At 41.8% G+C, this 144,179-nt stretch overlaps 1 protein-coding gene across 3 annotated transcripts; it reads left to right on the top strand.

Moving 5' to 3' along the window:
• Positions 1–9,814: 9,814 nt before the first annotated feature.
• On the top strand, positions 9,815–102,561 carry LOC126088603 (uncharacterized). 3 transcript variants are annotated; one of them, XM_049906813.1, is made up of 7 exons: positions 9,815–10,080; positions 10,344–10,566; positions 28,985–29,116; positions 62,614–62,683; positions 71,900–72,079; positions 90,087–90,185; positions 99,489–102,561. In XM_049906813.1, the coding sequence occupies exons 1-7, from the start codon at positions 9,914–9,916 to the stop codon at positions 99,584–99,586; spliced, it is 969 nt and encodes a 322-aa protein (XP_049762770.1). In that variant the 5' UTR covers positions 9,815–9,913; the 3' UTR covers positions 99,587–102,561. The 3 variants fall into 3 exon arrangements, with proteins under 3 accessions (XP_049762770.1, XP_049762772.1, XP_049762771.1); XM_049906815.1 differs by lacking the exons at positions 90,087–90,185; positions 99,489–102,561 and adding an exon at positions 86,027–86,917 and having other exon boundaries at positions 9,816–10,080; XM_049906814.1 differs by lacking the exon at positions 71,900–72,079 and having other exon boundaries at positions 9,821–10,080.
• The last annotated feature ends 41,618 nt before the right edge of the window (positions 102,562–144,179 follow it).

Here is a 144,179-nt window from a genome sequence, read left to right on the forward strand (position 1 = left end):
TTAAGCTCACGCAGGCTGTTGTGAGGTCTGGAAAATGACAGGGAATTATAGTAGCCAAAAATAGTACATAGCTTCTGGAATACGTAACTTTAATCCATAATTGCAGAACATCGCTCTTGATGATACATAATTACAATCTCAATATAAATTGGTAATGGCGCCTTGCTAGGTCGTAGTAAATGACGTAGCTGAAGGAGAGCGTATTTGTCAGTGTAGCTTCGCTAGCAAAGTCGGCTGTACAACTGGGGCGAGTGCTAGGACGTCTCACTAGACCTGCAGTGTGGTGGCGCTCGGTCTGCAATCACTGACAGTGGCGACACGCGGGTCCGACGTATACTAGCGGACCGCGGCCGATTTAAAGGCTACCACCTAGCAAGTGTGGTGTCTGGCGGTGACACCACATTCCTCCCCCGCAAATCGGCGTACAGTTGTGTTATAAGGCTTCCGCCCGCCGTGGGGAGGACCCCATGTTGACGTATGCGACGAGGTGGGGAGCCTAATAACAGGCGAGGCTGTGCCACCCGCACCCTGCCATTCAGTCCGAGGGGAGCTAGGAAACGCCTGAAAACCTAGTCCAGGGTGCACGTCAACATGCGGTGTATGCGCCCGTAGATAGTCAGGAGGGGCCGAAGGGTCGACCTCCATCGAGTCGGAGCACCCGACGGGCGAAGACGACAGATAGTCCGGAGCGGGCAAGAGTTCCCTGGCGGAGGACAACTGGTCACGGGAAGCGATCGGCAGCGCGTGACCCAGGGAGGCGCCCGGCGGTTGCAGCGACGCGTCCACTGCGGGCGTCGCCGGCGGGAAAACAGGCGGCGGCGGCGGCGGCGGCGGCGGCGCGTCGCCATGGGGCAAAATGGAAGGCAGCGTCGGTAACACCTGGGGCTGAGGCGAGCCAGTAGATGGGTCCCCAGGGCGCTGACCGGACGGCACCGTCGCTGAAAGCAGACGGGGAGCGGCAGATCCCGTGCGACGACAGAGGCGCAGCTGATTGAGATGCCGACGTACCTCACCAGAGGCCTACAAAACCAGATATATAGCGCGGCCGAGGCAGCGAAGAATGCGCCCTTCAAGCCAACGCCGTGAACCTCGATAGTTGCGGTAGTAGACAACGTCGCCTGGGGCAAAAGCAGGTGTCTGCCGCTGCACAGGAAACTGATGCGGCGGATGTAGCAAAGACATCAAGGTGCAATGAGGGCGACCGTGAAGCAACTCAGCCGACGAGCGACCATCTCGAGGCTGAGAGCGATACGAGGACAAAAAGAGCAATAACGCGTCCTCTCGAGAATGCGACTCTTTCAACTTCAACATCTGTGACTTGAAAGTCCTGACCAAACGTTCAGCGCCACCGTTTGACTGAGGCGAAAACGGCGCGGATGTCAGATGTTGAATACCATTGGCCTTGCAGAATGACTGAAATTCTGCGGACATGAATTGTGGGCCATTGTCGGAAACAATAGTCTGTGGAAGACCTTCAATGCAAAAGATAGCAGATAACGCTTGGATTGTGGCAGAGGACGTCGTGGAAGACATCCTGACAACAAAAGGAAAATTACTGAATGAATCTAACACAACCAACCATCGAGCATTCCAGAATGGACCAGCAAAATCGATGTGTAAGCGTTGCCAAGGGATAGTGGCTTTTGGCCATGCAAAGAATTTCCGCGGTGGCGCTGATTGTTGTTCAGCACACGCCATGCAAGAAGAGCACATATTCGTAATCGCGTCATCGATTCCGAACCAAGTACAGTGCTGACGAGCAAGTTGTTTCGTTCTCACTATACCTCAATGTCCTTGGTGGAGAAGCTTTAAGACAGAGGACTGTAACGAACGTGGGACTACGACACTGGACTGATCATTATCAGAACGCAACAGCAAAACACCACGTCGTACAAAAAGTCTGTCCTTGTGAGCAAAAAATCGGCGAACCAACGGATCCTCGATCCGTAACTTTGACAAGGGCCATTGCGTAGCAACAAAACGCACAACGGTAGCAAGGACAGGGTCGGCAGCTGTAGCTGTAGCTACACGACGAAAATCAATCGGAAACGATTCGGCCACGTCATCGGTTTCCGAATCAATGAACATGCAAGCAAGTTCGGAGGAATCGAATGCTCTATCCTCAGCAACAGGCAAACGGGACAACGTATCGGCGTTTCCGTGCTTAGCAGTGGACCGATACAAGATATCGTAGCGGTACTGCGTGAGGAAAATAGACCAGCGAATGAATTTCTGCGCTATACGTGGAGGTACAGGCTTGGTCGGATGAAAAAGCGATGTCAATGGTTTGTGGTCTGTGATGATGGTAACGTGACGACCATACAAGAAATCATGAAACTTTGTAACACCAAATACGAGAGCCAATGCTTCTTTCTCGATCTGTGAATAATTTCTTTGCGCAGACGAGAGGAATTTGGACGCAAAGGCAATAGGGCGATCGTGCGATCCATCTTTGTCCGCAAACACAGCACCGATCCCGAAATCTGATGCATCCACCATCAACAAAAGGGGCTTCCGGGGATCGAATGGCGTAAGGCAAGTATTGGAAAGCAACGCCGATTTCAACTGGCGAAAGACGCGTTCGCATTCCGTCGTCCAGATAACGGAACACCTTTACGGCGTAAGCGATGAAGCGGAGCTGAAATGAAAGAGGCGTGGCGCACATATTTATGGTGATAATTAATTTTTCCCAGCACACTCTGTAGCTGCTTCAAATTCTGCGGCGAAGGCAAGTTTTGTATGGCACGGAGGTGCTCTGGACTGGGATGTATGCCTTGGGCATTGAGTACGTGTCCCAGATATTGCAAATCACGAGCAAAAAACACACATTTGTCCTTCCGCTAGCGAAGACCATTTTGTCGCAAGACCTGAAATAATGTTCGGAGATTGGCTAAATGTTCTTCTTCCGTCTTTCAGGAGATCACAATATCGTCCAGATAGTTTGCTGCAGTAGGGACCGACGCACAGTTTGTAAATATTGCTGAAACAATGCAGGGGCGGATGCACACCCGAATGGAAGTCGTTTGAATCGGTACAAACCAAGATGCGTGTTAACCACAAAGACGCGCTGGGATTCTTCGTCCACCGGTATTTGCAAGTACGCATCTGCTAGGTCCAACTTCGAAAAATACTTACCCGGGCACAGTTTGTCAAAAAGATCTTCCGGGGGGGGGGGGGGGGGTAAAGGACAGTCACTAGTTGTGGATTCACTGTTGCCTTGAAGTCCACACAAAGTCTCAATTTTCCTGAAGGTTTGTGCAAAATTACTAAGGGTGAAGCCCAGAGAGAAGCCTGCACACGTTCAATTACACCTTGTGATTCCAAATCGTGTAATGTTCTTGCGACCTCATCACGCAATGCGTGGGGAACATTTCGCGCTTTGAAAAATTTCGGTTGCGCGTTTACTTTCAGTTCGAAATGTGCTTTATAGTTCTTAGCGCAACCGAGGCCCGGTGCAAAAATGTCTGCAAATTCATCACATAGACGAGAAACACTGGCTGAAGGCACAGTCTGATTCACTGATAGGACCTGATTGACTATAGACAAGTTAAACAAGTGATATAAATCGAAACCAAACAAGTTCACTGCAGAAGAAAAACGAAGGACGTAAAACGACAGAAGTTTTGTTTGTCCCTTGTACGTTGCAAGAAGGCTACACTGTCATAACACAGGGATATGCTGTCCTGAATAACTACTTCGCTTAACGTTTGCGGCACGCAACGGAGGTGTGCCCAGCTGTTTGTACGTGTCGTGATTGATTAGGGAAACTGCAGCTCCGGTATCGAGCTGGAACGGGATCACTTTGCTATGAATGTCCAAGTCGACAAAAAGCTTATTGTCCTGCTGATGACAGGAGTGACTGTCTCGAGCAACGTGAACTGACACTGGTACAGAATCACTTGCGACATGACGGGATTTCCGGCGATGACGCACACAATTTGTGGGACGAACACAGTCACTGTTAGAGAAAGTGGCACTGGGCGGAGTGGAATTTACTACATGAATTTCCATGGGCGAAGGTTCACGAGCGCGAGTATTCTTGGTTCGATTTCGGCGCGAAGCAAAGGGCCTGGAATGGTTGTGAGTGTCTGTTCTGAGCTTTTTCTGGCAAACCTTTGAACATGTCCTTTTTTATTACAGAAAAAGCAAATAGCCTGGCGTGACGGGCAATTCTCACGCGAATGTCTAGTAGCACACTGCGGGCATGATTTCACTGCATGTGCTTGCTGCCGCGGGACTCGCGGCTGAGGGCCAGGCGGTATCGGCGCGTCTGGGCGCGAGGACTGTTTACTGTTCCGTGCAGCGCGGCCGGCGGGCTGGTTAACGTGACACACGGGTGGCGAAGTTGCAAATGATTCCTGAGCAAAGTCAAGTGTGTCCTGCTGATCCAATATGTCCAGCACTTGTTGAACGGAGGGATCGACTAGTTTCAAAATCTGTTCCCTTATACGAATATCAGAAACGTTCTGTGCAGTTGCATCATGCACCATAGTATCTGAATAAGGGAGTCCGCATTCACACTCAAAAGCACAATCCCTAGTAAGGCCTTGCAAGGTTGCAACGCACTCTCTATTAGTCTGACCGGCCGTACATTTTGTACGAAAGAAGGTATACCTTTTTGCAACTACATTGACTGATTCTTTGAAATATGCATCTAATGCAGACAAAATTTCTTCGTAGGACAGGGTTGCGATGTCGCGTCCGGGAAACAATTTCACTATCACACGGTAGGTGGACACTCCTACACAAGAAAGCAAAAAAGGCTGCCACTCAATACCTTGAATTCTGTAGGCGGCGAGATGGAATCCAAATTGGCGTGACCACTCTGTCCAGCTTTCCCGTGCCGCATCAAAAGGACGAAAAGGTGGTGCAACTGCGTGTTGTGGCTGCGGTAGCGGTGGAGAGGCGGCGGCCGCATCGTTTTGCATTGCACGTTGACCCTAGACGAGCTGTCCAAGGGCATCCAATAAGGCCTGTGTCTGCTTATTCTGCAAGCGATAAAATTCGGACAGTACATCTGGAGATTGTGGCGAAGCCATGACACAAGTAAACCAGGGTATCAATTGGTACAAACGCGATATAGCTCGTCTCGTCGCCAATGTTGTGAATTGGCAGGAGCCAATTCACGGAGTTTGGAGGAAGCCGAAAGGCACGCGTTTAAGCTCACGCAGGCTGGCGTGAGGTCTGGAAAATGACAAGGAATTATAGTAGCCAAAAATAGTACATAGCTTCTGGAATACTTAACTTTAATCCATAATTGGAGAACATCGCTCTTGATGATACATAATTACAATCTCAATATAAACTGGTAATGGCGCCTTGTTAGGTCGTAGTAAATGACGTAGCTGAAGGCTATGCTAACTATCGTCTCAGCAAATGAGAGCGTATTTGTCAGTGTAGCTTCGCTAGCAAAGTCGGCTGTACAACTGGGGCGAGTGCTAGGACGTCTCACTAGACCTGCCGTGTGGTGGCGCTCGGTCTGCAATCACTGACAGTGGCGACACGCGGGTCCGACGTATACTAGCGGACCGCGGCCGATTTAAAGGCTACCACCTAGCAAGTGTGGTGTCTGGCGGTGACACCACATACATGTTTATGGGAGTAATGCTAAGTGGAAGACAATTTAGCTGCTCTGAACCATGAACAGTTTTTTCTGTTATAGACACAGTGTATCTGAGTGAATTCTGGACATAAGTGTGATAATAGACTTATAATGTTGCTATGTAATACTGGAAAAGGTGTTAATAGAAATAGCGCCCCAGACTAGTGTATGTTTTCGATTTACTTATGTTTATTTGAGCACTGTCTGCTAAAGGAAATGGAGTAGTTCTTTCTAATGCTGCAGCAACCGGAACATATGCCAGATAAACGACACTATTTTGGCATGAATTATCGTCTTTATAAACCAAGTTTATATAAAAGAACACAATAGTAAAACATTACAAAACACTAATATCAAATAAATATTACTACAAATGCTAGAAAACACGGAAATATCCTCATCTGTCAGTTATAAGCCCCAGTTTTTCACATACAAGATCCAAAGGATGAATTACACCTTCTTTCAGTGGACGAAATCTACTAAATATAAAATGGATTCATTATGTTGTTCAAAGTAATTGGGATGACATGTCGGTTTCTTCTCCTCCCTTGTTCTGACAAATAACTCTGCCAAAATCTCATCATCACTGTCTAATTCTATCAGCATTACTGCCATCAACAAAATTTTATTTTCCAGGTAAACTCGCTAACTCAGCCTGAAATCGCTGGTTAAGTTACCCAACATTTATACTCTAGTTAGACATTGTTTTATGTTGGTGCAATGTGTTTCCTGCGCTATTCTGAGAATAGAGCTTCACCAGCTGCTAACTGGTGCTTGTACAAGCAGCCCTAACTATGAAAAATCAGCTGCTCTGAACCATGAGAGTGAAACACGCCATACACTTAAAGGAATAGAAGAAAATTTATCTTGCACATAAAAAAGGGAGAAAACTCGACTTGCTAGAAGAACTGCAGATCGCCATTCATGAAAAGAAACATGACAATATTCTAAATGCAGAAATGAAAGACGATGGAACGAGATATCTTAATGGCATTTTAAGTTTTCGGTACATCTTTGATGAAATAGCTACAAGCTGATGATCATTGACTTTGGAACATAGGCAACCAGTAGAATAATATTATAGTAATTGAGCTACTAACTGTGCTCACACAATGATACCACAGACATGTCAGTTCACAGCAACACTCACACCTGTGCAGACGTTTCAACTTGATACTCCTGGAGACCATAGCAGATTGGTGGGACATTACCTGATGTGTTAGGTGCTGTCAGGTTGAATGACTACTGACAGAAATCGGCGATTTTAATGTAAGAATAACAAGACCCACATTTCAATGTGTTTTTACTCCGTTTCATTTTATGAATGCTGCAAATAAGTTCGTAGACTTTTCAGTGTTTTAACGCAATGAGTTAAGTTTTGCAGCCTGATGAGAGCACTTGAACACACTGTTAAGCTGTGCGTAGGGTTCAGTTTAATCATAACAAATGCTGCATCACAACCTTATAATGGATAACGTTAAACTACTTAAAAACTTACTTTCTCTTAGTTTATTTAGAAGAAAACCTTGCTTTTTTAAAAAATAAGTGTGAAATGGTTGTGAAAGATTAGAAAAATAACATTATTACTACATTTAAGCCTAACAAGAAACTGATCACTTTATGCTTGATGGTAAATGCAGAGCTATTGTGACAACAAAATGATGTAGAATATGGCTTCTTTATCTATGGTGAGTACCATGTAAATCTGACAACAAGACGCATGTTTTTATTGTAAACGGTATGTGCCCTGAATTATGACAACATGATGTATATTTTAATGGGAACATAATATTACCTTTCTTTATCCAAGACTGGTAGTTAAAGGTTTTGAGAATCTAATGATTAATTTATGTGGCAAAAGTGTATGATGTTTCCATTAGATAATGCATGGATACGTTCTGTGTATAAGTAAACAAATATTAATGAAACATTAATGAATATGATTTGTAATTCCATAGCAACTTACTTAATTCTACAAGTGGTGAGAATTAATAAAATACTGGTCGTATATTCAAATTCTAGTTTTGGCAACTTCACTGCCTTTAAAAACTTTCCCAATGGATTTGAGACCAGAAGTAACAAGTTTTCTACTGGCAGTATAATATCAGATCGAGTGTAGCTTTTAATGAAGGAAATCAGCTATATTACAGTGTCTTTTAGTACACATACATGAAGCATAGCTCCAAAATTCGGTAATAACTGTAACATATCATCTTACCAACTGTTGCAAGAAAGAAAGTATTAGCTTTTAAATGAATCTATAGGGTATCATAATTAACATCCAACACATAATAAAAGAACTGTGAAATTATGCTTTTGAAAATATAGAATAAAAATTGGAAATATGGCAGGTGTTGAGATTCCTCATTGACTGCTGCAACATCTCAGCTGGGATACTGTGAATTGCATCCCAAATTCTCTATTTTAACACATCCAGGCATCTTAGTCGAGTCGTGTAGACTTTGCTCTTGAGGTAGCCCCATACGAAAAAAATTACATAAACTGATAAATCTGGCGTTCTAGGAGGCCAGTGAATGTTACTGAATCGTGAAATCACACGGTTGCCGTGCAGTGTGTAATGTCGCTCTGTCCTGTTGAAACCTGGGTTCTTGAACGTTTGGGAAGTTGTTCAATGCAGGTGTGACGAAAGTTCATAACATCTCCATGTAACGATCGGCATTGACAGTTATTGTGTTTACCTGCTCATTTGCGAAAAACTATGGTCCTATAATCCCATGTGATGAAACACCATACCATACTGTCACTTTACTAGTGTGTAAAGGGCGCTTGTGAAAGCCATTAGGATTTGTGTTTGCCCTGTAACGGTAATTCTGTTTATTCACATAACCTGTGAGATGAAAATGTACCTCATCTGACATCCATGACATTCATCGCCATTGTTTATTTTTCTTATCATTTGTTCACTAATCCTAATCGTAACCGATAATCGTTGTCCTTCAATTGTTGCACCATCTGTAGTTTGTACACATGAAATTTTAAATCAAGATGAAGAATTCTGCAAACACTCTCCTGGGACATTCCAAACACTGCTGCTTGCTTATGAATTGAATGCCTTGGGCTCCGTAAGACGGACTCGCGTGCAATATCAATGTTCGCTGGAGAGTGTACACTTCTTCGTTCTTCTCGAGGGCAGATCCTGTCTCATCAAAGTTATTAATCCAACATTTTATAGCGTCATCATGACGTCCAAAATTATAAAAATGCCGAAACTCCCTCTGTGCTGCTACCAAACTATCACTGTTTTTATAAAACATTTTTATGACTAACACCTATCACTGTTTTTATAAAACATTTTTATGACTAACACAAGCTGTTGTCCATTCCACTGATCCATGGTTACTGAAATGGTGGACTGTTTACTCGCTAGCTGTCACGAACCCGCAGAGCTGCCACCTGCTCATGGCTGCTACTACTCATCTCAATCATTCCTGTTCAGTACTGTGTTCCATCTGTTGTATTTTGATATAACAACCTTGTCTCTCACATTCTCAATGTGTAACCTATCTGTGGTCGAATAAATTAACCAAGAAGCTAATTTTCTCTGAGAAAGATTTCATACTTTGTGTTTTATCTGGAAGCAGCACTGAAAGGTAATTTTATGTTGTGATATTGGACCCTACCCCCTATGAAATCATGATCTTAAGCTTAGTCCAAAGTCTAGCTTAAATTGAAAGGTGATGATTTGGTTGTGAGTTGGTGAAGCCAACTGATGTGAATGCCAAGGAGAGTTTAAGGTAATAGATTGACCTGTAGCATAGCCTAATGATTATGTTAATATTTACACACATTGGAGATTGCCAAAAAATTACTAGGATCCCATAGTACTCAGAGTGTGCATGTTTCTTATAGTATCAAATTTTGAAAATGGGGCACACCGTTTGAAAGCTGTTTCACTGAAACATTCGGGAAGCAATTTTACCTGTGTACACGTGGATGGGTGATTAGAGAATCTGAACTGAAACTCAACGGTTGTCTGAGGAGCTTAAACGTGTTTAAACTTAGACAGTTGCGATTTGCAGCATTTTAAATGTACATGAGGCAGACACACTTTACAAGCAAATTCATTTTTGCTCACTCTCTGTTAGTCGATTTTAGGCATTAGTATGGAAAAAACGTATCGCTGAGTTTATAAACAGCAGATGACGCCACTGGTCATACTGGCGATAAGTTGGCGCAGGTAGTAAACGGCAACAGATACTCAGACCTTGTTACCAGTTATCTTTGGTACGTTGACATTTGTGTGCAGCCTTGGAATTTGTTGCTTGTCGCTGTGTTTACAGCGGGAGAGAAATGGGTATAGACAACATGAGAGGTGGATATGGAAGATGTCCACCCTTATTAGCGGGTGGTTTGTTTGTGATGTGTGTTATACTTGTTTTCAATTGGTGGTCGTTATCTTCTCAAAATTATGAGCTTTTGAAACAGTTGCAAGATCTAAGCGAGCAACTCAAAATCAGGTGAGTTGTCATAGTGCTGTACTGATAGTTTGCTGCTTTATTCCGACTCTTTCTTTTCCATATATGATTTTAATTCTGCTAACTGTTTGTAGCGTAGATGGTTTGTGATTAGAAACCACCCGCAAAAAGAGACTTTCTTGTTTTATCATGTCGGTGTATTTTTTTTAAATCCCCTCGCTAATGTTCGTAACCGATAGGTACATGAGGTGATAGCACAACAACGAAAAACTATTGCTGCATCTTGTTTTCTGATTCTCTTCCAGTTCGGACGAACAGGATTTGTGCATTCGACAGAAACAAGGTCTAGAAACTAGAAATAAACTTACTGAAGACGACTTGGCAAAATCGAGAGTACGAATTGAGCTGATTGAAAAGGAAAACGACGAACTGAAAAAGACTGTTGAGACCAAGGAAGAAGAACTAAGAACGTCACAGAAGGCCAAAGAAGAAGCTCAAGGGAATGCTGACCGTTGCAACACAGAGTTGGTATGTATTAAAAACCCACATAACAACCATGGGTACCTGATCTGTTGTTGTGAATTTTAACTCTGTTAATTGCCTCAGGATTAGACATGTAAATGTTTCTGTAGTGTGTGGAGATTGGAAGGGTGTTGTCTGATATTTATGGAGATTGGAATGGTGTTGTTTGGTATTTATTTACTCAGTTTTTGAGGGTTAACGCTATCTCTCAAAAGAATAATGCTCAGGTTGCCCTGCAGTACAGTGACCCAAAGAAACATACGCATATATGAAAAATAATTTCAGGAGACTAGCACTTAACATCTGAAACTAATAGGCCTAATAAAAACAGTTTCTATTTAAGTTGTGCAAAAAGCATAAGAATTCTTTTGTGTGGCCTTAGTATCCTTATCAAGTGTCCAGACATTGGGATTTGTATTCTGGTATGAAGCCCCCATCTGACAAAAGCGATATACAAATTATCCATAAATAAAGAAAATGTACTTGTTAGTTACTCCATCGATAATAATAATGAGCGTATGGCATTGGTGGCTGGGAGACCCCTCGCGTGGCGGTTTGCCCGCCGCTCCACAAGTTCTTTAACGCCACTACAGCGACTTGCGAATGAATGAGGATGAAATGATGATGAAAGACACACAACACCCAGTCATCTCGAGGCAGAGAAAATCCCAGATCCCCTGCGGGAATTGAACCCGGGACCCAGTGTGCAGGAAGTGAGAATGCTACCGCAAGACCACGAGCTGCGGACACTCCATCAATAAATTAGCTGAATAAATAAATTCATTGCCTGAAGATTCCTTTTAGGTGCATATCAAGTAATTTGTCCATTGTAAACATTCTTCTCTTTTTAAGATGACTGTTGTCATGTTGTTAATAGGCTTAAGTATCTTCTCATTTTGCAAAGCATTGTCTGTTAAGGCCATAATGAAGGGGTGTTTTGACAGAGGGAACCACTGCAAAGTTCATCTGCATAATTTATTAACAACCAGTTATCACTAATGCTAATATACTCAGAGTAATTATTGTGGGCATAATATCTAGATTACTTTATCATCATAATAGAGGGAAACATTCCACGTGGAAAAAATATATCTAAAAAGAAAGATGATGAGACTTATCAAACAAAAGTGCTGGCAGGTCGATAGACACACAAACATGTTTGTGTTTGTTTGTGTGTCTATCGACAAACACAAACATGTTTGTGTTTGTTTGTGTCTCTATCGACCTGCCAGTGCCAGTCTCATCATCTTTCTTTTTACTTTATCATATATATAAGAAGAGCAGTTAAATTGAAGGGGAGGGGGAATGAGGAAAGCCACTCTTCTTCTACTGTAATATAGGTCTTTGGTGCTTAATGTTCAATGATCTGTCTTCAGACCAGGCATTGATCATTATTTTGGAATAATATGCATGAAATTGTGCATCCACACCTAAAGTTGTAAGTTTTAATTTAGCTGATTATTTCATTGGTGGTTTAATCTTCTGTAGGGTAAGCTACTGCTCGTGGGTTCTATTCTCATTAGAGGAACCATTAACTGATGAAAAGATTATGCTATTCAGGAGGCTTTAAAATTTTTTTGAATTAAATGAAGTTTCTGAATCTTGAAATAATTATATTCAGTAATATTTCACATGCTGAACTAGTGACACAAAGTATGTCTGCCTTCAGCATTTCTACGGCAGCACATCTGCTCCATTTACAACAGCAGTCCTGTCAAGATTGTCCACAACAAAGAGGAACAGTGATGTAACATATAAATCAAAGTGTGTACACCCTTAGGCCTAACAGTAACAGTCACTGGTACATCTTTAAAAATAAATTTAATTTACAGAATTGTGCTGCAACACTAATTCAGATTTACAAAATATGAATATTTTAATATGAAATAACTAGTTTTTGTGATCATACGTTTAGATACTTACATATATTTAACCAAAGATATCAACACCCTCGGGTATTGTAGGATTCTCATTCTGTCATTAGCTTGATTGGTTTACACTCTTGACAGCTGTTATTTGTATCTACTACATAAACAAATTAATGATATGAATATAATAGAGGGAAACATTCCACGTGGGAAAAATACATTTAAAAAGAAAGATGATGAGACTTACCAAACAAAAGCGCTGGCAGGTCGATAGACACACAAACAAACACAAACATACACACAAAATTCTAGCTTTCGCAACCAACGGTTGCCTCGTCAGGAAAGAGGGAAGGAGAAGGAAAGACAAAAGGATATGGGTTTTAAGGGAGAGGGTAAGGAGTCATTCCAATCCCGGGAGCGGAAAGACTTACCTTTACAAATGTCTGCTTGTGTCTGTGTATGTGTGGATGGATATGTGTGTGTGTGTGCGCGAGTGTATACCTGTCCTTTTTTCCCCCTAAGGTAAGTCTTTCCGCTCCCGGGATTGGAATGACTCCTTACCCTCTCCCTTAAAACCCATATCCTTTTGTCTTTCCTTCTCCTTCCCTCTTTCCTGACGAGGCAACCGTTGGTTGCGAAAGCTAGAATTTTGTGTGTATGTTTGTGTTTGTTTGTGTGTCTATCGACCTGCCAGCGCTTTTGTTTGGTAAGTCTCATCATCTTTCTTTTTAATTACATAAACAAATTATTTATTTAACTTTGCACAAAACCTTAGTAAAGCTAAAACCTATTTTATTTAATTGCCGTTGTGTCTAATTGGGGGTATTGCACCTATCCCTTGCCCCCACCTCTTCCTCAAAATCTCAGCTGTGGTGAGAATGAGATATGTAGTGTAGCCTGAGGTCTAGGTTAGATTGGAAGGTGATAATTTGGATGAGTTGGAGAAGTTAACAAATGTAAATGCCAAATAAATTTTTTAGTAATGGATTTATCTGTAATGTAGCCCAGTGCTTTCATTCACACCATATTTAACTCACCTTTGTCGTATAAACAAAAACTGCAAAATAAATTCAGAAAACCTGGATTTCAGTATGGACAAGTCTCCAGCAAATTTTTTGATGCAGATTGTTTACATATATTGTTCATGGAAGGGCCCACTATGTAACTTTTATCCTCTTAATGTTAACTGAAGTTTACATCACTGTCCATATATTCAGGTAAATTGGAGGAGTGGCTCGCAAAATACTCTTTTACTTTAGTTTTTAATGTTTGATGACTTCCAATTTGTCATCAAATGTCTGTAGGCAATCTATTATTGAATTTTGTACCAGAGTACAAAGCTAAATTCTAAACCCTAGATAAGGTTCCATACTTTATGTAGAAATTATTTTTGCTTCTGTTATTGTGGCTGTGAATTGTAAATTCACTCTTATTAACCACAAATAGCATTTGGACGAATATATTGACACTTGACTGAGAGAATACTAATATTCACATAGAGGCTTGTAGAGGATGTTCAGTTATCAAATATACATAATATTCTAATTGAATATAATAGAGGGAAACATTCCACATGGGAAAAATATATCTAAAAAGAAAGATGATGAGACTTACCAAACAAAAGCGCTGGCAGGTCGATAGACACACAAACATACACACAAAATTCAAGCTTTCGCAACAAACGGTTGCTTCGTCAGGAAAGAGGGAAGGAGAGGGAAAGACGAAAGGATGTGGGTTTTAAGGGAGAGGGTAAGGAGTCATTCCAATCCCGGGAGCGGGTTAGGTTAGGTTAGGTTAGAGACACACACACACACACACACACACACACACACACACACACACACACACACACACACACACACACACATATATATCTCCATCCACATATATTTCCCCCTAAGGTAAGTCTTTCCGCTCCTGGGATTGGAATGACTCCTTACCCTCTCCCTTAAAACCCACATCCTTTCGTCTTTCCCTCTCCTTCCCTCTTTCCTGACGAAGCAACCGTTTGTTGCGAAAGCTTGAATTTTGTGTGTATGTTTGTGTGTCTATCAACCTGCCAGCACTTTTGTTTGGTAAGTCTCATCATCTTTCTTTTTAGATGTTGTTGTTGTTGTTGTTGTTGTTGTTGTTGTGGTCTTCAGTCCACATACTGGTTTGATGCAGCTCTCCATGCTACTCTATCCTGTGCAAGCTTCTTCATCTCCCAGTATCTACTGCAACCTACATCCTTCTGAATCTGCTTAGTGTATTCATCTCTTGGTCTCCCTCTACGATTTTTACCCTCCACACTGCCCTCCAATGCTAAATTTGTGATCCCTTGATGCCTCAAAACATGTCCTACCAACCGATCCCTTCTTCTAGTCAAGTTGTGCCACAAACTTCTCTTCTCCCCAATCCTATTCAATACCTCCTCATTAGTTACGTGATCTACCCACCTTATCTTCAGCATTCTTCTGTAGCACCACATTTCGAAAGCGTCTATTCTCTTCTTGTCCAAACTAGTTATCGTCCATGTTTCACTTCCATACATGGCTACACTCCATACAAATACTTTCAGAAACGACTTCCTGACAGTTAAATCTATACTCGATGTTAACAAATTCCTCTTCTTGAGAAACGCTTTCCTTGCCATTGCCAGTCTACATTTTATATCCTCTCTACTTCGACCATCATCGGTTATTTTACTCCCTAAATAGCAAAACTCCTTTACTACTTTAAGTGTCTCATTTCCTAATCTAATTCCCTCAGCATCACCCGACTTAATTTGACTACATTCCATTATCCTCGTTTTGCTTTTGTTGATCTTCATCTTATATCCTCCTTTCAAGACACTGTCCATTCTGTTCAACTGCTCTTCCAAGTCCTTTGCTGTCTCTGACAGAATTACAATGTCATCGGCGAACCTCAAAGTTTTTACTTCTTCTCCATGAATTTTAATACCTACTCCGAATTTTTCTTTTGTTTCCTTTACTGCTTGCTCAATATACAGATTGAATAACATCGGGGAGAGGCTACAACCCTGTCTTACTCCTTTCCCAACCACTGCTTCCCTTTCATGTCCCTCGACTCTTATAACTGCCATCTGGTTTCTGTACAAACTGTAAATAGCCTTTCGCTCCCTGTATTTTACCCCTGCCACCTTCAGAATTTGAAAGAGAGTATTCCAGTTAACATTGTCAAAAGCTTTCTCTAAGTCTACAAATGGTAGAAACGTAGGTTTGCCTTTTCTTAATCTTTCTTCTAAGATAAGTCGTAAGGTCAGTATTGCCTCACGTGTTCCAACATTTCTACGGAATCCAAACTGATCTTCCCCGAGGTCGGCTTCTACCAGTTTTTCCATTCGTCTGTAAAGAATTCGCGTTAGTATTTTGCAGCTGTGACTTATTAAACTGACAGTTCGGTAATTTTCACATGTGTCAACACCTGTTTTCTTTGGGATTGGAATTATTATATTCTTCTTGAAGTCTGAGGGTATTTCGCCTGTCTCATACATCGTGCTCACCAGATGGTAGAGTTTTGTCATGACTGGCTCTCCCGAGGCCATCAGTAGTTCAAATGGAATGTTGTCTACTCCCGGGGCCTTGTTTCGACTCAGGTCTTTCAGTGCTCTGTCAAACTCTTCACGCAGTATCTTATCTCCCATTTCGTCTTCATCTACATCCTCTTCCATTTCCATAATATTGTCCTCAAGTATATCGCCCTTGTATAAACCCTCTATATACTCCTTCCACCTTTCTGCCTTCCCTTCTTTGCTTAGAACTGGGTTGCCATCTGAGCTCTTGATATTCATACAAGTGGTTCTCTTCTCTCCAAAGGTCTCTTTAATTTTCCTGTAGGCAGTATCTATCTTACCCCTAGTGAGACAAGCCTCTACATCCTTACATTTGTCCTCTAGCCATCCCTGCTTAGCCATTTTACACTTCCTGTCGATATCATTTTTGAGACGTTTGTATTCCTTTTTGCCTGCTTCATTTACTGCATTTTTATATTTTCTCCTTTCATCAATTAAATTCAATATTTCTTCTGTTACCCAAGGATTTCTATTAGCCCTCGTCTTTTTACCTACTTGATCCTCTGCTGCCTTCACTACTTCATCCCTCAGAGCTACCCATTCTTCTTCTACTGTATTTCTTTCCCCCATTCCTGTCAATTGTTCCCTTATGCTCTCCCTGAAACTCTCTACAACCTCTGGTTCTTTCAGTTTATCCAGGTCCCATCTCCTTAAATTCCCACCTTTTTGCAGTTTCTTCAGTTTCAATCTGCAGTTCATAACCAATAGATTGTGGTCAGAATCCACATCTGCCCCAGGAAATGTCTTACAATTTAAAACCTGGTTCCTAAATCTGTCTTACCATTATATAATCTATCTGATACCTTTTAGTATCTCCAGGATTCTTCCAGGTATACAACCTTCTTTTATGATTCTTGAACCAAGTGTTGGCTATGATTAAGTTATGCTCTGTTCAAAATTGTTCAAGGCGGCTTCCTCTTTCATTCCTTCCCCCCAATCCATATTCACCTACTATGTTTCCTTCTCTCCCTTTTCCTACTGACGAATTCCAGTCACCCATGACTATTAAATTTTTGTCTCCCTTCACTACCTGAATCCTTTTAGATATAATATTCTAATTGCCTACTTCTGAGAATATATTATTAGCTGCATTGCCCCCTATGATTGTGGTGGGTGGCCTAGGGGACCACAGCCAGCTGTCTCAGAGGTTGTTCAGATTTGATAAGCAGGTTTGCTGAATGACCAAAGGAATTTACAAATTTGTAATTCCCAATATTTAATACTTTGTGTGTAGGATCCTCTTAAGTGAAGGGTGTGAAAAACTCATGACTACATTTTGAAAATTTTATTAATGTTTGAAGTGCTGCAGTATAGTGAATAATTGTAGCGTCATTGCACGCCAATTGATCTAATTTTGGAAAAAGTTCCATCGTTACAATGACAGATTTTGCTGTAATTTCTTGTGCACATGCAGCCGATGTTCTCAATGAGAATTGGTGAAATTTTACTTTCGGCAGCTTAATACTTGCAGAGATATAGTGATTTGTTTGACCTCCATAGTGCAGCTATCAACAGTGCACTTGTCAGTTTTCAGCAATTTCGAGATGACCTAGTTTGGTCATCTTGTACAACTTTTTGGGTGCTCTTATGTGAAATAGTAAAATAGATTTCCTGAGCAATTTGCATACAGATAATTTGAAGCAAAGTCAATTGACTTGGACTATGGGGTGCAAGAGGAAATACGGAAGCGTCTGATCCCACCCGTCTGCTTTGACTCGTGACGTCACAAATATGGCGGAAATGACCACCATAAACCATGATTCCAATATGGCGCATATAAAGTCGTTATGTACACATTATGAGGACGAAAATACATCGAAAAACAAACACACACACATTCCACAAAAAGCCTAATGACAGTAACGGGACAAGTGCGGGAAATAGGGTTTTTTGTGTGGGGACACACTAAATATAAACAAATTTAGACACCCAACCCAATACAAAACCATGCAAAATGGCGAAAAAACCAACATCACAAAACTCCCCAAATACCACTAAACACAATATCATCTGGAATCGGACACTTCACTTGACCTATATAGCTCAACAGCAGCTCCCAATCTCATAAATTGGGATCGAACACTTCACTTGACCTGTTATCCTTATGACATCTCCACATACAGCCGTCCCTGGTCCAATAGGCCGGAACTTTAAGTAAGCCTCATTTCTTCATGACATACTGAACACTTCACTTCTTCATCAAAAAATCCGAATAGCTGAAGAAATTTTATTAGAGACAACACACTGTCCCTCATCATAGCCGACAACTGAAACCTGATGATTTGAAAGGCGACCTCCTTCTGTACGAAGTATCCATGAATGCATTTTTCCTGGGAGATGGAAAACCATCCAGTAACATTTCTCGTGCAAATAACTGTTTGGTTACTCCGTAACTTTGTCCTCTTGGGCGCCAAATTAACAATGAAGTTCTAATTTTTTTGTTTTGCTGTCAGTTTGTTTGCAGAAACAAGGTTTTATTTATTTTTTTATTTTGGGAATATAGTTTGGAAACATGAGTTCACCAAAAAATCATAGAGATGTTTGTGTTTTGTCAGGTGCTTATTTATACTATGTTTGATTATTCTATTTTCCAGTGTGTGTTGTGCCATATTTTACATAAGAACTGAATATTCATGAAACATTAGGCATATTTGTAGGTATGCAGTTCTGTTGATTTGAATGCCTTATGAATTTAGCAAATGAAGAACCTTTCCTGCAGTGATCTTTTGGTAATTTGGATGATTATAATGGGTCATTTGCAGATGCGTAATTCCAGCAAAAGGTGGCTGAATGTTGAAGCTCTTAAACACCAAGAATGTTGTAGTTAGATGTTCAGTGATGAATGTACATTTTGTTTTCATCACACAGCCATTTTGTTAACTTAATATGAATCTACACCATCATCATGTGCGAACCATTTTTCACAGAAGTATCATCACAACTGGAAGAAATTTGAGACTGATTAATGAAACTCTGTCAAATCAGCTGAAAAATTTCAGCGAGTCTGTCTCAGTTGAGCAAAAGTTGTGTTTAAACTGTCACATGGAACTCCTGACAAACTCAAATGAAACCACATGTTCCAGAGACCTTTCCAGTTCTCAAACATCCATGATGCAGATGGAACAAAATTTGTACCAGGGCCAGATTTGAACCCAGGCTTCCAGGTCACTAAGCAGATGCACTAACCACTACGCGTCTAAGCTCAGGGAATACCAAGTGGGCTGTGGCATGGATGGGAGTTTTGATTGAGGAGGGAGGTGTAATAGGGTACTCCATGCAGTTGTCTAAAACCTCTGTCTTAGTGAGGCATAGTGGTTAGTGCGTCTATCTGACAAGTGAACAGGAGACCTGGGTTCAAATCCCAGCTGTGGTAAAAAATTTTGTCACTTTGGTCTGCATATGTACAGCCTGACAAAGTGCTATTACAGCATCAGCTTCATCTGACGTGGATAGAAGTGTGTTAGGTTCAATAGCGGTTTGAGTTTCCTTGGGGCTTCCCCTCTTAAAATTCTGAGGGTTAGGAAAGGGAGAATCATGGGGAGGGGGGGGGGGGGGGGGGGCTGTCCACCAGAATGTCCAATTATACTTGCTGCTAGCATTATTGACAAGGATTGTAAATTTTTGATGGGTTTGAAACTTCCTGGCAGATTAAAACTGTGTGCCGGACCGAGACTCGAACTCGGGACCTTTGCCTTTCACGGACAAGTGCTCTATCGACTGAGCTACCCAAGCACGACTGAGCCCTATCCTCACAGCTTTACTGATGGGTTTGATAGTTTGCACTACTGAATGCAAGATTTGCGTGCTGCACTTGTGTGAAAGTTGCTGTGGAAGATGTGGACTTCAATTACACCTTACAGATCTGTACAAGGATGCTGATCCTGAAGAAGCTGGGAGCACAAACAGTTGAGCAAACAGATTGTGCTTCACTTGAAACTAAGTAATTGTTGTTTTTTTTTTTTACAGGGAGGCATCAAAACTCTCTGACCTGACCATTCAACACTTTTTCAAAAATCCGCACACAGTATCTGAAAACTGTGAAGCAATTTGTGAATTATTTGCAGTGCTTGATTTTGCAGAGAATTATTCCTTTGTCATTATGCTGTCCAAGGTTTTCATGGGGGAAAACTATCAAGCTGATGTGCATCCCATTGTTGCTTATATCATCAAAAATAAGCAAATACAAAGAAAAAGTTTTTGCATAATTAGTGACAGCCTGACATGATACCGTTACGGTTCACGTCTCTTTGACCAAACTTGCGAGTTTACTGCCAACATAAAGTGACAACTCTGCAGAAAATCATACTTCAGCAGAGGGTATGCAGCTCAGTACAAAAATTTCAAGAAATTCAACAATCTGTGCTACTACCTGAAAGATTCTAATCTAAATTCCAAGTGGAACTACACTGCTGGATAAACATCAAAACACCAAAAAGGAGTTGTGCGACACAAACGAGAGTTAGTATATGTGTTTCTACATCTGAAAGATAGTGTGTTTTCAAGTTTTGTACCAGGTGTTAGTAGCTCCTATATGAGGATCCAGAACAGGTTTGCTTTAAATACACCCTGTAAAGGTTGTAAGCGTTACTTATCTTTGAGATAGGCTGTCTTGAGTTGATGTTAGTCGAGAAAGCTTTTAAACTGACAAAGATACCATTATCAACACCTCACTGAATTTGAACTAGGTGGTGTAATAGGGGTTTAAGGAGCTGTATATTCCTTCTGTATACTGCAGAAAGACTTGGCACAAATATATCCACTGTATGTGGTTGCTGGCAACAGTGATCATGAGACTGTACTAGAATGAAATTTTTCACACTACAGCGGAGTGTGTGCTGATATGAAACTTCCTGGCAGATTAAAACTGTGTGACGGACCGAGACTCGAACTCGGGACCTTTGCCTTTCGCGGGCAAGTGCTCTACTGACTGAGCTACCCAAGCACGACTCACGACCCGTCCTCACAGCTTTAATTCCGCCAGTACCTCGTCTCCTACCTTCCAAACTTCACAGAAGCTCTCATGGGAACCTTGCAGAACTAGCACTCCTGGAAGAAAGAATACTGCGGAGACATGGCTTAGCCACAGCCTGGGGGATGTTTCTAGAATGAAATTTTCACTCTAGAGTGGAGTGTGCGCTGATATGAAACTTCCTGGCAGATTAAAACTGTGCCGGACCGAGACTCGAACTCGGGATCTTTGCCTTTTGCAGGCAAGTGCTCTACCGACTGAGCTACCCAAGCATGACTCGTGACCCATCCTGACAGCTTTAATCCCACCAGTACCTCATCTCCTACCTTCCAGACTTCACAGAAGCTCTCTTGCGAACCTTGCAGAACTAGCAAGAGAGCTTCTGTAAAGTTGGGAAGGTAGGAGACGAGGTACTGGCAGAAGGAAAGCTGTGAGGATGGGGCGTGACTCCTGCTTGGGTAGCTCAGTTGGTAGAGTACTTGCCCGCGAAAGGCAAAGGTTCCGAGTTAGTCTCGGTCGGGCACACAGTTTTAATGTGCCAGGAAGTTTCATGAGACTGTATTGTCAGAAGAAGAACTCAGGATGGTCATAGGGCACTACTGAGAGGGAAGACCATTTGTGTTCGTTGTGCGGCTTTGGCACATCATACTGCATCTGCAACAGAAATTTGAGCAGCTGTTGGCACCATAGTGAGACAGCGAACTCTTATAAATAGGATACTTCGAGTATAGCTCCAACCCAGACACATTGTAGCGTGCATTCCAGTGACCCCAAATCACCACCATTAGTGATGTCAGTGGTCTCAACTGAGTATTCACTGGAAGGCAGGATGGAGGTCTGTTATGTTTTCTGATGAAAGCTGGTTCTGCATCAGTGCCAGTGATGGCTCAGTGTTGGTTAGGAGACCAGTTGAGGATCTGCAACCAACTGTCTGCATGCTAGACACACTGGACCTACACCTGGAGCTATGGTTGGGGGTGTGAATTGTATAACAACAGGAGTGCATTCGTGGTTATACCGTGTGCCCTGTCTGCAAATTTGTATGTCGGTTCGGTGATTTGACCTCTGTGCTACCATTCGTGAACAGCATTCCAGGGGTTGTTTTATAACAGGATAACACTTGCCCACATACCGCTGTTGTAACCCGACGTGCTCTACGGAGTGTTGACTTGTTGTCTTGGCCTTCTTGATCACCAGGTGTGTCTCCAGTCGAGAGCATGTGGGACAGCATCAAATGGCAACTGTTGCATCATCCACAAACAGGCAGGACACTCTGTCCCACAAACTGGCATCCGGCACATATATGACACAATGCGTGCGAACTTGCATGCTTGCATTCGACATTCTGCTTGATACAGCTGTTATTAACCGATTTGCATCCAGAATTATTAAGTTTGGTTCTTCTACTTAAAAAGAGTTGTAGGTTATTGTTTTGTAACAGGTTTACACAAGAAACATAATTTCAGTTTAATTTTCACATATACAGTCATGAACGCTGATGGCAACTAAAATTGCCAATGGGCACTTACGGTAACAAATGAAACAGATTTCCAGATTTATTAAATCTTTATTGCTCAATCAGTTTTTATTGCACATTTTTACTTTATTTAAAAAGAAAGATACTTAAACAGTCAAAACAGATTTGAATCATTATAAAAATTCCCTTCTGAATCATAGCTTAGAGGTATTTCTATATTTCTGAAATCCTTCAAAATAATCTATATGAAGTGGTACTGGCATTTTACTCATTTGTCTGGCATCTATGATACGTAGATTGTTGTTTGATGATGAGAGGATCTTTCTGTCCTGCCTTATATCATCTAATGAAGGAAATCATGATGATGGACTGGGTTTTGCTCTTGGGATTCCATGGATTTTCAAAATTTGAAAAACATTTTTGAAACTGAAGTTATGGCATATCATTTCCCAACCTATAATATAACAACAACCTCTACGCAATATACATCAATAGTCCATGCAAACAGAGATCACCATAGTTTTTTAGTCCTTATTTTTGTCCTGTATAGGGCTGTGAATTGATCATTCAGATCAAAATGTAGCCATCAGGATTTACCAAAACCCATTAAGTTGAAACCAAATCTAATTGGCTTGCCTTTGATAAACTGCTTAGCCCTGTGCCTCCCATAATATGGTACAATACAAGAATTGCATTGTCAAAGGCAATTTGACTGAAATTGTCACTGAGAAAGTTGAACAGTGGCCTTACTTTATAAAACCAATCTTCATTTATGTTTTTGTTGTCATTCAAGTGTATGTATTGCAAGATTTCTTAAAATCTGTTTCACGTCATAGATGCCGAAACTAAAGGTACTTTGCAGTAAGGTTCCTCTTCCCAGTACATTCTTTTATTTGGCAGTTTATGATAACCTGAGAGAATCAGTATTCCCAGGACAGTGCATTACTCTTCATAGGAAACATTCAGGTTTTCATTAAGTTTCTGTGCAGCATATAAATTTGTTTGAGAAACAGTAAAATTTATTAATTCCTCAGAGAAAAACTTTTTAAAAGAATCCAACAGGGATATTGTATCTGAAAGAAAATCTACTGCTTCTTCTTATCTTTAGCATTCTCCCCCCCACTGCAATACTTTTACTTTGCCTCCCATTCTTCTTTCATTTCATATTTATAACCTTTGATGTGGTTTTAGTTTCTGTACAAACCTCAGTTACTACCTCTTTTAGCCCTTGGCTTTCTCCACTCATTGCAAAATTCTGACTTGATGTGCACTTCCTATTTCCTTCAGTATTTCCAGCAGGAAGTGTATTTTGAATGTCTGTGGGGTTCTCAATTTCTTTTTCTTGTTCACTTCTGTCACTCACTGCAAAATTTTGCATTGACATGCTCTTCTTCTTTCCCTTTGTATTTACATGTTCATTTTGCTCAAACTGAAGTTGTGCCTGTGCTCTTAATATACATGCAGGGAGATGACACACTTTTTCTTGAACTTCGTCATCTGGTAAATTGGAATCTTCATCAGTATCACCCCTTGTGCTTCATAAGGAGGGATGATACCAACTGATTGTATTGTTCTGTTTTGATATGCTTCAATAAAATTTATTATTTCATTCACAGTCACACCTGAAAGGCAACACAAGTGCCCAGTCGCAACTAAAAATGCCAGACTTATTTTCCACAACATAAATCGTGCTAAAAACAAATTTACAAATTCCCGAGTAATCCTCTGTATAATTTAGACTATTTATTGCAAGACAGCAAAGAAAATTTGCTTCAAATACTCATATATTGTCCTGTACTTAAATTTTTCGCTGAAGCTGTTTTTAACATTCATACACACCAAGAGATTTAACATTCATAAGCAACAACAGGGAATTGAATACTGGTACTCAAAATTTTAAACAACAAAGAAAAGCGTCCGTAACTGCTTCCAATAGTTAAATTGTGTACAACATTATTAATGTTACATAGACAAATATATTCCCAAAATTTTATTACTCTAGTCTATATTAATTATTTTTTGGTGTTGCAATTTTTTTCATCAGTGTATTTGGCAACAAGTCATGGAAAATTTGCATGTGATGGTGTTGGAGGCACAGTGAAACGATTGGCTGCATGTGTTAGTGTACAGCAAGCACCCAAAGGAAGGAAAATCAGATCCTTACTGCATAAGACTTATACAAATTCTGTAAACAAGACTTGGATAAAACTAAATTCATTTTTCTTGAGAAGGTCCAAATTGAATCAGTCAGAGATTCTCAGGAAGAAAGGGTTTCTTTGGTCTCAAGATTTTCTGGAACAAGAGAAAATCGCCAGATTATTCCAATTGATTTAAAAATAATTAAAGTGAAAAGGGTGCAGGTTACTTTTTTTCACTTGTTCCAGAAATATCAGAACCAACTGATGAAGCCTTAGAGTTTATGGTTTCAACATTGCAACCAGGAAAATTTGTTGCGTGCATGTATGGAAAAACCTGATGGGTTGGTAATGTTTGTGAAATTTTATTTGAAGAGAATGATACGTTTATAAATTTCATGTATTCTTGTAACCTCGCAATACTGCCCCGTGGCCAGTCTGAAAAGATGCATGCTAGATCCCTGAGCACCACATTATCGCAGATCTGTTGGTGCCATCTACAATAACATTGGGTCTACAATACAATTTCACAGACCCAGCTGTTACTAAAGTTGATGAAAAATTTAACTCACTGGAGCAGTAATGAATATCACTGTCAGCTTGCGAACCATCAAGATATATAAACATGAGGCTGTGGAAACTCTAACTCACCCAGAAACTTTCAGACCTGTTTAAGAAATACATACAAGGCTTGGGAACCTTTATTAATCAACCCACCAGTAGGCTTCGGAATGTGGAAAAGGTGTACTCCACTCATGGCTGGACATGCCTGGTCCTTTGGTAAGGCAGATATCAGGTATTTACTAACTGTCGGTGACAAAAACCACCATGAACCTAAGTGAGCTTTTAATTGTATTGTGGGTGACAGCTACTTTAAAAAATCTATTGTTTTGATGCTACAAACTAATTATTTGCATGAGAAACTTTGCTGGATAAATTTAAAGCTTCAAGGAAAAGGTGTGCAGCAAAATAGATATTTTGTAGGCAAAAAGATACCCCTTTGAAACAGTAGTTAAAGCAAGTATGGATCTGAGATACAAGGGTTCATAAGTCATTTACTTTGGCAGCAAATATGTTTTTTGGACAGCAGCACATCTATGTTGAAAACTATGAACCCAAAAGTGATGACTCACAGGTTCTATAAAGAAGCTGCTAATTGATAATGTCACAAAAGATGTTTATAAACCAACTTCAGAAAGTCATAAAGTTACCTCAACTCAAGAGAAATTCTGTCACGACAAAATTTATTGGTAAGTTTTAATGGCAGTCGGAGTAAAAATAGAAAGCCAAATATCATAAAATGTACAGAATGTGCACGATGTAAACTGTTAAGGTATCTTGCCAAGTTTTATTCAATTATCCATTGAATATCACCACTTCAGACATGGCTAAAATTTTCAAAAAGTCACCATGATATTTGCACACCATTCACTGATGTGGCTGTTATACACAAAGTATTAAAATTTTGGAACTGGGAATTTGTAAATTTGCCTTTGGTCATTTAGCAAATGTACACAACAAATTTGAAGAAACGCTGAGATGATCGAACAGGGTTATATCCAAATCTACACCACGTTACATGGAATCACGTTTGTGCCTGGGATGTTACTGAGTGTATGTTAGCAAACCTGTCCTCAGGTCAGTGCAGTGATAAAAATTTAGCACACAAAACTGATCTTTGTTTGTGGGGACAGATGTATCTGTACCAAACACAGCCATGATAATATTGCAAAAGGCTGACAACTGATTCACAACAAACAGTTTAACACAGTCTTGTTGTTGTGGTCTTCAGTCCTGAGACTGGTTTGATGCAGCTCTCCATGCTACTCTATCCTGTGCAAGATCCTTCATCTCCCAGTACCCACTGCAACCTACATCCTTCTGAATATGCTTAGTGTATTCATCTCTTGGTCTCCCCCTACGATTTTTACCCTCCACGCTGCCCTCCAATACTAAATTGGTGATCCCTTGATGCCTCAGAACATGTCCCACCAACCGATCCCTTCTTCTGGTCAAGTTGTGCCACAAACTTCTCTTCTCCCCAATCCTATTCAATACTTCCTCATTAGTTATGTGATCTACCCATCTAATCTTCAGCATTCTTCTGTAGCACCACATTTCGAAAGCTTCTATTCTCTTCTTGTCCAAACTATTTACCGTCCATGTTTCACTTCCATACATGGCTACACTCCCTACAAATACTTTCAGAAATGACTTCCTGACAGTTAAATCTATACTCGATGTTAACAAATTTCTCTTCTTCAGAAACGCTTTCCTTGCCATTGCCAGTCTACATTTTATATCCTCTCTACTTCGACCATCATCAGTTATTTTGCTCCCCAAATAGCAAAACTCCTTTACTACTTTAAGTGTCTCATTTCCTAATCTAATACCCTCAACATCACCCGACTTAATTCGACTACATTCCATTATCCTCGTTTTGCTTTTGTTGATGTTCATCTTATATCCTCCCTTCAAGACACTATCCATTCCGTTCAACTGCTCTTCCAAGTCCTTTGCTGTCTCTGACAGAATTACAATGTCATCGGCGAACCTCAACGTTTTTATTTCTTCTCCATGGATTTTAATACCTACTCCGAATTTTTCTTTTGTTTCCTTTACTGCTTGCTCAATATACAGATTGAATAGCATCGGGGAGAGGCTACAATCCTGTCTTACTCCCTTCCCAACCACTGCTTCCCTTTCATGCCCCTCGACTCTTATAACTGCCATCTGGTTTCTGTACAAATTGTAAATAGTCTTTTGCTCCCTGTATTTTACCCCTGCCACCTTCAGAATTTGAAAGAGAGTATTCCAGTCAACATTGTCAAAAGCTTTCTCTAAGTCTACAAATGCTAGGAACGTAGGTTTGCCTTTCCTTAATCTTTCTTCTTAGAAAGACTCATATTACGAAATTCCAAATAAATGAAAATGACTTGCAGACATTAGAAATAAATGGACACACACTAACTGAAACTCAGTGTGTCAAATTGGCATCCAGAAGAATAAAAACCAAGGCTGCAACATCATTTCAATAATTTAACTGAAAAGATCAGTTCTCCACACTAAATTTTTATCACTGCACTGACTTGTGGACAGGTGTGGATGAATTTGTTGACTGTTTAAGCAAATGACGCTACAAAGAGGAAAACAGTCAACATTTGTTTACTTTGATTCCAGCTGCAGGTGGCACTGTACCTTTTGCTTCAGGAGGGTTGGAACAGGAAATGGGTTCTCTTGGTAAACAAAGAGACATAAAAACTGTCCTTGGCTGTTTAGTGGTCTTATCCCTGAATTTCCCCAGGGGGATTGCAACTTTGTCACTTCTCCCTGCATACTGTTATTGCCAGTGGTGTCAGCTGAAGCTGCCAAAGCAGTGGATCTGGTTTTACATATTATTCTTTTATGATGACAGGAATCTGTAGGTAACATGAGGGTAGGTCCAGAGGGTTTGCAGCTGCTTTCAGATTGTTGATTTGCGATTTTCACTTTAAACTGTCTTTGAGGTTCTAAAGATTGCATACAGGTCCTTCATCCTCCCACCCAATCCTCCAGTGATGAGGGGGCTGGGAGGGTGTGACTTCCCATATGTATCAGCTGTGAGGACCATCATCCAATAGTAACCCCCTCTTTCTTTGTTCTTGTGTTCCAACATAATGTTCCTCTACTTTAACAGCCAACCCTTTCCACCATTGTGAAACCGCTAAATGTGAATTGGCAGTGGTCCTTCTTTCCTCGAGAAACTTTTTTGGCATGAATATCTTAGGATAACTGGACTATAATGGGACATTCGAACAACAGTAACCCATACATTCGTCCTCTCTAATGACCTCGTCTTTAACAGCCTCTTAAACCCTAATCTTCCTTCTTTTTTTCTTTCCTTTATTTGTTCAACACAAGTTACCTACCACCTATTGCTTTAGTAGCTCCTCCACCTCCTGGCTTTGGACAGTTCACTGATGACATAGAATAGTAGCATTGGTTGTCATGTGAGAACGAAATTCTTACTGGATGCATAGGAGTATTTGCTTCTGGATAGCCTTATCACCCTGTTTAATACTGCTGTGGGTTCTTTGAAATGGTGGCTTTTTGGTTCCAAGCTGTTGATGACAGTTACCCTAAAGGATTATACACAAATTTGTCTGGTATTTATCGAAGCATTTTACTTAAATTGTATCCTTTAGCTTGTGTATCATCCTACTGCATATCAGCCTGCTGTTGTCTGTTTACTGAAATGTGTGATCTTTCATAAATTTCCTTTTGTTAGAGAGATATTTTTAGTGCATTATATCAGTTAATGTTTACATGTTCAAAATAAAATAGTTTGTATTGAGTGAGGTAGCATGCAGCATAACAAATACTTTTTTGCTCTGAATAGCCTCTGCACTTATTCTTTTCCAGGATTCTCTTAAAAAATTGGATATTTCTAAAGATGGCACAATGGCTTCCTTACGTCTTGATAAAAATCGTGTGACAAAAGAACTAGAAACTTTACAGCAACAAGTAAAAAAGCTGCGTACTCAGCTAGATAATGTGAGTATGTCAGTGTCTTTTCATGTACATTTCTTGCATATTTACATGAATTTATTGTGTAATACAGTGACAACTGAACATTAACTTCCAGCTACCATTGTTGAATATGGAGGAGAAATAGTGAATGTAGGTAATTATATAAAACTACAATTTTTAATACTGAAATTCTGAGTCAGAGCTGTACATTAAGAGATTATGGAATAGACTGACTGTGCTTGATTTAATAGCCCCCCCCCCCCCCCCCCACCCTTCCACACATTTTATTTGGAGTTCCCAATTACTCTACTACTGCACTACCTCTCATCATGGCCGAGGATGGGGCTAACAGGGTTTTATGTCATTGGGATTTAATCGCTTGCAAGGTTCAGATTCATTGATAATTTCATCATCTGGACCCTTGATAAAAATAATTTCTTGTAGGATGGTCCCCACCTGGGATGGTTCCATGCAACTTCCATTCATTTCAAATGCACTGAGCACCAACAGCACCACCATTTTGATAGCAGTCTCTTGTCAATTGGCAGAAAGCCCATTTGTTTCTGGTTTGACACCCATGAACAACACACCTGTACTGGTAAAAGCAGAGTCATCCAAACATTTTAGCAACCTTGCCAGAGCTTTTTCAGATAGGCAGTATCCATCCCAATTAGCTGAGAAATATAGTGATATTTCCCACATCATTTGTATGAGTTGCACAAAAAACTGTTACCACAGTCCGGCACTTGTCTTTGTCATCCAATAGCACCAGATAAAGCATGCTTACACCAGCAAACAGGCAAAGCTAGTGTAATTTTCTTATCTGTTGCATGTGCTTGTCTTTCTCAAAAAGCTACAAATAAGTTATTGTCTTTCTCCGTTTTCACTTGAAGAAATTGAATAATCAGGCAAATTGTGAAATTAATAGTATAGGGCAGGGATGGGCAATTTTTTCAGATTGGGGCCACTTTGTGGAAGTGGAGGTTAGCGGAAGGCCATACCTTTCAAAATGATGACATTCTTTTGTTAACTTTGCTTATCAGAAAAGGTATAAATTGTATGAAACAATGAATATATATAAATAAAATAGTGGAAATTTTATTTAGTTTATTTTTGTGCTAATTTCATATCACCTACAGTTACAATCACATTTAATTTTAGAATTAGTTTAATGAAGCAAATGTATTTCATCACCTTGTTCTATCTTTTTTTTAAAAAAAAAAAATCATGAGTGCACTTACCTAATGAGATTTCTCATTACAGTCTATATCTTAATGTCTGTAAAAGAGCATCTATATTACTCTCATTGATCTTCAAGCAAGAAAGACTTAGTTCCTATTGAATGTAGACACAAATGTAGCCATTTTCCTAACTTATTTATTTGTATATGGAATTTTTCAGCAAATATTTGTAAAATTCTCAGCATTAAATATTTCTTTCACAGTGTGATTTGTTTACATGTCAAAAATTTGCAGCTGCAGCTCGTCAGGTGCTGCAGCAATATCATCAGTGGTGGGATTAGAGACCAAATTGAATTGAGGTTCAATTTTCTTAAAGCCCTGAAACTTCCTCCAGATTGTGCAGATGGTCCCTAATTATAGCAGAAACACTTTCAGGCACTTTTTGTTTCTACAGTAAAGGAAAATGGAAAAATTACCTTCACCTGCTAGCCTGGAAATAGACCTAGTTTTGCTTTGAATGATTTTACATATTCTACTTTTCATGTACAAACAACTTCTTATCCTACAATGTCACATTGGGTTCATCAAATATGTCAGCTGAGAATATTATCTACATCAGTAATGTGCAAGCCACCATACAGTGCATGGCGGAGGGGGACTCTGTACTGCTATTTGTCATTTCCTTTCCTGTTCCAGTCGCAAATAGAGCAAGGGAAAAACAACTGTGTGTACGCCTTTGTATGAGCCCTAATCTTTCGTATCTTATTTCGTGGTCCTTGTGGGCAATGTATGTTGGCGGTAGTAGAATTGTTCGGCAGTCAGCTTCAAATGCCAGTTTCCTAAATTTTCTCAATAGTGTTTCTTGAAAAGTATGTCGCCCTGCCTCCAGGGATTCCCTTTAGAGTTCCCGAAGCATCTGTAACACTTGTGTGTTGTTCAAACCTTCGGGTAACAAATCTAGCAGCCTGCCTCTGAATTGCTTCATTGTTTTCCTGCAATCCAACCTGGTATGGATCCCAAAATACCGGAGTAGTACTCAGGAATAGGTTGCACCAGTGTCCTATACATGGTTTCCTTTACAGGTGAACCACTTTTTCCTAAAATTCTCCCAATAAAGTGAAGTCTACATTCACCTGCCCTAACACAGTCCTCACATACTGATTCTATCTCGTATCACTTTGCAACGTTACGCTCAGAAAATTAAACGATTTGACTGTGTCAAGCAGGACACTACTAATAATGTCTCCAAACATTTAAGGTTTGATCTTCTTACTCATCTGCATTAACTTAAATTTTTCCACATTTAGGGCTAGCTGTCATTTATGACACAAATTGGAAATTTTGTCATCCCCTCACATCCTATTTTTGTAAGACAAACAAGAGACATTTCCTTCATGTCCAGAAATAAGAGGATTTCATTCTATTACATTGTCCATGCTCAGTCTCCTCACACTGCTGTCACAAATTCCTTCTTTTTCCTCATGTTTAAGTCCAGCGGAGGTCTACATAGGATCTCATTGCGCAAAATGCAATGAAAAGACAATGTACCACTGTCTGTGCCACGTGCTTGTGACTTCTTTTAAAGCTTACCACACTTACATTCTTCCCGCTGAAAGCTCTCTCCCTATCTGTTGTAATGGTTTCCGTTTTGTTCTAAGACATGCCATTTTTCTCCACACAATTCTCAGCACACTCAAAAAATTCCTGACCCAACGGTTCTCTCTCTCATTCATTGTAGGCCAAGTACTTACCCTGTGATGACAAAAATTTCAGTGAGGTCATCGATAATTGAGTCAGTGCACTGCACTATGGACGTTCTTAACAGTGAAATGCTTTCAATATTGATTCTAACATCAGGACTAAGCATGCTTGTCGTATACTCTGCCAAATGCTGATTAATAAAGTCGATATTTGAAAAAGCTTGTTATTTTTGTCAAGGTTATAGGCTATCATGAAACTTGCTTCCATTGTAACACTTTGAAGTGTTGATTTATTATTAATTATTTTTTGTTTTTTGTTTTTTCAGGATTTTCATGCACTCAGCTGCTTTTATTTTCAGTTCTTCCTTGGAAACTTTGCTGCCAAATTTGCCAAGTTTTGTTTTATAATGTTGTTTCGAATTGCACCCCTCAAATACAGCTATTGTTTCATGAAACAATAAATACTCTGTTTATTCCTACTCCTTAAATACAGCTATCGTTTCATGAGGCAGTGACTACACTGCTTTATTCCCTGTATTAACAAAAAAATGTGGTTGTCCATTCTTCTACAAAAACAAGACTCATCACTGGTCTTCCATCTGGGGGTTCCCCACTCTTTGGTGAGTTCGCACTTGGCTACCATGGGGCCCCATCCTTCTGCAGCTGTTCTTCCCTTTCTGTGCTGCATGTGTGTCCTCTTATTCTTTCCCCCTTCCTGTGGGGAACGTGGCTTGGGTAATTTTGGCAAAATGTTCTAAAGTTTAAGTAGCCCAGCATCAGAACAGTTCTCGGTCTGTTTTTCATTCTGTTTTTGTTATCCATCTCCTTTCCTTCTGCATTGACATTTGAGATCTCTATTTGTTTCTTTTTCCTCCCTGTGGCTCCTAAAGGGTGGCCCAGGCATTTGACACACAACAGTTGACTGGGTAAAGTGTAATTCTTATCCCTGGGTCAACAGGTAGGGTTTGCACATACCTCTGGTATGGGCCAGGCCTAGGGAGGGATGATTGCCTGAGCTGTTACCTACCCAATTACCAATTGGTCCCTCCGTCTGGAGCTCGGGAGGTATGGTATGAGGTGTGAGCCCCTGTCTGAGGGGGACCCCAGTCGGAAGGAGCACACTATGAGAGATGCTGGCAATCGTGGGGATTTTTTCCCCAATGAGCCAATCATCTTCGTCTCGGTCTACTTCTACTAAATGTGAAAGGAATGAGGCTAAAGATTCAATGATTCTTCCAGCTGCACCTCGGTTCCTTGTAGTGTCACATACCGAAGAAATTCTGTCTTTTGCTACAGTTAATCTATTCAGTATTCAGAACGGTATTGATGCCTTTGGAGGCTCTGTGAAATCCTGCTCTCACTTTGACTTTGCTTCTGGAGACCAATTGTGATTTTCAACCCTAACAACTGCTTACAGCTTTGTTCCTCCACGGCTATCCTATTTGTGTCGAGGCCCATATAAGCTGAACTGTTTGCATGGTGTTAATCTCGTCTGCTTGATGGTCTGATTGAGGGGAAAATCCGACACTACCTCTCTGACCAGGGTGTCACTGCAGTCCATCAGGTAATGAACAAGGTTGACAGAAACTTAGTGTCTACATGCACTCGAAACTCACGTTTGATGGAGTAGTGCTTCCATGAAAGATTAAGACAGTCTATGAAGCCATCATAGGTCTGATTGTACATTCCGAACCAGATGTGTTGCTTCCAAATTCAACATTGTAACTAAGTTTGCATGTCCTGCCAAAACGTGGCCAAGTGTGTTACTTGTGGTAGACATGACCATGAGGGTGATTGCCTGCCTCTTCCTCCCCATTGTCCCAGTTGTAATGGCGACCTTGCCACCTCTTTGCAGGAATGCCCCATGTATCTTGATGAGCGGGCCGTCCAGGAGATCCGGGTGAAAGAAAAAGTATCCTATCCTTTCATTCGCAAGTTGTTGGCTAGTTGAAAGCCTTGCATTTTACCATCTGGCACTTACAGTACTGTTCTTGCTATGTCTCATTGCACAGAGGACATGACCATGTGGACTTGTGACCCCAAGTTCAGTACTGCAGTTGTGAAATTGCCTAGTATCACTGTAGCATCCCATCTCCTTCTCCTACAGCTGCACACTAAGCAACCAAATTTTTGGCCCCAGCAGTAAAATCACCTGCTACGCAACCGGCAGGCTAGAAAGGACAAAAAGAAACATTCCCGTGAAGACTTTATATACCTCCAGCCAACAAATGTGTGAGTCATCGTCTGCAAACCATAAAGGCTCTAAGAAATCGTACAAAGGAGAATGGTCTTCACCCTGACTTGGAGATCCTCTTCAGTGGTATCACCATATGATAGCCTCTCCAGGCCGATCACCATTTCACTAGTGCACATTGCCTACCATTTTTCTGCCCTGGAGTCCGCAGGACAACCCAGGAGAATGCTGATGCCTCTGTAGACTTCTTGGAACAGGATGCTTCAGTCTCTGCACCCTGTAGCAGTGAGTCTTTGAAGGCTGGAATTCAGCACCTGTGGAGGTGACTGCTCTTCATTTGTTCCCACCTCCACATTCCCTATCATGTGCCGTCTGCAAAGGAATGTTCATGGCATTAGATCCAACAAGGAGGACTTATGGCTGCTCTTAGAATCACAGCATCTGGTTTTCTGCCTCCAAGAAACGAAATTGTCTCCTTGAGACCACTTTGACCTCTCACGTTTCCTTCCAGTCTGCCTTGACCTTCCCCTTGAGGATGACATTCCATCTCATGGGGAAGTTGGGCTGCTCATTCAGGATGATGTCCATAGCCAAACCATCCCATTGAATACCTATTTGCAAGCACTTCCAGTCCACATTTTCCTTCCTCTTTTCATCTTTCCTCTTTGTAAAATCTACATCCCATTGTCATTCACTGTCACCAGGTCAGACTTTCTCTCCCTCATCCCTTTTTGCTGCTTGGCAACTTTTGATGCACACCATCCCCTTGGAGCTCTTCGAGAATCTGTCAGAGGGGCTCCCTCTTGGCTGATCTTCTCAATCAACTCGACCGCATCTGTCTTAACACTGGAGCACCTACATTCTTTTCAGACTTCATGCACACCTATGCCCATTTGGACCGCTTGATGTGCACTGCCCAGCTTGCCCATTGCCTCGAGTGGTCCGTTCTCTCTGACACGTACTCAAAACAACCATTACCCATGCGCTATCGGTTTGCTAACGCCTACCACACCTGCATGTAAGCCCAATTGGCAGTTTCTAAGGCTGACTAGAGGCATTACTTCCCCCTGGTGACCTTTGAAAACATTTCCCCAGTTGTGATGATCAGCATAATCACTGCAGAATGTTCCATACCTCACACTTCTTCTTTACTGCACCATGTCCCAGTCTCCTGGTGGACTGAAGTATGTCACAACACGATTCGCATGCAGAGACCTTTTTAACCATCATATAATGCGAACTGTATTCGTTACAAACCACTGTGAGTGCAGTGTTGTCACATTCTTCAGGATGACAGAAATGCTAGCTGGATTCCCCTTACTAGTTTTTTTTAACAGTTTCACTCCTTGTTCTGTCATGTGGGGGAACTCTGTTAGCTCTCTGGCATCAAGGTTCATTCCCCAATTTCCACCATGACCATAGCATATGATGTCATTGTGACCCTATTGCTATCTCCAACAGCTTGGGCCACTAATTTGCAGGATTTCGAGCTCCACTCACTATTACCCCACCTTCCTCCCTCAGAAATGAGTATAAGTGTCTGGGGTGATATCCTTCTTCTCTCAGCATCATGGTTGTTACAATGTCACCTTTACTATGAGGAAGCTTGACCATGCTCTCAAGTCATCCCGATCTTCTGCCCCAAGATGTTGCAGCACTTTTCTCTAGTGGGCCAGTATTTTCCCCTTCATACATACAATCGCATTTGGGCAGATTACACGTTTTCCAACCACAGGTGTGAAGCCACTATCATACCCATACCTAAGCCCTGTAAGGACCTTCCTTCTAGCTACTGCCACCATTTCTCTCACCATCTGTGTTTGCAAGGTTATGGAACATTTATTGATGGCTGGCTGGTATGGTGACTCAAGTCTTGCAATCTGGTAACCAGTGCACAATGTGGATCTCCTGTATGCCGTTCAGCAGTTGACCATCTTGTCACTTTGTCAAATAATATTGTGAATAGTTTTCTGCAGAAATACCAGACTGTGGCCATGTGTTTTGATTGGGAGAAAGCCTATGACACGTGCTGGAGGACGGGTATCCTCCGTACTCGATACACGTGGTCCTTCTGAGGCCACCTGACTTGTTTCCTTCAGGAATTTTTAAAATAAGGAGCTTTCAAGATATGCATGGGTTTGGCCTTGTTGGACATCTTGAGCCAGGAATACTGGGTGCCTCAAGGCTCCATCCTGAGCATCATCATCTTTGCTCCATCCATTAACCCTGTTATTGGCTTTATCCCACCACGCACCTCTGGTTCCCTTTGTGATCTGACGTAATTCTAGACGGACTTGTCTCCTTGAGCAGCATCTTCAATGATGTCTCAATTTTGTTTACTCATGGAGCATTGATGGTGGCTTTTGTTTTTCCACTGGAAACCCCATTTTTATGAATTTCTAGTGCTGCAATGGGTTCCTTCCACTGTATTTACATCTTGGTCCTGTTGCTCTTCTGTGCACTGAAACTCGAATCCTGGGGCTCATGCTTGATAGGAAACTTTCTTGGTCATCCCACATGTCTTACCTGGCCACACTCTACATCTACATCTACATTTATACTCCGCAAGCCACCCAACGGTGTGTGGCGGAGGGTACTTTACGTGCCACTGTCGTTACCTCCCTTTCCTGTTCCAGTCGCGTATGGTTCGCGGGAAGAACGACTGTCTGAAAGCCTCTGTGCGTGCTCTAATCTCTCTAATTTTACATTCGTGATCTCCTCGGGAGGTATTAGTAGGTGGAAGCAATATATTCGATACCTCATCCTGAAACGCACCCTCTCGAAATCTGACAAGCAAGCTACACTGCGATGCAGAGCGCCTCTCTTGCAGAGTCTGCCACTTGAGTTTGTTAAACATCTCCGTAACGCTATGACGGTTATCAAATAACCCTGCGATGAAACGCGCCGCTCTTCTTTGGATCTTCTCTATCTCCTCCGTCAACCCGATCTGGTACGGATCCCACACTGATGAGCAATACTCAAGTATAGGTCGAACGAGTGTTTTGTAAGCCACCTCCATTGTTGATGGACTACATTTTCTAAGGACTCTCCCAATGAATCTCAACCTGGTACCCACCTTACCAACAATTAATTTTATATGATCATTCCACTTCAAATCATTCCGCACGCATACTCCCAGATATTTTACAGAAGTAATTGCTACCAGTGTTTGTTCCACTATCATATAATCATACAATAAAGGATCCTTCTTTCTATGTATTCGCAATACATTACATTTGTCTATGTTAAGGGTCAGTTGCCACTCCCTGCACCAAGTGTATTTTCCTGCATTTTGCTACAATTTTCTAATGCTGCAACTTCTCTGTATACTACAGCATCATCCGCGAAAAGCCGCATGGAACTTCCAACACTATCTACTAGGTCATTTATATATATTGTGAAAAGCAATGGTCCCATAACACTCCCCTGTGGCACGCCAGAGGTTACTTTAACGTCTGTAGACGTCTCTCCGTTGATAACAACATGCTGTGTTCTGTTTGCTAAAAACTCTTCAATCCAGCCACACAGCTGGTCTGATATTCCGTAGGCTCTTACTTTATCAGGCGACAGTGCGGAACTGTATCGAACGCCTTCTGGAAGTCGAGGAAAATAGCATCTACCTGGGAGCCTGTATCTAATATTTTCTGGGTCTCATGAACAAATAAACCGAGTTGGGTCTCACACAATCGCTGTTTCCGGAATCCATGTTGATTCCTACATAGTAGATTCTGAGTTTCCAAAAACGACATGATACTCGAGCAAAAAACATGTTCTAAAATTCTACAACAGATCGACGTCAGAGATATAGGTCTATAGTTTTGCGCATCTGCTCGACGACCCTTCTTGAAGACTGGGACTACCTGTGCTCTTTTCCAATCATTTGGAACCTTCCGTTCCTCTAGAGACTTGCGGTACACGGCTGTTAGAAGGGGGGCAAGTTCTTTCGCGTACTCTGTGTAGAATTGAATTGGTATCCCGTCAGGTCCACTGGACTTTCCTCTGTTGAGTGATTCCAGTTGCTTTTCTATTCCTTGGACACTTATTTTGATGTCAGCCATTTTTTTGTTTGTGCGAGGATTTAGAGAAGGAACTGCAGTGCGGTCTTCCTCTGTGAAACAGCTTTGGAAAAAGGTGTTTAGTATTTCAGCTTTACGCTTGTCATCCTCTGTTTCAATGTCATCATCATCCCGGAGTGTCTGGACATGCTGTTTCGAGCCTCTTACTGATTTAACGTAAGACCAGAACTTCCTAGGATTTTCTGTCAAGTTAGTACCTAGTATTTTACTTTCGAATTATGATCACTGATTCCCTGTTCTGCACTTACAGAGTCGAAAAGTTCGGGTCTGTTTGTTATCAGTAGGTCCAAGATGTTATCTCCACGAGTCGGTTCTCTGTTTAATTGCTCGAGGTAATTTTCGGATAGTGCACTCAGTATAATGTCACTCGATGCTCTGTCCCTACCACCCATCCTAAACATCTGAGTGTCCCAGTCTATATTTGGTAAATTGAAATCTCCACCCAAGACTATAACATGCTGAGAAAATTTATGTGAAATGTATTCCAAATTTTCTCTCAGTTGTTCTGCCACTAATGCTGCTGAGTCGGGGGGTCGGTAAAAGTAGCCAATTATTAACCTAGCTCGGTTGTTGAGTGTAACCTCCACCCATAATAATTCACAGGAACTATCCACTTCTACTTCACTACAGGATAAACTACTACTAACAGCGACGAACACTCCACCACCGCTTGCATGCAATCTATCCTTTCTAAACACCGTCTGTACCTTTGTAAAAATTTCGGCAGAATTTATCTCTGGCTTCAGCCAGCTTTCTGTACCTATAACAATTTCAGCTTCGGTGCTTTCTGTCAGCGCTTGAAGTTCCGGTACTTTACCAACGCAGCTTCGACAGTTTACAATTACAATACCGATTGCTGCTTGGTCCCCGCATGTTCTGACTTTGCCCCGCACCCGTTGAGGCTGTTGCCCTTTCTGTACTTGCCCGAGGCCATCTAACCTGAAAAAACGCCCAGCCCACACCACACAACCCCTGCTACCCGTGTAGCCGCTTGCTGCGTGTAGTGGACTCCTGACCTATCCAGCGGAACCCAAAACCCCACCACCCTATGGCGCAAGTCAAGGAATCTGCAGCCCACATGGTCGCAGAACCGTCTCAGCCTCTGATTCAGACCCTCCACTCGGCTCTGTACCAAAGGTCCGCAGTCAGTCCTGTCGACGATGCTGCAGATGGTGAGCTCTGCTTTCATCCCGCTAGCGAGACTGGCAGTCTTCACCAAATCAGATAGCCGCCGGAAGCCAGAGAGGATTTCCTCCGATCCATAGCGACACACATCATTGGTGCCGACACGAGCGACCACCTGCAGATGGGTGGACCGTGTACCCTTCATGGCATCCGGTAGGACCCTTTCCACATCTGGAATGACTCCCCCCGGTATGCACACGGAGTGCACTTTGGTTTTCTTCCCCTCCCTTGCTGCCATATCCCTAAGGGGCCCCATTACGCGCCTGACGTTGGAGCTCCCAACTACCAGTAAGCCCACCCTCTGCGACCGCCCGGATCTTGCAGACTGAGGGGCAACCTCTGGAACAGGACAAGCAGCCATGTCAGGCCGAAGATCAGTATCAGCCCGAGACAGAGCCTGAAACCGGTTTGTCAGACAAACTGGAGAGGCCTTCTGTTCAGCCCTCCGGAATGTCTTTCGCCCCCTGCCACACCTTGAGACGACCTCCCACTCTACCACAGGTGAGGGATCAGCCTCAATGCGGGCAGTATCCCGGGCAACCACTCTGTACCTGGTCCCTCAGTATCTTGTGTGTCCTAAGCAGTACTTCCTTGGGAACAGATCAGACCACCCTCCTCTGTTTATACCAATACTGTGTCCATTCGGAACTAGGCTAGGTTTGTTTCATTTATTCCTATGCACATCCATCCATCTTACACAGTCTTCACACAACCCACCATCGTGGAATATTTTTGGCCATTGGCACATGTTACACTAACCTGGTCTATATGCAGAAGCTGCCAAACTACCACTGTCATATCGGCACGGTGTCCTCATCAGTGGATATGCATGCTGTTTGTCGTCCATGCCCGGCCACCCGTCCTGTGTCCCCTTCTTTGAATACTCCCTTGACTGCTAGTAAGGGGTGGGCCCTTCTTCTCTGTTACATTCTAGAGTTCACTTTCGACTGCTTCTCCAGCAACTTAACTTCTCACTACCTGCCACATTCCCTACGGTGTGAACCCTTCACTGCCTTGACTTTGTGCGGCAGCCTGTGTTCATCTTGATTTGCTTCCCAAGTACATGACTCCAGATTTGATCTATTGCTGTTTCTTGACTTTCGCACCCAACTTAGCAGTGGCACATTTGTGCATGCTGATGGCTTGAAGACTGACCATGGTGTCAAGTGTGCCTTCATCATTGGCACCAACCATTTTCAGTATCAGCTTCCAGAACACTGCTCGATTTTTACAGCAGAACTTTACACCCAGTATCAAGTCACACAACACATTTGGCGACACATGCTTTGTAATTGTCATATGCTCCAATTCTCGCAGTGCCTTTTAGGGCCCCTTGTGGGCTGTACACAGCCCATCCTTTAGTGCAACGGGTCCAAGAAAGCTTCCACCTGCTCGCTGTTGAGGCAGGCACTGTGATGTTCATGAGGGTTCCTGGTCACGTTGGTTTGACAGGAAATGAGGCGGCCGACACCGCTGCCAAGGCTGTAGTACTCCTACCTGAGCTTGCTAGCTCATTCATTCCTTCGTATGATGGATGATCTCCTTGTTGCTGTCTGTGGGCAGATGATGTCCCATCGGCATTACCAGTGGTCTGTATTTCACGGGAACAAGCTCTGGGAAATCAATTCGCTCCCAATAGCTTGGTCAACCACCTCTTGGCCCCCTCATCATTAGGACATCATTTTAGTTAGGTTGTGTATTGGGACTGTCCTTTTAACTGTTTTGATTTGTTACCAGGTGATCCCCCACAACTTTGGATCATTGTTATCAACCTTTGGCAGTTCGCTATTTCCTGACCCGGTGTCCTTTTTTACCGCTTACGTTCCTGTATATATGTTTGCCTCTGAGTTATCAGCTGTTTTAGCAAACAGGGCATGGGCTATTGATTGCGTTTTACTTTGTGTCCCATCAAAGCAATACGTTTAATCTTTGGTTTGGGACTTTCACAGTCTCTCCAGCGTATTTTGTGGACCTTCCTCGAAGGGGATGCCCTCAGTTTTAGCTCTACTTCCTTCTGTTGATTGTGCTTTATATATAGTCACTTTTGACTTCTTCTACTTATGGTCTTCTAAGGTTATGACATAGGTGCTATTTGTTCAAGTAGTACATAAAGTCAAAAATTCAGGAAACTGTTGCCATATTTTAGTTTAAGACAAATGGCAGAGTGATTTCCTTCAGTAAAAGATTTTTTAACTTGGAACTTATGCCTTTGCTTGTGATGAAAGTTAGTTGCAAAATATAGCTTTCTCTTAAGAAAAAAAACCAAGAAGTTTTCAGAAAGGACTTTACATATATTCTATTTGTTCAATGCAAATACTTCAGACAAAATTATTTGAAATAGGACTAACAAGCTTGGTGGCTTCGAAATTATTTGAATAGTTTAAAACACCAAAAACATTATTTACAATACAAGCCACAGTTATAAATCAGAAAAAATGTCTGAAAGATAGAATACATGCATCAGTTACAGTACTGCTTAAACTTAGCAGCCTTCCACAGTCATAGACCCACTCTGATGCACTGGTCGGGCGGCAGTGCGTGAGGTGCAGTCCAACGGGCTTGGAAAACAAGTTCCTTCTATAATATACCAATCAAACTATTAGAAGAACAGCGGGTTGCAGCTAAGGATCTTGCTAAGGTGCAGAGATTGGTCTGCTTAGCCATAACAGACGGAATTAGCAGCACACCAACCGCTGGAATGGAAGCGATGCTGGACATGCCTCCACTACACTTTTGGGTCAAGATGGAGACAGCAGCTGGGCACACAGACTTAAAACTGGGTCTCATTCCGATATCCAGAATCACGCACTAACATAGTGAGTGAAGTAAATATAGGAATGGCTGGTGAAATGCCTGCCAACTATATAATAACCCACAACTGCTTCGACAAGCCTTACAGTATAATAATTGGAAGCAGGGAGCAGTGGGAAAAAACAGTTAGACACTGTAAGGGGTACGTCGTTTGGTTCACTGATGGGTTGAAAATAGACCAAGGCATTGGGGCAGGGGTGTATGGGGGTTCAGCCTCTGCCTCTTAAATACTGGGACTGCCACACATTTCAGTGTGGCTCTTGATAGTTACTCGATTTATCAATTTGAAGCCCAGGACTCCTCCCATCTACCCACTGGAGAGCACATGACGACATGTGTGGTAGTGACCACTTCCCCTTCTTCCTGTCTCTCCCTCGGCGTCATGCCCACGGACGCCTACCCAGATGGGCTTTAAACAACGTAGAGTGGGTAGCCTTCACCTCTGCTGTCACTGTTGCATCTCCCCCATGTGCTGCCATCGATGTTGTGATTGAGCAGGTCACTACAACGATAATTTCTGTGGTGGAAAATGTGATCCCTTGTTCTCTAGGGTGCTCCTGGCGAAAGACAGTCCCTTGGTGGTTGCCAGAAGTCACTGAGGCAAAGAAAGAGCGTCGGTGAGCTCTGTAGCGACATCAGCAGCACCCTTCCCTAGAGCAGTTAATAGCCTTTAAGTGGCTCTGTGCCCACGTTCGCCTTTTTATAAAACGATGGAAACAGGAGTGTTGGGAGAGGTACGTGTCGACCATTGGGTGCCATACGCCACCTTCCCAAGTCTGGGAGAAGATCAGACGTTTTTCTGGGTACCAGACCCCAACAGGTGTCCCTGGTGTTAACAACAACGGTGTGTGCTCTACTGATGCAAACTCGATTGCCGAGCAATTTGCTGAGCACTATGCTCGAGCCTCTGCATCGGAGAACTACCCCCCCAGCCTTTCGCACTCTCAAACAGCAGATAGAAAGGAACGTCCCCTCGTTCTTTACACACCACAGTAAACCCTATAATGCCCAATATACAGAGTGGGAGCTGCACAGCACCCTTTCACATTGCCCTGACACAGCTCCTGGGCCGGATCACATCCACAGGCAGATGATTAAACATCTCTCTTCTGACTTCAAGCGATATCTCCTCGTCATCTTCAATCAGATCTGGTGTGCTGGTGTCTTTCCACTGCAGTGGTGGGAGAGCACGGTCATTCTGGTGCTAAAACCCGTTAAAAATCTGCTTTATGTGGATAGCTATTGGCCTATCAGCCTCATCAACATTATCTGTAAGCTGCTGGAACGTATGGTGTGTCGGTTGGGTTGGGTCCTTGAGTCACGTGGCCTACTGGCTTCGTGTCAGGGCAGCTACCGCCAGGGTCACTCTACCACTGATAATCTTGTGTCCCTTGAGTCTGTCATCCGAACAGCCATTTCCAGATGCCAACATCTGGTTGCCATCTCTTTTGACTTATGTAAAGCATACGACACGACCTGTCAACATCATATCCTTGCCACTTTGTACGAGTGAGGTCTCCAGGGCCCACTCCTGATTTTTATGCAAAACTTCCTGTCACTCCGTACTTTCCGTGTCCAAGTTGGTGCACCCATAGTTCCCCCCATATTCAGGAGAATTACGTTCCGCAGGTTTCTGTATTGAGTGTATCTCTATTTTTAGTGGCCGTCAACAGCCTAGCAGCAGCTGTAGGGCCGTCACTCTCCCCTTCTCTGTATATGGATGACTTCTGCTTTTTATATTGCTCCTCCAGTACTGGTGTTGCTGAGCGGTGCCTATAGGGAGCCATTCACAAGGCATAGTCATGGGCTCTAGCCTACGGCTTCCAGTTTTCAGCTTCACTCCTGTTGGCATTGTACAGTTCATCCGGAACCAGAACTTTTTCTTAATGACAATCCACTCACTGTAGTGGAGACATATCGACTCTTAGGACTGGTTTTCGATGCCCCCTTGACGTGGCTACCTCACCTTCATCAGCTTAAGTGAGAGTGCTGGCAGCACCTCAATGTTCTGTGCTGCCTGAGCAATACCAACTTGAGTGCAGATTGCTTTACGCTGCTGCAGCTCTACAGAGCCCTTGTTCAATCCTGCCTTGACTATGGGAGCCTGGTTTACGGTTCGGCGGTACCCTCAGCGTTGTGTTTCCTCGACTCAATGCAATACTGTGGCATTTGCCTAGCGACGGGAGCTTTTAGAATGAGTCTGGTGACCAGTGTCCTGGTGGAGGCCGGAGTCCCTCCATTGCGGATCTGACGTGCACAACTGCTCACCAGTTATGTTGCACACATTCGTAGTTCTCCTGAGCATCCGAATTACCATCTCCTTTTCCCACCTGTGGTAGTTCATCTCCTGCATTGGCGGCCCGGGTCAGGGCTCCCAATTGTGGCTCACGATTGCGGTTCACGTTCGATCCCTTCTCTCCAAACTTGAGTCCTTCCCTTTACCACCTCTACTTGAGGTCCATTCACATACACCTCCCCCCCAGGGGGTCCACAACTCTTTTGTGGATACGTGCGTAGCGAGCACGGGACCCCGAGCTAATGTGGCCTTCCTTCCTTTCCGGGCTGCATACCTTCCCTTTCCGCATCCTTCCCCATCCCTATCTTCGCCCCTCCTCCCCTCACCTCTGGCTCTTTCCTTCCCTTTCTCCCCATCTGGGAGTATGGTTTGTGCCTACGTCCGGAGACGGACACTCGTAAATGTACTGCATTCTTCGCCTTCCTTGCTTTTGTCTTCTTCCTTCCTTTGTCCTTCTCTTTTCCTTACCTCTTCTGTTTCCCTTTTCTCCGCTGCGGCGTTTGAGACCTTTCTTCCTTCCTTTCCCTTTCTCTTTCTTCCTCCCTGTGCGTGTCTGAAGGCCGACCCACGCCCTTCGTGCGTAGCCGTAGCCGGTGACGGGGTAACGCGTAATTCCCCGCCCCGGGTAGACAGGTAGGACACGTACGTACCCCCTGGTAACGGCCAGGCCCAGGGAGGGGTGATTACCCGAGCTGATACCTTCCGAAAATGCCGATTGGTCCCTCCGTCCGTTTGTCGGGAGGTGTGACCTGAGGTGTGAACAATCACCTAAGGCGGGAGTGCCCTCAGAGAGGGCCCCCACAAGGGAGGAGCGCGCCATCGGAGACGCCGGTAATCATGGGGGATTCTTCCGCAATGGTTTCCTCACCTTCCACTAAGTCTGCTCACAAACGTAAGTATACTGAGTCTCAGCCACAGACGATTCTTCCATCGTTGCCACAGTTCCTTGTTGTTTCTCGGTCTGATGAAGGTCACGACTTCTCCACGGTCAACCCTTTCATTATTCAGAAAGGTGTCGACGCAATAGCAGGTCCTGTAAAGTCTTGTTCCAGATTACGGAATGGCACCCTGTTGTTAGAAACACACAGTGCCCTCCAGGCACAAAAATTGCTGCGTACTTCTCTGCTCCACACCTTCCCTGTCCGGGTGGAACCGCACCGTTTCTTAAATTCCTCGCGTGGAGTCGTTTATACACGCTCCCTCGATGGATTGTCTGACGAAGAAATTCAGCACTATCTGTCTGACCAGGGCGTAACGGCAGTTCATAGAGTAATGAAACGGGTTGACACGAACATCATTCCAACCCGCACTGTCTTCTTGACATTTGACACAGTTCAACTCCCATCGCAAATCAAAGCAGGCTATGAGATAATTTCCGTTCGCCCTTACGTCCCAAACCCTACGCGTTGCTATCGATGTCAGCGGTTCAATCACACCAGCCAGTCCTGTTCCAATCCAGCCAAATGTGTTACGTGTGGCAAGGATGCCCATGAGGGTGCTTGTCCACCTCCATCCCCTCGCTGCATCAACTGTATGGGTGACCACGCTGCTTCCTCTCGAGATTGCCCCGTTTTTAAGGACGAGAAGCTCATCCAGGAAATAAGGGTGAAGGAAAAGGTGTCGACCTTTGCTGCTCGAAAATTATTCGCCAGTCGCAAGCCCACTGTGCCTCAGACAGGAAAATACAGCACTATCCTTGCTTCTCCTCGGCCAACAAAGGAGGCGGCCACGCAGACTTGCGACCTCACCTTTAGTACCACGGTCGTCAGATCGGCCAGCGCAAAGATCGCTCGTTCAACCTCACCACTTTCGCCTGCCCACTCTGTGGCTCACCCTTCGTCGAGTTCTGCTACATCTCGAGCCCAAAAGTCGGACGCCAAGTCTTCGAAAAAAGAGCATACTCGTGAAGAGTTTTTACGTACCGCAACTTCACAACCATCGGTTCCTTCTTCATCTAAACCACATTCTTCCAAGAAGGCTACAAAGAAACCCAGTTCCTCTCCTTCTCCGCCAAGGCGTGCCCCCTCTACAGCACCACCTGGCGGAAATCGCCCTCGGCCATCTTCTGTGTCGCCGAGGCGCACTGCTGGTGGCCGGTCAACCGGCCGATCGCTGGTGGCAGGGACTGCTCCTGACCAACCTATGGATCAGGATCTTCTGCCTTCGGCTGAATGCCATTCCATGCTGTCGGTTGCTAGCTCCGAGCAGTCTCTGAGTTGACAGCAACTTTGGTCACATTCCTCCATTTTCCTTTCACCCCATGTCCATTATCCACTGGAATATCCGCGGCATTCGAGCCAATCGGGATGAATTGTCGGTCCTCTTACGCTCCTACTCGCCGGTCATCTTCTGTCTTCAGGAAACGAAGCTGTGTCCCCATGACCGCTTTGTTCTCCCTCATTTTCAGTCCGTCCGATATGATCTCCCCTCTGTTGAAGGCTCTCCAGCCCATGGAGGACTCATGATTCTTCTCCATGATACTCTCCATTATCACCCAATCCCCTTAAACTGTTCCTTCCAAGCCGTCGCCGTCCGTCTTTCACTTTCCGGATACACGTTCTCTCTTTGTACTGTATACATTCCATCGTCCACACCAATGGCACGAGCTGATCTCCTTCATCTTCTTGGTCAGCTTCCACCCCCCTATTTGCTGGTTGGGGACTTCAATGCCCACCACCCGCTTTGGGGATCTCCACACCCTTGTCCACGTGGCTCCGTATTGCTAGACGTCTTCCACCAAGCGGATCTAGTTTGCCTCAACACTGGGGTCCCCACATTTTTGTCTGCCTCCACGACAACCTTATCTCATTTGGACCTTGCGGTCGGTACTGTTCCGCTAGCTCGGCGCTTCGAATGGTTCGCCCTTGATGATACACACTCGAGTGACCACTTTCCATGTGTCCTCAGACTGCAGCCTCAACTGCCATATATGCACCCGCGACGCTGGAAGTTTGCCCAAGCCGATTGGACACTTTTTTCGTCTCTCGCGACATTCGATGACCGTCGCTTTCCCAGCGTCGACGATGAGGTCACACATATTACCGACGTTATCCTTACAGCTGCGGAACGTTCAATACCACGCACCTCCGAATTGCCCCGGCGCCCCCCAGTTCCTTGGTGGAACGAGGCATGCCGTGATGCAATACGTGAGCGGCGACGTGCTCTTCGCATTTTCCGTCACCATCCTACTTTGGCCAACTGTATCCGCTATAAGCAGCTCCGTGCGCGATGCCGTCGCGTCATCCGCGATAGCAAGAAGGCAAGCTGGAAATTCTTTATTAGCTCATTTAACACCTTCACTCCCTCCTCGGAAGTTTGGAGTCGGCTTCGACGGTTCTCAGGCGCGCCTAGTTTCTCCCCGGTCTCTGGGCTCACTGTCGCGCATGATACCTTAGTGGACCCCGTCGCAATTTCTAACTCGTTGGGTCAGCACTTTGCTGAGATTTCGAGCTCTTCAAATTACCCGCCAGCGTTTCTCCCGAAGAAACGTGCAGCGGAAGTGCGACCTCTTGCTTTCTCCTCTCAAAATCACGAAAGCTACAATACCGTTTTCTCCATGCGGGAACTCCAACATGCCCTCTCATCTTCTCGCTCCTCCGCCCCGGGACCGGATGGTATCCATGTCCAAATGTTGCTGCATTTATCAACCCCTAGTCTGCGTTACCTCCTTCGCCTTTATAATCGAATTTGGACCGACAGTACCTTTCCCAAACGGTGGCGGGAAGCTATTGTCGTTCCCGTTCCGAAACCTGGAAAGGACAAACATCTCCCATCTAGCTATCGCCCCATTTCTCTCACGAGTAGTGTCTGTAAGGTTTTGGAGCGTATGGTGAATTACCGTTTAGCTTGGTGGCTAGAATCCCGTAGTCTTTTAACACCAGCCCAATGCGGATTTCAGAAGCATCGTTCTGCCGTTGACCATCTTGTTGCTCTCTCCACTTATATCATGAACAATTTTCTCCGGAAACGCCAAACGGTAGCAATATTTTTTGATCTGGAGAGAGCATACGATACCTGTTGGAGGACAGGCATCCTCCGCACACTGTTCTCATGGGGCTTTCGAGGCCGGCTGCCCCTTTTTCTTCGCGAATTTATGGCAGAGCGCACTTTTAGGGTGCGGGTGAACACTACTCTCTCCCGTACTTTCTCCCAAGAAAACGGGGTACCCCAGGGATCTGTGCTGAGTGTTGTACTATTTGCCATCGCCATAAATCCAATTATGGATTGTCTCCCTCCTGATGTCTCGGGCTCCCTCTTTGTGGACGATTTTGCGATCTACTACAGCTCTCAATGGACCAGCCTTCTTGAACGACGTCTTCAAGGATGTCTCGATCGCCTCCACTCGTGGAGCATCGAAACTGGCTTCCGTTTCTCACCCAGTAAGACCGTTTGTGTCAATTTTTGGCGACGTAAGGAGTTTCTTCCGCCCTCCTTACATCTAGGTCCTGTCAACCTTCCGTTTTCAGACGTCGCTAAATTCTTGGGTCTTATGTTTGACAGAAAACTAAGCTGGTCCTCCCACGTTTCCTATCTTTCGGCTCGCTGTCTGCGATCCCTCAACACCCTCCGTGTCCTGAATGGTACCTCCTGGGGAGCGGACCGAGTGGTCCTTCTCCGCCTCTATCGCGCCTTAGTGCGCTCGAAATTGGATTATGGAAGCATAGTCTACTCCTCTGCTCGGCCGTCTATTCTTCGGCGTCTCGACTCTATCCACCACCGTGGATTACGTTTAGTGTCTGGAGCTTTTTACACTAGCCCTGTGGAAAGCCTTTATGCTGAGACTGCTGAACCTCCGCTGTCCAATCGGCGGGCAGTACTCCTGAGTCGTTATGCTAGCCATCTGTCTTCCATGCCTACTAATCCAGCCCATGATCCTTTTTTCGACGCCTCCTTTGATGTAGGGTATGCAGGCCGCTCCTCTTCCCTACTACCCCCGGGAGTCCGCTTCCGTCAACTGCTCCATTCTCTTTCCTTCCGCTTTCCTAAAACCTTCTGGACAACTTGGGGTACAGCACCGCCTTGGCTCCGTCCCCGGATCTGCCTGCTCCGTGACCTTTGTCAATTTCCCAAGGATGGTACCCCTACACTTGTTTATCGTCGGGCATTTGCTGCTCTATGTGCAGCAATGACGGAGGCCACATTTATTTACACCGACGGCTCGAAAACATCGTTAGGTGTAGGGAGTGCTTATATTGTTGGCGACACCCCAAATCAATTTCGGCTTCCCGACCAGTGTTCGGTTTATACTGCGGAGCTTTACGCTGTTCTCCAGGCTGTCCACTACATCCGCCGCCATCAGCGGATACAGTACGTAATCTGCTCAGATTCTCTCAGCTCTCTCCTCAGTCTCCAAGCTCTTTACCCTGTGCACCCTCTGGTCCACCGGATTCAGGACTGTCTGCGCTTGCTCCACCTGAGGGGCGTCTCGGTGGCGTTCCTCTGGCTCCCGGGACACGCTGGTATCTGTGGGAATGAGGCGGCCGATATGGCGGCCAAGGCTGCAGTCTCTCTTCCTCGGCCAGCTATTCGGTCGCTTCCCTTCACCGATCTACGGAGCGGTTTATGTCGCCAAGTTGCTCATTTATGGCATGCGCATTGGTCGGCACTTCCCTGTAATAAATTGCGGGAAGTGAAAGCCCTTCCTTGCGCTTGGACCTCTTCCTCCCGAACGCGTCGTCGGGAGGAGGTAATTTTAGCTAGACTCCGGATAGGGCACTGTCGTTTTAGCCATCGACATCTTTTAAGCGGCGATCCTCCCCCACTCCGTCCCCACTGCTCTCAGCTGTGGACGGTAAGACACCTTTTAATTGAATGCCCCTATTTTAATCCGTTACGCTCCCGTGTACAGCTATCGCCTGATCTATCGTCGATTTTAGCAGATGACACGCGCTCCGCCGACCGCGTTCTCCAGTTTATTAGTGACAGTGAAATGGCGTCAGTCATTTGAACCTTTTTTTGGGGACAATCACCCCCTTTCTGTAGTGGATTTTTAAGCATTCTTCTATTTTTAGTTTCTCAAATTTTCTGACTTTGTTCCCATTGCTGCTGGTTATAAAATTCGGTTTTTTACTGTCTTAAGTCACGGGCTGGGCGCTAATGACCTTAGCAGTTTTGCGCCCTAAAACAAAAAAAAAAAAAAAAAAAAAAAAAACATACACCTCCATGGTATACACCTCGGTCAAAGCTTTGTCTGGACCTTTTGCATGGCCCTAAGGACTCCGTTAACCCCACCACTCTCCACTGTCACTTCCTCTTGATTCTTGATGTGTTGCGGGGCTCGATGGCTGATGGTAATGTTGGCTTCGCCTATGTCCACAGAGGCCATATTGAACAGCATTCCTTGCCTGCTGGCTGTAGTATATTCACTGCAGGGCTTGTGGCCATATCTCGTGCACTTCAGTACATCTGTTCCTGTTCTGGTGAGTCATTTCTTCTCTGTTCTGACTCCCTGAGCAGCTTACAAGCTATCGACCAGGGCTACCTTCGCCATCCTTTGGTAGCAAACATCCAGGAGTCCATCTGGGTCCTGGAACGGTCCAGTCGTTCATTGGTGTTTTCCAGCAAATGTCGGAATCCCAGGCAACGAACTTGTTGACAGGCTGGCCAAACAGTCTAAGCGGAAACCGCTCCTGGAGATGGGCATCTCTGAAACTGACCTGCGTTCTGTCTTATGCTGCAAGGTTTTTCGGCTTTGGGAAACGGAGTGGCATAACAGTGTGCGCAACAAACTGCATGTCATTAAGGAGACTGCGAATGTGTGAAAGTCTTCCCTGCACAGGCTTCTCGAAGGGAATCAGTTGTCCTCTGTCGACTCTGCAGTGGCCATACATGGCCCACACATGGTTACCTCCTCTGTACATGGTTACCTCCTCTGTCGCGAGGATCCACCTCAGTGTCGCTGTGGCTCCCAAGTGACAGTCATCCACCTCTTGCTGGATTGCCCACTTTTAGCCACCCTGCGGCAGACTTTCCTAGCATCCCGGTGTTGGACGACAATGCCTCAACAGCAGCTTTAGTTTTACATTTTATTCGTGAGGGTGGGTTTTATCATTTTATCTGAGTTTTAGTGCATGTCCTTTGTCCCTCTGTGTCCTCCACCCTAGGACTTTTAGGGTGGAGGTTTTAGTGTGTTGCAGAGTGGATGGCTTCTCCGTTCTTATTCTCATGGTCAGTCAACCATGGTTATCTGCTTTCTTGTTTTTAATCTCCTCTCCCTGTTTCTTGCATCTCTCTGTGGTTTTCTTGTCCTGTTTTGTCCATTGTAATGTTTGTTGTCTTCTGGGTCTTCCTTTCTCCTGTTATTGTGTCGTACATCGTCTTTGTTTTCTTCTTTCCCTTAGGTAACTGTTCTACTGGGAACAAGGGACTGATGACCTCGCAGTTTGCCACCCCCCCCCCCCCTCCTCCCCCACACACACACCTTTTAAACCAGCCAACCAACATTTTGCATGCAAGATATTAAATCAGATTTTAATGTACAGCCTTGTAGACAGTCAGTAAACCTGAAGTTCTTAAGGCAAATTGCAACACTTTAAAGCACGTAGGACATTTTCCTTGCAACTTGAACCCTCCAATGATTTAAGTAGGAGGCTTATTGAAATACTCTTGCTGTGTGCAAAGCAGAAAAACACAGCTCATTATAGGGTTAAGATAAAATTACACATTTAAAATTACAACTAAGGGCATTGCATAATTGAGCTGCTTGTGCACACGTTTGAACCAGTACGTAATCAAGTACTATAAGAGCAACCATTACCAGCAATTTGACGGACTCTCACTTAAGACACACATGCTGCTATTCAAGGTAATGTACTTCAAACAACATAACAGACTTTACCACAGTGGTGTTTATAGAACTTTCCAGGAATTGGGTTTTAAATAAACAGATATTACTCCAGGAAACTTTCCGGGTGCAAGCTCTATACAGTTTGAACAATTTGCACAGCTTTAGTAAGTTAGACCCAGTAACTTACACGATAGAGACATGTAGTACTTGTAAGCAAAATGGCACCTACAGGGTGAGGCACTCCCACACACAGAATGTGACAGCACATTTGAGGGATCACAGGTCAATGTGAAAGTCGTAAAGGGCCACCGAACAGTCAATTGAACAAGAAAGATCCTAGATGCGAAAACAGCTTACCCACCAGAATCAACATGGCTGAAGGTATCTGCGACAGACAAATGTCTTGGCAGGATGATAGGATGCAGACAGTTGTATTCAGGTCTCTGCACAGCAACTGTATCCTCCAGATGTAGTAAGGCCCCAGTTCCACTATTGGCATGAAGTCTCATGCCATGTTGTCCAGTCACGAGCGTTGCTTCCATACCCAGCTAAAACAAACTCCAGGTTCTCACGGCCCACCACCAACCACAACATGACCGGTACTGCAACGATGACTGACAAGGCCACTGCCCTCTCTCGATAACCAGCGTAACTTCCACCATGTCTCACTGGTGCACCAACTTGCTTTGAATCCTTCTGCTGTTGCAGAGAAAAAAATGAAAATAAAACTGATCAACTGGGAAAGTATTGAACATTGTACTATTTGTGCGAACAAAGTTGACACTCGACATGGTGGCACATGGGAGGTACTGTATTAAATGCCTTTACAGTAACTCCCATCAGCCACTGCACCAAGTGTCAGTTTGGTTTGCGCTATTACTGTCGACACTGCTCATGTGTATTGACGTGCCCGTCCTAATGGAGGTCCTTAGTCACACAAGGGAAATAAATTTTGGTTCAAGGTGGATTTTCTAACAGTCTCAGCGGCCCAAACAAAATCCTTCAGCGAGCAGTATATGGCGTTCTGGGGCTCTGCGTTCATTTGCTGAGTACGGGGACTGGTAAGCGTCTCCATTACTTGAACATTACACAGACTCTGTCAGTATCAAGTAACAGAATGCATGCTGATGGCTAAAATGTGTTTTTTATAATCAAACAAAGAAAGGGGGGGGGGAAGAGGGGAGCTTCAAGAAAGTTTCACCTTTTTATCTACAAAACGGGTTAGAGAGGATTGCTGGAGGCTTAAAATCTGTCAGGCACTTGCGAAATGGTGCCCTGTTGGTAGAAACATCCAATTCCCAACAACTGAGGAACATCCAGAAAGCTTAGTGCCTCTGGGAGTATGCAATAGAAATTGAACTGCACAACACCTTGAACTACAGCAATGGTGCTGTGACTTGCAGAGATCTGGTAGACATGCCCCGAGAAGAAATGAAAACTGAGTGGTTCCAAAAGACATTGTTGATGTACAGAGCGTAATGAAATGGGTGGATGGCGATCTTGTGAAATCCAACTCATTTATACTGACTTTCAGCAGCACAAAACTTCCAGAGCACATTAAGGCTGATATCCTTTACCTCAGTGTGTGGCCTTATTTTCCTAACCCAATGCACTATTTCACATACCAGTGCTTCGGGGACACACGCCACCTCAGGTTGTAAAGGAGCAGCCACTTGTGGCCAATGTGGTAAGGCTGCCCATGAATGTGTTGGTTGTTCATCTCCTCTAAAGTGATCACACTGTCTGGATTAAGGACTGCAGTGTCTTCCTTGAAGAAAACAAGATAAGAATTCAATCCCCCTGTGCTACAGGGTTACACCCTTCACCAAAAGGGTGACCTGACTGGGGACAGAGCCATGGGGCGGGGGGTTTCTAAGTAACATGCATCACTCCACCGGTCTCCCCCCCGGATACTGACCTGCAAGCAAGTTGCTGCCAAAATTCATGAGTGTCGGAGGATTGTCCTGTACTGGAGGACTTCAGTGTCCATCATGTCTTGTGGCTACTGCCAGTATTAACCAGGAACTGACGTTTTGTCACTATCATGTGACTGTAGAGAGAGGAAAATTTGACTTCAGATCCAACAGTTCTGCTTGCCCTCAGGGTCAGATTTTGGCAAGCCTCATGATGTTTAAAAAGCTGTGCATCCTCAACACAGGTACTCTCACATATTTCTTTACTGTTACTGAGTCATTCTCAACCATCGACTGTTCTCCTCTTGAGCCCTTACAGACTCCGTTCAGTGGGAGGTCATTGATGACCTTCATTCCAGTGACCACTTCCCACTCCACATTCACCTACTGGTTGGGGCTCTACCTGAAGAGAAGCCACAGACATGTGTGGTCAGCAGGGCTAACTGAACACTGTTCAGCCAGCTGGCTGTGTTTGAACATCGCAACAGCATCTAGGAATGGGTGGACCACATTTCATGGGTGATGCATTATGCCGCCGACTTATCAATCCTAACGTCCGCAGGTCATAATAGGAGACAGCCTGAACATTGGTGGACTGGTTAAGTGCCACTCAGCAGTCCAGGACAGGCATGCTGCTCTTCGACAGTTTAAGCACTGTCCAGTAGCAGACAACATCACAGCCTTTTGGGTTTGCTAGAGCCAAGGCTTGACATGTAATTAAGTAGAGTAAGAAAAGGTCATGGAAGGTGTTTCTAGACTCCATCAACTGTGCCACTTGTGCTATGAAAATATGGGAACATATCAGGAGGATTTCTGGTAAACACAGTTGTTTACCAATAGCAGCAGTGCTGAAAAAGGGATGTCTCCAAACAGTGCCAGCAGACATCAGTGAGACGTTGGTGGGGAGTTTTGCAAAAAAACTACTGCCAATGTTAACCAGGAACCAGCATTTACTCACTACCATGTGACTGTAGGGAGGCGAAAATTGGACTTCAGATCCAACAATTTTATCCTTTCTCCACGCGGGAGATGGAATCGGCCCCGTCAGAGACTCTTGACACTGCACCTCATCATGACCAAATCTGGTACTGCATGCTTCAACATTTGCCAGTAGCATCAAAGGAAATCTGACTCAAATGTTTTAATCTTATATGGCAGACAGGTAACTTCCCCAACACATGGAGAGAAACACTTTTGATAGCTCTCCTCAAACCAGGAAAGGAGTTTTGCTAGAGACCAGCCAACTCCTTAGCTGCTCTCAGTGTGGATTCCAAAGATTTCACTCCACTGTCAATAACCTGACCCTGAAAGCAGACTTTCATACGTAAACATCACTGTAACTTCATGTTCTTAAAGATCAGTAAGGTGTACGATACTACTTGAGGACATTGTATTCTCACACAATGGCATCAGTGGGGTTTTCATGGCCACCTCCCCATCTTCATACTGTCATTTCTGTTTCAGCAGTTGTTTAGGACCCGAGTTGGTAACACACTGTCAGATCGTTTTGGGCAGGAGAACGGTGTCCCTTAGGGCAATGTTTTAAGTGTTACCCTATTTGCCATAGCCATAAACAGTATCACATCTATGGTAAAGAGTCCTATACAGTGCTCCTTATTTGTGGACAATTTTGTTGCTTTCTGTTCCTCCTTCAGTGTTGCAACAACGAGCCATCAGTTGCAACTTCCAGTGCGGAGGTTGGAGGAGTGGGCTACAAAGATGGGATTTCAGTTTTCTCCAGATTAGTGTGTGTGTGGGGGGGAGGGGGGGGGGGGGGGCACAGGCGAGCGCGCACATGTATTCATTCATTTTAATTGTTCTCAGTGTGTTTTTAATTTACCTGTCTTGAGTATGAGGGACACCATTCTACATTTTAGAGACTCAGTGATGTTTCAGGGCCTCATTTTTTATTCCAAATGTCGTGGTTGCCACATCTAATATGTCTGAAAGGTATAACACTGAAGGTGCTGAATATTTTAAAGTGTCTTAGCCACAGGTCTTGGGGGAGCATGGCGGGGCACGTCTGCTTTAGTTTTATATGGCTTTCATGAGTTCTCGGCTGGACTATGGTTGCTTAGTGTGTGGATCAAGAAAGACTTCTTATTTAAAGATGATTTGACCGTGTCCTCCATGAGGGGATTTGGCTGGCCATGGGTGCTTATCGGACCAGTCCCGTCCCATACCCAGTCTCAGTGCTGAAGCCGGGGAACTGCCACTCACTATCTGGCGGCAGCTGCTCATAATGGGTCAGGCATATAAGTACCTCGCAGCTCCAACTTCACCCGCATTCCAGATTGTTGCTCATCCAACACTGAAAGCCTTTTCTCCAACCATCCATGAGCCACAATGCTATTTGGAATCTGCGTCAGCATGTACTCGAGACACTTGGTGTGGAGCAAATACAACCCCCAATCCAGGGTTTTAACCTTCTATCACCCTGGTTACTGCAGATGCCCAGTGTGATTGTAAGTTTAGTGCAGTACAGGAAAGATTACGCTCTGCTTATGTTTTTAGTGTGAAATTTTCTGACATTTGATATGAACGCTACAACTATGTGGCTGTCTTTACGGATGGGGCTAGGCAAGGGGATTCTGTTGGTTGCTCTGTCATTTTCCCGGATCGTGTCCTCAAGGTTCGACTGCCTCAAGAATTTGCTGTCTTAGACACAAAATTGTTTGCAATCTTGTAGACACTGGAGCAGGTGAGACGTTCTTACGTTCTTCCAGAACTAAATTTCTTGTCTGTTCAGATTCTCTTAATGCCCTTCACCCTCTCCAATGTTTGTGCCTAGCAGATAAAATAATCCAGGATGACCTCTTCCACCTACGATGGCTGGTGAAAGAGGTGTATTTCTGCTGCGTACCAGGCCTCAACAATAAGGTGATGGGATGCAGGGGTGATGACCTACTTAAAAGAACTGAGGATCACAACACATCTCCAGGGCTGCTAGATCTGCCCATTTGTTCCCAGTAGATGGTTTAATGTGTTAATAGGGCGACTGGCTCATCCATGTCTTCTTCATTTTTTTTTTACTTGTGTTTTAATCTCCTGTATAGCACATTTTAGTATTTCTTTGTTATCTTAGCGTGTATGTTAACATTTTCGCTGTTTTATCCACATTAATTTCTTTTAATGGGTGTAAGGGTGCTGACATCGCCATTGAGCCTCCATAAGCTTCAAGCACGCGCACTCGTGGTCACACACACACACACACACACACACACACTGGTATATGGATATGGAATAAAACCGTTCCAAAATACTCCAGAACATTTTGAGATTTTACAGCACATACTAAGTAATAAGATAATGAAGGCATTGAATCAATATCCCCTTTGACATTATCTTGTTAGATAATCAATCATCAAATTGTAAGTAATGCTGAGCAGCCACACAGTATTATTTGTGACCTGAAATAGCATTTTAGGGTTGTCTGAGTGGCCAGCATTCTGAATGGAGCAGGTGATGTTCATCATACTAGCTGGCTGCTGTGATAATTATCTGTGTTAACTGGCTGAAAGGAAAACCTGTGCATAATTCTGTGTTTCATTCCTTTACTCTAAAAAGAGGGACCTGTATTCTGTGATTTTTGTTTCTAGCAATATCATAAGCAGATATCGTGTATTAAGGGGAGGTTTACTATCTTTGGCCCGAAAAAAGCACATTCTTTGAGAAATTTTTTTCTCGGATGTGTTATAGGTATGAATGTCAAATTTGGTCAAAATGTTTATTGATATTTCCTCTACAAACTGGACTTCTTTTGACTGGAAATGTCAAAGAGCAAGACAGAAGTGCCGTTGGAATGAAACAAAATTTAGATGTAGACCACCTCGCGCGGTATGTCACAGGTCAGCCAGCTCGTCTGAAATCAAAATTGAGTTGACGTTAGTGAAGTATATAAGATTGTTTAGGAGTTGTACCTTGCTTGAGTTATTTGGACCATAGGAAACAAAATGGCGGCCATTTGAAAAAAAAAAAATAGGATTTTGTCATCGATTTTTTGACTTTGTCGGCCAAGTAAAAATATTTATAGCTCATGGATCGGAATAAAAGTTGTACAACTCCTAGACAATTTAGTTAGCTTTGTCGGAAATCAAGAATCGTGCCAATCGGTTCAGTAGATTTGAAGTTACCCTACCGTGCGATAAAAAAAAGTCAATTAGAGAGAAACGCTTTTGAAATTTTGATTACATATAAATGCAATATTATGCAACTTGCATTAAATCTGCTGTTCCGGGTCCATAAACTAGTCCTTCCTCTTCCTCACAGAGGGCATTCTGCTTGATCTGAGCCAACCTGCACTACTCCAGAACCGCTCATACGGCCTGTGACAAGCGGTATTCGGCCGCTTGAATCCCATTATTGTCCGAAAGCTTGGCGAACTGCTTTGAATAGAGTCCCAGGATGACGTCCATCATTGTCATGGTCTTCAGAATTGCCGTATACCCTTCGTTTAAGGTGCTCACTGCCAGGAAAGTTGTGATATCCACAGTCTTCGCACCAGAATGCAAATGCTTGGGGGCTAACTTCCAAACACACGCATTCAAACTTTCATTTGAATTTTGTGTGTTTCCTCCTAAGCACTGGTACGATAACTCGTCCTCCAAAAGGGCCTTGTAGATCGGATGAATCACTTTTTGAACTTCTTTGGAGAGCAGCTGGTCATGTTGATATTCGTCCAGATGTCCAGTAGCCTCTGCAATGCACCACTTGCACCAACTAGTTTCCCCAGCTGGACAATTTTAGTGTCGCGAGTGGTCATCCGTCGAACACTTGCGGAAATACGTTGCCCAAATTGCCTTCTTCATCTGTTCCACCAAATTGGAATGCCGTCGGATTACCAAGCCGTAGTACGTCATAAGCTCCTTGATCACTTTATCAGCTTTAGTCAAGGGCAAGCACGTAGAATAATTTTTCACGACTACAAAGTCGAAATTCCCGAAAAAACTGGTGCGTGAAAAAGGCCGATTTCAGGCAGGTCCATTTTTTTGTTCAACCGCGAATAAAACATTTCCATTCCGTATTTGGAAACACCATTTCAGGGGAGGATTCTAAACACTTTTATGGATCCAAAAATGCAATTTAAAAAAAATAGATTTTTTTGAACCAAAAGAAAGTAAACCTCCCCTTAAAGCATTGGATTCTGACTATGTTATAAGAAAATTAAATTGAGGAAAACTATTAAATTATAAGGTGATATAACAGCTGAGGAATACTACCTTCAAGAGGCAAAATTTCACATACTGCCAATAGAATCACTTTAAAGCAGAAGCAATTTTCCAGACTTTTGCAATTTTTATGTCCCTTATTTTATTTGAGCTATAGAAAGGAGGGGTTGGTTACTCAGGTCAGACAATGAGAGGATATCATCCTCCTGCTGTGTGGACAAAGAAGACAAATATCTCATCTAGATTCCAGTGCGGTGTGTAACAGTGGTTGGTCAATTTCTATTCCAGTTTACCACCTGATGTACTTTCTTATAGCAGACTTTACAGCTTGTAAAGAGGTGCAGGTGGATTCCAAAATAATATTGGATTTTTTTTTTCGTAAAGTTTACTCCACTGGGTTCCTGTGGTGTTTGCACTACTATGCCTCAATCAGTTCTCCTCTTCCACCACTGACAGTATGTCACTGTAACCTTCAGCTGGGAGCCAAATCAACACGAGTTTTTTCGCACGACACTATTATGCACTCCCTTTTCTCTCATTGCTTGTAAGGTGAGGCCCTGTTGTTAAGTCAGTAATGACAGAGTTTCTATGACTTTTTCCCATTTTATCTTGCACAAGTCTCACTGCATCACAGGAAAATCCCTTTTTCTTTTGGTTTTGTCAGTCATTAATGCATCTCTGACAATAGCTCTGCTTTTACACTTGAAATGATTTACTTTTTGGACAAACCATCCACATCTATCTTTTATGACTGCAGTCTTTGCAAAACACACCGTATCTGAGATATTTATATATCTCTATCTATTTTGTGAGTAATGCTACAAGCTGACATGTTAAGAGTATCTGACAGTGCTTGTATCTCCATCACTCACTTCATGTGCATTAAGGTTTCAACCAACAAATGATGTAGCCTACAAGTACTAATACATACTTAATTTGGTCATAATGATTTTCTTATAATTCATAGTGGAGGGGAAGTATGATATTTAAGATATAGGTAATTTGAGATAGAGCAGCAGGAGGTGGCTATGACCCTGCAGAAAGAGCCAGTCCTGCTCTGGGAAAACTGTCAAGACCTGAACAGGTGTGGATGAAAAGGGGTTTGAACCCGACTAGAGTCTAATGTATTAATCACTATATCATGTGGAAAAGCTGAAGGCCTAATTCATTGCCCTGTAAGCTCTGCAGTTGATGCAAAAACAGTTGTCAAATAACTTTTGTATGGGCTACCTTTTGACAGTGCTTGTGGTTAGTTTTCCACCAATGTAAGCATTCTATAAGAGAGAAATAGACTCAGTCATAACAGATCATTGCCACTCAAGGAATGTTTTCCAATGAACAGTGCCCCTTTATTTATATTTACACTGCTGGTCGATAGTTTTTGATCTTTCATGATAAAAACTTTATTTCAGTGTCCAAACAAAATTGTACAAACTAAATAGACCAACAAAATAAATATTTTGTGTGTCTATCATTAAGTAAAATACAGTATGGTTTATATCTTGGCCTCTTCACAGTATCCACCTTTTATCTTCAGAACAGCTGCACAAACTCTTTGCATTCCAGAGATAAGATTTAGTAGTGTTTTTTCACATATTGCAGTACAACATATCTATAAATTATTGCATAGATCTTGAACATTAGATAACCTCAGATTTCTGATCTTCACGTCAAGTTCACTCAATAAGAGTTCAGTGGGATTTAAGTCAGGTGACTGACTTGACCAAATCATATTCTTCAGTTCCCCACATTTCTCTCTTCTATTCACATACCCTCTGAACAATTAAGAAGCACGTTTTGGATCATTTTCCTACTGCAGAACAAACCCATGACTAAGTAATTTCTTGCCAGATGGAACCGCACTGTTGATCAGTATCCTGTGATACCCTTCCTTCTTAAATTTTCCATTAATTCCCACTAGATCACCCACTTTATCACCCACAAAACACCCCACACCGTGACTAAAACTCCACCATACTTCACCCTTGGTGTCAAATACTGACTTTTCATAGGTTCTCCACGAAGTCGATGAACAAACAAACATTCAATGATGGCTTCCAAATACTTCAGATGTAGTCATCCATGAATAACTCTTTGGACAACTGCTGCATGTTCCAGTTTTTATGGTGTTTTGTCTATTCACCTTATTTTGTTTACATAATAAAGGTTTTTTGGTAGTTTTTTCTCCCCTTTTAAACCTTGTTGATGTAGACAGAATTCCACCGTTGAGACAGAGATTGGAGCTGCTCGCATACTATTTACTTCCTTGTGAATTTCAGGTGCAGTGTGAATTCTTTGACATTTACTCTGTACTTATGAACTAATATGGCCTGCATGATGTTACTCAGGGTCTTCCAGATGACAAAGCACTTGCATTGGCTCCAGTTTGCTTGGACCATTGCTATGTATACACAACTGTAGATTGGGCTACACCAATATTTGCTGCTATTGTCATACTAGAATAGCTGTCCTGATGCATAGCTACAATTACAACATGTTTTTCACTTTTAGTCTGCTGCTTGCATTCTGTTAGGAGGTAATATGTTTATGAACTTGATCAGGTACACAAACACACTGCAAGATGCACACAGCATACTTTAAACTAATGTGAACTGATTGCTATACAGACAGATGAAGGAATGAGGCCAATTCTAATGAAACTGTCATCGGTAAAGGCACACCAGTGTTGTTGTGGATACTCGTCAATGCTCGTCTCTGTGACCAACCAGTCAGATACCCAACAGAGATGTTTGTTCTTTACATTGTTATACTTATTTTATTATCAGGGCAGGGATATGATGATGGGATATTGGAAACAAAATCCCTGTTTTAACGACAAATCCAATGTTGTGGTAGGTGATCAAAAAAAATTTTTTTTTACCTATAGTGTATTTGTTTTAATTCAGTTTCTTTCCTCCTCTTTCACATTCCTCCTCCATCACACACTTTTTTCCTCTCATTTCAGACAGAGGAATGTTATTGGTTTTTTGTTTTTGCTGCTAGGACTTGAACTTTTTACACCAGGTTCCTCAAGATGGGAAATGGTCATTTCTTTCTATTAAATATAATCCATACTGGGCTAAACAACTAAAACTTATTTAGTATTTGCTTTTTTAAGGTGTAATGGACACACTACCTTCCTTCTGAGCACATCCTCTGTTTTTCTAATTTACTCCTTTGTTCTTAATTCCAATGACATGAAATGTTTCAGGCACAATCAGAGCTGGCTAGTATGAAAAATGGCAAGCAGAATGTCTCACCTGCAATAAAAGCACCTTCAGGTGAGTGCCTCACGTATAATTAAACTTAAAATTCTCATCTTATTGTGCCACATCTCGCAAACTATTGTTTAATCTATCTAAATATTTTATACAAAACCAATTGTGGTTCCCTTGTTTGAACTACCATGCAAAATTACCTCAATGTTTAGGACTTAGAGAAAAGATTTTGTGTCTTAGGTTTGTCTGATTTACATTACAGTAAAGCATGCTGTTGTTCAAAGGTAAGTTGTTTTCTAAACCTTTGTGCAGCCACCAGATGTGGTGAGCTTTGTTGTGCTGTAATTACCCTATAGTAATTCTCTTGCTGCTCTATTAACAATTAATTTAACAACATTTGTAACAGAACAGAAGCATCAAATTTATGGACATGGAAAGAGAAGCAGGTGGAACAGGGCCAGGGCAGCCAGATAAACAGGTTTAAAACACATGTCCATGTCTTTCAGAATTTTCTCTTTCTTTCATCAGGGTAGGGAGGAACCTGCAGGAATTTCTAACAACCAAATTTCAAAGTCCAAAATTCTATTAGTATTTAACTGTAGTTGCTCTGCATGTGACAGGTGAGAGCTAAGCTTGAATGAAATAGACAGTCAACAAAAAGTAATGACAAACAAACAAAATGTGTGTGTGTGTGTGTGTGTGTGTGTGTGTGTGTGTGTGTGTTACATGTAAATTTACAAAATGATATAAAATAAAATAAAATAATGGAGCAAACCTAAGTGAAGAGGCAGGCAAAGTTAAATTAAAAGGAGGCAGAGGAAGGAAAGTTTAGAAGATAAATCACACTTTAAAGTTTATCTAGTTGTTATTAGGTTTCAGATCAAAATCACACTGCAACAAATCCAATTAACAAATTGATTGTATTTGAATCTTCCATCCCCAACATCCATAAGATAAGTGATGAGCTGCAAGGGCTGCATCCAGTGCTGTAATGTATCATACCAGACTGTTGTGAAATTGGATAGTTATTGTGAGCTGCATAATGTAACTTACCTTATACGCTACAAAAAGGTTTTAGGTATGCAAGCTTTCGGCCTTCCGGCAGGAGGGTTGAAGGGTAACATAGAGGGTGAAGGAAGAGGATGGGAGAGGTTTAGAAGAAGGGGCAAGTTTAGAAAAGTCAATCAGAACCCTGGGATGAGAAGGAAAGACCTTTCTCATCCCATCCGGTAAATATCACCTGACCCATGGTTCTGGGTGACTTTTCTGAGCTCTGTCCCTTTTTCCTAAAACTCTCCAATCCTCTTCCTTCACCCCTCTACCCCACCCTTCAACATTTATGATGGAAGAAGGGGCTACTGGCTCCAAAACATAGCATACCTAAAACCTTTAGAACTTCCTAAAGTGTCTGTTCTTCTGCCACTGCTTGTTGATCTATTTTTTTTTATCTATGCAGTTACTTTTTTATCTACCCAATTACTTAATATTGTCAAAAGTTGATTATTTCTGTTGTTACCTTATACACTGAATTAATGGAAAGTTGATTTCTATCATATTTTGTATAGTCATGGCAAATTAACATCACCATAATGTGTGTTCATTACAGTTGTTGATTGATTGAATCATCTGGATTGCAAACACCAGTACACTCATTATGATTACTTTTAATTTTATATTGATTTGATTGTGTGGTGTTCTTCTTGTGTATGCTTTGCGTGAGATATGAGAAATAAATAATTATAGCATCATTCAAACATTGTGATTTCTGTTGAGGTTCTTATGGCCAGGCTTACATAAAGATCCATTTCCATTCTCAAATTGACAGTTTATGTATCACTTGTGTTTTTCTTTCCTGAAGAAGTGCCTTTCTACAAATCAATGTGTCATATTTGCAATGGGTAGCAATCTATCCTTTCCATAATATTGTTGTGGTTATTTTCTATAGGTGTTCAGCAATTGACAAATACTCAGTACATAACTGCTCAATGTCCTCTCATATGGGGTATGTTCATTCCTAAAGCTTTCCTCATTGTGCTTGATAGAAGACACACATTTGGGTCTCCAGCCAGGTCGAGTTCCATTTTGCGCATGGCATTTCAGTGACTCACCTAGTCATAGTCATGTGGCGCAGGTGAGGTGTAAATTCCCATCCGACAATCCTAGATGAGCTTTACTTTCGTTTCCCAAATAACTAGAACAGGTTCTTTTGAAAGGCCTTGGTTGATAATTCTGCTCTGTTCTTATCCAATTGGAGCTTCTGCTCTCTCTCTATGGATATTATTGTCAGTAGGGTGTCAAACCCTAACCTTCCTTCCTTCCTTCCTTCCTTCCTTCCTTCCTCCCTCCCTCCCTCCCTCCCTCCCTCCCTCCCTCCCTCCCTCCCTTCCCTGATTCAAACTACAGTGCATCTTGCCACCCTCCCCCCCCCCCTCGCCCCCCACCCCCTCCACCCCCTCCCACTGTGGGAATGAAGGAGATGATAGGAGAAAAGGTGGGGGGGGGGGGGAAGTATTCTAGCAGCAATGACATACATCAGAATGTTTTCTTCGTGATAGAGCCCATAGACATACAAAATCAGTTGGAAGAAGCTGTGAGTCCACTGAGGCTGCTCTGTCTTGTAAAAGTGCTTTATGTGATACTACTGGCCAATTTCAACCCAATAATCATTATCAAGTGTGCCTAGTGGATGTAGGGTGAAAACTGAGCAGTAGTACCAAATAAATAATTGTTATAAGGAATTAGTCTGTTAGGTGCCATTCTCTCTTTCAACCAATTAATAATGTGTTCATGAAATACATGGTGAGCAGAGTCTTGCCCTGATTATAAAAATTTATGACAGAATAAACGTTTGACATAATAAGTTACGTTTTATGCCATAACATAGGTTAGTGTTACTAGTTTTTTTAAGACCACTTACGTTAGTAAACCTCAACGTGTGCTACCTTGGTAGCTCGGAGAATGTTGAGGCAGTATTCCAGATCCCGCCAGGTGTTTCATAACATGTGTTCTGTCACAGTACCCACAGCATAAATAGGCACAGTGTCTGTGTATGGGGTTCAGAATCTCCTCATGCTACTATACAGTTACAGCGAGACAGCAAGAAAGTGAATGTTTGGTGCGACTTCATGCATAACAAGGTTTTTGGACCATTTTTCTTCACAGACAAATCCATTACTGCTAACATTTACTTAGACGTTTTGCAACAGTTCATAGCCCCACAGTTAGAAGAATATCAACCATGGATAATTTTCCAGCAAGATGGAGCACCCCCCCCCTCCCACACACACACACACACACACACACACACACACACACACACTGGGCTTTGATGTGCATGATTTCCTGAATGAAACATTTCCGGATCGGTGGAGTGGAAGGAACGGTCCAACACCCTGTCCACCCCACTCTCCAGACATTACGCCCTTTGACTTTTTATTCTGGGGCTATATCAAGGACAGAGTCTTCATCACACCAATTGTTGATGTCAACGAATTGAAAGCTAGGATACAAGTGCTGTGAGTGCTGTGATAACACGTTACGAAACACCTGGTGGGAACTGAAATACCGCCTCGACATTTTCCGAGCTACCAAGGGAGCACACGTTGAGGTTTACTAACGTAAGTGGTCTTAAAAAAAAACTAGTAACACTAATCTATGTAATGGCACCAAATGTGAATTATTGTGTCAAATGGTTATTCTGTAATAAATTGTTATCAGGGCAAGACTTTTTGCTCACTCTGTATATTAAAAATAATACAATAATGAAAACAGTTTTACGGAACAAACATAAATTCTTGCAAACAGTGTGATGTTTGTGTTTGAAAACATGCTGAGAGATAATAAATAACTAGTATATTTAACCTTCTATAAATTGTATATATAAACAATTTAAAACATCAGAGATACTGTGCTTTATTATTGTGGTCTTCAGATAATATATGAAGAATCAGCAGCAGTAATAACTGAATGGATAGGATATTGGTGACCAGATTATTTCATGCTGTAAATTACAAACTTCTCTTATGCTGTGATACTATGAAACATTCCCTTCTTAATTATGGTAGGGAAGACAGATATTCTCCTTGAGCTGGAAAGAGATTTACTGACTCTAAAAACTAGAAGCTGTAATGGAAGCTGTTTTTCTCTGGGCTACACAAACACTGCGATACAAGGTGAAGAACATCCATTGGATGTGAGTTTATCTGGATGCAGTTTGAAACTTGACTTGTAAGTAGAATTTCAAGGGATGGTTCTGCCAGGTCAGATTTTCAGCATTTCTATGATTTTCAACATCCCTTGGATCAAACTAACTTATCATTAAATCTATTATTTCTTCTGTACTGTTAAACCTGTCTAGCATGGGTGCCACACACTTCAGCAATATTTTAGCATGGATTGTGTGAGTATTTTTTATCCAGTCTCCTTTATAGACTGACTGTATTATCCCAGTATTCTGCCAATGAAGCAAAGTCTTCCACTTTCTTAATCTACCACTGAACCTATGTGATCGTTCCACTCCAAATACTCACAAACTGCTGCAACTCAGGCATTTGTGTGACTTGACTGATTTCAGTTGACTCATTTTACTGTTTATGAAGTGTGTATGCACACGTGTTGATTTTGCTGGCGAGGGCAGTGTATAAGAAGGTTCCTCAAATTGTATGAATGTATTCTGTAAAGAGTAACTAGGAAAGCTGTTAGGGTATAATCAATATGTTATTTACAAAACTGTAATAGTTTAGTATAAATGTATCTGTATGTGAGTTGATGGGGCTTTTGCACTGTCTGATATCTGTGGTAGACCACAACAAAAAACTAGAACTGTAGTTACAGAAACTTTGTGGATGATCCATAGATGTCACCCTTCATTAGCTACTGCAGACTAATAAACAATGTAATTGTAACAAATCCTATGACCCCTAGAATTTTAAGATCATGTCTGATGTAAAGGGTGTCCAACACATTGGTGCCGGAGTTCTGTCAAGTGGCAAGGCTTCTCAGGCGGAATTAAAAAACCTTCAATAATTTTCAATCTCTGTTTGATCTCAAGCGAGATATACCTCCTTGTTAGGTGGAACAGACCATCCTTTAGCGGCAAACTTTTCTGCACGTAAATGTGCTTCTTTGGAATAGCAGAGAGAAGTCATTTGGAAGAAAACTAGAGTGACATGAATACAGAATAGGAAATAATATTTTAGATGTGTTCCCTTGTTTCTCCCAGTGATACAAGATACTGACAATCCATTGTTTTAGTAGACCTTATAACTGCCCATGTCATGTTGTGCCGACTCCACTGTAACTTGAATGGATTTTTAAGTTTGTTTTATATGCCCGACTTCTAATTTCACCACACAAGTCTCCAGGGTTGAGCAGTTATTGCCCGATGACGACACTCAATACAGTTTGTTAAAGTGGAGTTCGCCATTATTAATTATGTTTCTAGATTTAATTTTATTACTCGTACAGAGACGTTTCTTTGTTTAACAGCACGTCTTCAAAATAAGTATGAAATGCTATACATAATGTCGACTATTGAGTTAAAGTTCGTACCTATTTTGCCATTTTAGAGAAGAGAAACCTTAAGCGCTTTTGCTTCTATAGTCTCAGTATCAAATGTTCACTAATTTCAATTTACTTCCTATCTCAGTTCAGTATTTAACACACATTATATATCAATGTCATTTCAGAGATATTACGTTGGTTCCACACAAATGGAATAACACGTAATTGTCATTTAACATCACTTTTATTAATAATCCTTTTTCTTATGACATAAATGTTAATGACTGATCACTATCTAGGAGGAAAGAGGGATTGATCCTAATCATGAGATAATAGCTTTTAATGAGCCCACAATTGTTAATGAAATAAAAAGTCACATTCAAGGATGATATGCGAAGAACTTTTGTTATGTCCGTTTTCATGAGTCTGTCAAAACTAATCCTGTCGCCCACAATTCAAATTAACACTGACGTTAACCCCTTTTGTCGGAACGTCGAATTGTAACTATTATGTGAAAGTTTATTCTAGTCCCCGAGTTAATTCCTTTCAGATACGTGCACGACCGAACAGCAGAACCGAACACAAATGACTTGTTTTAACAACCAAACAATGCAATGATGTTACATTATGACAATGTGTGCCCAGTGAACATCTCTTTGACTTTATCTTCTCTACTCTGCTTAATTAAATTATTCCTAATTACAATTTATTCAGCTATTTAGCGAAAACATCTAACAGAAAATAAAATAAATTTATCCCAATGTAAAAGATCCATTATAACCTGAACTGTTTTGTACCATCTAGTTATAATGAAAACTCATTTTGGGAACTTCTTTTGTCATAATTGTTTACAAATCAGTTTGAAAATATTTCATTGTACTTCTATGAAGATTGAAGATTGCTGTCAACATCAGTTGATCAAGGGACTTGTGACACTGCAGTCCTGATAGAGTTCTACCTATGTTATACAAAAAGTTCCATTTAAAAAGAATAAATAAAACTAAAAGATGACGATTTTAAGTAGAAAGTTTGATTCTTCTTCTTCTTCTTCTTCTTCTTCTTCTTCTTATTATTATTATTATTATTATTATTATTATTTTCACAGCGTATAATTTTAGTTGTTAGATTTGATATAAGTAAAATCAGTAAACAACTTGATTTTAGATGGTTACCTGCAAGTGGTGAATGAACTTATGGGAGAAACAATGACTGTGAATTGTTATTTCTCAATAATTTATAGATTTCAAGATGCTCTTGACAGCAAATACAACTGAGTGAGAAGCAATTTATTTCAAATCAAAGACTGACTGTCGTGAACTGTAGTATGGTGTCTGTTCCGTTGGATATGTCTGATAGAACAGACACTGCATTTATGTGTTAATGTATACAGGCAGGGAAGGGGGAAGAAGGTTGTTACATATGCCTCGTGACAACAGTGTGCAGGAGGTCGAGCGGTCAGGATTTGAGAGTAAGCGTCCAGGGCTGCTGTTAAACAACAAAACAGGAAACTAGGTACAATAAAGAGGATATATTTCAATGTACGGTGTACAAGGGGTGCGCCTAGGGTTAGAAGTTACCAGGTTTAGGCCAGTCTAGGAGGTCGAACAATTAATTGAAATGGGTAACAGAAGGGGAAGCGGTTCATGTTAACTTACATTGCTGGCCGGTTGTGAAAAGCAGAGGCAACTGTGTTCCGCACGGCAGAACACTCCAGCGTCCACACATGTGACCTGTATCCCATGCACGCCATTGGCTAAAACCAATGGCGTGAATTCGCTAGCAGTTTCAGCAGAGGGCCCAAGGCGTCTCTTGTCAGCAGCTTTAACTGGACAGAACTGCCACAGTTCTGAAAGGCAGGCAACTTGTCACGTAGGTACAGTGTAAGTTACTCTGGGAGAAAACTTGTAAAAATTTCACTGGGCCTTTCAAATAGATTTTTTAACCAATTCCCCTAAAATACTCCTTGAGTGGCTGCCGATATGTACATATGTATAGCTATCCATTTCTTAATTTATTGAGTGAAATCTACAATATGATTTCAGATTCAGTTAAATGACATTAAGAGAATGGAAAAGGGAGAGTGAGAAAAATCTTGGACAAGCTAATTTCATGTTTTCAATACTATTTGCTGCTGCCCTGAAAAAATGTTTAAAAAGAGGGCTGTGACAGTAGTTTTCATTAGAAACTGTATGAACAGTCTTCAATGTCTGAACAACATTGTTTCATTGATATTGACTGCATAGAAACCACAATAAATAATAGAACAACTTTGTGCTCTGGAATGTGAGATTCATATTTAGTGTGTCCTGGCAGTAATAATACCTGGTAGTGAGATGTCTGTGTACAAACAAATCAAAAACTGAAAAGCAGCTATATCCAAATAACAGATGACAGGATATTGAGTAAATAGATGAGGGGAAAATACATGAACTGACGATGTCATAGTGACTATTAGAGCACTGAAATTACTAAATTGCTTCAGTTCTTCTTACAATATTTTTGTCTCTGACAAGTTTACTAAATTCCATCTTAGAAAGGAAGATCATTGCACCCCCAATGCTGGAACAATGTTCCGAATACAGTTTGAAGAAACTTTCAAAGCTACTTAGCTACTTAAATTTTGCTCCTGGCTGGGAGTACCACCAGACACTAAAGAAATCAATACTCTGATCCAACCTTCCTTTCCCCATTAACCCACCATAGTTCTCAGAACTTGTTTTTCGCTGTTCTGTTTGACCTCCAACGTCTCTAGAAACTTCTTTCACTCTCCACAACACTGCTGCAATGTACTGTCTTCAGCTTGTTTGAAGACTTTTCTAAAAACCTGCCTCTTACAAAAGTCAGTCGTCTCAAAAGGTCTTACTTTCATCCCAAACCCAGTTTTAACCATACTGGACATGTCAGGGGTTTGCTTTTCTTTACTTGTTCCCTTCAGTGTAAGCTATTACTCTGTGCCCACCCTGCAGACTTTGCACACTTTGTATCTTGTCCTAACAAGTACCAACCTCCCATCAACCATGACCCCACATGTACAAAAATGCATAGTGTCATCTCATAGTTTAGCATCACTCGGCTGTCTTGTGACATTGCATCAGATCACTGTATTCCTGATAATTACAAAGCTAAAGTGTTGTTTCATAAATCAATGTCTCCCCTTTTCTACAGGCAGAATCCATCACTAGTATCTTGGAGTTGATATGATCTGCTTCAATGCATTGTGCTTTAGATCTTGAAACAGAGATTTCAGCTACACTGACTAAATTGTTCTAGATTGATAACCCTGAGTGTAATATGTTGACTGTGACAGAAAAGAGTTTTTAATCGGAATTCCACATCTTTTAGCTGATGCCAGCCTTGCATTACAGTATACAAAAATAGTTTAACAATGTACTGAACACAATTTATCTTATTCACTCTTCCATATCTTTGCAGGTTAGAGTAAGGTTATGCTGTATTTACAGGGAGAGCAGCTGTCAACAGTAACGTGTCTGAAATCCACAAGGAGCACATGTGGATTGTGCAGCCGATGTCAAAGAAAAAAATAATGAAACTTTCTGAATTAGTCATTAATCTTCAGTGGTATCCAGTACTCCAAAATATTTTATTTTAAAATCAGCATGTTGGTACAGAATCCAGCTCTTTGTATGTATGTGTTCATAAGTGATGTTCTAAATTACTTGTTGAAATGTTAATATTAATCAGTTTTTACAGGTGTTGTCCGTGGCATGTGCTTCAGTGCAGCTAACTGCATGTGAGCTAACTGCTTGTATGTTGTAGCTGTTCAGCTGCGTGTTGGAGAATTACCACTGGTGACTCCAGTGTCAGCAGTGGATGTGCGTAGTACTGGTCTGAAGGGTATGATTTACCATCGTGGAGTGCCAATTCTTCCACAGGATCCACCTGATGCTTACCGTCCACCTCCTCGTTTCAGCGTCACCCAGCTGAAAGTGAGCAAAGGTACGCCAGGAAATCTTCTACATGGAGCGGCCTTCGACTGGTGTCAAATTTCTAAATTTACTTCTCTTTGCACATCTGTATGAATCTTACTTCTTTTAGCAGGAGCACGGTAATTAAATTTGATGCCTATTGATTGCTGTACTAACCCTTGTTTCTGTAACAGTAGTAGTTAGTGTGCTGTTCATCTTAATTGTATATATTCTTCAGAAAACATTCAGAGTTTGTGTCCTTGTTAGATTGTGGCATTTTGCTTGTAGTTAATGTTTTTTGGTGGATATCTAGTTAGAATGAAACAAAACTAGATATATATTTTATGTTCAAATTTTGGTGTTGGGCAGTATTTGTGTACATACACAAGCACTGGCAAACACTGCTTTTGGAGAGTGTGATGGCAGATGTTTATTGGTGGACACAGAAATCCTTGTGGAGTGCCCTTATTGAAATCAGTCATTTCAGGTATAGCAACTTGGAATAACTTCTCAATCACTCTTATCATCGGGCATGCCAGGTACAGCACATGCTGCAAACAGACAGAATCCAAATGTATGTCATCTGTGCGTATGTCTTAGAGCCTGTCCTTTAACATGACGCAAGAGGAATAGTTTTAATTGCAGCAATTGGGGAATAACTGTATTCACAGTCTGTGGGATGTATTCAAAATCTCCATACTATTTCATTTATTGAATTTACTTTAAGAAATTAAAATCAGTCTCTCTAGTTTTAAGGTAATTGAAGTAACTTAAAAATTTTATTGATGTATTCATAACTGTAGAATACACATCCCAGCTACACGACACGCATCAGATAGTTGTTACATGGCATGTCTGCTATTCCAGATTTAACTGTTTCTGTAAGGACTTGCCTGTGTTCATACATAATGTTTAATAGAAAGGCAAAGTATCATAATGAATCTACACGAAAACTAAAATTGTTGAGGGAATGGATTAAACCATATTTTGAGACCCATTTCACCCAACCAGGTGTATGTTGCTGGCATATCTTTGAGATCTCAGAGGACAATACACACTGAAAAAGATCAGGTTCAGTGTTTATTTTTCATCTTTGTTGTAGTTCTGTGATAATTACAAATTTTATAATAATGGTGATGGAAAGTATAACTGTCCCCTTCTGTTACTTTCGTGTTTGCTTCACCAGCAGACTGTTTCGTCTCTTCCGAACAAATCTTCCAAACCTATGTTGGATGCAGCTTCATCTCAGTTGCAGACATTTTATCAGTAGAGTGTCGTCCTACAAGCCTATTTTTGGTAGTTGCACTAGGAACAGTTTCTTGACCTAGTGTTGTGTGTCCGGAAGAGTTCTTCACAAATTTGTTCAGACCATCGCCACTCAGATATTTCTCCCTCTAATCCAGAGTTGCGCAGTTTCTCCTCTAGAGTTATCAAAATTACTTATAAAAAAAAAAATGACATATTTATAACAGAATTACAGAAAACATCAAAACCTAAAGTGTACACACATGAATCTTGGTGCGCGCACACACACGCGCACACGTGCACACGCGCACACGTGCACACGCGCACACGTGCACACGCGCACACGTGCACACGCGCACACGTGCACACGCGCACACGTGCACACGCACACACGTGCACACGCACACACACACACACACACACACACACACACACACACACACACACACACACACACACACACACACACACGTGCGCGCGCGCGCGCGCACATGCTTAGTCAGTCACATCAAGATGTCCATACTTCGTTTTCATGTGACCCTAGTCCAGCAGTCGAGGTGGCTTGTGTGTTGTGAAACGAAACATATACTCAGGTGTGGTCCTATTGGACGCAGTGCCATGGCCTGAGTTGCTTTTGGGCTCAGAGGCCAGAGTGTTAACAGAGTTGTAAAGTGGATAGACCAGTTAAAAGTACTCAGAATCTCATTTGTTAATGTGAAGCATTTTATAGTAAATAAAACAGTTTATCATGAACACTTCATTTCATTGTTTTGATTAGAAAAAGATTCACTTTTTTCTTGACAATGCATGAAGCTTAGTCACTGTTATGTTACTGAAAGCAACAGTAATTTTCTTGTCTTCATTTGGCATTACAATACCACTCTTATTAATCAAGCAGATTGTTAATTTAAATCTGTGGGCACCATAATAAATGAAAACATTAATGCTTTTTTATGCATGCCAACAGTAATAAGCTCTCTTTTTAACTTAATTCTGATACTTGTTAGTTTCTACTTTGTAATTCCTTTTCCAAAATAATTTCATGAGATTCCATAATTGCACTCTTAGAGTTTTACTGCAATGTTGAAACATTGCCCAGTACATATAACTCATAATTAACTGCTGTGTACTTAAACATGGCTCAAAATGCCAGTGTGGCCCAGACTGTGTGTTGTCAGATTTACCAATGTTAGTTGATGGTTCTGTCATATCTGAAAACAAAATACTCACCCTTTTTCCTTAGTCTGTCATTATGTGCGTAAAGTAATTAAACGTTGTGTGGAAATGATCCAAAATATTATACGAATGCATGCTCTTGTGCCAATATCCATTAAAAATTATTCTCAGTGTTCAAGCCATGTCAAGTGGCTAACTGCCTATGAGCTTTTGGCAGACATCTCTGCCGGTGTCAAGTGGTTGAATGTTGTCTGAATGCCACTGCCTTGCTTATACAGCCGTGTCACCTCCAGTGATGACATTGGTGCCCCGTTCCATACCATACATGGCAATGTTTTGGATCTAAGGCATCCATATATTTACTCGTTGATCAGTGTGGTGCGACAGTAGAAGATTGCAAAAGAAAGCCAAAGTTTCAGATTTCACCTTTAAGAAGTTATTCACACTGGAGAATCGTACAAACATACTGTGTCGTTTGACCATTGCTCAGAGTCCTCTATGGATGACATAATAAGTGTCCATGGCATAAACAAGCAACTGCAAGAGCTGGAAACAAGTAAGTTGCCATGCCCGGATGGAATCCCAGTTTGGTTTTACAAGGAGTACTCTACAATGTTGGCTCTTTACGTAGTGTGCATTTATCTCAAATCTGAAATTTCCTGTGGATTAAAACTTTGTGCCGGACTGAGACTCGAACTCAGGATCTTTGCCTTTCGCAGGCAAGTGCTCTCAGGCTGTGGCTAAGCCATGTCTCCGCAATATCCTTTCTTCCAGGAGTGCTACTTCTGCAGGGTTTGCAGGAGAGCTTCTGTGAAGTTTGGAAGCTGGAGACGAGGTAGTGGCAGAATTAAAACTGTGATGACAGGTTGTGAGTCATACTTGGGTAGCTCAGATGGTAGAGCACTTTCCTGTTAAAGGCAAAGGTCCCAAGTTCAAGTCTCATTCTGGCACACAGTTTTCATCTGTCAGGAAGTTTCATATCAGTGCACACTCTGCTCAAAAGTTAAAATTTCATTCTTGAAACATCCCACAGGCTGTGGCTAAGCCACATCTCCATGATGTCCTTTCTTCCAGAAAGGCTAGTTCTGCAAGGTCTGCAGGAGAGCTTCTGTGAAGTTTGGAAGGTAGGAGATGGGGTACTGGGGGAATTAAAGCTGTGAGGATGGGTCATGAGTCATATAGTGGAGCACTTGCCTGCGAAAGGCAAAGGTCCCTAGTTTGAGTCTGTCTGGCTCACAGTTTTCACCTGCCAGGAAGTTTCATGTTAGCACACACTCCGCTGCAGAGTGAAAATTTCATTCTGGATCACAAATCTGTTATACATTGCAAAGCCCCAAGTGACTGGAAAAAAGTGCAGGTGACTCCTGTGTGTAAGAAGGGTAAACGGATGGACCAATATCCTTAACATTCCTTAACATTGGTTTGCTGCAGGATTCTTGAACATATTCCAAGTTCAAAAATCGTAAATCTCCTTGAGACTGAAAGGCTGACGTTCACAAATCGGCATAATTTTAGAAAGCATTGCTCGTGCAAAACTTGACTTGCCCTTTTTTCAAATGACATACTGTCTACATTGGATGGAGGGCAACAGGCAGAGTCTGTACTTCATTTCCAAAAACATTTGGCACTGTGCCCCACTGCAAACTGTTAACAAAGGTATGAGCATATGGAATAGGTTCTCAGATATGTTAGTGGCTCGAAGACTTCTTAAGCAACAGAACCCAGTATGTTGTCCTCGATGGCAAGTGTTCAGCAGAGACAAAGTGTAGTGTCAGGAGTGCCCCAGGGAAAGTGTGGTACAACTGCTGCTACTTTTTGTATACATAAATGATCTGACGGACAGTTTGAGCAGCAATCTGCAAGGTGTCAAAGTCTAGTGACTTGGACAAAATTTCTAGTTAGTGTGGTGAATGACAGCTAGTTCTAAATGTAGAAAAATGTAAATTAATGTGGATGAATGGGAAGAACACATTCATAATGTTTGGATACAGCATTAGCAGTGTCTTGCTTGACAGTCACATTGTTTAAATTTCTGGGCATAAAGTTGCAAAATTAATTGAAATTGAATGAGCATGTGACGATTGTGGTAGGAAAGGTGAATGATCAACTTCAATTTATTGAGCGAATTTTGGGAAAGTTTGGTTCATCTATAAAGGAGACTGCCCATAGGGTGCTAGTGTTTCCTGTTCTTGAGTACTTCTGGAAAGTTTGTGATTTACACCATGTCAGGTTCAAGGAAGACATTGAAACAATTCAGAGGCCGCCTGCTTGATTTGTTACTGGTTGGTCTGAACAGCACGCAAGTATTATGGAGATGCTTCAGGAACTCAAATGGGAATCCGTGTAGAGAAGGCAACATTCTTTTTAAGGAACATTATTGAGAAACTTTAGAGATCTGGCATTTGAAGCTGACTGCAGAATGGTTGCTCTGCCCATCAAAATACATTTTGTGTAAGGACTACAAAGGTAGGATATGAGAAGTTAGGGCTCATACAGAGGCAGACTGACAGTCATTTTTTCCCTTGCTGTGTTTGCGAGGAAAGGAAATGACTAGTAGTGGTAAAGGGTACCCTCTGCCATGCACCTTATGGTTTCTTGCGGAATGTATATGAAGATGTATGTAGATGTATTCGGTTATGGGAAACTGCCTAAAAGCCACATCCAGGCAGGTTGGCACACCGACCCTCATCATTAATCTGCTGTGTGGATTCTATCCAAGGTTGACACATGTCTCTGTCCTGAAAGCAGCCCTTTGACACGCATCGAGTATACCTCAGTTTCATATTTGTTACACTCATAATTATGTTTCTCACACCAATCTGTTCTATGATCCTTTCCATTGTTTTTTTCATATCTCTCCTATTACTTCCTAACGTGGAAATCTCCAGTTCTCACAGGCCAACACTCAGATATAGAGTATTTTTTTGTTCTTCTGTTTATTTCTTTTCCTGTCTGACCAGTCATGGTCTTCAACTGCCCTAAATACAAAACTCATCAGTTTCTTCTTTGTTAATTTGTGCTATTTTCTTTAAGGTTTGTTGATTATACATTACTGATGATGTATTATAACTGGCCTGTTTTTAGCTTTAATAATCTGATAACACTCTTTACAGTTGCAATGATTAATTTTGGGAGTATGGAATTTTCTTGCCCGACTCTTCTTAAGATTCTGAATTTCTTTTCATTGAGATCTGCATTTGTGCATTCATTCAACAATGAATGAATCTAGAACTGTCATATACTTTTTTCGCCGAAAATAAGCAATTTTTAAAAATATAATGTAATTGTATAGATAAAAAAAAATCTACTTACCAAAGAAGATGAAGCAAATATTCCAGAATTCGAATCAAGAACAGCTGCCAACATGAGTAACATAGAAGTATATATCTGCGGAGTAGTAAAGCAACTTAAATCACTTAACAAAAGCAAGTCTTTCAGTCCACATTGTATACCAGCTAGCTTCCTTTCAGAATATGCTGATACAATAGCTTCATACTTAACAAGCAGATACAACCATTTGCTCCACAAAAGATCCATACCCAAAGACTGGAAAGTTGTGCAGGCCACACCAATATTCAAGAAAGGTAGTAGGAGTAATCCACTAAATTACAGGCCCATATCATTAACATAGACATGCAGCAGGATTTTCGAACATATACAGTGTTCAGACAGTATGAATTACCTCGAAGAAAATGGTCTTTTGACACACAGTCAACATGTATTTAGAAAACATCTTGTGAAACACAACTAGCTCTTTACTCGCACAAAGTGCTGATTGCTATTGACAAGGGATTTCAAATTGATTCCATATTTCTGGATTTCCAGAAGGCTTTAGACACTGTACCACACAAGCGGCTTGTAGTGAAATTGCATGCTTATGGAATATCGTCTCAGTTACATGACTGGATTCATCATTTCCTGTCAGAGGTCACAGTTCATAGTAATTGACAGAAAGTCATCGAGTAACATAGAAGAATTTCTGGCGTTCTCCAAGATAGTGTTATAGGCCCTTTGCTGTTCCTTATCTATTTAAATGATTTGGGAGACAATCTGAGCAGCCGTCTTAGGTTGTTTGCAGATGATTCTGTCATTTATTGACTAGTAAAGTCATCAGAAGATCAAAACAAATTGCAAAATGATTTAGAAAAGATATCTTTATGGTGCAAAAATTGCCAATAGACGCTAAATAACGAAAACTGTGAGGTCATCCACGAGTGCTAAAAGGAATCTCTTAAACTTAGTTATGCGATAAATCAGTCAAATCTAAAGGCTGTAAGTTCAGCTAAATACCTAGGAACTACAGTTATGAACAACTTAAATTGGAAAGAACATATAGAAAATGTTGTGGGGAAGGTTAACCAAAGATTGCATTTTATTGGCAGGACATTCAGAAGATCTGCTAGAGAGATTGCCCACACTACATTGTCCATACTCTTGTAGAATGCTGCTGCGTGTTGTGGGATCCTTACCAGCTAGGATTGACAGAGTACTTCGACAAAGTTCAAAGAAGAACAGACACATTTTGTATTATTCCAAAATAGGGGAGAGTGTGTCACTGAAATAATACAGGACACTGGACACCATTAAAATAAAGGTGTTTTTCATTGTGGCGGAATCTTCTTACGAAATTTCAATTGCCATCTTTCCCCTCTGAATGCAAAAATATTTTGTTGATGCTGTCCTACATAGGGAGAAACAATCACCATAACAAAATAGTGGAAATCAGAGCTCACACAGAAACACATAAGTGTTCGTTTTTTCTGCGCGCTATATGAGATTGAAGTAATAGAAAATTGTGAAAATGGTTCAATGAGCCCTCTGCCAGGCACTTAAATGTGATTTGCAGAATATCCTTGTAGATGTGGATGTAGATGTACTTACCAAACAGTTGCAGAAGAAAACACACATCAGAATGTGAAAATGTGTAAGATTTTAGAGCAAGTGGCTCCTTTTTCTGACAGAAGTGTTGAAGGGAAATGAAGAGGCATGAAGGAAGAGGATTAATGAGGTTTAGGAAGTGAGGAGAGTTATGGAAAAGTCATCCAGAATCCCAGCTTAGGAGAAACTTACTGGATGGGATGAGAATCCAATCCTGGTGATCCCTTCAAAAATGACTTAAGAATAAACCATGTGTCACTCAGTACTGCCCTATTCTTGAATGTTTTAATCAGCTATGTCAACAAGGCTGTGACTTCCTAAAATCATGCCCTGATGTGAGGTCCATTCTGTCTCTTGACATTTTGCCCATCCCACTTGGAATAGCTTTTCATGTGCACCCCCCCCCCCCCCCCCTCCCCCATCCACATCATGTTCCAGCTGTTATGTAAACACTGTTCAGTCTTCTACTTTGGTATGACTACGACCAAGTTATCAGTTAGGGTGAATGGACGTAGACAAAGTGTGTATACTGGCAACGCAAAAATCCTGTTGCAGAGCATGATAGTCATGACTTCATTACTTGTTTCACCATGCATGCCATCTGGGTTCTTCCTCCAGACACTAGTTTATCAGAACTCTGCTGGTGGGAACTGGTGTTATGGTATGTCCTTGGCTCTCACTAACCACCTAGCCTAAATTTATGTTAATTTCTTTGGACTCAACATTTCTTTTCAGTAACTGCTCCTTTTCTTTGCTCCCTTTTAGTCATCTGTATCTTTTGTTTTCTGTCATGTCTGTTGACCGCACCTGTTGACCACACATAATACACTTAGCGTTCCACTCTTGTTAACTCCTGCATGAAGTTTTGTCAGTAATCTGTCTTTCTTACTACCCTATCTTCTGCCTTCAAGCTCTCTGGTTTTCAAATCTCAAACCAGTGTAGTCCCAATATGAGTAGTTCCTTCTCATCTCAGCCGGCAAGTCTCCCCTGATCTTGAATTCTGGCTAATTTTTCCATAACTCTGTCCATTTCTAAACCTTACCAGTCCTTTCCCTTCACCCCTCTTCCTTTCCCTTCAGTCCTTCTGCTAGAAGGAGCCACTGGCTACAAATGCTTGCACATTTTCATAATTTTTATGTATGTTTTTTTCTGCTGCAGCATGGTGGATATATATTTTTTGGTATACCATCATAGATAAAAAGTTCCTTATTTCCCATGGGTTGTTAGTATGTATTTTGTTAAAACAGTGAAAATCTTGCTGAAACTGTAAATCACAGAGACGTTACTATTTTAGTATAATGAAAAATATATTCATGAATGCTGTAGCTATCATTACACTTGATTGGGGTAGTGAAAATTCAGAATTGAAATATAAAACAATGGAAAATCCAGAATGGAATGTAACAATATTTGTACACGATAGTTGCTGCTCCCCATATAGCAGAGATGCTGAGTCGCAGTTAGGCACAATGAAAAGACCACACACACACACACACACACACACACACACACACACACACACACAAAAATTGAAATATAACTCAGGCAAGGAGATTTTATGTCCCAAATCTAATCATAGCATAGTTGATTGAACATGTTTGGAAATAGGTGTGAAAATCAGTAACATTTAGACAAAAATAGTATGTAATCAACATATTGAAAAGAGAATAGTACAATGTAACAATAAAAATGTAGAACTGTGTTGGGGCAGATTCTTTTCTGCTGTTCCTACAAGTACATCAGATGTCAGTTCAGCCTAAAAATCTTTGCCTTAGTATCAGTGCGAGAAATTCAGTCCACCTGCCTCAGTAGGCTTCTTAAGGTCCATCCCCTTCACTCTGTGATAATATATACTGGTTCAGTTGATGAAAAGCAGCATTGAAGAAACACCAACTAGTACCTATCAAACAGAGGTTGCATAACTCGAGCTTGGAGACAGTATGTCAGTTCATAAGAAAATATTGGGCATTTGGGATTCTATATACTTGCATAAAAGGTTTATAGTTCATTTAATTCCACTTTATTGCTTCTCAAACAAATTTTAAATGGCTATTAAGTCCCCAATTGTAGCCTGAAAACTGTTACCATTTCGGTTCCTCTATTACGCTGTTTTGCTATACTGTTGTACTACTGTTTTCACACATAAAGCAGCCGGAATCATGTCTGTCTGTCCCAAATAAATTCCAGGATATAAATAGTGACTAACCCACAGCTATCCACAAGTTAGTACATCAGGTCATTCAGTGGTCTTATTGTAAAGAAGTGCTTGCCATAATATTTTGTAAAGTTCATGAACCACACCACACAGAGTTGTCAGTTGACCAGAAATTTCTCACACAAATAACTTCCATACTAATTCAAAATTTTGCTGAGTGGTTTAAAACTGTAGTCACTTCACATTTACAGTAAAAGAACCAAAAGGAAGAATGATTTTCTTCATCTTAGTCAAAATTGATGTGGCACTGTTCCACATGATCTGCTCACAAAAATGGCTACTGAACAAAACTTATACAATGAAATGTAATTAAATAATTATTTTTTACATCAAAACAAAGGATATTCCAGGTAAACAATTTTTGTGAACTGATATTTAGAGCATTAGAGTAGATTACAAGGAAATACATTACAATCCCTGATACTGTTTTGTAGTACAAGAAAAGTTATTACAGTTTTTAGGTAAAATTTTAAATCTCTGAGTATTGCATATAATGATCTGAGATTTTAACAGTGCAGTTTTTTAGTAGCAGCATGACTGTATATGAAGTACGAAATGTGTCAGATAAGGTTAAGAATATTTCCTTTACTTTCATAGGGAGTGTGAATATATACTATCCAATCACATTAATGTAATAATGTCAAAGGGCTGAATAATCACCTTTCACAGCACAGACTGCTGTGAGATATGCAGGAAGAGGCAATGAGGTTCTGGATGGTGCCAACAGGGCTGTGGAACCATGCCAGCTTCAGTGCTATGGGCCCATGCGCTAGGTTTCTTAGTTTGGGGCCCAAGGCACGAACAGACCGATCAAGGTGGTCCCGCAGATTCTCAACTGAGTTTAAATCTGGGGAGTTTGGTGGTCAGGGGAGTAAGATAAACTCATCCTGGTGCTCTTCGAACCACACTTGCACACTGCAAGCTGTGCGACATGTTGCGTTGTCCTGCTGGTCGATGCTATCATGCCAAAGAAAAACAGACTGCATATAGGGGTGGAGATGGTCCCCATGGATACTTGCATACTTGTGTTAATCCACTGTTTCTTCCAGAATGATAGAATGATGGGATCACCTAGAGAATGCCACAAAAAACGTTCTCCAGGCAATAGCACTCCCTCCTCTGGTCTGGACCCTTGCACTCATTGTTGGATAGTGTGTGTTTGCTTTCAAAAATTTCATGCCACTGGAATGTGAAATGCGATTCATCTGAAAAGGCTTCCTGCGGCCTCTCAGTGGACATGCAGTTGTGGTATTGATGTGCACCCATCCTTTGTCGCCAGTGAACAGCAGTCAGTATGGGTGCATGAACCAGGTACCTGCTGTGGAGACCCATTCACGGCAATGATTGCAGAATGGTAGTTGAGGTGACATTGTTGGTAGCCCCTTGTTTTATCTAAGCAGTCCGTCGCTCAACAGTTGTATGTCTGTTCATCCATAAACATCACTGCAGCTGTCATTTACCCTATGGCCCTCGGTGCACCACAGTTGCCTAAGCGATGATATTGGATAGCATCATTTTGCCGTGCATGGTATGCTTTCACCACGATGGCGTGCAAACAGTTTATAAACTTAAAAGTTTTGGAAAAACTTCCATCCTTTGCCCGATGCCAATGCTCATGTTCATGTTCGTCTAGATATCAGATAAATCGCTCCTTTTCTGCTTTATGATGACTGCACTGTTTTCTGTATCCAGAACAATTGGGTAGTAAAGTTGCTGTGGTTTAATAGCATGTACGTAATGCCAGGTGGTAAATGATGAAATCATTGCAACAGATCATACTGAAATCTTCTCATGATTGAACTCCCTTTCATCTATTTCTCATTCTTTGATTTGTCATTGATTAACCCAAGCATTTCATATAAGTAACACAACCACTTAAGTTTTTGCCTGAGTTTGCCGCTGTTTTGATTATGTTGTCTGTTGGTTCATTACATAAGATGCCACAACACGCTAGAATCCGTGAAAGGTTGTGTTTTATAATTACTTGCAAATGTATAGCAACTTCTTCAATGTCTATAATTATATTTGATAATTTTTCTCCTCTCTCAATTGAATTTTTGAGGCACTTCAGTAAGTTTAGATAATTAGTTAGAATTATTATAGTGCTCCATGTAAAAGATCTGTCATAATTTTATAGCAACCAGGGTGGTTAGCCTCTGGTGGATGGTGGAATGGTGTAGTTGGAGGTCAGAATGCTGCTATTCTACAATGCAGGTTGGGTAGCAGTGAGGCAGTGAGTGGATGCCTAGTAATGTCCAATGTGGCATCAATGAAACAGCATTGATAAACCACACATTTATTATTCAGTACTACAAAAATAGTCATGCTGATGTCCAGACAGACCAATGCCCTCCAGTTGCTAGCGATATACAGCTGACAGGCAAGGCGCTGTGGCCCACAGACAGCTCATTGATGTCGTGCAGGTGAGGAAAGTGTGATGCCAATGGCAAGTCAAGGCCACTGACGCCAGCAAGTCAGTGTTCTAATGTGGCAGCTGCACTGCCTCTAAGCAAACAAGTAACTGCAGATGAGGTGCAGTGTGGCGCACAGGATCACGAAGTGGACTTGGTGCAGGACAGCTCACCATAGCAATGTCTGCCCAGAGCAGAGGAATGCTGCCAAGAGTTTGCCTGCTCAAGGTATGGCAAATGAGCAACTGTATGGCACAGGGCAAGATCCAGCCTGAAGTGGCCCACCGGTTACAGCACAATAAGCCCACAGCACAGCAGGGCTGCAGCTAGTATTTTTGTACTCGCGAACCAACATAGGTCGCTCCTTGGAGCAGGTGGCCAGCAGACTGTGATATCTTTTGCTAACAATGATGGGTATTTATGTGGCCCAGGATCTTCCTTGTTTGGTACAGCATCAGTTTTTACCGTGTAAGCTACAAGACGTCCGTGTGTCTTGGATATGAGGTAATAGGGCCACTGCTGCTGCAATGGCTGTGCCTTCTTGCTGTGTTGTTGATATTTCCACTCTGGCTGCTCCTTGAGATGTAGCAACCGCTTGGTAGCGCAGTCCTTGTTGTATCAGCAGCAGTCTCCAGCTACTACAGCCTGAGCTGCACCTGTCTGACACTGTTGGCAGTCGGTTGACCACAGCTCAGCCATGCAGTGGAGTTTATGGAGATCACTGAAGCTGCGTAACACTAGGATTGTGGGGTGAAACAAAAGAGTGAAATATGTTATTGTAATCCCAGTCTACAGACAGAATGTTTGTTGCCTTCTATGTGAACTTCACAAACAGGAAGGTAAATTTGTTAATTTCACTTGAATGTCTGTAAAAAGTTTTTATGAAATATTTTAAAAAATTGGAGACAACAAAGAGGGATGTAGACACAGCAATGCAGATATGCTTAGGAAATGAAGAGAAACTGCTAATTATTTTAAAGTAAGCTTTATTACAGAATAATTTTAATAATATTACAATTGTAAAACATCACTGTATTTAGTAATATCAACTTCATGATTCACCGAAACATCTGAGTACTGGTGAGGCAACACTATTGTCAGTACTGCCATCATCAGTTGTTTCTGGTGGGTACTCTGTTGAAGTATCATTTTGTGAAGAAGAAGAAGAAGAAGAACCAGATAGCATGGGATAGCTTTGCTGATGATACTCTGTTGGATCAGAAGGTAATGGTGTAGCTAGAGGATAGTATTGTGTGGAATATCCACATGGTGGTTGTGAAGAATGAAAAACATACTGTGGGTAGCATTCGTGGGAGGAAGCGTTTGGTTAACTAGGATGTGACTGAGATGCTTCAATAATACTTAAGATATATTGTTTTACAGACAGTTTCAGATGCCAGAATATTTTCACTGACGAAAGCTAAGAAAAGAACTTGGCTTCATTTGGTGTGTGTGTGTGTGTGTGTGTGTGTGTGTGTGTGTGTCATTTCAGTTAGTTTTGTACCTACTTTTTGTTTTGTCTTCCTTTTATTACTCAACACTCCAGCCTGGTACGGTCCACTTCAAACTATTTACAGGTGAACCCTGAATCTCGGCAGTTGTAAGGTGGTATGCTACTGTGTGTATGCAAAGATGTGGTGGTATTATTTACAAACAATACTAGACTGAAATACAGATATTGCATCCGTCTCATAGCTGCAGAACCACTTTTACCAGTTGGTCTCCATTTTTGTCAGCTGTAGGAATCTTTCATGTTACGCCATTTCTTCTGTAACGGACATATCTGTAATAATGAAATATTATTTGAACTACCAATAAAGTTTCTTCTTTGTCAGTTGAAGCTATGTGTAATGATATGTTGGAGGAGTTTCTGCACACCATATGTGGTAGAAATTGTTCGGACGTACACTAATTTTTCAAAAATAGTAGGAATAATTGTGCTTATAAGATAATTGTAACAAAATGTTACAAGAAATTTTGTTCGAAAAAGGTTGCCTGAAATGTAACCTGTTTTATGAATCTGTGGACTAATTAGTAATTTCTCCCTTTCAGATATCTAGCGACTGGAAATTCATATGTTGATTAACATCGTGCTTTTCCACTTGGAGTCGCAACTATCAGAAAAACTGTCAGAAGGGTATGTTCATCATCTGGATTATCTTGAAAAAGGAATATATGTCAGAGCTGACAAAAAATGGCTGGCAGCAAATAGCAAAAGAATTTGAAATTAAGACCAGTTTACGAAACTGTCTTAATGCCATTGATGGAAAGCATGCGTAACTGGTGAAAACGGCAAACAGTGCATCATTGTTCTTTAACTGTTGTATTAATGCCTGTTCACGATGCAGACTATAAATTTGTTGCTATAAATGTGGGATTGTGTGTGGTAAAAGTGCTGACTCAATAATATTTCAACAATCAGTGTTCTATAAGTGAATACTGTCTAATAAAATGGACATTCCAGATGACAAATACATTTCAGACATCAACAAAACCCCAGTGCCTTGCATATTTGTTGCCGATGACACCTTTCCAAGTCACACAGAATTGTGTATCCATATCTTGGTCTAAGACTTGATGTGAAAAACAAAGTACTTGTCATTCTTGAGCAAGATGTTTCATAGAGTGCACATTCATGATAATGGCAAATAAGAGTAGCAGGCCTTTCACAGGCACCTAAATATAGGCATGGATTTTGCTATAGGTGTCATGAAGGAATATGCACGACTATGTACAGAACAGAGGTGGTGTGCAATTTCTACGTACATTGAACAAATTGTGTAGATGAGGATATTCCATAATGATTACACAGACATAAATCCAATTCACACTACAGAAATGTACTGGCCCATTACTTGTTGTATGAAGATGCTCTGCAATGGCAGTTCGATTACATTCACTGAATTAAATGTACGTGTTTTGTTAATTAAATATGAATAAAGATAAAAGAACTTAACAGTGTTTTTTGTTCCTTAGTCTACAGATCAAAAGTCCCACAAAGCAGGCCTCTCCCTAATTTTTATAATAAATTTCACTGTACCCAAGTTCGTTATGGCTGAAAGGTCCTTTTCAGAAATGTAGCTACTAACAAATAATCAAATGCAAAAAATACACACTGCTGGAAGTGCATCAACAGCTGGCCACACATTGGCAGTCTAGCATGCACACTGCCCCGTGAAAATGCACACAACTTTGGCCTCAGCAGGCTCACTGGCTGAAGACTGAACATGTGACAAAATACTGTGAACAGATGTGGCGGCTGCCCAAAGTTGACTGCGTGCATGTTGTACAGCCACTTTCCATGTAAACTTGGTCACATCTGATCAGTCGCAAAGCTGGCCCTGACTGTGGCTGCATTGGTGTACCACCACCCTGAAGATCAAGTTGAGTTCTAGGATTATGTCTGCAAAATTTCTGTATTGGGTAATATTATCAAACACTATGTCAAGGGTGTCGACAGAAGGGATCTGACAGTTGCAGTGGGTTTGACATGGTTGCATTGTGCGTTTAGCTCAACTATTGACATGATGTGGTTTTGTATACATCTCAGTGCAAAGCCTCACTCACAGCTGTGTATACAGTTGTTTTCACCTGCAGTCATTTGCACTTCAGTGGAAATCTGGCAACAGCTCTTGCAGTTGTCAGGGATCTTTGTTCATTGATTGTACTGTAGTACCTTGGATAAAATGTTTTCAGTTTTCAAGCCATGTCAGTTGAGATAATTCTCATGATTTCAACAGTTGTCACCATCACTGTCCTCAGGAATTAGAACTGACTGCTGGATGGACAAAGTACTCGTCTTAAACATGCGAAGTGACAGCATCCACAGCGTTCCAGAGATGGTCCAGATTAATTTGGTGTACCTGTGGAACAAACTGGATACTCGTGCATTGTGTGTAAGACACCTTACCTGTCCAGTCAGTTAAAAGCTTTAATACCTGATGACAGTGATGGTGACACCTGTCAAAGACTCAAGAACTAATATCTTGGTTGACATGGTTTGAAAACAGAGAACATTTCATCCAGTTATGCCACTACGAAAAACTATGAGGAAACGCTAGCACCTATTCTTATTAACTAGAAATCTGTAGGTATTTTGATCAGATTTAGAATTGTTGTATTATATACGCCACTGTTCCACTATTCGAATGATTTCATAATCAGTAGCATTCTTCCAGTTGTTGTGTAGCAGTTACATTGTTCAATGTGTCTGAGATATGTTTATATTTTTCATGTGCCTGCTTTTGAGAGACTGTGGCCCTTTCCATATATTGACAATGAGCAATTGTGAATATAATCACAGTAAGAGATGTTTGAACAGAGCTTTGTAACAAATGTTTTACAATTGTTCAGTGTTGGTATTCAAGTGAGCCAAAGCAGAACCCATGCTGATGATATGTGTGAATAAATAGAAGACAGTAGTATGCTCATTTGTATTATGAACCTCAATTTTCTCTTTAGTTTTTAATAGTACAATAAAGAAAAATGCAAATGGAAACAATAAACAGAAAATAGGAATAGTAACAGCTTAATTGTAGCTGATCAAAGACTGGCAGACGAAAGCTAATAGCACCAAGTTCCTATTTCTTTTTTAGTTTAAGTACATACCAGATGAGATGGCACAGTGGTTAGCACACTATACCTGCATATGAGAGGACCATGATTCAAATCGTGGCCCAGCTGTCCGAATTTAGGTTTTCCATGATTCCCCTTAATTGCTTAAGGCAAACTTCACTGTCAATGGGACACTAATCATGAATCTTCCTTCCTTCCTCCCTCCCTCCCTCCCTTCGCTCCCTCCCTCCCTCCCTCCCTTCGCTCCCTCCCTCCCTCCATCCCACTCACCCACCTTCTTTCCTTTCTTCACACCTTGTGTGCAACCAAACAGGCTCCTAACTATTCAAACTCTCCCTCTGCAGACTATAATTTTCTCTTATTGATACATAACTGGACACTTCCTGTCTGTTTTGTTCCATATATTTTTAGTTTCTGTGTGGGGATGTAAATATAGTTCTTTCATACAAAATAAAGCACTTCCAGTTATGGAAACTAAGATGTTAAAGAATTCACATAAAATATGCTGTTATTGTAAGAAGCTTTTATCATTTACATGAATTTCCACTTTCTGTAAGTTTCTATGGGATGGTTCTGTTTGTCACATTTCTTGGCTGAAATTACTAATGGTATTGTGGTCTGTTCCATTCTCTCTAGATGGTATTGGTTACTGTAGTTAGGACAATGTTAAACAGAAAATAATGTTGCTTTCTCAACTATATATTTGTAGCATTATTTTTCTTATAGCTGTTGCTGCTGTTTCTTTATTCACTAATTTTCTTGTTCACTTAATTTCAGAATTTGGTGCTTATTTCTTCTCTCTTCTTTGTGTGTGTGTGTGTGTGTGTGTGTGTGTGTGTGTGTGTGTGTGTGTGTGTGTTTGTGTGTTTGTTGATAGGATATTATGTTGGACTCAGCAAGGTGCCATTCTCATTATCTACAATGGAAGTTGCGTCCAAGCACAGCATTGTGGCATTTTGCTTTCTGTTGTTTGGCTGTGGAATATGCACATCATTATCAATGTTCTATTAATTTTGCATGAAAACATAATCTTTACACATTTGGGATAAAATTAAAATTTCAATTACTGCTGAGGTGTTACTTATTTCTATAAAACATGGTGACAGTCTTTCTCTATTTGTTTCTTGTCTTAATGAGCCTTTGCATATTTTGTGTTGCAGATGAATTTGTAACTGCTGACATTGTCTGCCCACTGTATATATTAATTTGTTTTATTGATCAGTTATATGTGTATATATTTGAAACATGTTTTCATAGTGATATTTTTCAGTTTCGGTATTTATACTGATTTGTAGCAACAGAACTGGTTTATGGATATTAAATTTTCAGGAATCCATTTTAACTGATGCACACTCAGGCGCTGAATTATAGCTTAAAATACTCAGTTGTGACATTATTCTGATACCTGTGTGATATTTGTTACGTCATGCTTAATAGAGAGTAGACAAACAATTTTAGCCAGTCACTTTTTAAAAGTGGCATGGCATGTTCATTCAGATATAACAGAATACATTTTAATCTGAAAGTTGAATTTCAGAGCAATCAGTGACATTACCTGACAATAATATAGTAATTGGAGGAGATCATGAGCTGGAGGTAGAAGAAAATAACAACAATGCCAAAGAAGAACGTGATGGTAAGTTAATACATAAGTACCGGATTCTTTATTTTATTTTCTCTTAGTAAACATCGTGCAGTATAACTGTTATAAGCGAAACAATACTATAAAATATTTTATTTACAGTTATGTCATTTAAATGTTTCATTGTTCCAAAGCTATTATGACAAGTTACATAACATTCAAAGAAAATGTGCAAAGATAAAGGATCAATACTAAAATCCTAAGTGTCAAAAATTGGATCATCAGTATTTGGGACAGTAGTAGGGTAGCTAAAATCAAACAATTCACTTCGACTGTCTCACAAAAACACATATCTGATGATGAAATTGTGTTAGTGTTTTTTAAGTAGTTACTTTGTCAAAGGAAAGGTACCAACAGGAAAGATGAATGTGTAAAGGGAGGATATGTAGTGGCTAGAATAACTTTTCCAGAGTTTGTAAAACATTTTTGTTGCTGTCGTGGACTGTGCATCATTACCTCTTCTCCCCTGGGTTACATGAATTATGGTGGGTTGGCTTGCATGACTCAGTGATACCAACAGCAGTACAGCAGGTGAAACAACACGGAGGTTCCACTAAGACAGAGTTACTGAAGAACAGAAATGTTTTCAGCACTTCCAGGGACAACAGTTGGCCTCGTAATAGTAGCCACATTATAGCTACTAAGGATATGCAGCTTTACTTTATTATTTGCTGATGATGGCACCCTCTTCAGTAAAACATGCTGGAGATAAAGTAGTCTCCAATTCAGTCTCTGGTTAGGAACTACTCAGGAGATGTTATGATCAGAAAAATACATCTGGCATTCTTCAGGTTGGCTTGTGTAATATTAGATCCCGTATTTGTGTAGGTATTTTAGAAAAGGTGAAATGAGTATTGGGTAGGTTTAAGTTACATGTAGTGGGAATTAGTGATGTGAAGTGGCAGGTAGAACACACCTTCTGGTCAGATGAGTACAGGCTTATGTACTCAGTATCAAATAGTGGTAGGACAGGAGTAAGACTAATAACAAATAAGAAATGTGAGTGAACTACTATGTATGAGATAATGAACATACAGTATTATCATAGTCAAGATAGATGCAAAGCCATGACTCACCTCTGTAGTAAAAGTGTATAAGCCAGCTAGCTCCACAAATGAAGATATTAAGAAAAAAATTGTAATGATATTAAAGATTATATTTAGATTAAGGGAAATGAAAATGTAATTGTGTTGAGCAACTAGAATTCAGTAGCAGGAAAAGACAGAAGGAAAAATAGTGAGACAACATGAGCTGGTGGAAAGTAATGAAAGAGGAAGTTGTATGCTCAAATTTTGCTCAGAGCACAATTTAATTATTGCAAACACTTGGTACACAAATCATGGAAGGAGGGCACTTTAAGTGGAAGAGACTGGGTATGCACCACAAGACTTCAGATAGGTTACATAATGGGGAAACAGAAATTTTGAAACCAGATTTTAAACTGCAAAATATTTCCAGGAGCATATTAAACTTGAACGGTAATTTACTGGTTATGAACTACAGATTAAAACTGAAGAAGTTGAGAGAACCAGAGATTGTTGAGAGTTTTAAAAGGGGCTCTAGGCAGTGATTGACTGAAGCTAGGAAACTGAATACAATGAGTAGCTTTGAGAAATGTAGCAGTGAAAGCAGCAGGTTTTCAAGTATGCAAAAACACGGGGCCAGATAGCAGTCCATGAGTAACAAATAGGATATTAAAGGCAATTGATGGAAAAAGAACATAAGCTTATAGTAGATGAAGCTGGAAAAATGAAGTACAGACATCTAAAATGAGACTGATGGCAAGTGCAAAATGGCAAATCAGAAATGACTGGAGGACAAAAGCAAAGCAATAGAAGCATACATAACTATGAGAATAATGGATATAGGCAAATAAGGTAAATATAGGAAAATTAGAGAGAGATCAGAGAAAAGGGAAGCATCATACTAATATGTAGAGCTTAGTGGCAAATAAAGGAAGGCTGATAGATGGAAGTAATATCAATGAATGAATGTAGATGGAAGTAATATATAGAAGTTTTATATACAGGAAACCAACTTGGCAGATGTGAGACCATGAAAGCCATCATCTTGGATAGCTGAACGCGTTAACTTTCTGCTCTTGGGACTTGGGGGGGGGGGGGGGGGGGGGGAGTGAGCTTGACCTGGATTGAATCCACCTCATGGATTAATGATGAGGGCTGGTGAGCTGGCTAGGATGGATGCGGTTTCACACATCTCACTAGGTGAATACTGGGCTGGTACCCACATCCTGCCTCAGATATACATTACGCAAACATTTGGAAAACATTCTCATATTTAGACATTGGATCAAGTCTAGTCACAGACAGATACTAACAATAAACACCGTCCAGCAGGCCTTGGAAGACCCAACAATACTGACCAACTGCCTCAGCATGTAGGCATCACTGGATGCATATGCAGAGGGGCATGTGGTCAACACATCGCTCTCCCAACTGTTGTCAGTTTTCATGACTGGAGGCGCTACTTCCCAGTCGAGTAGCTCTTCAATTTGCCTCACAAGGGCTGAGTGCCCCCCGCATGTCAACAGTGCTCAGCCGACCAGTCAGTCTTCCATCTAAGTGCTAGCAAAGCCTGACAGTGCTTAACTTCAGTGTTACCACTGTGGCAAGGCTGTTGGCTGGGGGAATACAAAATCCATCCTTGGGGATAGGGTGAATAAGAGACTGATGAATGATGACCTTAGATGTTTAGACTCCTGAAACCCATAATCAGCACCAGCAGCACTGAAAGGGTTAGTTGAAACAAGACAGCTGGAATAAATGTCATCCCTCAGAATTATTGAGATCCTTAAGAGAACCATATGTAACAAAATCCATTCTGCATGGTAAAGAAGATACACGAGACAGGTGAAACATCATCATACTTCAAGAAGTAATAATTCCAAATCCACAGAAGTTACTTACTAACAAGTCTGAATATCTTCATCTACAAATATACATACATACTCTGCAGGCAACTGTATGGTGCATGGTGTAGGGTATGTTGCACTACTACTTGTTGTTCCCTCTTCTGTTCCACTTGCAAATAGAGCTATGGAAAAACAGCTTTCTGTATGCCTCCATACGAGCTCTAATTTGTGTTATCTTGTGTTTGCGGTCCTCATGTGAAATGTATGTTGGTGGCAGTAGAATCATTTGCAGTCACAAATTCCATTTCTCTAAATTTCCTCAAAGGTGCATTGCGAAAAGAATATTGTCTCCCGTCAGGGTTTCTTATTTAACCATCTCCATAATACTTGTGTGTTGACTGAACCTACCGGTAACAAATCTACGAGTAAGCTTCTGAATTGCTTCAATGTCTTCCATTAATCGGACCAGCTGGGGATACCAGACACTCAGCAGTACTCATGAATGGGGCCATAGTGCTATACGCATGATCTCTTCTATAGATGAACTATGCTTTCTAGAATTCTCCCAATAAACCAAAATCGACCATTCGCCTTGCCAAATACTGACATGTGCTTGTTCCATTTCATATCACTTTGCAGCATTACACAGAGATATTTAATTGAGCAAGCAGCATTCCACTAATGCTGTATTTGAAAGTTATGGGATTGTTTTTCCTATCCATTTGCATTAACTTATATTTAGACTGACCTGTGATTCATCACGCCAAATAGAAATTCTGTCTGTCCTCCTGTATCCTCCTACAATCACTCAACAAAACTTTCCCATACAGTACGATGTCATCAGCCACAGTTGCAGATTGTTGTTTACACCATCCATCAGATCATGAATGTATACAGAGAACAAGAGCAGTCTTATTGCCTCCCTGGGGCACTCATGACAATATCCTTGTCTCTGATGAACACTCACCATCCAGGACAACAATGACATAGATTATTGTTGGACAGATGGAAGGATGAAACTGATCTCATCAGAGATCAGTTTGAATTTGTTGAGAAATATTGGAACACAAATCAGAAGTGCCCCTACAGCTTAGAACATTGACTGAAGAAAGCAAACCTATCTTTATAGTTTTTATAAATTTAGAGAACCCTTTTGACAATGTTGACTAGACCATGTTCTTTGATATTCTGAAGGTAATAGAAATAAAAATATAGTGTGTGGAAGCTTGTCTACATTTTGTACAAAAACCAGACTGCAGTTACGTGAGTCGAAGGACATGAAAAGAAAGCAGCTATTGAGAAGACAGTGAAACAGGGTTGTAGAAATAACTCCAACATTGTTCATTATGTTCACAGATCAAGCAGTAAAGGAAACCAAGAAGAAATTTGGGAAGGTAATTGAAGAAGAGGAAGAAATAAAAAGTTTGTGGTTTGCCGATGACATTGTAATTTTGTTAGAGGCAGCAAAAGACTGGGAAGATCTGTTCAACAGGAGGCATAATGTGTTGAAGAGAGGGTATAAGATGAATATCAAGAAAAGTAAAGGAAAAGAAAAAAGATACCAGATGTAATAGATGCATTTTGCTATTCAAAGAGAAAAACAACTGCATTGATCGACTTTTTCTGAAAAAGAGAAATTAGTTGACATTGTATGTAAATTAAATGTTAGGAAGTTTCTGGAAGGCATTTGTCTGGGGTGTAGCTTTGTATGGAAGTGAAAGATGGATGTATAAACAGTACAGACAAATAGAAAGTAGATGCTTTTGAAAACTGCTGTTACTGAAGAATGCTGTACATTATCAATTGTCTAGATCATATAATTAGTGATGAGGTACTGAATTCAGTCAGGGAGAAATGCAATTTTCAGCAGAATTTGACTAAAAGACAAATTAGTTGATAGGTCACATTTTGAGGCATGATGTAATAGTTGGTTTGGTAATGAGCGGAAGTCTGGGGGTAAAGATTGTAGACAGACACCAAGACTTGACTAAAAGTAAGCAGTCTCAAGTACATATAGGTTGCAGTAGTTATGCATAGGTAAAGAGACTTAGCAGGATAGACTAGCAGTTAGAACTACAGTATTCAGATTGAAGACGTCCACAACAGCTGCAATAGTCCATATGAAGGTGAGTGCGGATGAGTGTGAGAGACAGCTAGTACAGTTTAAATATTGACTGCACTCATAAGCACCCAACTGATCAATAATTGTTACATTACATTTTACCATGGTCTTGAGGGTTATTGTTTCATAGTTGCTGTAACTTCTTACTATTGCTTTTGGGGAATGTCTGGTATTAAATACCGGGTTTCCTTCGTGAAAAGGAATTTTTTCATCAAATATTAATTGATGTACTTAAAAATTCTAGTTGTGAACTGCGCAAAACATGGTTTGTAACTGACATTGCATTGTACCATTTTTTGATCTCTGATTCCATTTGTAAAATATTTCAAAGCTTTCTTCCAAAAAATTGGGTTGTTCCAATAATTTACAGAACTAAACTTCAATTGTATAGTTTCTTGATTATCAGGTAGCAGCAGGCTGACCCATCCAAGATTCCAGGTCAAAGGGGGTTCAGCAGAATAGAATCGTTGTCCCTCCCTGTCAATTACTATCATGTATTTGGGATCCTGACCAAATAAAGTGCCCGAAGGGGGCTTACAACTCTGTTGAAAGTATGTGCTAGACTACAGCAGGACCACAGCCTTTGCAGCGTAACTTTCTTTCTGTGCTGCAAGCTTATACTTTCACTATCCTCTTCCTCCCTCCACCTCTCCGTCAGATGGTTTTCTTGGTGCAGATTGTGCTTGGACCATGTTTATGATTTTGAACTGGTGTTTCCACTTTCAGCATTTTCTACAGTTTTTTGTTAAATAAAACAATGGAAAATCCAGGATGGAATATAACAATATTGTGAGGAGGATTGTTGCTACTCACCATATAACGGAGATGCAGTCACAAATACGCATGACAAAAAGAGTCACAAAATGAGCTTTTGGCCAAGAAGGCCTTTGTCAAAAATACACACACACACACACACACACACACACACACACACACACACACACAGACAGACAGACAGACAGACAGAGCTCCTTTTGCCAGGGTCATTCCACTGCTCATAATCTGTTTTACCTGGGGTCTGCCATCCAAACGGCTTTCTTCCAATGTCAACATCCACCAGCAGTCTTTTTTGACCTGCAGAAGGCTTATGCCATGACAGCATCACTAACTTACATGAGCGGGGTCTCTGGGGGTCTGTCTCAGTTTTTATCCAGAATTTCTTGTCTCCTCATATTTTCCGGGTTCAAAGTGGTGCCTCCCACAGTTCTCCCCATGTTAAAGAGAGTGGGGACCACAGGGCTCTATACCAAGTGTCCCTTTCTTTCTAGTAACCACCAATGACCTAGTAGCAGCTGTGGACTCCTTAGTATCACCTTCCTTGTACGCTGACAACTTTTGCCTCTACTATTGCTCCTCTAGTGTGGGTGCCACAGAACTTCGATTGCGAGGTGCTATACGAAAGAGGCAGGCATGGGCCCTCACCCATGGCTTTCAGTTTTCAGCCACCGAGACTCACATCTGTCGACATTGTACTGTTCATCCAAAACCAGAACTTTACCCCCGTGCCAAGTACTCAATATGGTGGATACTTACCGCTTTTTCAGATTGCTCTTTGACATTTGGTTGTCGTGGCTTTCCATTTTTGCCAGCTTAAGCAAAAGTGCTGGCTGCACCTTTATACATTTCACTGCCTTAGTAGCACTAGCTGGGATTCATATTCTACTACCCATATGCAGCTTTCCAAAGCTCATCTTGACTATGGGATTTTGGCATATGGTTTGGCATTACCCTCAGCATTGTGGGAACTGGATCTGATACATCACTGTGCCACTGTGGGGATCGACTTGTGACAGGATCCTTTTCAAATAGCCCTGTGAACAGATTTCTCATGGAGGCTGGTGTCCCTCCATTGTGGATCAGGTGTCAAGAACAGCTTGTCAGTTATCCTACACATGTTCACATCTCCCCTATGCGACTGACCTAACGTCTCCTCATTTCAAACACAGAAGTCAATCCCTTGCAACAGCGTGTCAGATCAGGAATTACGATCACAGTCCGCGTCCGGTCCTTCCTCTCTGAACTTCAGTATTTTCCTCTACCACCTCGCCTCTGTGCTGCTCACAAACACCTCTGTGGTGCATCACTCAGTCACACCTTCGCCTTGACTTATCACGTCGTTTGAAAGACTCGGTTCATCACGAGGCCCCTTGTCGTCAATTTTTCTCTATCGTTGTTGCATCCTGGGATTCAGAAGTAGTCTATACTGATGGCTTGCTGGTTGCTGGTCCTGTTGGCTTCACGTATACTATGCAGGACTTACTGAACTGCACTCCTTGCCAGATGGCTGTAGTGTTTTCACTGTGGAGTTGGTAGCCATCTCGTTCTCCTGAGCATACCTGTTCTGCAGTGGTGGTTCCTTTCTCATCTGCAGCGACTCCTTGAACAGTTTGCTAACTCTCGACCAGTGTTGCCCTCGCCATCCCTTGATCATGGCTATCCAGGATTCTCTGTGTCCTTTGAACGTTGGATAGCCATGGACGCTCAGTGACCTTCGTCTGCACCCTGGGCCACATCGGAATCTGGGGAATGAGCTCGCTGGTCGCCTCACCAAATTAGCTGCCAGTAAACTGACTCTTGAGATTGATATTCTGTAAACAGACCCCCAAGTGGTATTATGCCATCAAGTTTTAGGGATGTGGAATACAGAATGGCGCACTCTAACTTCATCAAACTAGCTACAGGTGATAAAGGAAACTAAGAGTCTGTGGAGGTCCTCCATGCAGGCCTCTCACAAGGGCTCTACTGTCCTTTGCCAGCTCCACATCAGCCATACTTTGCTGACTTGTGGTTATCTCCTCCGTCGTGAGGACCCACCCCACTATTGTTGTGGTTCCTATTTGACAGTGGTCCACATTTCGCTGAACTGTCCCAACCTAGCCACCCTGCGGCAGACTCTTAAATCTCCCTCACTCGCTACCCACGTTGTTAGGAGACGATGCCTCAGCGACTGACTTAGTTTTACATTTTATTCATGAAGGGGGCTTTTATTGCTCACTTCAAGGGAAGGCCACTTAACCTTACTGGGCCTGTGGGGTCTTAACACACTGTTGCCTCCTCTGCCCAGATTGGACTGTGGCTGTCTGGACTTAATGGAGTATCCTGGCCTTCACCTTGCTTGCTCTTTTACTCATCCTCCCCCCTCTCACATACTCTGTTTGACTTGTTCATCTTTTATCTATTTGTGTTTCTCTTGCCATAACTATGTTGCTAGTCCTTCCTCAGCAATTTCTGAATGGAGACTTCTGGTAAGTGGGGGAAGTATGGCCCCCCCCCCCCCCCCATTGCACTCTTCTTTTGGGGGGCTTCCAGGTGCTCCCTAAATGGGATACCTCGCATGCCTTTCTTCCTCTGCCTCCCTTTCTTCTTTTTTGTCCCTTATCTAGTCTTCATTGACCTTTGGTAACTGGGCATTTTCTTCCCCTGGGTTTTGTGCGGTAGGCTATCTCTGATGTACAGTCATGTAGACCTCTCTGTACGAGGAAATGGGACTGATGACATAGTAATTTAATCCCTTTAATCATCCAGCCAACAAATTAAAGTTGCAGAGAGCCAGTTCAGAAGTTACATGAATTCTGTAGGGTAATTTAAAAACCAATAGACAACCATAATGAAAGTAGCAACAATTTATGCAGGGAACCGAAACTAGAGAGAAGTGTAAACAAAAGGAGAAACTTCAGAATATAAATTTAAAAAAGGGGGGAGAGGTTGCCATAAAGCTGTGTAATGGAAAGAAGGTTAGCAGTAGGAGATGGTAATGTAAACCGAAGCTAGGCAGGTATCTGGAATGGAAAAATACTGGAGAGAAATTGTTGTTTTATATTAAATATTTTTATATTTTATTTTCCATACACTACATGTATTCCACTTGAAGACATTATCTCCACCTTCCATTTTTACGGAGCAAACTGTAACGTGTTATCTAGTGTATTTTGTTAGTTTCTTTCCAGATAAGTCTATGCATCAGTATTATCTTTGTTTGTTGCTGCTGAGGAGTTAACAACAAAAACCTCATATCTGATAAGTTAACTGTAAAATCCTGAAACATGCTTGCATAAGTATAGATGAAGTGGCCAGTTCTGAAAAATAAGTGCAGCCACAGAATGTCTCCTTCACTATCATGTGCTTTATAGACTTTATTGCATTTACATAAATCAGTGGCAAAAGGTGAAAATTTGTAGATTCAGCTTTTGTTAGTTTATAGTTTTTCTTAGGAAAAGAGCTAGAGTTAACCATCCCAGTCAGTAACTGTTTCTCTAATTCTTTGTTACCTTTGGTTTGAAACAATTTTTTTCAATAATTTTAGAAGGGGATGCACAGGCAGACCTGAATGCAGAGACAAATCAGGTACTGGAACCAGAGCAGCGTATGGAAGTTGAAGAAGAGGAGGCAGCTCCTGCTTGAACTAGATCTCTGCAGCTGAAAGTGGAAACAGTGCCATGTAAGAAGTGGTGATATGGCATCACAAAAGACTGTTTTGAACATCTTGTTGGTGTTCAAAAGACTTAGACGTGATTGGAAGAACTTTTGTTGCATTTCAGGGTCACAAGTATTTACTACATGTTACTGTTATCCTTTGAAGAAGAATGAAGTATTTAAAAAAATATTCAAGTCATGCCATTGTAACAGGAGAACATTGTTCTACATCTTTCAACAAATTTAAAAGTGTGTGTGCGTGTGTGTGTGTGTGTGTGTGTGTGTGTGTGTGTGTGTGTGTGTGTGATTGTGTGCATTCACATGCACATGCATGTGCACCCGTCTGGACCTGTGTGCAAGCAACAGTATGTCGTCAAATTTTTGTGTAAAAAAAAAATATATAAGTATTGTTTCTCAGATACATTGGTGTATTGAGTATCCACTGGAAAAGCAGTCTAATTTGTCACAATGTAGGCAGCAGAAAATCTGCAGATTTATTTTTGATATATAAATGTATGTATGTATTTATGTGCTTCTGCTTGTCTGTTCTCATATATCTGTATTTGTTTCATAGGGTCTGCAAAAGTTATTATGTAATAGTGACTTACATTCTTGCATCATTACTGGGAATTGTTAGTTTCAATGTCTTTTGACTACTTATAAGCACCAGTGTGGTATCCACACTGAATGTGTAAGGGGAGGGACTCGATAATAGAATTGGATGAATGAATTGGTGCACTGGTCCCTGGTTATCTTTATCTGTGATATTCCAGCAGTTTCCTGGAATGAATGTTGCTGTATTACTAGTTATTGATAATTAAGATTTCCGCACCTCAGGTTAAGTGCTAGCCAATGGTTTGTGCACTATGCCTCTTAATCCTGTGTAGAAAATGTGGCTGGTTCAGTGTGTTGTCAAGTGCTGTTGAAATACTGACAGTTTTCTGTTCATGGCAACTAAAATTCAGGCAGACTTGCATAGGGTGGTGCATATCAGGACAGTGTGTGTGTATGGTGGTAGGGAAATGTACAGTTTGAGATGAGATATTAGTACATCTGCTAATTCATTTCTAAAGAATGTGGACATACAAGCTAGAAATTATACAGATGTACCTATGCTGACATTAGTTGGAATCTAGCTCTTCCTGTGTTGGGTCATGTGACACTGCTATTATCCCTTTCATTGTCAATTGTCCAGCTCAAATGTTACACCATACTTTCAGACTTTCTGTTTTACTGGTGGTAATATTTGTATCAGGTAATTCATCTGCCTTAAAAATCCAAATATTGTTTACTTATGCATCTGTTGCATGCTTTCATTTGGGTATAAGATTATGAATAACATGGTGTATCATTCACAAAGTTGGCATATTTCATGCTACCTTCAAAGTAGTCATAATTATTGAATTAAATGAATGAATAAGAAATAGAAATGTGACAGATATGCCAGTTCCAGCAGACTTTTAGGTGAATTAATTCGAACATTAGTCATTTTTTATTTAATGGATAATTTATCACTTACGAGTATAAGAGATGCGATGTGCCACTGTGAAAACAGTAAGGGCCAGCTTTCCATAATTAGTACCACTAAATACACTCTCTATTTATGTGCCACACCATTAGATGGAAATAACTACATAAAATGAAAGTATACTTTTGCAGTGCACAGAATTCAATGTTACAAACTGAATGTTGTTGTTGGCACCTGCAGCAAATCTTTACAGAAAATACTAATTTAATTTACGTGTCACCATTATCAAAGGGCTACAGAGATCGAAACTTCATAATAGCTTCCAGGTTTTGTTTCTGGTTAACTGTTAAGTCATAAGCAGCTTTTCTGTAGAATTTGGTGGAAGTATACCTGCATTATTTTATTCTTAACACATTGTGCTCTGTTTATGATAAATGGCTTATCTTTTGCCTCTTTCACAAGTGGAACATTCACGGAAATTCTCTTACTTTAAATCGATAGTTACATATTGTTTACAGGTATTGTAAATTTCTGCTAAATAGGTACTGCTTGGAAGTTCTCTCCCTTCTTTAAATATTATTATTATGTTAAAATAATGAGGAAAAAGTTCTGTGTGTTGTGGTATGTGTCACATGACTTTTATTGACGTCCTTTACTCTTCCTTGAGAACCTGCATTTGTAAATCTGTTTATTTATCTGTACTGAATAGTAGATCCCATGCCCCAACCACTGAGCAAGTGACCTCTAAGATGATCGGCATTTGATGATAAGTATGAACTGATTGTGCTATTAAATATCATCTTACGAGCTCCCTTTTCCATCATTGCAAATTTACTATTCATGAATACTAAGTAATTGCATTTAGAATTGTATAGTTCTACTGGTATGATATTCCTACTTTTAGAAGAGTATGCTATCTAGACAGTATACTATATTGGTACCATGAATACTTATCTCTAATGACTCATCGTATCCCTTAGTACTCAAACCCTAGTATTTGTGCAGTCACTCGAGATGGTCATATAGTAAGAACAGTATTCAAGCCACATACTTGGTGCTTCAATTACTGTGTTACAAGATTTACATGAAAATTATCATGTGGATTTGGGATCTTTTATGTCCTGTCTGAGAATGCAGTGCGAGAATGTTTTCTATTGATTTGTATAAAAATTTTGAGTGTAATTGTTAATTTTGAGTGTAATTGTTAATTTTGAAGTATTGGTACTGTTACAGTGTGTTTAAAAATTATTTCTTGATGTGTGTGGGTAGTGTTTTTTGTGCATTTAAAAAAAATGATAATGCACAATTAACTGTGAAAATGAATTGATCATTGTAAGAACCAAGTGTACTTGTGAAAAGCTCACTTATACTCGCAGATAAGCAAAAAATTTGTTTAATTTTGATTCAACATACACTTTATTCATAGTCATGTAATACTGAAAGCGTGTACAACTTTTCTCAAGTTACACATGAGAATACAAGCTTTGACTTGTCATTTTAGTTTACTAACATGTAACCCCAAGAATGCAGATAGTGATGTACAAATGACATTTTTCTTAATCTGTTTGGTATTGTCATAAACAATGAACTGAGATACGAGGAAACTTGACACACTACAGTTGAGATTCTCAATAAAAATTGAATTCCTTTTGTAGATACATATCAGTGGTACCAGGTGAGAATATACAAGGTTTCTGGAGACATAGCAAACATCTGAGGAAGGATGGTATATGAATTGATCTAGCCTCACCCAGGGCCAAATTTGGATAATAAGCAAGTTAATTTTGATAACATACACTGAAACCTATCAGTTAGATTGTATATTTATTTAAAACTGTCTTAGTATCTGGTTTATTCATTGAATTTTCTTTCCAAGTTATGAGGTGTGCCATTTAGAACATCCGTTTTAAAGTATTGTATCCAAACATGCATGATGAGCTGCCAGACTGTTAATGCAACACACAATTGAAAGCAAAGCTAATTATAGAACAAATTATTCTTCTTTGACTTTAGAACACAACTAATATCTATCAGTTCATTGTATATGCAGCATATTTAAAAACAAAATGTCAGAGTTTTGTTTTATAATCAACAACCTCCGTTTTATTTATTTATTTTTGTAAAAAAATCTTGCTGTTGTATAAAAACTTACGAATGCCCACAGAATTTCAATAACACCAGATGTTCTGTTTCACCAGCAATGTCATTAACTGTGCAGAATTATTAGGGCAGCATGACTGGTGTAGATTCACAGTATTGTCACCTATCCATTTCAATTTGCAACTTGGTGCATTTTATCCCAGTTAAAGGGTGTGTTGCAAATACTAAAAATGATTAAGCACAAGTAGTAAAACTGAAATGTTTGCTTAACTGGTGCTTTTCCGTAGCCTACAGTGGTTCACTGTAGCCAGATGTTGCGTGTGCTCTACTATTCTTCTGGATCCTATAATTTTTTTTTTTTTACGTAATGTATGGGCTTGAAAATTCAGGTTTAACTCATTGGATTACTGGTTTTCTGTAAATTTTTAACATATACAAGGTTTAGCTCTGACTACTGATTCCATGTTCTTACTTCTCCCTAGGCTACAGTCAAACTTGAACTATTCAAAACAGGCACGAGATCACTAAACATGTGCAGTTGACAAAGACATGTAATGCAAAGATATAAAAGGAATATTGTTGAACAGTTATCTTTTACACAATCTATTTACATTTTGAATTTTAATGTGGTTTTTGCAAGTTTTGCACTTTTCATAAATATTTTTTTCAAACGAAATAACTTCTGAAACATTACAATTTCGCAGTATGTTAAAATATATCCAGCTATTCATGTAAATCATTTTATATCTAATTTGGATGTGTAGAAACACATGCACAGTTGTTACTTACACACACATTACTTCAACAAAGAATCTAAAATGATCATTACGAACACCATGTCACAAAAATAACGGAATGAATTAACAGATATCAAATGAAACAAAATCCCATATTCCTAAAAACCCATTACAATACACCTCCTCCCTCCCCCTCAAATTCTGCATGTTATAGTGGGATTCTGTCATCATCCAAATTAATAATTGTACATAATGATAGAGCAGTTATTTGAGACAGTAAAATGAATTAGAAAACTTATACTCTATATTTTAGAATAATCATTTGTATAGGCCTATCATTGTAACAAATTGTATTTGTTTTACTCTTGATACTGCTAGATTTTATTTAACATTCATCCATTTCAAGTTCAGTCCATGGATAACATTTCCCATTTCATAATTGTTTTCATTTTCCTATATTTGTTAGGTACTAGAACAGTTCAGAAGTGTACCAGAATCAGTAACAGGTTGTATATTACCACATATACAATAGTGTGTCCTAATAATTATAGAGGACTGATGGGACTAATGGCAAGAATTTGGCAAACGTCTTGACAAGTAATATGTGAGACGATGAAAATGAACATTTCCAATAAAATCATACAGTTAAAAAAGTCTATAGATGTAACAATAGAAAACTGAGTGCAGTATCTCTTTAGTGTGGATAGTAATCCTTCCATCAACAACATATTCCAAATACACAGGGGAAATATAGGTATGTATGATAACATAATTTCATATAATAAACCAATGAAATCTTCCAGGTAATACAGTATACAGAGAAGCTATCCAACATAACTTTTGCAATCCTAGTGTAAAAAAAAAAAATTACAGCTCTGGGTATGACAACTCCACTTAGCCTCACAAAATTGGTTTCATGATGTTTACTTGCACAAATGACTAGATATTATACAGTAAGTGAAGACTATTAAATTGACATATGCCATTATATTGCAGATACCTATTTTTCTGTTAGGCCTGCTGTTTTTTTTACAGGATTCATTTAGGAAAGGCATTTGTTTCTCATTGCATATATAAATGATACAAGATCAAACAGCAATTCCTATTCTTAATCTCTCAACAATGTACTTTACTGATTGTACTTCATGTAACAAATATGTAATTTATGTAACATAACAAGTTTCTGTACCTCTACAATCAATACACATTTATCTCCAACATCATCAGTTCCTCATAGTGTCTTCATTATTGCTATACCTTTTCACCATCATATGTCTTACATGATACATCATCATTAAGATAATTATTCAAAGTTTCCCATATGAAGTACAGAAAATGCTTTCCTACTTATCAAGCATCCCTACACACACAGAATCTGGTCTTCAGCTGATAAAATATTACTGTGTTCTTGGCATTGTATAATGTAAATGTTGTAAAATTATTTGTAACATGTTTTTGAAATGAAATATGTTAACTATTATGTGAGTGTACCAATGATATTTAAGCAGCACTGAGTGCAAACATTACTACAGAAACATCATATGTAATAATTAAGGTGGCAGATTTTAACATTCATGGAGCATAATGCATCTCACACATAAAAACATGACATATCAAAACATGATATATTAAAAAAGTATTCAAATAGTATAAAATATCCAGAGATTTTCTTTCATAATAATCCTCTCATTGACTTATAAAGCTACACACTTTCTCAGCTCATGTAATGACAGCTTCATAGTGCGTTCTGTAAGTACCTGCACTGGGCACCTCAGTATAATGTCCATAATGAACATTCAAAACTACTAGTAATATAAATCAATTAGCCACACAGATATTTATAAACTTCAGAATATCAACTTAATCTGTCATCTAGACAGCAAAAGGCTCAAAACAATATCCTAATGTTACCTAATATCATCATCATCATCATCATCATCATCATCATCAACAACTTTATCTCACACAAAACCATCATAGTTGTTGGTATCATTTTCCTTAATTTTTAAAATACGTCAAAGCAGTACACACAACCATTGTCCTTCAGAATATTGTCTCAAAGGAAACTGTGTACCCCCAATATTAACTTTCATAACACAGTCATGTGGCAGCATCAGCAAGATCATAATCATCAGCAGCATCATCAAAATCTTATCTTCCTCTCAGTTGCACTATGTTCAGAGTTTGAAAAGCAGGTACTTGTCATGTACTGAGCAAAATGTGATATACACTGCCTGACAAAAAAAGTGAAACACCCAGAAGACATCATCCAATGTCAATGTAGCTTTCGGCACATACACATCATCATCATCACATATGTAAATGATTACAACTGCAATTCTCTGTGACGGAATGACCACCAGTGTGCATTTGTGTTCATGTTTGGTGCTCTCATACGCAGTTGCCATTGCCAAGCACTTTGCTGAGCACTATGCTCGAGCCTCTGCGTCGGAGAATTACACCCCCAGCATTTCGCACTCTCAAATGGCGGCTGGAAGAGAAAGTCCTCTCGTTCACCACATGCCACAGTGAATCGTATAATGCCCCATTTACAGAGTGGGAGCTCCTCAGCGCCCTTGTACATTGCCCTGACACTGCTCCTGGGCCAGATCGGATCCACTGTCAGATGATTAAACATCTCTCATCTGACTACAAGCAACATCTCCTCATTGTCTTCAACTGGATCTGGTGCAATGACGTCTTTCCATCGCAATTGTGGGAGAGCACCATCATTCCAGTGCTCAAACCCACTAAAAACCCACTTGATGTAGATAGCTATCGGCCCATAGCCTCAGCATCGTTTTATAAGCTGCTGGAACATATGGTGTGTCGGCGGTTGGGTTGGGTCCTGAACTCGTGGCCTACTGGCTCCATGTCAGGGTGCCTTCCACCAGAGTTGCTCTACCACTGATAATCTTGTGTCCCTCAAGTCTGCTATCCGAATAGCCTTTTCCAGACACCAACACCTGGTTGCCGTCGTTTTTTGTTTTATGAAAAGCGTATGACATCACCTGGTGACATATCCTTGCCACATTGTATGAGTGGGGTCTCCAAAACCCGCTCCTAATTTGTATCCAAAATTTCTTGTTGCTTCGTACTTTCTGTGTCCAAGTTGGTGCCTCCTATATCAGGAAGAATGGGGTCCCGCAGGGCCCTGTACTGAGTGCATCTCTGTTTTTAGTGGCCATTAATGGTCCAGCAGCAGCTGTAGGGCTGTCTGTCACCTTTTCTATATGCACAGACGACTTCTGCATTTCGTACTGCTCCACCAGTACTGGTGTTGCTGAGCGGCACCTACAGGGAGCCATCCACAAGGTGCAGTCATGGGTTCTAGCCCACGGTTTTCAGTTTTCAGCCACAAAGTCGTGTTTTATGCACTTCCTTCGGTGTCGTACCATTCATCTGGAACCAGAACTTTACCTTAATGACGATCCACTCACTGTAGTGGAGACATATCGATTCTTAGGTCTGGTTTTCGATGCTCAATTGACTTGGCTTCCTCACCTTTGTCAGCTTAAGCATAAGTGCTGGTAGCACCTCAATGCTCTCCACTGCCTGAGCAACACCAACTGGGACGCAAATCGCTCTACGCTGCTGCAGCTCTACAGAGCTGTTGTTCAATCCCGATTTCACTATGGGAGTCTGGTTTATGGCTCAGCAGCGCCCTCAGCATTGCGTTTACTCAACCCAGTGCACCACTGTGGCGTTTGCCTAGCGACAGGTGCTTGTAGGATGAATCTGGTGACCAGTGTTGTGGTGGAGGCCGGAGTCCCTCCATTGCAGGTTAGGCGTGCACAACTGCTTGCCTGTTATGTTGCACATGTTTGTAGTTCTCCTCAGCATCACACATTCGTAGTTCTCCTGAGCATCCGAATTACCGTCTCCTTTTCCCTTCCACTGTGGTTGATCTCCCGCGTCTATGGCCCAGGTCAGGGCTTCCAATTGCAGTTCAGGTCCAATCCCTTCTTTCTGAACTGGAGTCCTTGCATTTACCACCTATACTTGATCCACTCAAGTACACCTCCAGGGTGTACACCTAGGCCACAGCTTCACCTGGGCCTTTCACATGGCCCTAAGTACTCAGTTAACCCCATGGCTCTCCACTGCCACTTTCTCTCATTTCTTCACATGTACCGAGGTCACGAAGTGGTTCACACCAATGGCTGATGATCACTTCAGCTTTGCATATGCCCATGGAGGACATATTGAACAGCATTCCTTGCCCAATGGATGCAGTGTTTTCACTGCCGAGCTGGTGGCTATATCTTGTGCTCTTGAGCATGTCCTTTCGTGCGCTGGGGAGTCGTTTCTTCTGTATACTGACGCCTTGAGCAGCCTACAAGCTATTGACCAGTGCTACCTCGTCATCCTTTGGTAGCGACCATCCAGGAGTCCATCTATGCCCTGGAACAGTCCAGTAGTTCGATGGTGTTTGTCTGGACCCCAGGTCACGTCAGAATCCCAGGCAACGAATTTGCCAACAGGCTGCCCAAAAAGGCAATGCGGAAACCGCTTGTGGAGATTGGCTTCTCTGCAACTGACCTGCGTTCAGTACTAAGCCGCAAGGTTTTGCGGCTTTAGGAGACAGAATGGCATAATCTCAGTACGCACAAGAAGCTGCGTGCCATTAAGGAGACTATGAATGTGTGGAAGACCTCCACGCGGGCCTCTCGCAGGGACTCTGTGGTTCTGCCGGCTCCGAATTGGCCACGCTTGGGTGACACGTGGCTGCCTCCTGCACTGTGATGACCCACCTCTCTGTCGGTGCGGCACCCAGCTGACATTGGCCCATTCAGTTACCGAACTCGTTGCCATTAATTTTAACTGACAACACCTCATCAGCTAATTTAGTTTTACGTTTTATATGTGATGGTGGGTTTTATCATTCTATATAAGTTTTCACATGTATCCTTTGTCCTTTTGTGTTCTCCACTCTGATGCTTTTAGGCTGAATGTTTTAATGTGTCGCAGAGTGGCTGGCTTCTCATTTTTATTCTCATGGTTGGCCAGCCAAGGTCATGTGCTCTCTTGTTTTTATCCCTTCCACCTGTTCCTTGCTTCTCTCTGGGGTTTTCTTTTCCTGTTTTGCCCATAGTAGCGTTGGTTGTCCTTTTGTTGTTCTTGTGGTTCTTCCATTCTCCTGTTTTTGTGCTGTACGTCTCCTTTCTTTTCTTCTTTCCTTTGTGTAATTATTTTATCAGGAACAAGGGACCAATGACCTTGGAGTTTGGTCCCTCCCCACCCCCTCCGGTAAACCAACCGACCAGCCGACCTCATAGGGTATACGAGGGACATGAACAGTATCATATGTTGAGTCATCACTGTGAAGGACATGAAAATGCTGCATACTCATGTGAAACAGTTTTATCAGCACCTGATGGGGTTTGAAGGGGGCTTCATTGTGTGTCTCCATTTGGCTGGCTGGTGTAATTGAGCAATATCCAGATTTGTAGGGTGTTAGGAACGACGAGCTTGATGTTTGGTGCATAGTTAGAGGCTTTTGTGGACCATATGTGATCACCAAAAGGAGGCTCACTGTACTGTGCACCGAGCTCATCATAGCACATTCATGTCTTTGCCTGCCATCTGAGAGCAGGTAATGGCCTCCTTGCAACATCCTGTGTCATCCACACCAGTGGAGACTGAGAGCAGTGGGACCAGGGAAGTTCCATCCTATGCGTAGGCTGTCATTAACACAACACAAATGGCTGTTTTTGAAGAGGTGCTGTGACCAGGAAGTGTGGACTACTGATGAATAACATTGAATTGTGTTTTGAGATGAGTAGCAGTTCATCACTATCCCAGATGACCATCATTGGTGAATATGATGCTGAGTTGGGAATAGATCTCATTTTTCCAGTGTGTTGGAAAGGTACAGTGCTGTTAGTCCTGGAGTCGCTGTGTGGGGGATTTATTTGGCACGACTTCATGGCATGGCTGGTAGTGATTGACAGAACTCTTGACAGTACAATGGTATGTCACTGACATGTCAAGTCCCCTTTGTTACCTCTTACACCACAGGATCATGGTGCCATTTTTCCCTAGGGCAGTGCTTTTCCACATGTGGCATATATTTCTGAGAGATCCCTGTGTGATGTTGAGGTACTCTCATGGTCACAAAGATCCTCACACCTGTCACCTCCAGAACAAGTGAGAGACCAGTTGGATGTCAACTCTGTCCAGATTCCAATATCCAGGATATCAAAGACCAGTTACAACAGTTTCTGAACAGGTGCCTCAGGAGGTACAGCAGCGTTGTCAGCCCCTTCCCAAATGAATTTATGCAAGCATCCTGCCCAGAGAGAGTGTTACGTCATTCTAGCAAGTGGGCTCCTACTGCTGAGTTCTCTGTAAATTTGACTTGATATTATAATCACTGAAATAACATCAAATAGCCTCTCAACCTGTGATGATTCACTTTGTTTCTTCTTCCCCTTCTGGTTGCTTCACTATTTTTGTCAGGCAGTATTTGTCATACACAGCATGTGGGCACCATTCCATAAATCAGTCCATGTAGGGATTTAAGTTGTATTATAATAGCAATAATACTCATAAATGGATATAGATAACATTTTACTGTATCAGTTCTAAAGAGCTTCAAAGTATGTGTAAGTTATTTGCTTCATGTGATCATAAACATTTTTCTAGCATGAAAGAATAGTTTCCAGAGTGAAAAACTGGTAGCAACATGGCACCTGTCAAATGGCTATTGTATAAATATAAAATCATTACAGCCTGGAAATCAACTTGCCATACTTCACGTAATATTCCATCCTAACAAAACCTATGTACGATTGAAAAAACGTTCTGAATCGAATCTTATTATCTTCATATGTATATCATAATCATGAACACATCTCAGCATAGGAAAGGTAGCACTGACTGGAGTATCTTTTATGAGTATTGTTAAATCACTTTGTTCAAAGCAATTGATGGTGCTGATTTCTAGTTCAATATTATCATTTAGGAGGTCTATATAGTCTCATTACCAGTTTTGGAGGCTGTGAATAAATGGAATGCAATTAATATATATGGGATCTTCTTTCAGCTGAATATACACATGTAGGTGAAATATTTTGAAGTTCTTGTGGACATAAAAGACTGTAAAATCATATTCATACACAAACCACCAGGTGCTGATTTTAACATCAAAGTACATGTTACATGTCAGTGTGAATGGCGAACAGCAGTAACTGGTGTCTCTTACCATACTGGCAAAGTAACACATAGGAATATGAGTATAATGAAAATGTTGCAGCTCTGTAAGAAGAAGCTGAAGTTAACCATCTGAGTGTCATTCATAACCTAGAATAAACTACATCATTCAAGAGCAGTTGATATTGGCAGCATTAACATCTCAGCAGTAAGTACAGACAGTACACAGTCTCAATACAAACATACAGCATAAAACAACCATTGTCTAATATGTGTCATAGTAAAAACAGATTATGCAATTCTGAAGGTGGTTTGATGCTACAGTTTTCATAATCAAACCAACATCTGACTCATACCATACATTCATTAAGATTGCAAAGAGTTGTTGCAGAATGTTGGTGCCTTGTGGTTGCAACACAGCAGATATATTTTGCCCGTTTTTTAAAAGTTGCTGTTCAGTTCACAGAGGAAAAGGCTGTTACTGCAGACAAGGCACTGGATGATGCTGTAGTTACAGCTAGGAATATCTGTAGTACTATAAAAAGAGAAGACATTTTTTCCAAGAAATTTCATAGTTCTTGACTGATATGCTTCAAATTTTTACATGATGCTCTGATAAACAATTGGATGGACATAAGGACAGGCTTGCTGTTAAAACAAACTGATGTGAAAATAAGGGGTATCGTTTTCTATTTCGCGATCAGTTGTAACAACAGCAGGGCGTTACACACACACCAGGAAAGCTGTATTTAAGGCTTATTGTCTTTTTATTAGGATACTGCTGCAGGATCTGAATCGTCCAAAACTTTGTAATCCTACATGTTTGCAGATTAGAACTATGCAAAATAGTGCCATTGAAGCTATTATCTTCACAGAACCAGCAGCTGGAGAGGTCTCTCTCATACTCCATACACCTGTGATCTCAACTGAGTTCCCCTTTCATCTTAAGTGACTTTAGTTCCCAATCAAGGATTGATTTCCAATAACAGTAAACAACAATCCACATCAGAGAGGTGGGAGTGCAAGGAAATGGCCAGAGAGGGAGGAGGAGGAGGAGAAGATTAGGACATGGATCCAATTTCCATACATATTAACCCATTGACAAAGCATTGCCAGATTCACAAGTATTGCATAAGTCTGCAGAGGGATTGAAACATCAGGCATTGAAGAATTTTGAAGGGGAATATGATACAGCTAGGTACTCAAAAAATTTTATCATCAGTAGAAATATACAAGGGGAGTCGAAAAGTTTCTATCCTAACAAGTAAAGAATGACAGAAAATTCATAATACCAATTTATTTTTCAATATTATACCCATGTATACTAATACACAAGCAAGCTCACTCAGATAACTTCTGCAACCATTCAAATAAAAGGTCTTAAATTTCGAGTCCAACCAAGCATTCACAGCCTCAATCACTGTATCATCATTGTCAAATCACCATCCTTTGGTGTCTTTTTTTTAGGTTTGGGGAAGAAAGTGTCTGGTGGAGTCAAATGTGGAGAATATGGTGGATGAGGTAACAATTTGAACCCGAAGACACACAGTTTCCAGTGTTGTGAGGGCTTTGTGCGCCGGTGCATCGTCCTGATGCAAAAGAACACTGCACGCCAATTTTCCACGCATTTTTCTGTAATCTCTTCTCTCAAACAGTGCAGCAGGGTGCAGTAGTATGAGGCATTGATAGCTAAGCCCTTTGGCATGTAATCCACTGTAATTACCCTTTCTGCATCCCAGAAGACCGATGCCACCGCCTTACCGGCTGATTTTTGCACCTAAATTTCCCCCCCCCCTTCTTCTCTTGGGGGGGGGGGGGGTGAAGGATGTTTCCATTGTTGTGATCGTTTTGTCTCAGGATCAAAACAGTGAGCCCGTTTCATCCATTGTCGCTTATCTTTAAGAAAGCCATCTTCATTCGCTTCAAGTTGGCGGACGATTTCTTCGCAACACAGCACACGCTGGCATCGCTGAACTGTGTTAAGTCTTTTGGGACCCACCAAGATAAAACTTTCCATATTCCCAAAATATCCACAGCAATGTCATGAACATGCCCATGGGAGATTCCAGATGTGGTTACAATGTGCTGCAACATTGTTCGACAATCGTGCAAAATTGTATCGTGAATTGCAGTCGCTGTTTCATCCCTGGCAACAGTGACAGGCCTTCCGCACCTTGGCGCATCTTCCACACTCTTTCTTCCACGTTTGAAGTTAGACACCCAGTTTTCCACTGTTTCATAAGACGGAGCACTGTCCTTAAGTGTATTCTACACGTCCTCCACAATTTCCTTGGGCGTCATTCCCTTCAAATGAAGATATTCAATCACAGCATGATTCTTGATTCTCTCAATATTCGCCATTTTGCTTACGCTATGGTATACAACACATCCTAGCGGCAAAACTAATAAAGCTGGAGCCACCCTAAAACTAGGTGGTGTTGGTTGTGCAAGACATTACAGTAACTGCCTTGGACTAGAAAACTTTTTGACTGCCCCCATTCTCATCACAATGCCAACAGCATCAAAAAAAGGGCAACTGGATCAAAACTCGAGATGATTGGGGACATCCACAAGGCAGTGAGACTTGAGATGCCTCAGTCAGAACTACCACATTTTCTAACCTCACTGCAGCCGAGGTATTTCACCATCTCCCCACAAGTGGGGAAACTCATTACAAAGTCAAAGTAACCAAGTTACAACATGAAGACCAGGAGGATATAAATAATCCTATTAGTCCATTCCAGATGACTAGACTAAACAAGGCTATCAAGAGGAACTAAAGAGGAAAAATAGCCAATACACGTAATACACATGACATCCAAATAGAAGAAATTAGTGAAAACGAAAGATACTTTGCAGATTTTCAACAAGAGTGTGAGCATATGCCAACAATAAATACATACCATAAGTTCAGAATTATAACTTTCCTTAAACTGTACAAAATAGCATATGGTCCCAAGAACTCTGGACCTCTTAGTTCTTTCAGCAAGCACTGTAAACTGCCGGAATGTCTCATTTAGAACAGACTTATACCTATAATTTGTATGGTAATACCCAAGTGGACACTATTTTGACCTGGAAGCAACAGTACTGATTGCTCTTGAATCTTACACAGTTATTAGCTAATTAAGATGGCAAACTGTGTCGTGTTGTTGAGTATAGAGGGTGGCGCAAGAAGTATTGAACACCACAGAGGTATTGCACAGCAAAGCATTATCACGAGATGCTAGGAAGAAGCCGTGCCATCCATAATTCCGAGGTGCCACTGCCATGCCTCTGCCCTCAAATAGCGTAGCCAAGGGCCATGAGGTCAGTACTGTTAGAGGTCCGATCTGCCGACTTCCAGGAAGTTTCTGTTGGAGTGAGGTAATCATGCTGCCTACTCGCTGTGACGCAGCCCATGTCAGTTGTTGGGGAGTGAAGAGAGTTACATCTTCTGTGAACTGTGCCTACGTGTCAACGCTGTCAGAACTCTGACCACAGGTATCTAAAAATGTGTTTTTCCTAGTGACTGCAGTGCAGCCGCAGTACGGCCATTATGAATGTGTATCAGCTCGCCACTAGGTAATTGTGGCTCCTTCAGTGTGTTCTGAACTGCAAGCCCATGTGTACAGTTTCATAGCTACAGTTGAGCCTGGTGAGCAAAGATAAGTTTTGTTGTAATTAATAGTGTGTTCTAATTAAGTGTATTATTACCAGCCCTCTCGGTGTCAAAGATGTTGGGCGCAACAGTCTATGATTTTTGTGTATCTAACAGCAACGTACAAACAGTTGTCAATTTCTCAATGCTAAACTGAACAGCTGTATCAAGGAAGTCAGTTTCACTAAACCTGACACTTCTTCAAAACCAAAAAGTTTTAGTCACCTTCCAAAAGTGTTGCAGTCACTGGAGTTAAGTGCCAGTGGCAGGACCTACAAGACTGGACAGCCCTGGGATGAAGTGTAGAACTTAGCAGTCTCAAGGAACAATAGACCTACGTCTGTCTGGCCATGCACTCACTGTCTCACTGTTCAACTCTTGACAAGGTTCAGCAGGAGTGAACCACGAGGATCTGTTATTTGGCAGGTAGTGCTACTCAGAGTGGTTCTCTGTGAGAATCTCGTGTGCTAGCTGTTTTCTCAGTGGCTGACCCTGTAGTTGTTTACTTTGATGCAAGTGCATCAGTCAAGGTTCGTTTATTGATGGGATGCCTGCTGTTGCAGACGTGGTCAGTTGGTCAAGAAAGGAGGACAGCAATAGTGGTTCTGAACACTGCACGGAAACTACCCCACTGCTGCCACGTAATACAGGAAGGCTATGTGGGAGTAACAACACATGGAAATATGAAGCAGAATGATAGTGCTGGCACAGTTGCTGGTAAGGTGAATACAGACTTCGATTGATTGGCATGATACTGGGAAACTGCTGCTCTGTTCATCATACGACAAACATGACATCACACATTACATACATTCATTATGGTCACCTACACTTAACAGAGACACTTGAGGCACAACTGTGAGGGAAGAGAGTATTGTGTGTGTGTGTGTGTGTGGGAGGGGGGGGGGCAGGAGGAGGAAGGGGGAAGGAAGGAAAAAACCCTTTCCAATATGGAACTGAACCTACTCAGAGGTCTCCCACCAACACCATCATTCAACCCTTTCAACAAAGGATATTGCTCATTAAACTTGTGTGTCGTTTTGTATTGAAAGACTGCTCGAGTGTATGGGATTCACGTGAAGTCAGTCTGAAATGTTACGCTGAACATGTGCAGAGAAAGGGGGTGAGGCATGAATGGTCGCACATAGATAGTGTGACTAAAACGCTGGATAATTTGAAACTTCATACACTCAAAGTAAGATATCATGTACCTCTCAAAAACCTGCTTAAAATATTTCAAGAATCAACATGAGGTTGGAGGCTTTGGATATTCTTCAGCATCGTATATACTGATCCCATAGGGATTGTGTGGATAAAATACAAGCAAGCAGTCACTGACATGCTTCATTCACTGACAGAATGGAAAGAAACCCCATTGTGCATTACATGAAGAGGTACCAAAGAAATAATTAAAACTTTTTTTAAAAAAACTTCTTTCTTGCAGGCAAACTACCTTACCACCCTTAAAGCATTCTACATTATACACACTACATTTATCCAAGTGGTGAGTCCATTGCTGGAGATTTTTCTATAGTGATCATCTGTGTAAGTGAATGCTCTGCCTCGAGACATAGCACTGTTGGACAGAGGGTGTGCTCTACAAGTGCATTCTGTTCTATACTCACTGAATCTGTGTCAACAGTTGTTTGCTGACACATATTGCAGCATTTACCTGAGACTGAAGTACGCAGATTTTATGTAGAAAACAAACCAATTTTGCTTTACTGCACTCTGCAATTTTGCTCTTCTGGAATACTTTTGAGACTGAGATAGTTGGTTGTCAGTGGGAAAAACTGACACCTTCAGCTACCATTTGACATTTTGTGAATGGAGGCTATATGCATCATCATGGTGTTGATTTTGTTAAGTATGTTTTGCAAACTTGTTGGGCAAGAAGATAGTGTTACATCACAAGGGTTAGTCATGTGACAAGGAACAAGCTAGCAGCCTGGAGCCAAAGCTCAGGATCACAAGCACAGATACTGAGCATATAGCAGAGCATACCATATAGCCTTCTCCAAAACTAACTATTGGTTAGACATGACGAGGGGGTGTATGCTTGGTATGGGGTAAGCTTCATGGTGCAATAAAATTTGAGATTGGTAGCTTATTCTTTGCAGTATGACTGTAACTGCCCATATAAAAATGCCTGGAAATGGGGGTTATTCATCTAAAACTTGTAATGTTATCAATGAAACATTATGGCAGAGGTGAAATGTTGTAATCTAAAGAAGTTTTTTGATAAAAAAAATATTTCAAATTTTCATGCATACAATGCCTTTTGTATAATGGCACCATTCATAATGCAGAAAGTGTGATTGGAAGGATAGTTTTGGGCACTAGTAAGCACAATAGACAATATTATGAAAAGGTTTCTTGAGTCAACAGAGTTGTCTTTGATGACAAGAGGACAAAGCAGGTTTCCAGGAATGATTGTGCTTACTTCTCATAGTGTGTCAGGCCTACACAGGGTAAAGCACCCTATTCAGTTGTAGCATCACAGTTCCATAATGCTCGAGGATTCGTAGGTTTCATGTATATTTTGTGATACCTGAGTCAATTTAATACATGTATGAAGTTTCTGGTAAATTAATTTTTAATAACCTATTTAAATTGTTGGACAAATTTCAGATTTGTATCAACCTGGGAACACTCCCGGAGACCATTGCAGCATGTTGGGGTTGGGGTCATACTGTAATTAAGAGGTTGAACGAAGTGTGAGGATGAGTGGTCCAGTGCATACACAGAGGAATCAGTGAGACAGCATTATCTGTAACTGTATTTATTAGTTGAGCAAAGTTTACAAAGGCTTAACCACTTCAAAGCTGCTGGCAGTGGCTGGGTGCAGGTTCTCTTGCTGCAAACAAATGACAATATCTTGTCAGCGTTTCATGAAGTCACCGTGCCAGAGTAGTGCTATGACCATATGCTGCACGGGTGATAGTACTGGGTGAGGAAGGCGTTGTGTGCCCAGACACTCTGCAATAACCCAATGCTCCTCCCACCTCAGTGTTATTATAGTCAGCCTATTTTACACCTCAGCTGGAACCTGCCAATTGCGGTCAAGGATGCTGGTTGTCGTGAAGACTAGGCCCCGCTCACCCACCATGGACTGACGAAAACTGCAGTAGACTCTCACAATTTGGCCAGGACATTGGTCAGAAGCAACTAACCTGTTAGCATGAAGGTAGCAGCTTGCAGTTCATCATCAATGAGTCAGAAGGCTGCAACAGCAGACCACGGCTGTGGTGAGCCTCAGGTTAGGCAGCCCCGGTGTTGAAGTCGGCGAGCAGGTAGTGGATTGGTCATTGAACAGCTTGTCATGGTTTCTCTGTTTTTTTGACATGGACAGAATGATAGCAAGAGCTCTGAAAAGTGCACTATTCACATGAGCTGAGCCATTGCCTATGATACGGTGGCTGTGAGCACATGAACATATTTACCTGCATTTATCAGGACCATCAGCACCTGTTGCTTCATTGTGGTCATTTCAATAATGATTCTAAATCTTCAATCTTGGTCTTTCTGTCAACATTTGATTTCGTAGCAGTGCTTGGAGACGGAGTTAAGTAGTGTTAGCAGAAAGTGTCTTGCCAAGTAGTACAGAAGTGCTTGCATTTCTGTTTGGCCCATTATGAGGTCTGTTGTATTGGTGGTACACCATGTTGACATAAGTGGAACAGCAGTTCAGCATTAACTCTGTTGTGAGCTTGCCTTATGGAGCTTTAATAAAAATTTAAAACCTGCATAATAAAATTATTCTGCTGTGCCATAGATTTAATCCTGTAGCTGCTGAGAGATGAGGCATGTACTATGTTAAAAACAAGAAGTTATCCCCTCAATGCTGGGCTTATCCACAAGTAAGCTATTTGCCATTAAAATTGCAACATCCTGAAGGTGGCAGACAAATGTATCAAACTGGCATGTAGTGTCCAGCATGCTTCTATACGCAAATGATTAGCAATTCATCACATCATAAACTAGGTAGAACTAACACCACCTACATCTTGTACATATGGAAGGAAGCAGGTTTCTCATTTAGAAATAGCATTTGAATGTTGGTTGGTTGTCAGAGTATTGTGTTATACCTTTTATAAGAAGAAAAAACATCTACCAGCACATGTTGGAATTTGACAGTGGCAGGATTTTGGCCTATCGAGACTGTGGTTTTCATTTCATTATATTCCTCACAGTCCCATGACTGTCATACGAAATGGATTCATGAGGGCCATACTTAACACCATGCAATCTTGGCCCAAGGCCACAGACTGTTGGTAGGGTGGCCATTATTGTGGCTTTGATTGACATAACAGTAGAAAGATGCACAATGGTGAGCCAATCACAACATTAGAAACAAAAGTGGCATCCTATCTTCTTTACAGATGAGTCACAGTCCTGCATACAGAATCACAATTCACATACCCGTGAATGGGGGCTCAGGAGAGAACATATGTTGCCTGATTATACTCACCGCCCTCGTACAGGCTCAGCAGGTGATTTGCATAGCCAGTTATTTGGACAGCAGCTTTTACATTTCTGATGTATTAAGGGCAGTGGCTTTACCCTGTCTTCAGTATCTACGTGATGTTATGTTTCAACAACATAATGCAAGACATGTTGATTGTGTTATCCTAACGTATCTCCATAAAGAGGGTGTCCTGCTATTGCTTAGGTCAGCCAATTTTCCAAATACTTCACCCCTTGGTAACTTCCAGTCATGGGTTCTGAAGAACTGGCCTGCATCCACTCTCCTACCAATATGATTGATGAACACTGGCACAGAGATGGAGCTGCAACAGAACAACATACACATATGCAATTGAAACTCAGGTTCACAAGGTGCACAATGGGTTAGAGTCAAGGTTACTGCCAGAGGTGGGGGCTCTGTGTACTAAATTTTCACTCCCTATATACTCATGTTGTGACATCAAGGCAAAGAAGATTGCTGACCAACGCAGTCAGTTCGAGATGTGGAGTGTGTGCCCTTTGGGCAGACAGTTAGTGCTGAGTGGTGTGACAGAGAGATGATTTTCTGTAGTGTGGCTATAAATAAATGTTTAAACCTTTAATACTTGATTTTGAATGTTATTGGTATATTCGTATATTCCTTCCCACTACATAGCTGGATGTTCATCACGAAAGAAGATGTGAACAATCTACAGGACGACAACAATCCAAACTCCCCTCATACAACTGGACCATAATGCAACAAGCCAAAAACACTCTTGGTCGACATATGAGACTTTCAACCAAATGAAGTTGTGGTCAAATTGGTCTGGAACCCAAGCAGCCTCATATGTGAAACTTCCTGGCAGATTAAAACTGTGTGCCGGGCCGAGACTCGAACTTGGGACCTTTGCCTTTCGCGGGCAAGTGCTCTACCAACTGAGCTACCCAAGAACGACTCACGCCCCGTCCTCACAGCTTTACTTCTGCCAGGGTTTGCAGGAGAGCTCCTGTAAAGTTTGGAAGGCAGGAGACAAGGTACTGCCAGGAAGTTTCATATCAGCGCACACTCCGCTGCAGAGTGAAAATCTCATTCTAGCCCCATATGTCATGACCAAGATGATCGCCTCTAGCCTCAGTAGGACCTTCCGCCTACCAAAACAGTGGATTTCATGGTGGTGTCTGCACAACTTTCCCTGATAGGTGAGTAACTCTGCCAGTTACCACTCTGAGCAGCTTGCTGGACTCGACTACACATCCTGACCACCCACCAACCACAGACGATTCAACAACGTTGGCGGCAGTGGAAAAACCAACCTTGGCCCACTTGACATGCAGCTAGAGTCGGCCACATTGCCCGCTGCCTTTTTGCACCTGCAGCTAGAGTCGGCCACATCGCCTCCTGTCTTTTGGCACCTTACGAAATGTACCAAATGTCCATGCAATAGCTGCAGACGTTGACTGAAAACCCTCACTTCACCTACCAGTGCTCTGCACTTTTGGGGAGAGGGGTCTCTGTGGGGACATTGAGGCAAACAAGGTCACTGACCAATGTGGCCGAGCGGAGGTGTGGAGTGTCTGCACTTTGGATAGGCGGTTTGGCTGATCGCTACGAGAAAAAGATGGCTTTCTGCATTGTGTGGTTACAAATAAATGTTTAAAAGTGTAATACTTGTGTTCTCGTGTTGTTGCTGTATTCCTTTTCACTACATGGAAGAAAACATTCACACCTCCAAATTTAATCATATATTCTTCCTACTATACTGTATAAGGACAATAATTAAAATTTCGCAATTTAATAGCAGTTTTAAAGGCTACCAGTATATCTTGTTCCATAATATCAGTCTCTGTGTGGGACAGCATAAATGTTATTAAGATGGTGAGGAACTGTTACTTCAGGGCTTCATTGCATTCCATTCCCATCCCGCACGTAGGTCCTCTCTCTTGAGAACATTTTGACCACTTGAAGAGACAGGGAATGGCAACTTTACATTCTTTGCTATTTATGAAGAGCCAGTTGTGAAACAGGAACGGTGTCCTTTTGACCATAAGAAAAGGACTCATGATGGTGGTGCATTCTCAGCAGTAAATGGAAACATTTTTGAGACCCTTCATGTCCTGTCACTCTCACTTTTATCACTTCTCAGAAGCAAGTAGCACTGTTGGGTAGTCATTTTCATCAAACATTGTCAACCCTATATAACAGTATTTCATTTTATTCTTACTCACAGGTCCGTTAATTGATATTCCCACACCAATCCTGCCTATAAATTAGGTAAACTTGCATATGGCAGAGATCAGACTTCCGTAGGCAAACCAGTGAAATAAGAATACGCAAAGAGAATAAAATATTGGCTTTGTATTTACTTTTTGTTGGTGGGTTTGCTTTTATCATAAGAGGCGCCTAAATAATTTATATATTATTGTTATCAGGAGAAAGAAAACTGGCATTCTACGGATCGAAGTGTGGAATGTCAGATCCCTTAATCGGGCAGGTAGATTAGAAAATTTAAAAAGGGAAATGGATAGGTTAAACTTAGATATAGTGGGAATTAGTGAAGTTCGGTGGCAGGAGGAACAAGACTTTTGGTCAGGTGAGTACAGGGTTATAAATACAAAATCAAATAGGGGTAATTCAGGAGTAGGTTTAATAATGAATAAAAAAAAATAGGAGTGCAGGTAAGCTACTACAAACAGCTTAGTGAACGCATTATTGTGGTCAAGATAGACACAAAGCCTACGCCTACTACAGTAGTACAAGTTTATATGCCAACTAGCTCTGCAGATGATGATGAAATTGATGAAATGTATGATGAGATAAAAGAAATTATTCAGGTAGTGAAGGGAGATGAAAATTTAATAGTCATGGGTGACTGAAATTCAACAGTAGGAAAAGGAAGAGAAGGAAACGTAGTAGGTGAATATGGATTGGGGCTAAGAAATGAAAGAGGAAGCTGCCTGGTAGAATTTTGCACAGAGCATAACTTAATCATAGCTAACACTTGGTTCAAGAATCATGAAAGAAGGTTGTATACATGGAAGAACCCTGGAGATACTAGAAGGTTTCAGATAGTTTATATAATGGTAAGACAGAGATTTAGGAAGCAGATTTTAAATTGTAAGACATTTCCAGGGGCAGATGTGGACTCTGACCACAATCTATTGGTTATGAACTGTAGATTAAAACTGAAGAAACTGCAAAAAGGTGGGAATTTAAGGAGATGGGACCTGGATAAACTGAAGGAACCAGAGGTTGTACAGAGTTTCCGGGAGAGCATAAGGGAACAATTGACAGGAATGGGGGAAAGAAATACAGTAGAAGAAGAATCGGTAGCTCTGAGGGATGAAGTAGTGAAGGCAGCAGAGGATCAAGTAGGTAAAAAGATGAGGGCTAGTAGAAATCCTTGGGTAACAGAAGAGATACTGAATTTAATTGATGAAAGGAGAAAATACAAAAATGCAGTAAGTGAAGCAGGCAAAAAGGAATACAAATGTCTCAAAAATGAGATCGACAGGAAGTGCAAAATGGCTAAGCAGGGATGGCTAGAGGACAAATGTAAGGATGTAGAGGCTTATCTCACTAGGGGTAAGATAGATACTGCCTACAGGAAAATTAGAGAGACCTTTGGAGAAAATAGAGCCACTTGCATGAATATCAAGAGTTCAGATGGAAACCCAGTTCTAAGCAAAGAAGGGAAAGCAGAAAGGTGGAAGGAGTATATAGAGGATCTATACAGGGGTGATGTTCTTGAGGACAATATTATGGAAATGGAAGAGGAGGTAGATGAAGATGAAATGTGAGATATGATACTGCGTGAAGAGTTTGACAGAGCACTGAAAGACCTAAGTCGAAACAAGGCCCCGGGAGTAGACAACATTCCATTAGAACTACTGACAGCCTTGGGAGAGCCAGTCCTGACAAAACTCTACCATCTGGTGAGCAAGATGTATGAGACAGGCGAAATTCCCTCAGACTTCAAGAAGAATATAATAACTCCAATCCCAAAGAAAGCAGGTGTTGACAGATGTGAAAATTACCAAACTATCAGTTTAATAAGTCACAGCTGCAAAATACTAACGCGAATTCTTTACAGACGAATGGAAAAACTGGTAGAAGCTGACCTCGGGGGAGATCAGTTTGGATTCCGTAGAAATGTTGGAACACGTGAGGCAATACTGACCCAACGACTTATCTTAGAAGAAAGGTTAAGGAAAGGCAAACCTATGTTTCTAGCATTTGTAGACTTAGAGAAAGCTTTTGACAATGTTGACTGGAATATTTTCTTTCAAATTTTGAAGGTGGCAGGGGTAAAATACAGGGAGCGAAAGGCTATTTACAATTTGTACAGAAAGCGGATGGCAGTTATAAGAGTCGAGGGACATGAAAGGGAAGCAGTGGTTGGGAAGGGAGTGAGACAGGGTATAGCCTCTCCCCGATGCTATTCAATCTGTGTATAGAGCAAGCAGTAAAGGAAACAAAAGAAAAGTTCGGAGTAGGTATTAAAATCCATGGAGAAGAAATAAAAACTTTGAGGTTCGCCGATGACATTGTAATTCTGTCAGAGACAGGAAAGGACTTGGAAGAGCAGCTGAACGGAATGGACAGTGTCTTGAAAGGAGGGTATAAGATGAACATCAACAAAAGCAAAATGAGGATCATGGAATGTAGTCGAATTAAGTCGGGTGATGCTGAGGGAATTAGATTAGGAAATGAGACACTTAAAATAGTAAAGGAGTTTTGCTATTTGGGGAGCAAAATAACTGATGATGGTCAGAGTAGAGAGGATATAAAATGTAGACTGGCAATGGCAAGGAAAGAGTTTCTGAAGAAGAGGAATTTGTTACCATTGAGTATAGATTTAAGTGTCAGGAAGGCGTTTCTGAAAGTATTTGTATGGAGTGTAGCCATGTATGGAAGTGAAACGTGGATGATAAATAGTTTAGACAAGAAGAGAATAGAAGCTTTCGAAATGTGGTGCTACAGAAGAATGCTGAAGATTAGATGGGTAGATCACGTAACTAATGAGGAGGTATTGAATAGAACTGGGGAGAAAAGGAGCTTGTGGCACAACTAGACTAGAAGGGATTGGTTGATAGGACATGTTCTGAGGCATCAAGGGATCACCAATGTAGTACTGGAGGGCAGCTTGGAGGGAAAAAATCGTAGAGGGAGACCAAGAGGTGAATACACTAAGCAGATTCAGAAGGATGGAGGCTGCAGTAGGTACGGGGAGATGAAGAATCTTGCACAGGATAGAGTAGCATGGAGAGCTGCATCAAACCAGTCTCAGGACTGAAGACCACAACAACAACAACAACAACAACAACAACATGGTTCTTTCGTTTGTAGTCAAGGCCAAACCTGCTGCATGTGACTTGGATCTAAAATATTGTAAATACTGACACTGTAATAAAATGAACTCTTTGCAATGCAAACTATTATTAAATGAAATGATTTAAACTGCTTTGTGCCTGCTGCTGTGGAAAAAGACATGAAATATTTTGTAATATTTGAAATTGCCGCGTAATCGCGGCTGATTGTTCCATACCAGCGAAGTTCCGTTTCCTGGCAGTGTGACAGCTATAAATTGCTAGAAATTGTTTAAATGTTCAAAGCACTGATACGAGAGATTGGAAGGAGACTTTCAATAATAACAAGGCAACATTACATAGATATATTAACAATTACAACATACACACCTCCTAAATGTAAATGACTCTTTCTCCGACAACAGCGAAAACTAAAGGTAGGCAGGCAGAAGACGTAGCAGCTATTAGGACTGCTTTTTTAAATTTTTTTTTAGAACAAGGAAAAATATTAGTGTCTATAACTTCAGTTGTCAGGGATGGCAACTGTATTGTTCAGACTATGTCTCTGATGAAAAATAATTACTGAACACTTCAGACATTTAGTAATGTTATACAAATCGCGCAGTTTTTAATGTCCAAATTTGGAGATGTTATAACAGCCACATTATAGCCTAATAGACATCACAAGTTTAAGTATCCACACACATGATCAGAGTACCCTTAACACTTCCTGACCAAACTTATTCAGTTTTGCTTTCAGTTTCGAGTGTCCACCGGAAGATTCCGAGACGTAAAGAGTCAATAGATTGTTTTGCAGATGAAACAGTAAGCATTTTCTATCATACAAGCAAGTAAAATTTGCCAGACTTATCTCTTGAATGTTCTTCGTTGCCGTCTTGACTTCATTTATTTAATTCTGATCACATTTGTGTTTTACACAACTTTAGCAGTGGTATCCTCATTAAAAAATCATTCAACCTGAATTTCCGTGACTTGTAATTCTATATGAATAAACTCATACTTTCTGAGAACTTTTGAAACTTACGTGTGTTGTGCATAATGGTTCTTAGTAAATTGGTGTTTGTGTTTTATATTTACTGTAGCATATATTAGAATTAACATATGATGATAAATTTAGTTTTCCTTTTCAACAGGAGTGTATATTCATCTTAAAATAACTCTGTTCTCAAGTCTGGCAATGGCTGTAACATCAAAAAAAGTTTCAGAAAATAATAACTTTTATCCTATGTTTTCTGCTACCTTAATAGAAATTTCATTTAAGTATTAATTGCTTCATTTCTTAAACGGAATTAGTAAGAATTTTAGCTTAACAGGTCCAGAAATTGAAAGAGAATCAGTAACTTGTTTTAAATGCATTTGTTTACTGTTATCTATTATATTACACTTACCACAAAGCAGCCCCAGAGGTACAAGTACTATCCTATTCTGTTGGTCCTGTCTCTCTACAGGGAGAATTCAGTGTGTTACTCCCATTCCCCTAACCAAACAGCCAGAGATGTTATCATCTTCTGAAACCGAAACTTAACCACTGAGACTCAATTCATCTGTTGGCAAAACACAGAAGGCTGAGGGGCTATTAATAATTGACAGTTCAAACACATGGCAAATAATGGTACCCCTTAGGGAAATAGCAGCGAGTGCTGGGACGGATCACCAGATGCACTCAGTGTGTGTACCTGGGGGCCTCATTTAACATGTTGAAAAGGCTATTCCAGTAGCCATTGAGGGAAGAGGGTACAACCAACTCTGGACTGTTGTGCATGTTGGAACAAATGATGCCTGTTGCTCGGGCTCTGAGATTGTACTCGGATCAGTTCAGCGAGTGGCAGAGAAGGTTGAAAACACCAGCCTCGCTCACATAGTTTCAATGAAGCTCAGAATTTGTATCCACCTCTGTAGCTGAATGGTCAACACAACAGACCTTGATGTTGGGAACTCAGGTTCAAGTCTCAGTACTGCCAGGAATTTTTTCTTGGCGGAAGGGCTGAACTGTGGTGGACTCAGTCTCATGATGCCAAGATCGAAACGTCAACAATGGCGGGGAGCGCGGTATGCTGACCCGTGCCCCTCCATACCACATCCGATGATGAATGCTGAGCATGACAGTTGTCAGTCGGTTGTCACGTGGTCTTCAGCGCCTGAACGTGGGGTTTCCTTTTCACTGTTTGTAGCACTGACCTCATAACTGATCGTGGGCCTGCAGTTCTGAGTCAAGTGGAAGGTCTGAAGCAGAGGCTTGAGAGTACTGTTACAAGATAGGATGCGACTTCCTAGACTTGCGCCATAGGTTTCAGAAATGCATGCTCCCACTAAAAGCATCAGGTGTGCATTACACATCAAAGGCTGCTACTCAGGTAGCTGACTGTGTGTGGTGATCCACATGTAGCCGTCCTGATGGGTAGTGAGAGGAGGCACTTGCCCTCTCTTGAAATTTGGCTACAGACTTTTTATTCATTACAGAATTCTCTCCAGTTCCTAGCAGTCATTGTCTCTGACTCCAATGCACTGCAGGCTGCTAAAAGTTGATTCTACTGGCAAATCTGAGAATGACTTTTGGCGGTTTCCCCACATTCACCTAGACATATACTGGTCTGAGCTACATTTTATTCAACCAAGCAAAAAAAAAAAAAAAAAAGTAGCTTTCAAAACACACTATGGTCAAATGCAGTTATTCCAGTCGACACTAGAAAATAGAAAGTATACAAGTAACGCAATGAATCTATTAACAAAACATATGTGAAATTTTATAGGCAAATGTTCTATTATAGATGACATCGAAGATGAATAAGCCTTTTTAAAAGTTTATTTCATGTTTCTCCATTTCGATGTGGCATTTTTGCTGATATCCAGCGGGACTTTTCTCACTCTACCCGACCTTTTTTCCGATCTTGATTTTTAATCTTCAGTTTCAACCTACAATTCTGGGAGTATGAGTAAATTATTTTTGTGGACATTTATAGCTTCATTTCATAACTCGTTGGATACCCTGGATGTAATCATCTAAACATGTACTTTCAAATCGTTGAATCAAAATGCAGCATCCATATTTGTATCAACAACATAAAAAGATGTATTTAGTATGTACAATTGAAATAAGCTCACTGTGTGGGTACCACAGAAATATACCTTAAAAGTACTAATTAAATAACTTTCGATCTTTTCAGATAGAGTAAGTTATGTGCACCGCTTGTTAAATTTGGTTCTTGGGGTCGACACGTTTCCAAATTTACCAAATCTCTACATGAAAAACGATAAGTTTTTCATCCTTCTCTTCTTCTCCTTTTGCCTTTCCTCTTTTTTTCTATGGGTCACTTTCGTTATATGGGTTCAGACGCCGTTAGTGACAACTGGTGTCCGGATGTCCTTCCTGACGCCACCACTCCATCTGTCTACCGTTTTTTAAATGTTTGCTTAGTGTGTATCTGAGATGGGACGTGGGTACCAACCCAGTATTTACCTAGCTGGGTGTGGGAAACCGCCTAAAGATCACACCCAGGCTGGCTGGCTGACCAGCCTTCGTCGTTAATCCACGTTCCTAAAACAACTTCTCTTGTGGAACGAAGTATTACTTCCTTTCACACATCTTTCGCTGCAACTCGTCGCTGCGCAATATTTCACCACTGTACTAAAGAAATCTTTAGGAAAAATAGCACAGATACACTGATCGAGATGCTGGCTGTAGTATAATGACGTCATGTGTGCTCTGTATCGTGTATGTTCTAATAAAACTGTTATCAGTAACTATGGAGCAGTTGTAGCGACAGTGATTACCAAATTACAAAGGGCAACTAAAGCAAATAGAAAGCTTTATAGCTTCAGCAAACTGTATAAAGAACCAGTATTGTCGTATCTGAATAAGGAATTCGAAACATTTAGTTTTGAATAGGAACATGTAGAACAATTATTGCACAGATTAAAAAGAATAGTTGACCGTACGGTTGATGGATATGCACCTAGTAGAACCGTTCATGATGGGAGGGGCCCCCTAACGTATACAGACACTGCAAAGAAACTTCTAAAGAAACAGAGATCCTGCATCATAGGTGAAAAACAAAACATAGGCCTAGAGGGATGCTGAACGAAACGCATTTGCCTGTCAAGATGGCAATGCGTGAAACCTTCGACGGCTATAGCGACAGAAAATTATCGAAAGATCTCTCAAAAAACCCAAACAAACTCTGGTTATATCATCCAGAAACTCGTGGACGAGGCAGGAACCAAAACAGGGCAGCAAAGCAAAAACAGAAATGCTGAATTCAGCTTTCAAATGTTCCTTTACAAATGAAAATTCAGGAGTATTACCCGAATTTAATTCTCGCACCACTGTAAAAATTAGTGATGCAGATATTTATTGCTGTGAAATTGAGAAACGAAGAAAAGCGCTAAAATCAAACAAACCTGCATGGTCCGATGGAATCCGTATCAGATTCTATACCGATTTTTCGGCTGCGATAATCACTTTTTTATCCATAATATACCGTAGATCCCTCGAACGAAAAGCAGTGACCAATAGTCGGTGACACTTGTCCATAAGTAGAGTAGCACAAGTGACCTATACAAATTGTACTCCTGTGTCCTTGTCATCCATCTGTTGTAGAACCTTAAAACATATTCTGAACTCAAACATAATGAGGCATCTCGGACAGGTGGTGTAAAATTGACAACTGGTGTAATTACTCAGAAATGTAAAATCGTGCACTTCGCAAAACGAAAGTGTATGCTACCCCATGGCCACAATATCAACGAGTCAGTGTGTCACAGTTGGCATTGGTTAACCCACACAAATACTTGTGTGTAAGAATTTGTAGGTATATGAAATGGAATGATCACATAGACTCAGTCGTAGGCAAAGCAACTGGCAGATTGTGGTTCACTGGTAGAGTACTAGGGAAATGCAATCAGTCTAGAACGGAGATAGCTTACAGAACACCAGTGTGACTCAGAATACTGCTCAAGCGTGTGGGAGCCGTACCAGATGGGATTAAGAGAGAAGGGCAGCACAAATGGTCAAACGTACGTTTTTCACATTTGGAGTGATGCTGAGACGTTGAAGACACTGAACTAACTGACGCTTGAAGATGTCGCAAACCACCTCGAGAAAGCCTACTTACAAAGTTACAGGAGCCAGCGTGAAATGATGAATCAAGGAACATACTACAAACCTCTATATACCGCTCCCATATCGATCGCAAGGACGAAGTAAACTAATTACAGGAGTAACAGAGGCGTTTAAACCATCACCAGTAAACAGCCCCCGCCCCCTTCCACATACACTAGATTCTTTGAAAAATCGACCTCCCATGTATAAAACAACTTCAAACGTCTGATTACTTTAGTTAGTGTTAAATATTTAATGTTAATCACGTGAGCGAGAAAAAGTTTAGGCACTTTTCAGCCACGTCCTGACCTCCACGTATTTCCTCTTTAACGGAGAATACTATGACCAAACAGAAGGAGTCGCAATGGGGAGCCCACTCTCGCCTGTGGTCGCGAATTTCTATATGGAGTACTTCGAGGAGGAAGCTTTGGCGTCATCCAAATGGAAACCCACTTGTTTTCCCCGTTATGTGGATGACACGTTCGTGATGTGGTCCCATGGAAGGGACAAGCTCCTAGACTTCCTTACACATTTGAACTCCATACATCCGAACATCAAATTCGCTATGGAGACCAAAGCAGAAGAAAGATTACCATTCATGAACGTCATGGTCAAAAGAAGAGCGGATAGCACTCTGGGCCGCGGGTTATACAGGAAGAAAACACACATCGATCTGTATTTGCATGCGGATAGCTGCCACCACCCTTCACAGAGGGATGGGGTGCTAAAAACACTGGTGCACGGGGCGCGCACCATCTCTGACGCAGAGAGTCTGCCCCATGAGCTGGAACACCTTAAAACTGTATTCCGGAAAAACGGCTACTCGGAATGGCAGATCAGACGCATTCTCCGCCCCAACTCTACAGTGCAGCGTGTGGAGACGGAAGGAGTAACGGAGGAAGAGATAGCCACTGCCTATATACCGTATACTGGTTCACTATCGGGGAAAATAGGACCAATATTGAGGAAACACCGAGTAGGAACTGTCTTTTGCCCGCCCAATAAAACACGAGCATTATTGGGAACTGTCAAAGACGATCTTGGTTTGCAGAAGGCCAGCATATACCAGATACTGTGTCAGTGAGGAAAGACTTGCATTGGACAGACAATGCGCACCATCTAAGATCGTTGCCGAGAACATCAGAGGCACACTCCACTTAGGTACCCCAACAATTCGGCGGTCGCAGAGCACTGTTTGTCCGAAAATCACGAAATGGACTACCAACATACCAGGGCCTTGACACAGACATCTGAATACTGTGACAGTGTCGTTAGAGAGGCTATCGAAATTCGCATGAGGGACGGACTCATCAAGCGAGATTATGGCTATAATCTCAAAAGGCATTGGAACCAGCACTGAGTCTAATTAAAAAGACCCTCATCAAAGAACACGAACGGGCGACCAGGGCGGACGAGGCAATTACACCGACGCCACCACAGACGCCGACGCCAGCCTCTCAGCGACCGCTGACACGCGGGCGCGGACCGCGGAGAGAACGACTCGTAGGGGGAGGGGATTTAAGACGGCCGCCCGCCCTCAGGAGGTCAGGCCGGCCCGTGCCGCCACTGTGTGGGGAGACGCTGACTAGAGCGGAGCGCTTGCTACTGGTGTTGCTGCCGTCGCCGCTGTGGCTCAGATGCCGCCCAGAAGAGATGGGAGGCCGAGCCGCCGCCTTGTTGCCTTAGTGAGGCGCTCGGTTTCGGTGGCGGCAAACCACGTCGAGATGTGCAGTGCTTCCGCTGCCAGCAGATTGGCCACGTGGCTAAATACTGTCGGCGGAACCAAGTGGTCTGTATGAAGTGCGCGGAAGCGCACGACACCTGCGACTGCACAAAGCCGCGCGACGTAGCGCCGAAGTGAGCTAACTGCAGAGGAAAGTACGTCGCGAGCTTTCGTGGCTGCAGTTACATTGCTAACTGGGGTCGCGGAGGCAAGAAGAAGAGGAAGAGACGAAGAAAGCGTTCCGAACGCGGGCCAGCGCCCGTGGCAGGAACAGAGCAGCAGCACCAGGGGGCCCCTCCGCCCCCCGAAAGACGCCGCCATGACGACGCTGTGCCGCACAACAAGCTTCGTGCGGCCACAGAAGACGCTATAGCGGACCTCAAAGCCGCATTCGTGGCAGAGAGGACCGCCCTACGAGATGAGCTGGCCGCAGCTCATCGGGAAATCCAGCGGCTGCGGGCCGAAGTGGCTTCTGCCACCAAAGCCTTGCGGCCCCCCGCATCTGCTTCCCCCCGCCCTCGGGGCGGGAGCCCACAGAAGCGACGAACTCAACTGATTCGGAGGCAGATCACGCTCAACCGCCACCCAAGAAGAAACTGGCGGTGCGGGTCTCCAAAGACTTAGACGAGCTGCTCGAACTGGCCGCCTCCCGCAAGGTTGAGGCAGCCACCAAGCCAAAGGCAGCTCAGGTCTCCGAAGAACCTCAGACGAAGAACGTTCAGGCGAAGGCCGCTCCACAGCAGCCAACAACCTTCCGAAGTACACCGCAAGTCACCGGGAGCGCACTTCATGACCTTTTGATGGGGCCAGGGTCATGTACGTTCTCCGAGCCTTAACGTCATCGGCGCGTTGGGGCACAGGAAGTCAAGACGATGCCGAATTCAGACATCCTATTCCCTAATCAACCAACACCCTAAATTCCTCAAATGAGTTAAATCCCCTCATCCATAACCCCAAACATCAGACACGAGGGAAGAGACACCTAGTCCCGGGCCTCGGAATATATAGGGGTCTAGTTACCCATCAGAAACTCCAGCCAGCCAGGAGGTCAGTTCGTCAGCGCACCTGACGATGGCGACATGTGTGATCGCCGAAATGTTGTGCCCGTTGTGTGCTATGGACTGGCAGTTCACTCGTGGACTGCTCGAGTTTAGATAAGGTTTAAAATTAAGTTAAATGTTCGTTGGAAGTCGCCAAGTGCTCTCATTATTAAACGCTGGATGCGTGTAGAGTGGGTAATATGCGCTTCATTTTAAGCTAATCGTAGTTTTTCACACATCTCAGTGCGTCGTATCTCTGGGACTATGTGTCCTATAATGATATAATTTTGCAGGTGCATTCACTGTAATATGTGGATACTATCTGCAAAATGCGTTGCCGATAAAGTCGGTACTAAACAAGTAACAAACTGAAACTTTGTGCATGATACTGACGCTATTGTAAGAATAGCGAAACTGTAGTGATGAACTTTCTTTTCATTTCCTTGTTTTGTCCAGGGGAGTCAGCGAGAAGAAATTTCGCAAAGGTTTTAAATTACTTGTAAATTTTATTGGAAGTCGCTAAATGCTCTCATTCTCAAATACTGGACGAATATAGTCTGGGTATTCTGTGCGCCGTGCCTCAAGACATATACACATGGTTTCGAACTGTAATACGTGTCTTGCTGTGATAAACCTTTAACATAAGGTTACACCTCTTAATGAGTAGGTTATGACAGCATTTTAGAATTTGAAAGTTGGCCAAAAATCATATGAAATATTGATGATAAAATTTTTGGCTTCCCTGGAAGCCCTTAATAACCTGCAACTGTGATAGTGCATCATGAACCTGGTCAGCCATTAGAAATACACGAGTAGATTCTTCACATGGTCTGGACATGAATGGAACTGGAAGAAGCGGTAATAGCTGGTACAACTGCCAAGCATTTCATAATAGTTTTGCAGAATATAGATATAGATGTAGAAATATGAAGCTTTTCATGGAAACAGTAATCGTTGCCATCGGCACAAACGACCAAGAAACACAAACACGGAACATTTACGAGTGGGGCCAACAGCAGCAATAGCGACACAGGGCTCCAACTTGTGTAGTTCGGGGATAGCAGTCACCATCAGGACCACGAGACATAAGAAATATAACAGCCACGTCACCATAAATAATTAAACAGTTGCTACACTACACTACAATAGTAAATCTAACAATCCAATCACAGTGAGCTGTTCACATTGACTGAAAACCGGCTGTGGAATCCAAGGGCGCCCATGCGATGGTTTGTAGTGCAGGGGGAGGTGCTACTGGAATATTTTTAATACACTCTAACACAAAACAAAAAAAACGACACTGTGATGTATACGTGCAGACAAACAAATGATTGAAATTTCAGAAAAATTGATTAATGTGTTCGAGAGAAAGAGCTACACAAATTGAGCAAGTCAGTAACGCGTTGGTCCTCCTCTTGCCCTTACGAAGCCAGCTATTGAACTTACCATTGATTGACAGAATTTTTTTGATGTCTTTCTGAGGGATATCGTGCCGAATTCTGTCCAATTGGCGCGTTACATCGTCAAATTCGCGAGATGGTTGGAGGTTCCAAACGTTCTCAGCTGGGGAGAGGTCAGGCGTTGCTGGCCAAGGTATGGTTTATCAAGCACCAAGACAAGCAGTAGAAACTCTACATCTTCATGAATACTCCGCAAGCCGCCGTATGGTGTGTGCCGGAGGGTACCCTCTACCATTACACCATGTGAGGGCCAGTATTATCTTGCTGAAATGTAAGCCCAAGAAGGCTTGCTATGAAGGACAAATATCGTCGATGTACCACTGTACTGTAACGATGTCGCGGATGACAGCCATAGGGGTCCTAGTATGAAAAGAAATGGTACCCCAGACCATCACTCATAGTCGCCGTACCGTATGGAGGGTGACAATCAGGTTGGTATCCCAGTGGTGTCCGGAGTGCCTCCAGACACGTCTTCGTCAGTCGTTGGTCTCGGCTCGAAGGGGGACTCATCACTGAAGAAAATTCTACTCCAGTCAGTGAGGTACATCACATCTACCGATTTCTACTTCTACATCTACATGGATACTTTGCAAACGACATTTTAAGTGCCTAGCAGAGGGTTCATCGAACCACCCTCATAATTTTCTATTATTCCAATCTCGTATAGCTCTCGGAAAGAATGAACACCTATATCTTCCCGTACGAGGTCTGATTTCCCTTATTTTATCGTGGTGATCGTTCCTCCCTATGTAGGTCGGTGTCAACAAAATATTTTCGCATTCGGAGGAGAAAGTTGGTGATTGGAATTTCATGAGAAAATTCCGTCGCAACGAAAAACGCCTTTCTTTTAATTATTTCCAGCCCAAATCCTGTATCATTTCTGTGACACTCTCTCTCATATCTCGCGATAATACAAAACGTGCTGCCCTTCTTTGAACTTTTTCGATGTACTCCGTCAGTCCTATGTGGTAAGGATCCCACAATCGCGCAGCAGTATTCTAAAAGAGGACGGACAAGAGAAGTGTAGGCAGTCTCCTTAGTAGGTCTGTTACATTTTCTAAGTGTCCTGCCAACAACGCAGTCTTTGGTTAGCTTTCCCCACAACATTTTCTATGTGTTCCTTCCAATTTAAGTTGTTCGTAATTGTAATACCTAATTATTTAGTCGAATTTACGGCTTTTAGATTAGACTGATTTACCGTGTAACCGAAGTTTAACGAGCTCCTTTTGGCACTCATGTGGATGACCTCACACTTTCCGTTATTTAGGGGCAACTGCCACTTTTCGCACCATTCAGATACTTTTTCTAAATCGTTTTGCAGTTTGTTTTCATCTTCTGAGGACTTTATTAGTCGATAAACGATAACGTCATCTGCAAACAACCGAAGACGGCTGCTCAGGTTGCCTCCCAAATCGTTTATATGGATAAGGAACAGCAAAGGGCCTATAAGACTACCTTGGGGAGCGCCAGAAATCAGTTCTGTTTTACTCGATAACTTTCCGTCAATTACTACGAACTGTGACCTCTCTGACAAGAAATCACAAATCCAGTCACATAACTGAGACGATATTCCGTAAGCACGCAATTTCACTACGAGCCGCTTGTGTGGTACAGTGTCAAAAGCCTTCCGGAAGGAAATTCAGAAATACGGAATCGATCTCAAATCCCTTGTCAATAGCACTCAACACTTCATGTGAATGAAGAGCTAGTTGTGTTTCACAGAAACGATATTTTCTAAACCCATGTTGACTGTGTGTCAATAGACCGTTCTCTTCGAGGTAATTCGTAATGTTCGTACACAAAATATGTTCCAAGATCCTGCTGCATATTCACGTTAACGATATGGGCCTGTAATATAGTGGATTACTCCTACTACCTCTCTTCAATAATGGTGTGACCTGTGCTACTTTCTTTGGGTACGGATCTTTCTTCTAGCGAACGGTTGTATATGATTGTTAAGTATGGAGCTAATGCATCAGCTTACTCCTTAAAGAACCTAATTGGTGTACAGTCTGGACCAGAAGACTTGCTTTTATTAAGTGATTTAAGTTGCTTCACTGTTCCGAGGATATTTTCTTCTACGTTACTCATGTTGGCAGCTGTCCTCGATTCGAATTATGGAATATTTACTTCGCCTTCTTTTGTGAAGGCATTTCGGAATGCTGTGTTTAGTAACTCTGCTTTGGCACCACTGTCTTCGATAGTATCTCCATTGCTATCGCGCAGAGAAGGCATTGATTGTTTCTTGCCGCTAACATACTTCACATACGACCAGGAATCTCTTGGGATTTTCTGCCAGGTTTCGAGACAAAGTTTCGTTGTGGAAACTGTTATAAGCATCTCGCATTGAAGACAGCGCTAAATTTCGAGCTTCTGTAAAAGATCGCCAATCATGGGGATTTTGCGTCTGTTTAAATTTGGCATGTTTGTTTCGTTGTTTCTCAACAGTCTCATTCGGATAACTCCTTTGCGATACATCGTTTTATTTTCTTCTCTCTCTCTCTCTCTCTTTCTTACAATGGAACCTCCCCATCGCACCCCCCTCAGATTTAGTTATAAGTTGGCACAGTGGATAGGCCTTGAAAAACTGAACACAGACCAATCGAGAAAACAGGAAGAAGTTGTGTGGAACTATGAAAAAAATAAGCAAAATATAAAAACTGAGTAGTCCATGTGCAAGATAGGCAACATCAAGGAGAGTGTGAGCTCAGTGGTTAGCGTGAGCAGCTGCGGAACGAGAGGTCCTTGGTTCAAGTTTTCCCTCGAGTGAAAAGCTTACTTTCTTTATTTTCGCAAAGTTATGATCTGTCCGTTCGTTCGTTGACGTCTCTGTTCACTGTAATAAGTTTAGTGTCTGTGTTTTGCGACCGCACCGCAAAACCGTGCGATTAGTAGACGAAAGGACGTGCCTCTCCAATGGGAACCGAAAACATTTGCTGGATTCATATTGCCCACGGAATAGATCTCACGTATTTAATGCACTCTCGTCCTAAGTAGCGAACAGTCAACTGCCAGCCAGGGAGCCTCGTTAGCAGGAATACTCTCTCTTCCGTGCGCTGTAGTCGACTGACGTCGCGTGTTTCGATGTTTGTTTAGGTGTAGCGTCCCCATACTATGGCGCAGTTACCTCGCATCGGACGGAGGGACGGACATATAATAATTGTCCGAAAATAAAAAATTAAATTTTTCACTCGAGGGAAGACTTGAATCAAGGATCTCTCGATCCGCAGCTGCTCACGCTAACCACGGGACCACGGCGCTCCTGAGCTCACGCCATCCTTGATGCTGCATATCTTGCGCATGGACTACCCAGGTTGTATATTTTGCTTATTTTTTTCATAGTTCCACACAACTTCTTCCTGTTTTCTCGATTGATCTGTGTTCAGTTTTTCAAGGCCTATCCACTGTGCCAACTTATAACTAAATCTGAGGGGGGTGCGCTGTGAAGGTTCCCTTGTTAGAATGTATTTTGGAAGACGTAAGGCGACTTGTAAGTAGTCATAAAAATGACAGTCCCAACCTAGTTGAAAATCTGTATAATATCGACTTTTAAATCATTTTTCTTGAAAGAAAAAGACCTGACTACACTATGATTTTCCCTTTCCCTAAGAGCAAAGGGGGTAGGGGAGGGGGCGCTTGCTCCCGGGCATCGGCGTCCTTGGTGGAAGCTAATCCGGCAGACCATGCCCAGAATCGATATTGAAGTGATAACATTAGCGACCAGAAGCGGTACTGGGAAATAGATTTACGGAAATACGGATTTGCGGGCCACTGTAAACATATTGATAAACTAACAGGACATTCACGTGCTGTCCGAGCGGTTCTATGCGCTTACGTCTGGAACCGCGCGACCGCTACGGTTGCAGGTTCGAATCCTGCATCGGTGATGGAGGTGTGTGATGTCCTTAGGTTAGTTAGGTTTAAGTAGTTCTAAGTTCTAGGGGACTGACGACCTCAGATCTTAAGTCCCATAGTGCTCAGAGCCATTTGAACCATTTTTTGACACTCACGCAGGCAGCTTCACACAGCGAACTGAGATTGAAACAGTGGATTAAAAGCAAGACGTGCTAACCGTGTTTTTGCGAGGTGTGACGGGTCAGATTGATTCTCACACGATATCTCCATCGTACATGGGTAGATGCTTGCGAAGATTAGACTTCGTAATTTAAAATCTACAGACTAAGATCATAGAGGTCGATCATGACCACATTTTAATATAACGTAGCTTGTTACATTTCGTAAGCTACGAATTTCTGCCGCAACTACTGAGACTATTTTTTGGCGAAACATTTCCGCGACTTTGGGAAGTCACCTGATGTCGTGTTAGAATTTGTCGTCACATCTTGCACATCACTAAAAGTTAGTCATATAGTAAGTATAGTAGTCATATAGTAAGTATAGTAATTATATAGTAAGTATGAAACGTCCCCTTTGAACAATTATACATGACTGTGCTTATACTGACACACAATATTTTTAGCGCAACGCAATCAGACTTTCAATAATCCCTAAAAAAAGAGTGGCCCTGAGTAACATTAACCTATACCTTTCACAAATCACTTACCTCACAAAAATCTTCGTTACTCGAACTACTGCAATACAGCGAGCGCCACTACTGCCAGCTAAATAAAAGATTCAAACTACAGAAGGCACTAACTACTGATAGGCATAGTTAGCAATTGAAAGATGATAATAGAGAACAAACAATGTATTTACCTTAACAGTCATAATATATATAGTAGTTCATAATATCCAGTATTACAAATTATCAGAACTCCGCCATCTCTCTCCCCACATCCACCACTGCTGGCGGCTCACCTCCAACTGCGCAACGCTACGCGCTGTTCACATCCAGCTGCCGCTGCCCAACACTACAATGGCAGACAACAATGCAAACTAGCCACAGACTGCACACAGCACAGCCAGTGATTTTCATACAGAGCGCTATGTAACGTTGCCAATAAGAAAACATAAACAGCCTACTTACATAAAGAAAACATAAACAGCCTACTTACAAGTATAATAAGTCGTATAGTAAGTCATATAGTAAGTTAATTCGTGACAGGGTTATATCATGTTAACGTGCTACACTTCTCAGGGTGATAAGTGTTCCACTGGCTTCTTTTAAAAATACACTGATGGCAAAAAATCGCAACACTAAGAAGGAGTTGTGCGGAATGAACGAAGGTTGGTAGGCGTGTTTCTACATCTGAAAGATTATGTCTCTTCAGATTTGGTGGCAGTCGTATAAGAACGGCACTAGTAGCGCCACAATGAGGATGCAAATCAGATTTGTTTTAAATACACGCTGTAACGGTCGTCAGCGTTATTTGCCTTTGAGACTGGACATGGTACGTTGATGTTAGTCAAGAATGCCTTCAAGGTGACCAAGACGCCATAATCAACACATCACTGAATTTGAACAAGGTTGTGTAGGAGGGTTACGAGAAGCCGGATGTTCCTTCTGCGTTATTGCTGAATAACTTGGCAGGAATGTAACTCCTGCACATGACTGCTAGCAGCAGTGGTTACTAAAATGTACTGTCGCAAGAAGACTGAGCTCCAGGCAGCCACGTGGGACTACCAAGAGGGAAGACCATCGTGTTCGGCATATGATTTGTCCATGTGCCCTGACTGCAAATTTGTATGCCAGTCTGGTGATTCGACCTGGTATGCTGCCATCCATTAACAGCATTTCGCGGGGGTGTGGGTGTTTTCCAACAGGATAACGTTCGCCCACATATAGCTTTTGTAACTTAACATGCTCTAAAAAGTGTCGACATGTTGCCTTGGTCTGCTCGCCAGATCTGTCTCCAATCGAACACATACGAGACATCATCAGATGACAACTCTAGCGTTATCCACAAACAGCATTAACCGTTCCCTTTATTGACCGACAAAGTGCAACTGGCAGGGAAATCCATCCCACAAGCTGACGTCGGGCACCTGTAGAACACAACGCATGCACGTTTGCATGCTTGCATTCAACATTCCGGCGGCTACAACGGTTATTAATTACGTGATATTGCAATGTTAATCAGTTATTTACACTCCTGGAAATTGAAATAAGAACACCGTGAATTCATTGTCCCAGGAAGGGGAAACTTTATTGACACATTCCTGAGGTCAGATACATCACATGATCACACTGACAGAACCACAGGCACATAGACACAGGCAACAGAGCATGCACAATGTCGGCACTAGTACAGTGTATATCCACCTTTCGCAGCAATGCAGGCTGCTATTCTCCCATGGAGACGATCGTAGAGATGCTGGATGTAGTCCTGTGGAACGGCTTGCCATGCCATTTCCACCTGGCGCCTCAGTTGGACCAGCGTTCGTGCTGGACGTGCAGACCGCGTGAGACGACGCTTCATCCAGTCCCAAACATGCTCAATGGGGGACAGATCCGGAGATCTTGCTGGCCAGGGTAGTTGACTTACACCTTCTAGAGCACGTTGGGTGGCACGGGATACATGCGGACGTGCATTGTCCTGTTGGAACAGCAAGTTCCCTTGCCGGTCTAGGAATGGTAGAACGATGGGTTCGATGACGGTTTGGATGTACCGTGCACTATTCAGTGTCCCCTCGACGATCACCAGTGGTGTACGGCCAGTGTAGGAGATCGCTCCCCACACCATGATGCCGGGTGTTGGCCCTGTGTGCCTCGGTCGTATGCAGTCCTGATTGTGGCGCTCACCTGCACGGCGCCAAACACGCATACGACCATCATTGGCACCAAGGCAGAAGCGACTCTCATCGCTGAAGACGACACGTCTCCATTCGTCCCTCCATTCACGCCTGTCGCGACACCACTGGAGGCGGGCTGCACGATGTTGGGGCGTGAGCGGAAGACGGCCTAACGGTGTGCGGGACCGTAGCCCAGCTTCACGGAGACGGTTGCGAATGGTCCTCGCCGATACCCCAGGAGCAACAGTGTCCCTAATTTGCTGGGAAGTGGCGGTGCGGTCCCCTACGGCACTGCGTAGGATCCTACGGTCTTGGCGTGCATCCGTGCGTCGCTGCGGTCCGGTCCCAGGTCGACGGGCACGTGCACCTTCCGCCGACCACTGGCGACAACATCGATGTACTGTGGAGACCTCACGCCCCACGTGTTGAGCAATTCGGCGGTACGTCCACCCGGCCTCCCGCATGCCCACTATACGCCCTCGCTCAAAGTTCGTCAACTGCACATACGGTTCACGTCCACGCTGTCGCGGCATGCTACCAGTGTTAAAGACTGCGATGGAGCTCCGTATGCCACGGCAAACTGGCTGACACTGACGGCGGCGGTGCACAAATGCTGCGCAGCTAGCGCCATTCGACGGCCAACACCGCGGTTCCTGGTGTGTCCGCTGTGCCGTGCGTGTGATCATTGCTTGTACAGCCCTCTCGCAGTGTCCGGAGCAAGTATGGTGGGTCTGACACACCGGTGTCAATGTGTTCTTTTTTCCATTTCCAAGAGTGTAGTTATATATGTTACTTAGACAAATGTATTCCAGAAATTTCATTACATTAATCATTTTTTGGTATTGCAACTTATTTTTCGTTAGTGTATTTTGGATCAACAGTGTAAGCGACCTCTGTTAGTGCAGTCGAAACAGGAATGACTAACAGGTAAGACAGCTGCTGGTGTGATGGAAGCAGGCTGTACATGTAAAGCTGTACAAATCCACGAAAAAGGGGCATGTTGTCATCTTTTGCCCTACATGCGCATTGAAGCCAATATAGCAGCACTCAGTCTCGAAAGGGTAATAATAGTGAGCTGGGCACTATTGGGGGCGATGAAAGGAACCAGCATTGATTACAGGTATTACAGTGTAGTTCTGTTCATTTAGGATGATGCCACTCTATAGGTGAAAAATAAAGGAATACTGGATCACTGGAAAGGTTGCCATGAAAATAGGCGTCAGACAAACAGACACAATCTCACTTAAGTTATTCAACTTCGTTCTGCAGGATGTGTTTAAGCAGTGGTAATCAACTAAGGCCCTATCAACTGCTAGTGGGCTTCCAGCTTTCATGATGGGAGGCTGGCAGTACGGATGATAAAAATATTTTAATTAGCTTTTTAAAACGTTGTGACATAAAGTATTTCATAAGTAATTATTATTATATGTTATGAATGAAAATGCACACAACACTGGTGTAATATTCTGGAATATTTATTATTTATTTCTCAAACCGGTTTGCAGCTGTTGCGCCATCATCAGGTACAAAGATAAATATGTTTTAATTTTGTTGGATCAAAGATTTTAATCTATTGTGACATAAAGTATTTGGTAAGTAATTATTATTATATGCTATGAACGAAAATGCACACAACACTGATGTGATATTCTGGAATATTTATTATTTATTTCTCAAACCGGTTTGCATCTGTTGCGCCATCATCAGGTACAAAGATAAATATGTTTTAATTTTGTTGGATCAAAGATTTTAAGTTAGTGCATCTATACTACACAGGTAAAAAAAGAAGGGAATTGTCATTGAGTCACAAAGTTGAAGCTTACGTCCGCTATCTTAAGTAGTCCAAAACATTGGTTTCACCCCATTCGTCCCTCCATGGTCCACCACAGTGATACTTCCCTGTGATGTCACTCTGGCGTGCCCGTACCCAGCTCCGACCATGTTGGGTGCTTTGATTGAGTGGAGACGTAGTTGTTTCATCAAAAATGCCAGCTTGCATTGTTTACAGGTGTGCTAATCGATCTGATGTAATCGGAAGTTTAACACTGTAAGTATCATGTGGGTCATTTTTGACCAACAAGGGTTTTCCGAGGGCCCTAGCCCCCTCCATAATCATCGCAGGACCAAACGCTCCCTCTAGAAGTATGAAAAATTTACTTGTCATACCAACAGTAGCATGTGGGTCATTTTTGATCAATACGCATTTTAACGCTATTTGATATCAGTAACACAGGTTTTCGGGCACTAAATAGTTCCCGGGGGTGCCTCGACGTTGTTTACGAATCGTGGAGAACATTATAACACTTTTGGTAGAATAAAACGTGAAATACGATGAATTGTGAGGTCGTTTTCTATGAACTGGCGACATGCAGACTTACAAAGTGACACTGGGAAGCCACAGGGTAACATATTATATAGAGGGGAAGCACCTCCTCCTCCACACCTACACCGCTATCTGGGGCACTGCTAATAGTTCTCCTACACGACAGCAGATGTCAGGCACGTCGCCTTTAGAGTACTTTACAGTAATTTCCTGCCGATATCTCTCTGTCTGTAGCTAAGCCGAGCGGGCTGAGGCAGTACTGACGCCAGCGACGTGTTTGCAGTTTATTTTCGCGTGTTAGCGTCATTGCAGCTACGATGGCAAGACAATGTGGCCTTACGGAGGCCGAGATTCTCTACAATCTGGCGACAACTATTTTGTTGCAGGGAAAACTGCTGACGCTAGTGATTCAGACGCATCAAATAAACTGCAAGTAGACTCTGATCCATCTGACGATGACCTGCCTCTTGCACAAAGTAGGCATGAAACAGTATACCCAGGTTTTTGAACCAATGAGCTCGCAGTCCACTGCACAGCTTTCTTTCTTTTATTCTTTAGTTGTCCGATTTAGGGATTATTCTCGAGGGCACGGACATTCGTCCCAACGATGAGCCAAACGTGTGTGCAATGCAGGATGGGGCCCTCAACAAGGATGAGGACGACAGGGAAGAGGAGTTATCGGTCAGGTACCTGATGAGGTTACTAAGTCACTGATAACTGAAGCTTTATTCCCAATTCAAACGCAATGTCACTGATCATCAAATGTAAATGCATAAGTCAAATTATGTCAAGGCTGGTCTTTTGCCGCGATTCTCTATCTCTCAGCAGTTACAAGCAATTTTGAGATATGATTCAATTTGCAGCTGACAATGGCGATGATCCAAGTGTTCTGGACGACTCACAAGACAGTGATGGTGGTCGGTGCAGTTGACAGAGCGGCGAGAGGTGGACATGGTCATGGCACATTGGGTGCCAGATGCGGTGCAGCCGCCAGCTCATCGTGGAAGAGGAAGAGGAAGTGACGTACGGCATCCCCTCCTTCGCAAGAAAGCGCAGAGTTCCAATGGTACCAAGTGGACATGGATTGAGGCAGGAGACACAGCAAGTACGTGCAGCACATAGAATGTGTTGAATAATGAGATTTTCACTCTGCAGCGGAGTGTGCGCTGATATGAAACTTCCTGGCAGATTAAAACTGTGTGCCGGACTGAGACTCGAACTCGGTACCATTTGCCTTTCGCGAGCTACCCAAGCACGACCCACGCCCCGTCCTCACAGTTTTACTTCTGCCAGTATCTCGTCTCCTACCTTCCAAACTTTACAAAAGCTCTCCTGCTAACCTCAGGCAAGGGGCAAGGGGCAAGGGG

Source organism: Schistocerca cancellata, chromosome 6 (assembly GCF_023864275.1).
Source record: "Schistocerca cancellata isolate TAMUIC-IGC-003103 chromosome 6, iqSchCanc2.1, whole genome shotgun sequence".
NCBI lineage: Eukaryota > Metazoa > Arthropoda > Insecta > Orthoptera > Acrididae > Schistocerca > Schistocerca cancellata.

Coding starts and splice junctions, on each gene's coding strand:
- LOC126088603 (XM_049906813.1), top strand. CDS start 9,914: ATGGGTATAGACAACATGAGAGGTGGATATGGAAGATGTCCACCCTTA. Junction 10,081..10,343: donor AGCGAGCAACTCAAAATCAG/GTGAGTTGTCAT, acceptor ATTCTCTTCCAG/TTCGGACGAACAGGATTTGT. Junction 90,186..99,488: donor TGCCAAAGAAGAACGTGATG/GTAAGTTAATAC, acceptor CAATAATTTTAG/AAGGGGATGCACAGGCAGAC.